Consider the following 140,452-nt stretch of genomic DNA (forward strand, 5'->3'; position numbering starts at 1 on the left):
ATAGATTCATGAAAAAGAATAGAGAACATTACTCATTGCTTAAATCTGCATAAATGCATTAGTGCTTTTTCTTTTCCCTACAGCCATGTTAAATGGCGGTGACACAGATGGGTCACTAAGTTTGATCTGTAGTCCCCTTACTTGGCTTTGAAGATGCAAAAGCTGTGGCGAATCCAATAGGTGCTCATCTTTTTTTTTTTTTTTTTTAATTTCTTTTTATCTAATCATTGGTTTTGTTATCTAGGCAGGTCCGGTCAGAAAACAAAGAAAAGAATGCAGTGATGTCTTTTACAGTTACAGACGAACCTGTCTATATTGATCTGACTTTGTCAGAAAATAAGGAAGAGGTAAATGACTTGATTTTTGAGAATTTGTTTTTTGGATTTCATAAATTGTATTATTATAAAATTAGTGTTTTGATGATTTAATGATTTGGGAAAGAAGGGGACGCGAGGGAGGGAGAAGAAAATAGAACAAAAATCTTAGACTGTCCAGAATGAGTGTTTAGACCCCTCGGAGGGGTCAGCGTGCAGAAGCATTTTCAGCAATCCTGACTGCTCTGCTGTGCAGGACCTGCCAGGTCCCTTTTGTCAGTCTCCGCACTTGGTAGAGTGACTTTGCTCCTCTGACTTGCAGGCTGTTCTCTTCTTTCCCTAAACTTTTATTTCTAAGCTTTACAATAACAACTCCAGTTGTCATTTTGATGACAGTATGATTTTTAAATGCAGGGGTTATGCAACCTTGGTGTTCTAACTTTCTCTTTGGTTATTTAAAGGAGGGGGGGAAGAATAGTTGAAGTTTGGTTAAGTTTCTAAAGCAGTTATCCATTAGAGTAGGTTGAAGTATATTAATCCATTAGAGTAATCAGTTAAATTTTTCTTTTAGCCTGTCAAGTTAGCTGTTGTTTGCAGAGATGGTCAAGTTCATCTTTTTGAACACATACTAAATGGGTAAGAAATTTCTCAAGTCAAGTTTATTTTCTTTTCCTAATTTGTTACTCCTTTTTATTCCCACCTCAATATTTTTTGCATTATATTCCTTTTCAGTTAGATTATTTTGAAAGCATTATTCTTTATTCGTATGAGTACATACATTCCCAGTAAGAGCTCGAGTTTTTGGAGTCATAGACCATTTCTTCATATTTGTGGTTAGTAAAGTAGTTTTACAATACATGCTTTCGTAAATGTTGGCCGTTCTAATAATACATTTTAAAAAGAAAGTGGTTCATTTGGAAAACTTAGCTTGTGATCTTGGTAAGACCTTAGTTTCTAACTTTGATAATACATATGTGGATCAGTGAAGCACGGTAATGCTAGTGTTTTGGTGAATAGAAGGGAATGTTGCGGTTGGGATGTGTCGTAGTCATAGACCAAGGCTCAGTAAATTTTGATCTGTGGGTGAAATCAGTCTGACCATATGTGGCCCTCCAAAATTAAAATATCTGCTCTCTATAGAAAGTTTTCCAATCTTTGCTATACTTTATAAACATGATCTAAGACTCAGTCATGTAAATTTTAAAATGGTTTCAACTTTTTGTGAAGTTGGTATCCTTCTTTTACAATCCTAGTGTAGCAATTTATTTAAATATAAAATAGTTACAAAAGCATAAAACATTATTTTAAAACATTTGGTTGTATAGGCAGTTGATTATAAAGCCTAATTCTCCCTCCATTGATTTCTGCTCTGTAGAGGTTACTGTGAACAGTTTGTGTGTAACACTTGAGGCCTTTAATTACATAGTTATGTGTATGTGGAATATATACTTGGGCCCAGAAGTAGTCTGCGGTGAGGACTTGGGCAATAGTAGTAAGCCGTTGCTTTTATGCAGAAGATTGAAGAGGTTTAACCTAAGTGTTAAGGCATTAAGGCTTAAGTCATTCTGTCTGATGTGTTGAGAATAGACAACAGAGGGATCAAAGGCCAAAACGGAGGCCAGAAGTCCTGGATAGAGATGATTGTGGAGTCCGGAAAACTAAGGGGAGTGAGTTGGAAAGATCGGGATAGTGCGGTGTACTTACTGGTGATAAGATGTGTATGGTGTGAGTGGCCATGGTTGTTGGAGGTGGGAAGGGTTCGGAACTGGGAGGATAGTATGTCAGAAAGATACTCAACCTGTGTGATGGATATGGAGACCACTTAAAATGTTGGACAGAATGACAGTGGAGCCACCAGAATCTCAGAAATAAGGTGGAGAGTAACCCAGAAATCACTGGATGACAGCAGGAGAGGGGGATAGCTGGTATCTGGTGACAACACTTTCCAAGGTTATAGAGGTGAAAGAGGGAGACTGCTTGTCTTAAAATATTCGTGAAGAACAAGGAACACACTTAAATCATGTCTAAGGTTTCTGACACAAAGAGTATGGAGGGAAAACAGCTGCAACTTGGGAGATCTGCCCTGATGAGATAGCGTAGAGTGAGAAGGTGAAGAAAACCCTTAGAGAAGAAATTGAGGATGAGATTCTGTTGATTATGCTTTGCTGATAATTTTGCTCCTCGAACTGTATTGCAGAGATCATAGTGAGGCTTTTGGGGGTTGGAAACAATTGGGGATGGGGCTGATTGGAACACGTGTAGAGAGTCATCTAGGGTTCAAGCTCAAGACAGCAAGAGAGCACTTGGAGCTTGGGCCTCTTTTGGGGCTTGACAGTGGGATAGAAGGGTACGTTGTCTCCAGGCGGATATTGATAGTGAGGTCTTGACAGCAACACTGCTGCTGTTGCGACCCTGGTCACGGTTATAGTGTGGAGGCCACAGGAAGGTTACATTTCCTGACTTGATGCCAACTTCAAAGCATTCTTGTGAGGTGTTACCTCAAATTTTCTAATTAATTTTTTTTCACTTGTAGATACTGCAAAAAGCCTTTGACATCAAACTGCACAATTCAGATAGCAACACCTGGGAAAGGCAAGAAATCAACACCAAAACCCATCCCTATTCTAGCAGCTGGTTTTTGCTCAGACAAAATGTCACTGTTGCTTGTATATGGCAATTGGTTTCAGCCCGTCATTGAGCGAGTGGTACGTAAATGCTACTCTGGCGTAGAGCAATGTAGCATCAGCAAGGCCATGGGAAAAAAATGATTTCAAAATGATTCATTGGTCTGCTTATTGGAATCCTTAAAAAGAAGTCATGTATTTTCCCATAACTGAAGGACCTTTCATTGAGTAGTTTATTTTAGTTTGTGAGAGCTATGTATTTAATTTTACTTAGCCCAGTGTATCCAAAATATTTTAATCCTGAGTCAGTATGAAAAATTATTTGAGATATTTTATTTCTCTCCTTTATTTGATATTATGTCTTTGATATTTGGTGTATATTTTCACTTACAAGCACATTTCAGTTTGGAATAGCCACATTTCAAGTGCTCAGTAGCTCCACATCCCTAGTGGCAAGTACTCTGATCAGCATAAGTATGAGTGGATTTTGCCCGGTTACCCAAAAGCTAAATCTTAATGAAAGAGCCCTTACTAACAGTACTCATTGAATTTTCTCTGTGGAAATATAATGGGTTATTTTAGTCACTTAACTTTTTGATTACAGAAATTTTCTTTGAAGACTTCCAGTGAGTTTGAGCATGTCCAATAAGTGATTTCTTCAGCTTGTGTTTGTACTGCTTTTACTCAGTAAGGTTCTCTGGGAGATGATGAGTGGAATAGTACATGCCCAGGCAAACCCCTGTTGAGTTTAATTTAAACTTGCATTTAAGTAAAACTGAAATTTAAGCTCTTGTTGAGTTAAACTATTTGTGTTTTGAAAATTTAACACATAGTTATGGTTTAATAGAAAAAGGAGACAGGCTTGTTAAGCTGTACACCCAAGTCCTCTTGTCTTATGTGGATTCCCTAAGCCTCCTCTGCCCATAAAGCCATTGTTTTCTGCTTGTTCTGTGTCCTTCCGGATATGGATTTGTTATATGGTTATAGAGAATTACGTATAACCTTAAAGCCTCAGGGGTATGGGTATCATGTACTTTGCTGTGTCTGATTGTCCCCCGTTTAGTACCACATCAGGATGTAGAGGTCCACCCTAGAGCATTTTGGCTCTTTAGCAGTGGTGTGTTTGACCTGCTTGTGAAAAATATAGCAGTAGGAAGTTTTAGGGTAGGGCCATTCTTTTTTAGCCTAGACTGCTTTTTTTTTTTTTTTTTTTTTTTAAGATTTTACTTATTTATTTGACAGAGATCAAAGGCAGGCAGAGAGGCAGGCAGAAAGCGAGGGGAAAGTAGGCTCCACACGGAGCAGAGAGGCCTATGCAGGGCTCGATCCTAGGACCCTGAGATCATGACCCGAGCTGAAGGCAGAGGCTTTAACCGCCTGAGCCACCCAGGCATCCTGTAGCCTAGATTGTTCTTTACAAGGGTGACAGATGGGAATGTTTTCTTTAAAATCTGTTACCTTTTTTTTTTTAAAGATTTTATTTTATTTATTTATTTATTTATTTATTTATTTGACAGAGTGAGAGAGAGCATAGGAGGCAGAGCAGCAGAGTGAGAGGGAGAAGCAGGCTCCCCACTGAGCAGGGAGCTCAGTACGGGGCTTGATCCCAGGACCCCAGGATCATGACTTGAGCCAAACTGAGCCACCAGGCACCCCTAAAATGTGCTACATTTTAAAAGCCTGTTGATCTTTTAAAGCTATACATGTGAAAAATTTGAGCAGCTCATAACTGAAGAAAGTATACATTATGCTTAATATCTTCAGAGTTTTTCCACTTTTCTCTGCTGCCATCATCAGTTTGAATGGTGATCAGTCTGAGTGGCTCAGTTTTGGGGAAAAAGCTTTGGGGAACCTTTCTGCACATTTTTGTATTTTTATAAAAATGGACGAGTAAGAATTTGCTTTTCATGTTATTTCCAGTTGCTTTGTTTGACATTCCTTTTTTTCTTCCTTGTCACCTCCCCCCTTTAAAATTATATTCCCAGGCTTTAAATTCCAAAGAATCTCATATGTGTTTAGTAAGAGATATTTCAAACTGCTGGGCCCCCAAAGTAGAAACAGCCGTAACAAAGGTGAGTGCATTTCATATTAGAAGTTGAGAAAAAAGAGATTTGGGTAAATTGAATTATAATATAACATTATGTTTAGACTCTTTAATATCCTCTTTATAATCTTGACAAATTGGTGGGAATCGTTTTTGGGTAATGAGATTATAAAATCACTTTGTTTCTGTGCTCTTGATACATTGAATACATACATGAATGAATAGACAACAAGTAGAAGTTTAAGGCCTTGGAGTTAGCCCCTCCCCCCATGTGTGATCATTAAATAAATATCACCTTTATCAATAAATTATTTTACTGATGTCACTATTTAAAGGAGCATAGTTTTGAGAGGAATCTTATATTTACGGGTGGAATAAAGCCTGGAATTAGGGATCTGGAATTGAACACTGTATAAGATGATTATCTTGATACTTTATTTTGAATATAACATGGTATCTACATGTAGATATCATATGTTCGGCAGTTTAATGAGAAAAGGAAAGCCAAGACATGCTATGATGACATCCATATATGGTTTCGCTTCTGGCTGAATTCCAGAGATGACACTTTTCTCTTGGCTGTCTGAGCATTTCTGGCCTAGCTGGATTCCTGGAGGGGGTCATAAAACGTACAACTTCACTCTAACATTTTTAAGTAATCTGTAATCTGTAAATGTTCCTGGTTTTTACTCTTACTTGGTATTGAAAACTTTAAAATTATGAACTTTCAGATTATAGTTTAAAAACTTACTTGCCAACATTCAGTTAAAATTTATCTTTAATTCATAACATACTGAGTTATATTAGATTTTTCCAGTAGAAAAACCTTTTAGATGCTGTTTTCTCATTGGGGCTCAATTTTGCCAGGACTAAGACATTTTGTTGGTCATACCCCCGCTGTTCGTGTTCAACAGGTGAGAACACCAGTGGTGAATTCTGAAGCAAAAGTTCTGGTGCCAGGGGTACCTGGTCATCATGCAGCTATCAAGCCTGCTCCTCCACAAATTGAGGAAGTAGAGAGCAAGAGGAAATTGGGGGAAAATGAGGTAATGCAATCACTTTTACAATTTTTGAGTTTGAAATTTAAGATAACTTGTGAGACTCTAGCAGATATATTGGATAGAGCCAGACTTGGAACTTCAGGAACTCACTGAGATTGCTGCTGTTACCCTCTTTCTCATCCCCAGCAGCATAGGTTCAGAAATTCCAGATTGTAGCCTCTGAGACGTTTACTTGGTCGCTTCTAAGGCTAAGGGAGAAGACAGACTTGCACTAACTACAGAGGGTGCTGTTTGGCCATTGTGAGTGGTCAGCTTGACCTCATAATTGAATACATGGAGCCAGGACTTGCTGTGATGATTTCCATTGGGTTTCGCATGTTGCTGACTATCAGTGATGCCTCTTCTCTTGGCTGTCTGAGCAATCCTGGCTAGTTTAGTGATAGTTGGTCTTTAGAAGTGGTCATTATAACCTCTTAAAGTGCATATAAATTTTATTTTTTCTCAACTCCCTAAACCTTCCTTCCTGTGGTTACTGTACTTGCTCTGCAGCCCTTCATGTGTGTCACCCTAGATGATCTAGAGCTTTAACTGTTCTATCTTTAGAGAAAGAGTGTTCTATTTCTTTATGCAGTTTTAAATGTCTTTATTGGCTGGGGCATTTGGGCTGAATAGCTATTCCTAAAAATTATTTCTAAATAGCATGATACCTGTATTTAAAAATAATGTGCCAACTTTTTTAGCTTGGCCTAGATCCAATTCTTTAATTTCCTCCTGCTTTTTTTTGATAAGATAACCCAAATAGGAACCTTTGCCAAAGCCTATCTGGTTTGGTAGTTGTAGAATATTTGTATTTTAATCTAAGAGGCTGGCAGAACATGGTTATTTTGTTTTAATAAGAGATCAGTTCTCTACAATTGAGGGTTTTTTTTTTTAAGATTTTAATTATTAAAGAGCCCACACATGCATGTGCGCATGGGGTGGCAGAGAAGGGGTAGAGGGAGAGGGAGAGAGAGTCTTAAGTGGCCTGCACTGAGTGCAGAGTCTGATGCTGGGCTCAGTCTCACGACCCTGAAATCAGCACCTGAGCTGAAACCAAATGTCAGATGCTTAACTGACTTCGCCACCCTCGCACCCCTACAATTGAGTTTTTGTGTAGCAAATTGAATCATGTTTACTTACACTTAAATTTTAGGTATTTATGAAGGAAACTTAGTTGTAGTAGAGCATCTTCTAGAAAATAAGTCACCATTTGGAACTGACTAATAAAACAACATAGTTGTCTTTATTTTTAATTTCCTTTTGATAATCCTTGTTTCCTTTTTGCAGATCTGAGGCTGATGACAAAGCTTTTTCCATAATAGGTCTTTTCTTGTGTTTTAGTAATAGATGCCAGGTGCTTGCCTTTTTTGAATCTTATATAGCTGTGTTTATGAATTACGTTTTTAAATCATGGTTTCTTTGGCAGTTGTTTTTCTCACTAGAATCTGGAAACTTGGATTGGGAATCACCGATATGGGAACTACCCAGTTACCCCTTGACTAAACAACTTTAGGCCTTGTCTGGTTTAACATTAATAGATCGTTTCTGTTCCGCAGATTAGCATTGAAGAGCGCTTGGGAGCACTGGATATAGATACAAAGAAAGAAAAGGATGACCTTCCACAGACAAATAGCTTTCCAGTTCTTCTCACACAGGGTTTAGAAAGTAATGATTTCGAAATGCTAAATGTAAGTATTCTGGCAGTTTTAAAAATGAATTAACACAGTTAATTTTTCTTAAAAAGTGATTGACATAGCATACTTAGAGTGATAGTCAAGTGATGTAGCTGTTTTGAATTTAATATTTTGTAAGTCTAGTCAAACATTTATCACTTGGTGGCACTATACAGACAGTCACCAACCTACAAAGGCATTGTATTAAATTATTTTGAACCTGGAATGCATTTTCTCATAGAAATACTGTTATGAATTGTTAATTAGGTTTTAGGCTTTAGTTGACAAAAGCCTTTATAAACATAGTGTAGCTGAACTATAATACTCAGCATTCTAGATCACAATTTATATTTTTTTCTGTAGGAAAATGCGTTCCTGAGTTTTTACTCTGGATTCCAGAAACTTATGTCCCCCTGGCCGTGAGAGGGGGCGGTGAGGTGGAACCTTGGCAATGGGTAGGAGGTTTGGGGGAAAAATTCAGGAGGGTTGGGGGCTATGTTGTGAAGTATTTAGAGGTTAAAAATACTAGAAATTTGTATAAAGGAGGCATTTATTATTTCTGTGTTTGTAAGTTGGTGACTGCTTGTATGAAGTTACTTAATTAGTCCTCTTAGACTCTAGAATTTAATAGTGGTCTGTAGGAAAAAAATAAGTGTAAAAATTGGATTTAAGCATTTCCTGATTAGATTAAAGCAGTTTACATTTTCTTAAGTGCATATTCTCAGTGATTCAGTGATATTATGGTGCCACTTAGTATTGATGTGACTTTATTCATACGTTACTTTACTCAGGTAACCTATGAATAGTGTCTTTCTGATTTATATTTTGATCTAAATGGGAATATCATTTGTGTCTAAGGAAGGTGATTTTTCAAAATGAGAAGGGAAATCAGCACATTCTAAAATTACTTTTAAAATTACTTATAAAGTAGTTTGTGAGTATATGTAATTTGGAAAGTGGTTTTTGGTTAACATGGCATAGAAACCTAGGTGAAAAATAAGCTATGGAAAACAATGGACATTGTTTTTAAAATGTAATGTGACTTATCTGCCGTTATCTCCTTAACTGTCCTTTCTCAGTAGTACAAAACCTTTCTCAGTAGTACAACTAAATTAGCTACCAATTTTTTTGTTTTAAAGAATCATTTCAAAAAATTTAAAAATTACTAGAGTGGACCCCCATGAACTCATCACTCCGTTTCAGAAATTATCAACACTAGCCTTATATTTCTGTCCTTGTGTCATCTGTCTGCCCACATGCCTCCTCAGGTTATAGTGAAGCATAGGGACATTGATTTTAACCATAAATACATCTCTGTTTAACTCTCACAATAACAACCCCTTCTGAAAACAACCGCAATCCATTATCACACCTACAAATAAACAGTAATTCTCAGAATCGTCAAATATCCAATTAGTGTGTTTACATTTCCCTGATTGTCTCATAAACTTAAGTTTTTATGTTTGCTTTCTTCAAAACATATCTCCGTGAAGTCCACACAGAATGGGGGAGAGAGGTCTCTTCTATCTTTCGTAGCTGATTTTTTGGAGAAGCTGTTATTTGCCCTATAGAGATTCTCACATTCTGGATTTTGCTTCCCACAAAACTCCATTTTGTTGGGTCATTTAATTTAATCTGATAAATGGTATCATTTAACATGTTCCTCTGACATATTTCTTATACACTGGTAGTTGGCTCAAAGGTGACCGTGTGTTATCAGGTGTCACAGAGTTGTTGGAAGAAAAATGAAATGATCTTTATGGAAGCACTTCTTAAATTGTAAAGTATTCTACACGTAAGACTTTTTCATTATTAAGGATCTTTAGGTGATATATTGTTTTATTTCAGTAGAAGTAATTGGAAACTAGAATCCTGGAAAAAACCTGTAAAAGTTATAGTTAAGAGTTTCAAATAATCCTATAAAAAATAAATATGGAGATTTTACCATAGTATTTTAGCCTAAGAGATGATGCACTCATATTCTGTACATCTCTCTTAAAGTGAGAGGGGGACAGGTTAAAAAATGCATATATTTTTTTCTCCTAAAAACAGTCTTCCCCATTCCCAAAAATTACTTTATGGGGATACATGAAATTTAGTAGGAGGACAACAAGAATGAAGGACGTGAGCAGTGGCAGAGATACACCATACTACTAGAAGTGAGGATAAGAATCCCTGCACGGAAACTTGACATTAAATTTGTGGCGTTAGGGGGCACCTGGGTGGCTCAGTGGGTTGGGCCTGTGCCTTCAGCTCAGGTCATGATCCTAGGGTCCTGGGATCAATCCCCGCATCGGGCTCTCTGCTCAGCAGGAAGCCTGCTTCCTCCTCTCTCTCTGCCTGCCTCTCTGCCTACTTGTGATCTCTGTCAAATAAATAAATAAAATCTGAAAAAAAAAAAAAGAAATTTTGTGGCATTAGGAAGGTGGAAATTTGACTCAAAGAAAATGTCTATAGCTTAGGAGAAGAAGAGAAGAGAGGCCTAGTCATTTATGTAATTTATGGCATCTACAGAAGATAGATATTAAGATTTTTAAAAATTTATTTAAATAATTTCTGTGCCATTTATAGTAGTACCAAAAAGTTAGAATAAATCTATAAAAGATGCCTCTCCCTCTACATTGATAATTACAAAAAATTATAAGAAATTAACAAAGATTGAGTATATAGTGATGTAAACCACCTTTATGTGTTGAAAGATTCAGTACTGTTAAAATGAGGGGAATTCTCCCCTTATTTATCTGTATATTCAGCACATTCCCAATTAAATTTCTGTAGCATCAGTAGTAGTAGAATTGGAGGGTTTAGCCTACTTGATTTCAAGGTAAAGTTTTAGTAATCAAAGTAGTTTGATATTAGTGAGAAAAAAAATACAGATTAAGGAACCAAAATTGGGAGTCCAGAAATAGACCACTCACTATTGGTTTTTAGTAAAGGTACTTAGTTGAGTTAATGGAGAAAGTAAAATCTTACCAACAATTAGTTGTGAACCAACCACATATCCATATGGAAGAAAAGGTATCTCAGCCCTTCACAAAAGTTGACTGAAAATAGATAAACGTAAAACCCAAACCTAAAAAAACTTCTAGAAGAAAACAGGATAAAATCTATGCAAACGTTAGCGGATGAAGTCTTCTTAGATGGCATCACAAAAAGTATTACACGCTTCAGGAAAAAAGTGGTCATTTGGACTTAAAGTTGAAATCTTTTGCTCTTGAAATGATAGTGTTTGTGATTTCTGAGTGATTTCCTGCAGTGTTGGTTCCTCCTTCCAGGTGGGGAGGTGAAAACCACCATCCCAGGAATTCTCAATAAATTTCTGTTACTTAAAAAAAAAAAGAAAAAGAAAAGAAACAACACTGTTGGGGCACCTGGGTGGCTCAGTGGGTTAAAGCCTCTGCCTTCAGCTCAGGTCATGATCCCAGGGACCTGGGATCGAGCCCCACATTAGGCTCTCTGCTCAGCAGGGATCCTGCTTCCCGTTCTCTCTCTGCCTGCCTCTCTATCTACTTCTGATCTTTCTCTCTGTCAAATAAATAAATAAAATCGTAAAAAAAAAAAAAAAAAAGAAACAACACTGTTAAGAGAGTGGAAAGGCAAGCTGCAGGCTGGGAGAATATTTTTAATTTCTACATCAGACAAAGGATTCATATCCAGAAGATACAAAAAACTTTTAAGAAGGAGACTCAAATAAAAAGCAGTTGGTAAAGGTGTGAACAGATACTTCATAAAAGAATTCAAATGGCCAATAAGTGCATGTAAAGTTATTATACATCACTGGTCATCACAAATGCAAATTAAAATGACAGTGAGCTAACACTGTATTCCCAGTATGGATTGATTAAAATTTAAAAGACTGTTCCATCTGTTGGTGAGAATGTGGTGCAACTGGAACTTCCTATCTTGTTGGTTGGGAAAATAAAATGGTACAGCTACTTTGGGAAACAATTTGGCAGTTTCTTTAAAGTTAAGGATTCCTCTGCTTTAAGACCCAGCCTTTTTCCTGCTACGTATTTACCTGGGAGAATCAGAAACATATTCATATAAAGCCTGGTACATGAATGTTTATAGCAACTTTATTTTTTTAATAGCCAGAACCTGGAGAGCACCCATGTGACCCTCCTCATATGAACAGATAAGCAAATTCTTTATCTGGCAGTGTAAGGAAGATATTATTGATACATCAACAACGTGGATGAATCTCACACTTAACGCTGTGAGAAAGAAGCCAGGCAAAGAGTGTGTGCCCTCTGTGATTCTACTTATGTACAGTGCTAGGAAATGCAGACCAATATGTAGTTCAGTGCTTGCCTGAGGGTGCGGGTGGAGGAATAGAACGTTAAGGGACCCAAGGAGATTTGAGGGTGATGGAATGTTTATCACAGTGTTAGTTTCATGGACAAATGTTTATGTCAGACTGATTAAATAGTGTACTTCAAGTGTGTACAGTTTATTATGCTTCATTTATAGTGTAGACTTGTAAAAAAAAAAAACCTTTAGTATCTTGCTAGTTACAACTGTGGTTTATAGAATTGTTTTTTAAATATATTTTCAACGGAAGTTAATGTTAACTTCTGTATCCATTAATACTTCACTTTGTTTTGGGATAACTTATTTTTACTTGTTTATTTTAAATTTGAAAATTATCATAGAGCCTGTTAGTTGGCATAAGAATTTCTTGAGAGGTTGTTAAAAACTTCTGCCCTTCAGTTTGATTTAACTTCTGAATAGCTAGGCCATAGGTTCTCTCTCTCTCTCTCTCTCTTTTTTTTTTTTTTTAAGAGAGAGGGAGGGAAGATGGAAGATGAGGATGGGCGGGAAAAGGAGAGAAAGAATCGTAAGCAGGCTTCCTGTCCAGTGTAGAGCCAATGCTGTCAGGGCTCCATCTCACAACCCGGTGAGACCATGACCTGACCTGAAATCAAGAGTTGGACTCTTAACCAGCTCTACCAAAGCGCCCTAGGCTATAAGTACTCTTATTTGCCTTTGATAGTTCTGGTTTATACCTTTTTTCTTGATACAGTAATTACTAGTGACTTCTTTTATTGTTACAGATATCCAGTTCAGACAACAGATTTTATGATCACTTTGCATTTAGGGTACTAGGAAATTTCATAAACTATGTATTTTTTAAACCCTCATTGCTACGTTGTTTTATAACTAAGCTTTGCAGAAATAATGCGCAGCAGCGGTTTAAGTTAGTATTCCTTGACCTGAAGGGCAGTTGCCCTACTTGACCAGTTAAGACAGTGAAACCTGATGGGTTGGTGGACATCCTGCGAAAATTCAGGATCGTAACAAGGGCATGTCTTACGTCAAACACTAATTTGTAGACTAATTCAGACACATTGTTCCCTATAACCTGTACATTGTTGGAACTTTGTGATAACTAATAGTTACAATAAATGAGGTGATTTGAGGAATGTTTAGTATCCTCACACACCTTCCAAATTGCTGTAGAAGTTCTGATCAACATATTTTGCTTTGAGTCCTGTATTCTGATTATTTGAAAATACAAATTTAGGTTAATTGGGACTGTTAAATAAGGACATTCCATCCCTCATTTCTTCAGTGATTATGTATAAAAATTTTTATTTCTTTTGCATGAGAAACTATGTAGTTATGCCAGTGGTAGTTTTTTATATAGTTCCTGATGGATTTATTAGAAGGGCTTTGTGTAAAGATATTTTTATAAGCAAATGAAATTCATAGGGAATTCTGAAAGGATACTGTTAAAATAGGCTGTAAAGCAGTTTCTATATTTTGTTTGTTCTTTGGTACTTCTACTCTTTGTATCTTAGGCATGACTTTCGTAGTACCAACCACCTCCAAAACCGTATGCACCCATCGTCAGGGAAGTTACTCTGGGAATTAACCCTTTGGAAAGAATAAATCTATAGAAGTATTCAAGAGGAATGGGTGATCAAGGTTTTGAGACCTGAAAAGCCTTGTATTTCCCATCCTTTCCTATAGATGAAGCATTTGGGGTTTGAGACATGGAAAGGCCTGCCAGGATTAGGACTCACCTCTCTTTTTCTGTCCTCTGCGGTGGAGACTGAGTTTCTCTAGTTGACGCACCCTCCCAGGATTTTGACTCAAGCACTCATTATATATGATCTTTTGATTGGCTTGAAGTTTTATCAAAAAGTTGTCAGTTTTGAAAGATTTGTTGCTAAGTGTGGTATTAGTGTGTTTTGCTCGTTCTCATATGGATATGTCTCTGATTTCATAAAATAACAGTTTGACAGCTTCTCTACAGTGGCATATACTGTATTTAAGTGTCTAGAGGTATTTTATATAAAAGTTTGTTCATAAAGATTAGAATCTGTAGGAAAGTAACCCATTTATCAAAGTAAATGTCCTGATTCCTGAAGATGATACTTTCCTGATAGTCAAAGACATTAACATAACATTGTCTAGTTAGTCCCTCCAACCTAAAATCCAGTTGGTAGTTTATTGTTTGGTTTTTTAAAACAGACATGTGAAAAAATGCTCAGCATCACTCAGCGTCAGGGAAGTACAAATCAAAACCACAATGAGATATCACCTCACACCTGTCAAAATGTCTAAAATTAAGTCAGAAAACAACAGATGTTGGCAGGGATGCGGAGAAAGGGGATCCCTCCTACACTGTTGTTGGGAATGCAAGCTGGTGCAGCCACTCTGGAAAACAGTACAGAGGTTCCTCAAAAGTTAAAAATAGAATTACCCTATGACCCAGCAATTACACTACTAAGTATTTATCCAGAGGATGCAAACATAGTGATTTGAAGGGGCACCCGAATGTTTTTTAGCAGTAATATCCACAATAGCCAAAATACAAAATTCTAAATGTCCATTGATAACATGAATGGATAAAGATGATGTGTGTATGTACACCCAAACACGCACACGGGAATATTACTCAGCTATCAAAAAGAATGAAATCTTGCCATTTTCAATGACGTGAAGGAAACTAGAGCTATTATGTTAAGCGAAATAAATCAGAGAAAGACAGATACCATGATTTCACTCCTGTGTGGAATTTAAGAAACAAAACAGATGAACATAGTGGGGAGGGAGGGATAAATAAATAAGACAAAAACAGGGAGACAAACCATAAGAGACTCCTAACTATGGGAAATAAATTGGGGTTTCTGGAGGGGAGGTGGGAAGAGGGATGAGGTAATCAGGTGATGGACATTAAGGAGGGTACTTGATGGAGTGAGCACTGGGTGTCTTAGGAAACTAATGAATTGTTGAATTCTTCCCCTGAAACTAGTAATACATCGTATGTTGACTAAATAGATTTTAAATTAATAAAAAATCATTTTTTACTGTTTTTCCTCTAGTATCTTTAGCTTCTGCATATGCTTATCTTCATGTTTCCTTTATTTTCTCACAGAAAGTACTTCAAACTAGGAATTTAAACCTAATTAAGAGGACTGTATTAAGGATGCCCCTGCATGCTGTTATTCCATTGTTGCAAGAGGTAACTGAATACTCTTTTCATTTTAAGGTCCTAACACTGTGAGTTAAAGAGAAAATCTCTTGTTTAGAGAAGCAGATTTGTAGTGTATAAGCAAGCAAGGTATTTACAGTAGATAATAGATCTACTAAAAATTTACCTAGTCCACATTTTTTAATGTATTTTTTATTGAGATAAAATTCACATAACATAAAATATACTCTGTTTAAATGTATATAATTCAGTATTTTTTCATATATTTACAGGTTGTGCTGTTGTCACACCAAAAAAAATCATGTACCAGTTAGCTTCTCCCCATTCTCCTTTACCCCTAGTTTCTGGCAACCAGAGATTACTTTCTGTCCCTGGATTTGCCTGTTCTAAATTTTCATTCATATAAATTATAACCTAGATTTTTATCAGGTAACTTTTCTTCATGTGGGAATGTGTACCTAGATTATGATACATTGGTTGAACATTGAGGAATTAGGAAATTTAGGAATCCTTTAGGAATAGTGATTTCCTAAGTCTTTTTTGGGGAGAGGGGCAGAGGGAGGAGGAGAGAGAATCTTAAGCAGGTTCCCCACCCAGCGCGGAGCCCCAGTTTGGGACTTGATTTGATGACCTTGAGGACTCTGCGCCGTTATGACTTGCACCGAAATCAAGAGTTGAGTGCTTAATCAACTGAGCCACCAGGCGCCCCTTTAAATATTTTTTCTGTATTTTCTTTGTTCTCCTGGATGTGTGTATGGTGGGAATTGGTGCATATGGGCTGCCTCTGAAGTGCGGTCGCTAATACAGTTTTTTCCTCCCTCAGCTTACGAAGAGATTGCAGGGACATCCTAATAGGTAAGATATTTAGGTGACTTAAATTGCTTTGATTTTATCAATATTTTAGAGGCGATTGTTTAAAAAAAAACAGTTTTTGGCTTGAAATTACATAGTGGGCAGCTCCACATTCTTAATTAAGAGTGTGTATCTGTAAGGTCAGATACTGCTCTTCCCTCTTCTGTAAGTTGAATGACTTTTATTCCTAAGATTTTAGTACAGTTTTTCCCTTTCTTTTAGGAAAATCCTGTGTAGTTTTTCTAACATCATTGTCAGGTCTTGTAATGAATTTAGTCTTATGTAATGATTTAGCCCTGATCAGATGTAAAATTGCCATTTGTCCAACTCCCCAAACCTCTGGTAGTTGGTGAGACACTGTAAGGAAATATTTTATAGGACTGAAGTTTTGTGAGTCTTTTTTGTTAATAATTTGATGATTAAGTATTTGAATAGGGAGTTGGTATCTCAGAGATCCTAAGCTGACAGTATAGTATTCTCAGTGCTACAGTATGTAGTTGGTTTTTGTTTTTGTTTTTTTTTTTAAGATGTTACCTATTTGAGAGAGAGAGTATGAGCGGGGTGGGGGGGTGTTGGAGTACAGAGGGAGAAGCAGACTCCCAGCTAAGCAGGGAGCCCAACTCAGGACTGGATCTCAGGATCTTGAGATCATGACCTGAGCTGCGAAGGCAGATGTTAACCGACTGAGCCACCCAGGTGTCCCCTTTTCCAAGTTTTTCCCCCGGATAGACTGCATTCCTGTTTGGAGCTCACAAAGAAAGGCCAACGAATTCCTTGATTAAGCCCAGCTTCCACATTCTTGGTCTATATTTGTCTTTGAATGTGGCATGGAAATCTTATGCTATGTGTGCTCTTTGTGCTCTGCTATTTATGCTATTATGCTATTGATAGCGAATAGATGATGGGTGTAAAAATGTAGTAAGTAAGTTGAGCCCAGTTTACTGCCTTGGTATCAGTTGGAGTAAAGCATGTGCTTTATTCTTGAATTATTTTAGAGGAAGAGTCTTGTCCGGTTCAGTTGATGTTACTCTCCCCTCCTCCCCAAGAGATGATTCTGTTTCATAGATCTCAGACTCCCGGTGGGACGAGAAGATCATCAAAGTCAGTGGTTATTTAAAATAGTAGGGTTGTTTTTTACAGGGCACAATTTACAGATCTTGGTCTGAGTTTATCTAATATTATCACTCCATTGTATTTAATTTTGAAATCATGAATATTCATTTACTTAGATTTTTCTTATTTTTTTCAGTGCTGTTTTAATGGTTCAGTGGCTAAAATGTGTGTTAACGGTCCATGCATCCTACTTATCCACAGTAAGTCTTCAACTGTAGTTGCTGAATAGTTTGGCTTTAATAAGGATTATGAACTGATGTGTTAATGAACCATTCTCCTTCCACCTGCCCTTCAACCTTCAACCATCAGTTGCTCGCTTTTAAAGACTTTATTTTACCCCAGGTGCAGTGTAATAATATCATCGTTGCCTATTGAAAACTGGCCCTTTTTTTGCCCTGGATTTTAAAAGTAATACACATTTTATAGAGAACTTTGAGAAATAAAGAAAGGAGAAAAGTAACATACCGTCATGTTAGCCTTTAGGTGTTTTTTTATGTGTATAACCTGTTTAGCAAAATTATTTTTACAATATATGTGCCTTTCCATTGTTCTGCCTTGTCCCAGGACAGTAGAAGATAGCTTGTGGTAAAAATGAAATTAAATATTAAATGGTTGTCATTTTATGGGGCTGCTGTCAGCTCTATTACAAATGGAAGAGAGGAAACATCAAATTTTAATCAATACCAGAAAACATAAATTTTATAATACACATATTTACATACATTTCATAATATGAATTGGGTTCTTTGCTCATTAAATCAGTTACATTTTAAGTTAGAAATAAAATTACACAGTTCCCTTTTTTCTTTTTCTTTAATTTTAATACCTAGCACCTTTTAATAGATTTTTTTAAAAGGTTATAATGGATAGTTGAAGAAAATTCATAATTGCTCTTCTTTCTTAACACATTTTCACCCAGCTCTGCCTGCTTGCTGTCCCTTGTTCTGTCTCAGGCTCATTTTGCCTTCAGTAGTTTGAAATAAGGGAAACAAGTGGATAACCTGTTTTGAGGCCAGCAGTTTGTTCTTTCTGTGTCTGGGGGAACTCTGCTAGGATGTTAGAATGAGAGGAGGTATAAGACACTAAGAGTGGCTGTGGGGTTTCCTAAGTTTGGAATCTTGGGATCAATTGAGGGCAGTGGTAAGTGGAATGGCTGAGTGGTGGGCGATGGGCACTAGAAGATTCCCACAAGCATCAGGACTTGGGGTGAACAGGATAGCACTTATTTTATAACCTCATTCATTTGCTTAGAAGTGAAAAGAGCCCTAGAAGGCCTTGTAGAGAAATCCCTTCTGGAGCCAAGGGTGAACTGCTGGGGTAGCAGTTGTGTAAAGTTCACAGTCATGGCACAGTAGACCAAAGAAGGATGGTGTGGAGAGGACTCCATGGCCTGTGGGAATTCTCTTCTCAGAGAGCAGTGCTTTTTCCTTCATCTTCTTTTGGTCATCTTCCTTTGGTTCCTCCTCCTTATCAGGTGTCCTTACCTTCTCCAAGCTGAGGGACTGCTAGGCACAGGGCTTAAGGAATGGACAAGATACTGTGGTCCCCCTGTTCCTGGAGCTTACTGTGTGAATATGGACAGATAAAAAATGAGATGATGGCAATTGATATGTGATCACCTTAAACTTTGTTTTATGCATTTTTGTGTGTTTGCTGTTTAAAGTTTAACATTTGAATGAAACTCTTATTTATGCTAAGTTGTCAGCAGTCAGAGGGCAAGTAAGGCTACTTAAAGGGCAAAGAGTGGGGTTCTTTTTTTGTCCCCCTGGAGGGACAGATTTCAGGCTTTACTTCCTTAAGTATTGTTCAGAGAGTTCTTTAACAGGATATATGTTTGAAATACTGTATGGTCAGCTTTGTACTCTGTCGCTCTGTTTTCTGGTCTCTGGAAGCTGTGCAAAGCTCTCTTTAGCTTGCTTATGGTAGAGGTAGATCATGTGATACTATCAAAGAGTAAGTTTCAGAAGAAACCCTCTTTAGCCCGGAGATAGGTGGTGATGGTATTTTTTATTTAGTGTTTCAATTTACATTGACCTCTCAATATTTAATTTAATTTTTTTTTTTATTATTTACTTTTTTAAGTAGGTTCAGGGCTTGAACTCTCTACCCTGAGATCAAGACCTGAGCTGAGATCAAGAGTCAGATGCTTAACTGACTGAGCCACCCAAGCCTCTTCCTCCTGCCTGTATCATTATTTTAAAAAGCACACAATTTTTTGCCATTAGGACATTAAAGGTCAGCTTGTGAAAGTTTTGAAGATGTTACTGGGGTGTGTCCCAAGCAGCCACTGCCACAGGAGGTGTAAGCAGATGTTTGTGGTGTGGTGGCTAGATACTTGGTTGTATCTGAGCATGATTTGTATGTCTGTTGTCTGTACTTTGTATATATGTCTGTTGTCTGTACTTTGTCATGATAGTGTGATAATCTTATTCCCCCCTAGTTGCCTGATCTGGTACCCCAGCTGGGAACACTGTATCAGTTAATGGAAAGCAGAGTAAAAACCTTTCAGAAACTCTCCCACCTTCATGGAAAGCTTATTCTTCTAATCACTCAAGTGAGTAAATCAAGATTGTTTTGTGCTAAGCTTTGGATGTGATAGGAATAGAGAGGAATAAGGATTGTTTACCTGAACAGCGAAAGCCCCATGTTTCAGCAAGAAATTGATAAATCAGGGTCCAGTCTTTAACTGGAAGTAAACTTCCTTGTGATTCAGCTTTTCCTCAAAGGTTCTCACTGTCCTGTTTCAGTTGTTATTACAGTTAGGATGGCTGTGCTACTATGAATAGCAAGTTACAGGATATTTATAACTTACATATATTAAAACATATATATATATAATAACTTATATATATTATAACTTAATATAGGCTATTGTTGCAGTTTTGGAAACAAGTTCTGATCACCTTAAAAGGTTTTCAGCTTTTACAGAGTAACTATATTCTTGCATTTGACAAGTTTGTTTTTTGCCCTGTATTTGATCTGTGTTGTATTGAGGTCATCCATCATACTGGTTGAGGACAAGTTTACTGTTGGGGAAGGTGTAGCGTAGCAGTGGCTACATACTTGAGATGACCTTGTACTCAGCTTCATGAAAATACTTGGTTATGTTTCAGGTTACAGCATCTGAAAAAACAAAGGGAATGACTTGTCCTGCACAAAAGGCAAAATTGGTGTACGAGGAAGGTAAGGCTTGAGGTTTCTGAAGATCTAGAATTGGAATATTCATTTTTTAACATTGAGTTCTGTTACCTTATTTTGTAGAACATGACTGAGGTCATACTATGGCACATCAGATTTTCTATTAAAGTGGACAAGCCTGTGGCAAAAATACGATCCAGTAAGAAAAGAGAAGGTGCAAATACCGTGCAGTTAAATGAGAAAGGGCACTAGGTATGGAAGAGATTTAAGTAGGAGAGCACTATGAACAAACTTTTTTAATTGCACAGTAAAACCCTAGATAATAAGAGATAATCTCTTAGGAAACATGATTGACCAAAAGACTTAGAGGGGCACCTGGGTGGCTCAGTTGGTTAAACGCATCTGCCTTTGGCTCAGGTCCTGATCCCAGGGGTCCTGGGACTGAGCCCTGGCATCAGTCTCTCTGCTCAGTGGGGAGCCTGGCTTCTCCCTCTCCCTCTGCCCTTCTCCCTGCTCATGCTTGCTCTCTGTCAAATAAATAAATAAAATCTTTAATTTAAAAAAAAAAAAACAGAAATACAAACTTTGAATAAGCCGGTGGCTTTGAATTGATTTAATCAAAACCTTTGCTCAGAGATACCAGGCAGAGAGTTTTTATAGGTGAATTACATCAGTCTTTCAAGGAACAAGTCAGTTTTGTCATATACAACAGTTCAGGCATTTTATGAGTCGAAACCAGATAAGGACAGTTAAGAATGTCATTTTAGAATGTCTTTAAATATCCTGAGTAGCAAGTTAATACTACAGAAGTACTTAAGTAGGATAAGTAGAATTTATTTAAAGTAGAATTTATTTAAAGATTGTAAGGTGATTTAGCATCAAGAAATCTGTTTAATTACCATAAACAGATTAACATAGAACAATATATATTAATAGATGCAGAAAAAGAATTCAGTAAAATTCAGTCTGTATCTCATTATTGATAATATGAGTAACCTACAAATTTTAAAGGAGTTTCCTTAATCTCATCAGACAAAAGTTGAGAAGCATTCCCATAAAGTCAGCAACTAGACAGTAATGTACCTTTTATTGCTTCTGGATAGCCTGCCTAGTATTATATGAAAGAAGTGAATTCTAGAACCTTGGCTGTGGCAGTTGTTATCCTTTTCAACTTAGAAAATGTAGGAGAATCTACAGTTAATGAGATAGGACGTAAGTAAGTTTACTGGACACCAAGATCAGCAGAAAGGAATCAATAGCATTATTGTCTCAGTAATGTATTGTGTGTCTATTGATGTGTGTCCTGGTCAGAAAATGTATTAGGAAAAAAAGATTTCATTCACACCAGCAGTCAAAGCTATGAAGTACCTAGATATATACCTAATATCTAAAAAATGAAATAAAACTTTTATTGAAGGACGTAAAAGCATGCCTAGGTTATTACTTAGACCTCTGTTTTCCAGTTTTACTGAGATATAATTTGGGTTATAATTACATACAACATTTTTTTAGGTGTACAACTTAACGATTTGATGATCTATATATATATATATTGTGAACTGATCACCAGTATATGTTTAATTAATGGCCATCACCACACAAAGTTGCTCAGAGAAATTCTTTTACTCTCTTAACAGCTTTCAGAGGATTCTTTTCTTTTTTTTTTTTAAGATTTTATTTATTTTTTTTGACAGAGATCACAAGTAGGCAGAGCAGCAGAGAGTGGGGGTGGGAAGCAGGCTCCCTGTTGAGCACAGAGCCCGATGTTGGGGCTCAATCCCAGGACCCTGAGACCATGACCTGAGCCAAAGGCAGAGGCTTAACCCACTGAGCCACCCACGCGCGCATCTCTTAACAGCTTTCAGATATATAGTATGATATTGTTAAGTACGTTAAATTCCCAAGACTGACTGCTCTTACAATTGGGAGTTTGTATCTTTTGATTTTTCATCATTTCCCCTACTCAGCACACCTCTTGCAACCTGTCTGTTGGTTTGTTGTTTTTAGGTTGCACATCTGCATACGATCATGCAGTACTTACTGTTCTCTGTCAGACTTACACACCTGCCCTCAAGGCCAGTCCGTGTTGTCACAGATGGGAGGATTTGCTTTTTTTAATAGCTGAATGGAATTTAATGGCTGAATGTAGTTATCCCATTTTCTTTAACCATCCGTCCAGTCTGTTGGTGGACTTTTAAGTTGTTCCCATGTCTTGGCTGTTGTAAGTGATACTGCAGTGGACATGGGGTGCGTGTATCCCTTTGAGATCCTGATTTTGTTTCCTTTGACATACACCCAGTAGTGGAATTGGTGGAACATCTGGTAGCTTTCTTTGTAATTTCTTGGGGAGCATTCGTACTGTTTGCAATAGTGATTGGCCAACTTATATTTCTACGAACATTACCACAAGGGTTCCCTTTTCTCCACATCGGCTTAGTTTTTTTAAGATGGATTTTGTTAGGTTTTTGGTACTTTGTCTTATCAGTGAGATCTTGATGGAAGAACATAATAAATGAACTTTTATGTGGATAAGAATATTAATGTTACTGCTTAGGTGGATGATAGCTGAATGCAGTATTTCTAAAAGTAAATTCAGGAATCTGTTTAGTTGTTAGAGCTCTGCCCTCTGCTTGTTGATTACAAACTTAAGGCTGGGATTTTCCCCTTGCAGAATCTTCTGAAGAGGAGTCAGATGATGAAATTGCAGAGAAGGACTCTGATGTGAGTACCTTGTTTCCTGGTGCATAAATCTGCCTTTATGCCCTTGCACTCTTACAAATGAGTCCTTAATGAGTGCTTTCCGTGCTTCCTCTGTTCGTACCAGGATAACTGGGATGAAGATGAGGAAGAGAAAGAAAGTGAAAAAGACGAGGATGTTGATGAAGAGAACGAAGAGGAAGAGGAAGATGCCGAAGAGAAAGATGAGGAGAACGGGGAGGAGGACAGGGATGTGGCCAGTGAGAAAGAATTAAATGGAGATTCTGACTTAGATCCTGAAAATGAAAGTGAAGAAGAATGAGGACGGAGAACAAGCTGATGGAGCTGTCACCTCTGGCGCACCTTCCCCAGTGCTGCCGAGTTCTCCTGGGAAGGGTTGTCTCGGGGACAGGCGCCAAGGACCGTTGCACATTTCCAGATTCCTCGTGGTGGTTCCCATGCCATCTCGCTGTCCTGAGCACCCCAGACTTCACTGTGTAAATAAGAGTGTTTCCTTCAAATGTTAATAAACTTTACACAGCAAATAGACACATTTTCTGCAATGTACTGACATAAGTGTCTGATATATGGTATATTTTTATAATATAATATCCCAGTATGGTTGGTTATAGCAAGAATTGATGTAAGTGAAGACACAGACATTTACCATGTAGGGTTTCAAGACCTGGACTTTGTGAAGGAGTCAGCTCTTATCTCAGGTTGGTATCTTTCATCAGATCCAGACACGAAGCGGCACTAGTAAAAACCGTTTTTAATTTGGTACATTTTCATAAGATATGAAGGGGTAACTAAAGATGGAGAGTAAAAACGGTTGGGATTTAAAAACTTAAATACCAGTATCCCTAGCTTGTCTGTTACTGGTGGTGATCTGATTTGAGTCAGGTTGACTATTTGGAGTGCTTCCCCCAAACAGCCACTTATTTTTTAAGCTGTCATGTGGAATATTTTTTTAAAACACACAAAAAATTATGGTAATTAAAAAACTAAAGAATTAGCCATATTAAGGATTTTTCTTGACTGCAAGTTGCCTGTAAAGAATCATCAGTGTATAGATTTAGAAGTACTCATTATCTGCAACTTTTTAAAAAATTCAGTTATAGCTGCTTTTGAAGAGGTTTTCATTTTTATTTAAATTACTAATGGATCAAAGAACAACTGTTTATTTTTTCTCTTTGGTTTTAGATATTAATGATAACCTTGTTGGAATTTTTTTCCAAAGAAAATATTTTTATAATTCAGTAATTTAATGTTTTCCTTCCTTTTCATTACCCACTCTTGGCAGTGTTAGGGTATCTGTTTACCTTTAAAATAATAAATCTGACTCGAGACTTTTTATGTATGTATAAATAAGTATTTTGGTGTGCTACAAAAGCCTTTTCAAATTATCAGTAATTTTTTTTTTTTTAAATTAAAAGAATGAGCCAGTATTGGTTTAGTGCTCTCTAGGGAACATGCAGATGGAAGCTCAACTCTAAGGGAGGGCTGGGGAGATGGGTTTATTTTTACCACCTGTGAATATGTAAAACACAAAACCATTATCTCTGAGGGACTTTTTAAGCTTAATGGCAGAACAGAGATCTGTGCTCAGCTCACAGAGCTGGAGCCACACAAGCATCTTGGGAAGACAAGTTTGAGCCGTTACTGGTGTAATGTACAGTTATATTTGTCTATAAATGGAACTGTTTATGGCAATTTAATACCATTCTCTTTGTAAAGTGAATAAATATTCATCTTTACCCAGTGCTCGTCTTGTGGTATATGTAGAGGAGCATAGCCATGTTTGGGCTCGTGTGCATGCGTCAAAGTGATCTTACTCCACTAGCATTAAAAGGTTAAAAATTGCTCTCAGGGTTTGTTGGAAAGCCTAGAATTTGCAAAGCAGTGAAAGAACCAGGAACTTTGAGTTTAGATGCAGCCCCGTGTGGCTGGATGGTGCTTCCGCTGGCCCAGGCTGCAGTGGTGTCACCGGGGCCAGGCCGAGAGCGCTCATCCCCTGGGTTCTGCCTCGCCTGCGTCTCACTTCCCGACTCTCATGAGGGAGCCACGGACTGCAGTGTGTAGTCATGGCTTACTCATTATTTTTTGGGTTAGACTAACCCAGGGCTTAATGGCTTGTTCCAAAGACATTCCTGGTTTCAGGGTATTTTTCACTATATTTCCCACTCCTAATCCAGGCAACATTCTTTGTGGGTGGGGTCATCTTTTCTGAGATTAATTTTTCTTTCCAACCTTTTGTTTTGAGAAGTTAACCTTCTATCAACATCAAGGGTTATATATTGTATTTGGTTGTGTTCTTGATCTGTTAATCCAGGATTCTCTTAAGTGTGTGTGTGTGTGTGTGTGTGTGATGATTTTGATGTTTAAATGATTCCATGTAAATTAAGCTGTGTTGGAGAATGTTTTACAGTCTGGATTTGTCTGTTATGATTAGATTTTGGCTTAAATTTTTTTTTTTTTTTTTTTTTTTTTAGCAAGAATACTAAATAGGTAATGGTATGGGTATAGGTGAATATATATGGAGTATAAATATGTTTTGACATAAGTAAATGTCAAGCTTTTAGGTTTGGGACTTCTGAAGTTTTAGTGCACAGGGGTGCTTGAGGGTCAGAAACAGGATCTTGGTAGTGAGTACACTGGGTAGGTATATTGATGCTATATAAGGCTGTTTCCTGCAGAAGTTAGCCATTTTACATTTCATTCATTTAACAAATATTGACTGATTGCCAACTCGACCAGGGATTTTGTAGTTGCTTGGTGTATATGTCACAATTTTGTCCCGAGGAGCTGACATTCTACCAGAGAGATATATGCAAAAACAATATCTAAAGAGTAAGTAGATTCTGTGTAGTATGTTAGAGGGTGGTAACTTGGGGTTGGGGAGTGGAGTACGGAAATGGGTAGTCTGTGTGGGGGGATGTAGGTTGCAGAATTAAGTACACGTCAGATTAGAGTTTATTGAGATGGTGAGATTTGATCATAGGGAGGGATGAGTGAATTAGCAAGTGCATATCTGGGGAAGAGTGTTCGGAGTGAGGAAAACAGCAAAGGCCCTGTGGCTAGCACATGCCAGTGATTGTGTTGTAGAGAGAGGTCAGTGAAACGAACAGAGGGAGAAAGAGTGCATCAAGAGGTTAGCAGAGATAATGAGCAATCAGGTTGCATAAGGCCTTTCAGGCCACTGTAGGGACTAGCCATGCTCTCATGCTCATGCTCTCGTGAAACACAGTTGTAGCGTTTGAGCAGAGGAGTGCTCTATGCTCTGGCTTCTTTGATCACCCTGGTGTTCTGTTGAGAAATCGAAGAACTGCATCCTAACAGGCAGGAGCCAGTAGGATGCTTTTGCCGTAATCCAAACGAGAGATGATGGTGACTTAGGTCAGGGTGATGGTCATGGAGTTCGGTTGGTTTCTGGGATTGTTTTAAAGTTAGAGCTAATGGGATTTCCTATGAGGTATGAGAGAGGCAGAGGATTCCCATTCCAATAAGACTATCAAACATCTCTATCAGATGTTTTTTGTTTTGTTTATAGAGCACCTGGATGATGCTGTGGGCGGAACAGATTTTAGAAAATTGAGGAATTGAGTTTCAGACATGCTGAATTATAGATACCAAGTTGGGAATGTGTATACATACCTGATTTGACTTGGGGAAAGGTTGAGAGGGAGGCAGATATTTAGTATTGACATGTATGTGACAGTAAAGCCACAAAACTGAGCTTCCCGTGGAGTGAAGGCACAGAGGCAGAGCACCCGGGCCTGGTGCCCCAGCACTGGAGAAGAGAAGCCGCGAGAGACACGTCCAAGAGAGCGTGTCCGTGAGGTAGGAAGGCTTGGCGTTCATTTACTCTTCATTCTCTTCAAATCTGAATTCATGACAACCCTCAGCCCTGATTTCTTTAAACTGTAAGTGATGTTCCTGGTCAGCCCTCCCGGGCTGCAGGGGATGTGATGTCCGCCCTTCATAAATGACCATTCGTTGATCCCTTCTTTGAAGGTAACTTGGGCATACGATCTGTTTCTTTAATCTGATGTTGTGGTCTTCACCTTTATGGCCCCTCAGCACCGTCCCTTGTGTCAACCCATTATGTGTCCAAATTGTATACTGCATCAGAGGATGCAGAACGAGAGGCCACAGCAGTGAGGCGTCATTCAGATCAGAACACAGTCTGGCAGAGCCCCAGGGCAGGGGGCGGTTCACTCTTCTGTACAGTGCTGGCTGCCTTGCTGTGAGAAAACCAGGTGGGCTGTACTTGGCAGTACTCTGATCAGATTGTCATAAATATGTGGATAATTTTTAGTAAGGTCATTCAGAGATGAACAGGGCGATTATAAATGCACTTATGGTGAGGAAGTTCAAATGAAAACCCAAAAGTTGAGTTGCCTGGCCGGCTCAGTCGGTTAATTGTCTTTGGCTCAGGTCATGATCCCAGGGTCCTGGGATCAAGTCCTGCATCGGGGTCCCTGTTGGGTGGGGAGTCTACTCTCTCTGTGTGCTCTCCTTTCTCTCTCTGACAAAAACAAAACAAAACAAAAAAACCTTAAACCTGGAAGTTGAAAATCACCACTTCAAAAATTGCCTGGCATATTGTTTGCAGGTAGTAAGAGGCTCAAACAGGGAGGAAATATTCTACCTGCTGAAGGTAAAGGATTTCCTGATGGGATAAGTAGGTGTGAAAGCATTCCGTTCTACTGTGGCCCCACCATGGGTGTTTCTTAGTTAGAAGGAAGGGAAGGGGCATGGTGGTGTGCCAGTGTGGTCCCTGAAGTCTGAAGCCACCTGGCTGCTGCCTTAGCTGGCCCGGTGTGGTCACGATGCTCTGAAACTGGGCCAAAGCTTCGCAGGTTCAGAATGTTTTATCTTTGTCCTTGGAGTCGATGCAGTTTCATAGAGTGAAATCATTAACCAGCCTTCTAAGAAAAATTGGTATCTGGTGTATTTACCATGAGAAGACAGCATCTCCAGCGGAGCGGAGTGTTCTTGCTGGGTGGTGACATGTCTTCTTCCTGCACAGGGAAGCCACAGCGCCGCAGAGGAAGCTGCCTTTATAACTGGAAGGCTGTCTTTGCACCAGAGGGTGGAATTGGAATAAGAGAAATGAATTGGATGGTCTTATCGATTGGTGTTATGGGCAGCGTTGAGATCTTGGCTTCCTTTTTTTTTCTTTTTTTAAATGATTTTATTTATTTATTTGACAGAGATCTCAAGTAGACAGGCAGGCAGAGAGAGGAAGGGAAGCAGGATCCCCGCTGAGCAGAGAGCCCAATGCCGGGGCTCCCAGGACACTGGGATCATGACCTGAGCCGAAGGCAGAGGCTTTAACCTACTGAGCCACCCAGGCGCCCCACTTGGCTTCCTTTTATGTCGCTCTGGGTCCTCTCGCTTAATATTAGTCCTTCTTTTAACAGACAGTCACTGTGGTTGCAGTACTGGTGTTTGGGGTCTCCTCAGACACCCACTTAGGGCAGCTGGTTAGGGTATTCTAATTATTTAGGGGACAGCTTTCTCCTGACCATGGGTACCATCACCACACGGTTACACCTAAGAAAGAAACTTGCCATTTGCAGCCCAACTTTGACCTTGTTCATTATATTTAAGCTAGCAAAAATGTGGCTCTCCCCCTTTTCTTTTATTGTGGTAAAATATAATAAAATGCAGCATTTTAACAGATTTGAAGTGTACGGTTCTGTGGCATTCGTTACATTTATATTGTTGTGCAACTGGCAAAGTCAGTTGGTGAAATTTGTCATAGGGTCAGGTCCAGGAAATGAAAGAGGGAAACAGTTGCTATGCTGGGGAGGGGCCCAATTTAGGGCCAGAAGCTTCAGTTCTGGGCCCCCACTGCAGGACGCAGTGATAAATCTACGTTATTATTATTATTATTATTTTTTTTGGTGTGTGGCAGAAGGGTAACAACCATGCTGTCTGTGACAAGAATGCCATGAGAAGCAAATGGAACAGTGTCTGGGCGACACTGAACACCAAACACCAAGGCACGGGACTTGGTGAGGGGCTAGTTTTCAGAACAATTGTCAGACATTTTTCTAACAGAGGGGAAGATGGGGTGCGAGTTCTAAGGCAACTTCCTTTTTGTGTCTGGCATTTTCAAGAAATTCACATAGCCTTATGGGTGAACACATCCCTCCCCACTTCCACAGGTGAAAAGTAAAATGAATCCTTTCTCCTTTCTTTCATATATACATATATATATATATATGTATATATGTATTTTAAAGATTATTTGTATTTAAAGATTATTTGACAGAGATCACAAGTACGCAGAGAGCTGAGCAGAGAGCCCAATGCTGGGGCTCGATCCCAGGACCCTGAGATCATGACCTGAGCCAAAGGCAGCGGCTTAACCCACTGAGCCACCCAGGCGCCCCTGTTTTAGTCCTTTTATATCTCCCCCACCGCCCTCACATTTACCTCTCTAGGCACTGGTTGTGATTTTTCATGCTTGTGGAAATAAAGTTGGTTGCAACTATCCCTTTTCAAAGTAGAAAAAATAATTACTATAAAATCTATCAATACATTGCATGTAGTTGAGAGTAATTGTTCAGGGGCATAGATATGTTAGGTTGCTATGTAAAATGTGTTTTTGCAGGTAATCCATTTGGAATTCTTTTCAGTGTATCTGTGAGATGAGGCTCTAATTTAGTTTTCCCCCTACACACATCAGTTTTCCCTACACTGTTGAATACTGTCTCCTACGGACTGAATTTTTGTCCTGAAATTCCTGTGTCGAAACCCTAATTCCTGATGTGATGGTATTTGGAGGTGGGGCCTTTGGGAGCTAATCAAGTCAGGAAAGTGAAGCCCTTGTGGTGGGATTAGTGCCTTTATAGAGAAGACCCGAGAGAGCTTGCTCCCTCTCTCTGCTTTCTCCATGTGAGGACACACGGAGGACGGCCACTCGCAGGCCGGGAAGCGGGTCCTCAGCACGCACCAGATCTGCCGGCACCTTCATCACGGACTTCCAGCCTTCAGAACCGTGAGTGTCATTTGTCATCTAAGCCCCCCCAGTCTGTGGTAGTTTGCTACAGCAGCCCGAACGCACTAACACTCTCTCCCGTAGACCCGTGCTCCAGCCGTCAGTCTGTCTCAGTGCCATCCGCTCAGTCCACTCCCCTCTCTTGGGTCGGGACTCAATAGTTTGAACTATTGTAGCTTTACAGTTAATTTTATTTTATTTTTGGTATTTTTATTCCTACATATTTCCTAAATCTTTGTTTACCTTTTCATTCTTCCATATTATTAAGGAAGGATTCTTTGGTTGTAAGAAACAAAAATTTAACCGGAGGCAGCTTAAGCGAAACAGGTGTATTAAAAGTCCAAGGCATCTCTGCACACAGGCCGAGCCAGCTGGACCTCGGGGAGGGACTGCAGGTGGCAGGGGCAAGAACCGCCAGCGTCTTCGTGAGGTCCCTTACGTGCCGCCCTCTGCTGCCTCAGAGTCTCTCCGTCGTTTGGCTGCCTGACAGGGCCCACGTTGTGATGTTACAATCCAGGCACTGATGACCCTCAGGAGAGCTGGATATTCTCTGCCTCCCCAGCTCCACTCTCCGGCTTTCTCCATCTGCTCTGTGCCCTGGGAGGCTGAGTTTTACACATCACATCAGCCTGGCTCCTGGGCGGGCAGCTGGTTGGCATCGGTGATGGGCGTCTGGGCCAGGAGGGCGATGTTGATTTGCCTGGGGCTGGCGAGCTCCTCACCTCGCTCTGGGGTAGCAAGGGCTTAGCTCTACCCAGAGGCCGGTGACAGTCACCTTTCTTTGCTCCTCTGCTGACTGCAGTTTAAAGTTCGATTTGCTTTCTTTGCCTTGTCTTAGAATGCCTCCCCCTCCCCGGCCAATTTCTCCTAACTCGGGCCACACCATTGTAAGCAGCCCCGTGATGAAACTCTTCAGATACTCTCGGAGTGTGCCCCTGTTTTCCGTAGGGAGCCTGAGCCGGTCAGGATTGCCGGGTCACATCCAACCACCCAGCGCCATATGGGTGCCTTCGAGGAGCCCACCTCAGTTAAGGCAGGTGCGGGGGGCAGTCTTCTGCCCAAAGCCAGGTTCATTGTGAGCTGAGCTGTTGTCTTGCTCATGAGAGTTTAAGCATTTAAAAAATATATTTAACAAGTTTTAAGTTGTGGTTGGATATACAGAGTATGAAATTTACCACTTGAACCATTTAAGTACACAGTACGGTGTCAGGAAGTATATTCACAACTGCGCGACGATCACCGTGGCCATCGGTCTCCAGAACCATTTCATCTTCTCAAATTGCCACTCTTCACGCATTCAACACGGACTCATCTCCCCTTCCCCGTAGCCTCTGGCAACCACTGTTCTCCCTCCAGCCTTTGAGTTTGATGACTCTAGGCACCTCATTAAAAAATAAATCTTAATTCGACAAGTAACACAAATACATTCTTATAAGAAAGGATGAAAACATTAGGTATAAGGCTAAACTAAACGGGCCCACCACCTTGGCTCCCTCTGTCACCACTTGCAATGGTTACGTGCAGAGGGGAGTGTGGTTATTTTAGGTTAAAAGAAGCTTGAGTTCCTCCAAGTTTTTTTTTTTAAACAATGTATTTATTTTAGAGTGAGAGAGAGCGTGAGCACGCACCAGTGGGCGAAGGGGCACACAAGCAGGGGGAGGGGCAGAGGAAGAGAATCTGGAGCAGGCTCCCCAGTGAGCGCAGAGTCCAGTCGGGCCTTGATCTCATGACCCTGAGATCATGACCTGAGCTGAAACCAAGAGTCAGTTGCTTACCTCAGTGGGTTACACTGAGCCACCTAGGGCACCCAAGTCTTTTCCTATGCTTTTGGGTACATTCAGGTGTGCTCTTAGGAAATAAATAGTTTCTTCTTTTCTCATGTAAATGGAATCATACTGTATTCTGCAACTTGAACTCACTCTTCCTAGCCAGCGTATCTTGGAGGACTTTCCAAGTTAGTAAGATAGAACTGCCTCATTCCTTCAAACTGCATCAGGACCAGCTGGTGGGGCTTGGAATAGACCAGTACATTAGGAGAACTGATTTCATTTTGAAAGATTCTAACATTAAAATTTATTTTTCCCATTTGATAGGAATATCACATGATGATTGTGAATTTTTAAAATTGGGAAATGGTGGTTCTTGCTTCTACCTCCTCAGGCTAGGGTCATTGCATTGGAAGAAATGACCTAATTGCTCCTTAAGGAGTGGGTGTGGCTGAACATCCCAGTTTGGGCAAAGTAAACAAGATTCTTGCACAAAATATTTGCTAGGCCATTCCTCAGGATTGTATGACTTTGTGTGTTTGTTTAGGACTCCAATAGGCTAGGGAGGGACTGGGCTTCTGCACAGGTGAGTGTCTTCAATGGGAAGGGTTTTTTTGTTTTTGTTTGGTTTTTTGGTCTCTCTTCTTCCCCAGATGGATGTTTAGTGGCGTTGAAGTTCCCTGGGATTGCTGCTTCCCGCACTTAAAATTTGGGGGCAGGGATGAGTAGGGAGAGACTATGGAAAAACTAACTAGAAAACAAGTAGAATAAAGTAAGAGTCATTTCCTTTCATAAGAGAGGTGCCGTGGAAGTCATGAAAAGGGGGCGACAAACTTTTCCCAATCAGGAATCAGAATCAGACTTTACTACACTGACCGTGGCCTGAGGGAAGGTCTTTTAGGAAGCAAGAACAACGAAAGCGAGCAGCAAATAGATGCTTATTAGGTGCGTTCTAGAAACTTCCAATGTGAACACCTTAGGCCTGAGATCCTTGATCAGTGAAGTGTGGGAGACTATCCACTTTTAAGAAACCAAAATGAGTTTTGATGACCAGAGAGCCTATGGCAAAATTTTCCCAACACATGGTGCACATGTGTGTTGCTTATTGCCCTGGCTTGACTCTGCTGAGCCCAGCGAGTGCATTTAGAACCAGAGCATTGCATTTTCTCCCATCCTCACCAGGCCTTGTCCGGTTGCCCTGGTACGTTCTCAGCTTAGAAGGACAACATCAGTATAAAAACAACCACTAGGTGCCATCCTTGCTTTGTGCAAATTGCCCAGCTCTCTTTTCTGGGGTCCAGGTCCAGAAACAGAGCCCGAGGGTCTCAAACCCAGCAACGTGCATTGCGAGAGGGACCCAGACGTGAACCCGAATTTAGAGGAGGTTGAGTCTCCAGCTGGTTGGCCCCTCCGGACAGTGGCCATGGAGTAGGCAGCTGGTCTGTCAACTAGCTTCTCAGACCTGCCTGCAGCATGCCACCCCACCCCACCCCTGCCAGGCCCCCCATGGGACCACAAGCGCCAGCCTGACAAAATGGCCAGCTGCCAGGAAAAGCAGCAGTCTGTGGGAGTCGCTCAGTTTAGGAAGTTTGAATGGATGCTTCCCTTTCTCCATTTCCTCACAAAGTAATAATGATAAAGCCACAATCAGAAAAATCACACAGACATACACCAACAGTATTCGTCTGCCCTACAGAACCTTGTCCATGGAAGCATGATTTTACACTATGGTAGTGATGGAAGGGGTGTAGAATTTTTTCCCACTTCTTTTCCCAACTTATAAAAATTTCAAATATACAGAAAAGCTGAAAGAATAGTATAATTATTTGTACGTACACCGGTTACATTAAACCATTGTTAATATTATATTTTGCATCCTCTATATTTGTGGGCATGTTTAGTTTTGCTCATCTTTCAGAAAGTAAACTGGAGATGTCACAACACTTCTAAATACTTCATTGTGAAGTTCCTAAAAATTGTGACGGCCAACATAATCACAATACCAATATTACACCCCCAAAAATCAAACAGTAATTCCCTAATGTTGTCTGATGTCTGGTTCATATTCAATTTTTTCCGACTGTTCCCTCAATGCCTTTTACTTATTTCCTTTTACTTTTTTTTTAATAGCTGTCTTTTTTTTCAAGCCAGGATCTAGTCAAGGTTAGCTCATTGGATCTGGTTAAGTCTTCTTTGGTTACTCTTGCTCTAGAACAGTCTCTTTCCCTTTCCCTCTTTAGTTTTTCTCTGATATCAACACATTGAAGCAACCAGGCCAGTTGTCTTGTAGACTGAGCCACACGCTGGATTTGATTGTTTCTCTGTTGTAGGTATAACTCATTCTTCTAAACTCTGTGTTTTCTATAATCTGGATGTTACATCTTGGTACCATCCAATAGAATTTTCAGTGATGATGGAAATGTTCTCTGCGATACCCAGTATGGTTGTCACTAGAGAGAATGGGGTCATCAAACAATTAAAATTTATTCAGCATGGCTGAATAATTGAATTTTAGATTTTATTTAATATTCATTCATTTATTTGAAATAACTACATGTGGCTAATGGCTATGGCATGGAACAGCACAGATCTTAAGACTTAGTCAGATTTGGGTTTCCTATATATATATATTTTTAAGATTTTTATTTATTTATTTGACAGAGATCACAAGTAGGCAGAGAAGCAGGCAGAGAGAGAGAGGGGGAAGTAGGCTCCCTGCCGAACAGACAGTCTGACGTGGGGCTCAATCCCAGGACCCTGGGATCATGACCTGAGCTGAAGGCAGAGGCTTTAATCCTGAGCCACCCAGGTGCCCCTGGGTTTCCTAGTTTTGATTAGACATCAAAGATGACACTGTATACTTCATACTGTAACACATCCGGAGGTGAGATAATGACACACGGTCTTACAAGTAGTGAGGCTAGCTAAAAAAAAAAAAAAAAAAAAAAAGGAAAACCAAACCTTTATTGAGGTATAATTTACAATCTATAAAAGCATACATTTTAAGCATATAGGTCAATGGGTTTCAACAGGTATTTACACCTGTATAACTGCGGCATGATCCAGATAGAGGAAATTTCCATCAACCCCAAAATTTCCCTGGTGCATCTTCTTAGTTAATCCCAAATGTCTCCCTCCCTGTAAGTCTGAGGCCACCAGTGATAGGCTCTCTGTCACTGTGGAATAGATACCTTTCCAAGAGCTTCATGTAAGTAAAATCATGTAAACGTTCTGTTTCAGTTCTGAGTCTCCAATGAAGGCTACTCAACACAATGTTTTTGAGATTCATTGATGTTGCACGAATCTATAGTTTGTTTTCTTTATTTCTGAGTGCTGTTCCATTGCATGGGTACATGACAATTTGTTTTTCTTTTCTGTTAATAGAGATTTGGGTTGTTTCTGGTTTAGCATTAAAAGCCAAACTTTCCCTTTACTGCAACCCACAAATTTTGGTAGGCTGTATTTTCATTTTTATTCAGTATAAAACATTCTCTAATTTTTCTTTTCTCTTGTGAGTTCTCCTTTGACTCATGGATAATTTAGATGTGTGATTTTTAATTTCCATATATTTGGGGCTTTCCTGGGGATTTTTTTTTTTAAAGATTTTATTTATTTATTTGACAGACAGAGAGCACAAGTTGACAGAGAGGCAGGCAGAGAGAGATGAGGAAGCAGGCTCCCTGCTGAGCAGAGAGCCTGACTCGGGGCTCGATCTTAGGACCCTGGGATCACGACCTGAGCCGAAGGCAGAGGCTTTAACCCACTGAGCCACCCAGGTGCCCCTCCTGAGGATCTTTCAACTATTGCTTTCTTTCTTTCTTTTTAAGATTTTATTTATTTGACAGAGATCACAAGTAGGCAGAGGGGCAGGCAGAGAGATGAAGGGAAGCAGGGCTCCCTGCTGAGCAGAGAGCCCGATGCAGGGCTTGATCCCAGGATCCTGGGATCATGACCTGAGCCAAAGGCAGTGGCTTTAATCCACTGAGCCATCCAGGCATGCCTCTACTATTACTTTCTAACTTAATTTTGTTGTGGTAAGAGAACACTTACTGAGGCTTATTTTATGGCCCAGTACAAAATTTATCTATCTCAGTGGAAGTTTCTTATGCATTTGAAAAGAATGGGTATTTGCTATTGTTGGGTAGAGTGTTCTGTAAATATCAGTTAGGCTGGGACACCTCAGTGGCACAGTCGGTTGGTTTAGTGCCAAACTCAGCTCAGGTCATGATCTCAAGTTCATGAAGTTAAAGTTGTGAGATTGAACCCTGCATCAGTCTCCCCATTCAGCATGGAGGCTGCTTGAGATTCTCCCTCTCCCTCTGCCCCTCCCACTGGTGCACACTCTCTTCCAAATAAATAAATAAATCTTTTAAAAATATATCAATTAGGTCAAGTTTTTTGATGGTATTTTTCAGGTTTTCTACTTTTTGCATCTACTTATTCTATCAATTATTGAAAGGAGTCTATTCAACTATACATGTGATTATGTTCTCCCAGTTTTTGCTTCATGTATTTTCAGCTTTGTTATTCACATTTAAGATTGCTATATCTTCTGGATGAATGGACTGTTTTGTCATTGTGAAATGTCTCTCCGTCTCTCACAGCTGGTGACATTTCTTGTCCTAATGTCTATTTTGTCTGATTTTAACATAGCCCCTTTAATTTCCTTATGCTTATTCTGTGCATGATAGAAATCTTTTCCCATCCTTTTACTTTTCACCTACCTATGTCTTGAAGTACTTTTCCTAAAAGATTTATTTATTTTAGACAGACAGAGCAAGCAGGGGGAGGGGCAAAGGGAGAGGGAGCGAAATACTCCCGAAGCAGACTCCCTGCAGGGTGCACAGCCCAACTTGGCTCTAACTCAGGACCCTGAGATCATGACCTGAGCTGAAACAAAGAGCCAGCCACTTAACCAACTGAGCCACCCTGGTGCCCCACAACTATCTGTGCTTTAAATTTGAAAATGTATGTCTTCGAGGCAGCGTGTAGTTGGGTCTTGTTTTTGCCCAGTCTCTCTCTTCCTTTTGATCTCAGTGTTTAGATGATGCCCATTTACCATGGTAATCTGTATGACCGGGGTTAAGTGTACCATTTTGCTAGTAGTTTTCTATTTATTTCCTTTGCTCTTTGTTCTCTCTTTCTCCCACTTTTGTGACTTTTGGTTGAATAGTTTTAAAAATAACACTCTTCCTACTCTACTTCTTTGTTTGTTTGTTTGTTTTACTGAGGGCTCTAGGTTTCCATATGCATCACAATATGCGTGACCTTTAGGAGTCCCAACTGAATGCTCCTGAGTTACCAACAAAGACTCTGCTTGTTGACGAGGTGGAACTTAAATGCTGTGTAAGTTCTGGGACCTGCTCTGCTCACTGTTTCTTGGTAGCTCTCCGTCTGACCTCCTGGGAGGTCTACACCTGAGCCTCTTGGTATTCAATAGACTCAAGGGCATGCCTGGGCAGAATTTGAAGCAGCTTTTCTACCTACATCTCTCTCCACCAGAACTGTCTTGCAACTTCTGGCTGCCTCAGCTTCTCTGAACCCCCATCTCCATAACCACAACACGGCCAGATTGGGGTTCCCTTTCCCCACTCTGTGGTCTCAAGGTGCCTCCAAGCAGAAAGCTAGGATTCCTTCAGGCCGTCCTACTTCCGTTTCCTTTCCCAGAGGATTCACAGTGCTGCCTGTTGTCCAGTGTCGGAAAATAATTGTTTCATATATTTCGTCTGTTTTTCTAATTGTTTACTGTGGGAGGATAAATCTGGTCTATGTTAGTCCATCATGTTAGAAGGAGAAGTCTCATTTAACCTTTGATTATTGATCTTTTTTATGTGGCTACATAGTCTTTATTATAGTAATTTAAAAATGCATATAAATAATCTATGTTCATTTGTAGAAAACCTTGAAATACCAATTGAAGTAAAAATCATCCATAATCCCTCCATCATGGAGGAAGCAGAGGTATTGTTTTAGCATATATCCTTCCAGACTTTTCTATGTGCATATGTATCTATAAATATAAAAATAAGACCATACTATCCCCACCACAGCGATGGTTTATAACAGCTGGCTACTCCCCAAGAGCGCCAGAGAAATGGTGTCTGCGTTATGACAGCTCATGAGTTTCACAGGAGAGCCCTACTGCATCTCAGAGGCATTTGCAAGACTCTGGACTTGAGAAATTTCACGTGTAGAAGAAAACCATCTTTATTTTTAAAGTCTGCAAATTTGCAAATGTAAAATTTCACAAGAGGAAGACTAATTTAATGGAGCTGGGGGAGAGAAGTCATAGGTTTGACGTTGCACTGTTGGGCCCCCACGGGGCTTGTCCTCAAATGTATGGTTTGAGTGGGCAAAGACAGAGAACTTTTTTTAGGGATTGTCAGATTTCAAGAAATTTGTCCAAGTCTGGACTGTTTATCAATCTGGATTATTTATTTATTGATTTATTTTTAGAGTACGTCATTATTTTGTGATGTAGTGTTCAACGATTCATTAGTTGTGTACGACACCCAGTGCTCATCACCACACACGTCCTCCTTAGTACCCATGACTCAGTTTCCCCATCCCCTCAAACCCTCCCTTCTGTAACCCTCAGTTTGTTTCCCGGAGTCCAGAGTCTCTCTTGGTTTTTCTCCCTCCCTGATTTCTTCCCCTACAGTTTTCCCTCCCTTTCCCTGTGGTGCTCCACACTTTTCCTTATGGTCCACAAGTAAGTGAAACCATATGATAATTGACTTTCTCTGTTTGACATACTTCACTCAGCATCATCTCCTCCAGTCCCCTCCCTGTTGATGCAAATGGTGGGTGTTCTTCCTTTCTGATGGCTGCATAATATTCTATTGTATTTATGGACCGCATCTTCTTTATCCATTGGTCTAGTGAAGGGCATCTCCACTTCTTCCTCAATGTGGATCTTTTAGAGTTAGAAATAAAACAGGTCCTGCTGCTTAAGAACTATATGCATAAAATCTCTGTGACCTACGCGGGCCCTCCTCAAGGCAGCCATTGCCTGGCCCAGCGTTCCTTTTCCTCTAGAGAAATCGAGTCCTGCAAAAGCTCTGGAGTAGTGCGGGGGACCCAGGCCCCTGGCAAGCCCTTACCTTCCCTGAGTATCGTGCCCTCATCCACAAAGGGAAGGTGAATGCAGCTCTGAAGGCAGCAGAGAAGATGCAGTTAAATAAAGTTGCTAGTGTGTCCTGTGGCCCGGTGTTCAGTAAACCCTCAGAGAGGTTATAAAACTCTTCAGACCACAGAGCAGCAGGGCGTCAAGTACCATATCACTTCTGACCTGGAGTACATTTGTTCCCCCATCTTCATCTGTGGTCCAATTAGAGACTCTCTTTTCAAAGAGTTGAATAGTTATTTTTGCCCATAACACTGCAAATGCCCTATGTGGTCACTTGGCGTCCATTCTCTGAGACGCACTGGGCTGTCATAGATGTTCTCTTTCTGGTTCTCTCCATCACTTTGCTGACTCTGTCTTCCCCCATAGCCCGCTCCCCCCCGCCCCCCGAGTCTCCCTTTTTCTCAGTGGGTCTATCTGGTGGAGATGAGGCCATCTTTGTCCTTTTTACCTTTGCCCTCCTCCTCTAAGTGGTACACGTCCCAAGGAAAGTGTGTCCACTGGATGTGTTTCCTAGGAGCCTCCCCACCCCCCTGCCTCCCCCACCCCCCAGTGACCCGCAGAGTCCTTGGAGAGTTATTGCTTCAGCAGTGGTCCTGGGCAGCGTTTCAGAGGGTGCCCCCAACAGGCTCACCCTGCCTTTGGGGTGGATGAGGCCAACTTCCAGTGGTTGGGGAAGCTCCAACAAGACCAGCACACAGGCTATTTGCTCTTTGATCTCAGCAAAAGAATGTGCCATTCCTGTATGCAGCAAGAATGACAAGTGTCTACCTGGGTTTCAGGAAGCATCGGGATACTCTGTGCACAGAGAGGACTCAGAAGAGTCTAACTGGGCTTGAGGAGTTTTGTAAGGTTTGCAATGCACGGAACTCTACGTTCAGGCCTTAAGATTTGCCAGGCACCCTCCAGTTCTGGTTTTAGCCCCTTGAAAGCTGAATAGGTTGGGTCTGATTGCCTGACCGGATATGGGATAGAGCAGGGGGTGCTACGGAGGACTCAGAGGCGGGAGATCTTGGGCTAGGGTGGGCACCTGTCCCAACTGCAGAAGTTGGAAGCTGCAGCCTTTCTGTGGCTGGCAAGGCAGGACATGGGGCAGATGAGGATTCTAGAAGAGTAGAGTCCCAAGGAGACTTGGATTATTAATGTTAATGGGTTCTTCTTCTTCTTCTTCTTTTTTTTTTTTTTTAAAGATTTTGTTTATTTATTTGACAGAGACACAGTGAGAGGGAACACAAGCAGGAGGAGTGAGAGAGGAAGAAGGAGACTCTCTGCTGAGCAGGGAGCCCGATGTGGGGCTCGATCCCAGGACCCCGGGATCATGACCTGAGCTGAAGGCAGACGCTTAACGACTGAGCCACCCACGTGCCCCTAATTGGTTCTTGTACCCATAACATTTTGGTAAATAAAACCAAATGAGCAGAAAACATAAAAACCGGAAGTTTTGAAACCAGGTAGACCTCTTTTGAATCCAGACTCTTGTGGCTCTGAGATCTTTGACAAGTGACTTTCTGCTTAGGTTCCTTATCTTTCTTGCAGAATTAGAAGCCATTATGTGAGAACCAGTGTGACTGCTTTGACACAAAGTAGGTGATTAGTGGATGCTAATTTCCTTTCTTTTTCTCTTCCCTAAATTTGGATTAGCTTTGACTTAAGCAGGGAAAATATCTTTATTCCCATGTTAGAGATGAGAAAATGGGGAACAGAGACATGCACTGATCTGCACGAGGCCACAGGGCAAGCTGGGTCTGGGTCCCCGAAGTCCTGGACAGTACAAGAGACCTGTGAGGAAACTGGAAAAGCTGTTTGTTTGTTTGTTTGTTTTTTAAAAGATTTTATTTATTTGACAGACAGAGATCACAAGCAGGCAGAGAGAGGGGGGGAAGCAGCCTCCCTGCTGAGCAGAGAGCCAGATGTGGGGCTCGATCCCAGGACCCTGGGATCATGACCCAAGCCGAAAGCAGAGGCTTTAACCCACTGAGCCACCCAGGCACCCTCAAAAAGCTGTTTTTGATCCTGGCCCTTCTGCTGCTTGCTGGTGATGCCTCTGGGCCTTAGTTTCCTTGTCTGTAAAGTGGAGGTGCCTAGAGTACTTACCCCCAAGGACTGTTGTGGGGATAAAGGAGCTAGAGTCTATAAAGCCCTTGCGCTGGTGACAGAGGGCTGGCTGTGGTTTTTAAATGCACCATTACAGGGCCTACTCCCAGGGGCTTGGTTTCGGGTATTTTCTTTGGGCATTCTGGGAGGGTGTCCTTTACAATTCTGGGTGTCCTGCCTTTTAAGGAGGGGTAAAAGGAATTAGTCAGTACCCATGCAAGTCACAGTGCTTCTCCACGAGGGCCCGGGTGCACGGATGGGCACCGTGTCGGGTCCTGGGCTGCGCTCCCCGAGCAGCCACCCGCGGGCGCCCCCTCCATCCGTGGACCTGAGCTCGCGTCACGCTGTCCGGCGGATGTGTCCCTGCATGACTATGGTTCAGGGTGAATTCGTTCTTTAGAGTCAACGGGCAACTGACAGGCGCCCCCAAATTAATTCATATCCATGGTAACCGTCACCCAGGGGAACAGTGAGAAACAAGAGGCTTTTCTTTCCATCCTCATCAGACGGAGCCGGTGCCCAGAGACCAGCAGGCCTGGTTCTCCCTCCAGCCGGCGCTGGCGCCACTCTTGGAAGAGGATGTGGGTGTCTCCTCCTCCTCTCTCCCTCCCAGGGCGCCCTAGCTGACTGCTCGAGGCTGCTGGGGATCAGGCCTGGACACTGCAGGACGGGGCCTGGGACTTCCTGCCTTTGAAAACACCCCTGAAGGCTGGCACTCCAGGTAATGGGTGGGAGGCTTGGGGAAGTGTTTGTCAGTCGTGGTCTGCGGCGGGCCGAGATTACCCAAACAAAGCTTGCATTTGTGGTACTTTAGAGTCTTTAGAGAGGAGGTTGGTGGTGATTGTGGGGGAGATTCTTGATCGACTTTATGATGGTAGGAAGGCACATCCTAGCTCTTTCATATCTGCTCTGAGGTATCTTTTTCTCTGAAGGTTTTTCCTCCTCTTCGGCTTCTGGTGACTTTTCTGGAGGGGAGTATTAGTGTTCTGGTACCAGCTGGCAAGGGAGATACATGCCTTGACTGATCTGAACAACTTTCTGCAGCTCTGATGTGTCTCGATGGTCCCGAGGGGTAAAATATGATTCGTATTGAATTACAAATTTGTTATTCCGCTGGGCTCAAGTTCTGGGCTAGTTGCCCTGGAAACTTTGAGAGAGATTAGAACCTTGTTTGTAACATGTGTTCTTCAAAACACTGGTCCTAAGAAATATTTAATAAGTAAATAGATATAAGTTCACATAGATCTAGAAATTGCTTCATACAAGTCTATGGTCATATGTATTTAAAAATTACCTCATACTCTACCTCTTATTGGAACATTACAATACATAGAGCACGTGACAAGTCCTGAGACATAGTCTAGTTAAGAAGCGAGTTTGGCATTATTTGAATTCATGTTTCCCAAACTTCCTTTACTGGGATTTACATTTTTTTTTTTTTTTTGTATTCACATTTGTTCCACAAAATACAACTGAGGGATGGTTGGGCTGGAACTCCTTATACATTTCAGGCTCATTCTATATTCCAGAATGTAGCTAGAATGAAACACAGAATTCACCGGAAATGCAGGGGGGCTGTGTCTCCCATTTTCCCCACATTCCAGAGTGATGGAACTGTAAGTGTTCTTAGTGGGTTTGGGGTATGGGAGGCCAGGTCGTGGGGAGGCTAGATCCCTACTGAGCATCCTGAAAGGATGAGGGCTGACTTCTCCTCACACATCTCTAAGGATAGAGAGTTCACTGCTTCCTGGGAAGCCATTTGGTAGAGGGTCCAGTAAGTAGCATCCTGGTCTCTGGGACTATGCAGCCAAGCCCAGTTTACTATGACCTGTTATCACTTCAGTGGCTCAACGGAGCCCTCATATTCCCTCGAGTACATTTTTCCTATGTCTTCACAGTTCCTTATATGATGTCATAGCTTCACTGTTATGTTCATGTTCACTCACATATCATGTGGATGGAGTGTGGTTTGCTGATATCCTTCCCATAGTGTGTAAGGAGAAGCAGATTTGAATGCAGACTGAACAATTCCCTTCAGAGTCTGGAGCTGCGCTTGCCCCTAGTCTCTGGTCTGGAAGAGGTCAAGTTCTCATCTGCTTGCCTTTCTCCTAGGGCAGCAACTTTTTGGTGTCGGATCTTTGATTAGACTGTCCATGCCACACGGTCTACACCACAGATGAGATATATGGTCCTATGGGTTAAATTAGGTGTCACCCTGGTGAGGAGGACTTATCAAGACTGTCCATTTTAGTCATTATGTTCTTAGCAACAAGAGTTTTTGGATAGAAAGTCTCAGCAAGCAAGTGGCCTTGTCATTTAGGAAACTGTCAGCTTCAAGTAAGAGAAAACCCTCCTCAAAATGTCTTAACAAAAGAACTTCACACACATACTAGTTGGCATTTGGTAGGAAGGCTTGTGGCTGCTTGACCCAGTAGCTTAAAGTGCCTCAAACATACCCTTTCACTTCGTCCCTTAATGGTGTCCAATTGTGTGAGCATGTGTGAGGATTTTCAAGGCTTTGGGACACTCTGTTGCACCCCATGTATTTGCCCTGCCCCAGGGAGAATAAGCATTTACCCATATTTTCCTTCTTCTTTCCTTATTCCTAATGTCTCCAGTTTCCTTCTTCTGCCATTTCCATTCTTTTTGAAGAACTTCCCTTAGCCATTCTTTTAGGGTAGGCTTGATGGTGACAAATTCTCTTAGTTTCTTTTGTCTGAGGATATCTTGATTTCAGTTTCATTCCTGAAGGATATTTTTGCTGGGTATAGAATTCTGGGCTCAAAGCTTTTTTTCTTTCAAGATTTTTTTTTTTCTTTGCCTTTAGTGTTTTGAGCTTTGCTTGTGATATGTCCTGGAGTGGATTTCTTCAGGTTTATTGCATTTGGAATTTGCTCAGTTCCTGAATCTGTAGATTAAAGTCTTTCACTATATTTGGAAAGCTTTCAGGCATTATTTCTTTGAATACGTTTCTAGCCCCACCCTCTTTCTCCTCTCCACTCCAATAGTACAAGTGTTAGAGCTCTGGTTATAGGGCCGCACATCTCCAAGCTTCTGTTCCTTTCTTTTCAGTCTGTTTTCTCTCTGTCATATGCATTGGGTAGTTTCTATTGTTCTCTCTTCAAGTTTACTGATTCTGCCCTCCGTCATAGTCATATTCACACTGAGTGATTTCAGTTGAATTTTTTAGTTCTAAAATTTCCAGTTGGTTCTTCTTTATATCATCTATTCTGTTGCTGAGACTTTCTACTTTTTTATGTGTTTCAAGCATGTTCATCAAAGCATTTTATGATGGTTGCTCTCAAATCCTTATTAGATAATTCTAACATCTGTATCATTTTGGTGTTGCATCCCTGATTGTCTTCTCTCCTTTAAGTTGATATTTTCCTTGTTCTTGGTATGATCAGTAATCTTCAGTTGTATCTTAGACATTTGGGTGTTAGAGGTGAGACTCTAGATCCTACCTAGTCTCCTTTTTTTCAGGCCATCATGCTGTCTAGGTGTAGCCCACAGATCTAGGTGGGAATGGATTTTTCCCACTGAACCCCACTGGCACCATCCAAGCAAAAATAGGGCCCTGCCCCACACTGCCATGCCTTGCCTCATTGTCCTGGAAGTTCCATTCCCCACTGGACCCTGCTGGGTAGAGCCTTAAAAAACCAAACAAACATATAGAAATGTACACATATCATGTGAAGAGTTTACAAACTGGAAACATGGGGGAATTTTAAGAATTTTCTGATTTCTAAAAATGTATCAAATCATTTTTCTCTATTAGCTCCCAGTAAAGGAAGTTTGGGAAACATGAATTCAAATAATTCCCAGAATTATTCATTCACTTACTGATTCCTTCTATCCCTTATCTCTTTTTCTTACATTCCTTCTTTCATTTCATTTATTTATTAATGTATTCACATATTGGTTTTCTTCCCTCCCTTCCCTCCTCCTTCCTATCCATCCACCCAACCATTATTGAGGGAACAGCTTTCCTCCCTCATGTGCTTTTTCTGTGGCTGTGAGGCAGTGAGCTCTTCTTCTCTAACAGTCTTCTGTGGGGTTAAGGAAGGAGGCGTACATCTCATGTGGGGTAAGGGGCTGGCTTTTCTTGGGAGAAGTCCCTGAGGAGCAGCTGGGCCAGAAGCAGCATAATTAGAAAGCTTCGGTCTTGCCTTGTCACTACCACTGATTTCCTTTGAGAACCTCTGGGCCTCAGTTTCCCTCATCTGTAACATGAAGGGCTTGGCTTGGTCCTCTCTTGGACCCTGTGACTCAGGTCACCTATATGATGCTGGAGTTTCCCAGGGGATGAGCCAGCCCAAGGAGGATATGGATTGAGGGGGGCCCATTCTGAGCCCTTGGTAGTATCTGAGCAGCTGCGCCCAGCCTGCACTGCTGTCAGTACCTCCCAGGTGCTCAGGGGCTGGGCTCTGAGGGGCGGACTGGGGTAAGAAGGAACAGGACTGATATTTTGGGAGGATGAGTCAGCCCAAGTGTCAGTCTAGAGACAGCACCAGTTTGCCTCCATTGTTCTACTTCCTTGTGTGGGTGTGTGTGTCGTGTGCAAGGCAGGGACTTCCAGTTCTTCTCCTCAGCCTGGGGAAGGACCCAAGATACACAAAAAAATCTTAGTGTGAAGGGACCTGAAGGGACTTGGAAGCCCCAGAAGGATGGGGACTCACCAGAAGCCACATAGTAAAGTTGATGACAGGGTCAGCACTGGGACCAACCCACCTGTTTCCTTGTTGGTTGAACCCTTGGTCTGGTCATATGCTAATCATCAGTAGCCTGGACTTGCTTTATCCTGAGAGGTGGGAATCCAAGGCCCAGCCTGGACATTCGCCTCCCTGGCATTTCCATCAGAAGGGCCTTGCCCCACGTGCTGCATGTAAGCTAACTTCTCTTTGTGGCTAAGACAGTGCTGGTTTCCAATGGGGCAATGCTGGTCAAGAGGTCACCCCGGAACCCCCTTCCCATCTTCCATACAATGTGTGGTGCTCAGACTCTGGTCTGTGGCCTGGAGATACTATTTCCAATGTCCCCCCCCGGGAAAAGCAGTGAATGTTGCAGGGAAAGGGAGCTCTTTACCACTAATGGTCCCCTGTCCTCATGTCATCAGGGCTCGTGGTACTCCCACCACACGGACTGTCTACTGTGCACTCTGGTCCTAGGATCTCGGGAGCTCACGGCCTAGTGTGTGTGTGCGACTGGCTGGGCCAGGGGGTGGGCCGGGGCAATATGTACGTACAGGGGGAGGAAGAGATTTGAGAAAGGCTTTTTTTCTCAGTTATGTACTTAGATGTTTATTTGCATATTTTAATCAGACATCTGGATATTTTGCAATGAGAAGTGTGTTCAGGATACCCAGTCCTTTACATTACTAGAAATAGAGCAGTTTGGTTCATTTTACAGGTCACTAAGGGCCAGGAAGACCCTCGGGGATATTTCCATTGAAAGAATAGGGTCGAAATGTAATCATTGTCCATTTACTGAATCACGTATTGCAAGTTTCCGGATAACAGTTTTTGAGATCTTGAGCTGCTTGCTGGGTGGACAAGGGCTGTCGTCCGTGGATGTGATGAGGACTACTTCCCTGGTGCGCACAAGAGCTCTTCTCCCGGCCTGTGATTCTGCACGGTCAGTCTGCTGACGTCATTGTTTCAAGTATTTACTCTGGGGCGTGCTGAGCCTTGGGCCGTGTTGGTTGTATAGAAATCCTCACTGGTGGTCCTTGTGCTCAGGGGGACACAGACATGGAGTCATCAAGCTTGCCTGAAAATAGTGAGACAGGGAGCTTAGGGACTGGCAGAAAGAGCCTTATACTCAAATTGGGTGATTGGAGGCAAGTTTTGTGGGAGGGGTTTATACAGATTATGGGCAGGATGTGGACAAATCACCTCCTGAGGCCGGCTGGTCATGCTGGGCACCCTCACCCTCTTTAGGCTGTCAGGAGCCCTGACCTTTGTGTGAAGAGCCGTGACCTTCAGGTGAGGGGCACAGCCAGCCCAGCAGGACGGCACGGGGGAAGCTGGGGGAGTGGAACCCTGGCCTCTCTCCTCTGTCTTCCACTTGCCAAGCCCAAGGGAGCCAGAAGGCAGAGGGCCTGAAATGTGGGCACAGAGCAGAGTGAAGGGGAAGGAGAGAGGACCGGTTGTGGAGGGAGTGGGAGAGAGCCCGCACTCAGACTCTTTCTGGAAGGAGCAGGGAGCTTCTCCAGGAGAGGATGCTTGAGCTCTGTACCAGTTTCCTGGGCCCGCTGTAAAACCTACCACACACTGGGTGGGTTAGCATGGCAGAAATGTGTGGGCTTATAGTGCTGAAGCCCACAAGGCCAAAGTCAGCCCTGCAGGCCGGGCCGTGCTCCCTCTGAAGGTGCCAGGGAAGGATGCTCCCGGCCTCGCTCCCAGCCTCTGGTAGTTGCTTGTCTGTGGCAGCGTAACTCCAGTCTTCCCGCAGCATTCTCCGTGTGTGTGTGCACATGCATGTTCAGATTTCTCCTTTTTAGATGAAACCAGAGAGAGAGAGAGACAAACCATAGGAGACTCTCAATCATAGGAAACACACTGAGGGTTGCTGGAGGGGAGGGAGGTGGACGGATGGGGTAGCTGGGTGACGGGCATTGAGGAAGGCATGTGGTATAATGAGCGCTGGGTGTTACACAAGACTGACGCATCACTGACCTCTACCTCTGAAACTAATATACTTTATGTTAATTAATTGAATTTAAATTTAAAAAAATTTCCGCTTTTGGTAAAGGCCCCAGGCATGTTGTTTAGGGTCCCCCCGACTCCAGTAGGACCTCCTCTTGACGGAGCCAGCTACAGCTGCAAGACCTTATTTCCAAACAAGGTCCCGTTCTGGGTTCTGGGCGCCTGAAACTTCAGCGTATGAATTTTTAGGAAACGCAGTTGAACCCATAACGGAATTGTGTCTTGAATGATGTGTAGGGATTTACCAGGCACACAAGCATGGGTGTGTGTTTGTGGGTTTGCATGTGTGTATATGCATGTGCGCATGCGTGTATATGCATCTGCGCATGCGTGTACATGTATGGCTGTGGTCGCACACGTGTAGAGCATGTGTGTGAGTGTATGTGTGCATGTACATGTGTATGCGTGTGTGGGCTCATACATGTATACACGCACACATGTGTGAATGCGTGTGTGTGCAGGTGTGGGCATGTGGGTGCACGCTTGTGTGTGGTGCTCTGCAGGGAGAGCTATTAGGCAGATACGGGGGGGGGGGGGGGCTGAGAGTCCTGTGTTTGGGGTCTTCCCGGTGGCTTTGATGACCTTGAGACCAGGTCTCTCCTCCTTCGCCTGTGCCCCACAGGGTCCCATCCCCTGGAGTTCCTCTGCCTGTGCCCTGGGCACCCTTCCCTCAGGGCTTGATTCTGAAGCTTAAACAATGTGGGGGCTTCTCTAAGAAAGAAGACAAAATGTGATCTGGAGGTATTTAGGATGACAACAGAAATCACAGAGAATTGGTGAGGCAGGAGATTCAGGTCCCTCCCTCCTGGGATCTCTTCAGGTGAGGGACCAGAAAGCTTCCGGACGGCAGCCTGCCCCTTCAGGCCCCCCACTCTCCCATACAGGAAACTCCCCAGCTCCCGGGGCCCTGGGCTGGGGCTCAGCAGTTCCAGCTTCGGAGGCCTCCACCCCTGCCTGCACCTGGCCGGCTCCTTAGCTTTCAGGCTTCGGGCTCACGCCACACCTCCTGGCCCCAGGCTCCCTCTGGTCACGTGGTCCCCGACCTGGGGAGCAGGTGACTCACTGAGTCCGCACCTGCCTGGCAGAGTGCCTTCTGAGGGTCACACACCCGGGGGTGGGGTGGGGTGGGGAGGGCTGCATGTTGTTCCCTGCTTGGCACGCGGGGGAACCGGGGCTCCAACAGCTTGTGTCTTGCCGGAGGTCAGGCTGTGGCTGGGATCAGATCCTGTCTGCCCCTGAGCCGTGCTTCTCCGGGGTTGTGAGAAGGGTCCCTGCCTTATTGTAGGTAACACAGTAATGCACAGGGAGTTTGTGGGGGGTCTCTCTCCATTACTCAGCTCCTAAGGGCAAACCGCCACCTTTCCAAGTTTCCAGCATCTGGCAGAGAATGTGACGCACGAAGTCCCCTGGAGAGCAGGCCAGCAGGGTCAGGCAGAGAGCAGGAGGCACAGGGAGAGACGGGGCTGAAGGAGGACTTGTCAGATGTGGTGTCAAGTGTAGCCTTTACCCAAGGACACTGGGAGCCATCTGGGGTGTCCGACTGGGGAGTGATCATTGGATCTGTATTTTCGAAGCTCTGACTCGGGCTGTGATGTAAGGATGGGGTTGGGGGGCGGTGCACACGTGTCCCCTCTTAGCAGAGCTCAGGGACATGAAGGCTGGCCTCATCTTGTCCCCGCGCTGTCTGTCATTGCCTCTGATCCTTCTCACTGATAAGCTATGAAACTTGGGCAGGGGCTCGCCTTGCTGGGCCTCCATTATCCCGTCTGTAACCTCAGGTTTCCTCGTGTCCACCTCGAGGCGGGCAGTCCAGCGCAAGACACATGGAAGCTTCTTCCTGCTCTTAGCTGGTCCTGGTTTGGAGGAAATGCCTCCTTCCTGGGGCCTCTGCTAAAGGGAGTGCAGGAGCTCAGCTCACCTTGCCATCTTGCCCACTGAGGAGCGATGGAGGGCAGCAGCCTCCCTGTGGGCCCAGCAGGCCTGTGGCATTCTGGCCCTGGGGCCAGTGCCTGCCTTGTGGGATCTTGTCAGTGCTAATGGGCTAACCCTCCTGGCCCCCTCATGGAGCGTGGTTGCTGTTCCTTCCACGGCCTCTGGGGAGGCTCCACAGGCCTGCTCTTAGTGTCTCAGAGAAGAGGCGAGAACCCAGGAACTTGCTGGCAGGGCCAGGAGAAGGTTCAGTCAGTAAGCCCTGGGCACGTATGATTCAGTTGGCCAGGCCTCCTGGATGTGCGACCAGCCTCCTGCTGGCTTTCCCCACCCTGTGTTATGTCTGTCTGCCTGTTCCCTTGTAACCAGCTTGGGGATCTGCCTAGAAAACTTCATAGCGTCTTTGGGCGAGCAGTTCTTTGCAAGGCTGCGTAAAATCAGCGAGGCCCCTGGCTCCCATTGCCCTCACCTTGTGGCCCTTGGATAGTGAGAGTTAGAACGGTTTGGTGTGAGGGAGCAGTTGTCACAATGTCAGCCTGGTGCTTCTGCCAGGGGCTCGGGCTCCGTGAGGAAGCACATATGGGCTATTAGTATTCACATTTTCTAAAAGCTGGGATAGTGAAATCTGGCTGAGAAGGAGGCCACAGGCTTCTTGCTATGCCTGTGTTTCTGCTGGAGACAGCGCTAACAGAGATGCGCGGCCTGATGACAGGCTGGACATAATCACAAGCCTATTACGTGCCCTATTTAATCCCTAGAGCTACCCTCTCAAGTCGGTATTGTTATCCCCATTTTATAGATGAGGAAACAGAAGTTGAGAAAGGTTAAGGACCGGCCAGAGGTCACAGCTGGAAGAAACTGGGTCAGGATTCAAAGTCAGTTCTGCCTGTTGCCAAGGCCCGGATGCTCACCCTCCCTGCCCCATCTGCATCTAGAAACAGCTTGGGAGCTGAACCAGAATTGGGCCCACAGTCTCCTGCCGCAAAACCAGGGGTTTACTGCCAACGACATCCCTGCCCTGAGCCTGCCATGCACTCCCTTGCTCTGTGGTCATTGCGCAGCGCAGCCCAGCTGTCTCTCACCAGCAGCCCCACAGGACAGGTTGGCCACTTGGGAGCGCCCCATGCCCGGCAGGGCCCCAAAGGAAACAAGGCCAAGGGGAAATGTCTCCTGGCTCCCTCTCTCCCTCATGCAGGAGCTACGGGCTCCTTTGGAGCAGCGGTTGCTATGCAGCCTTGTTTATTCAGAGAGAGCCTGGCAGAGGCCAGTAGCACACTCAAAGCTGGGCCCGGGGCCTGTTCAGCAGCCTGGGGCCGGCCAGGCCTGGGGCCACCTCGTCCTTGCCCCTCCGGGCCCGTGGGCTGCATTCTCTGCAGAGAGACACCAGCGCCTGGCTTCCTCCAGTGACAGGGTTGGCCTCTAGACGGAGAGGTAAGATGGATGTGCAGTGGGGGAGGGAGCGGGAGGAGGGTCAGGCTGCCTGGAGCCCTTGGAGGGGTGTGGAAGAGCTGATCTGGAGCAAGGACACAGGGCTCCGCGGGGGGGAGGCCGTGGGACCGTGGAGCTGTCCCTTCCTCTCTCCGCAGCCTGTTGCTCTCTGAGCCTATGAGTTATGGAAGGGAGCTTCCCTCTCCTCCTGGCCACGGCCTCCCTGTTTGGGGGTCAGCTCCACTCCCTGGGGTGCTGAGGGTGATGGTGCCAGAGGGATAAGGAAGGCTCCGTGTTAGGGGCACTGGGGCACAGGCCTTGGACAGGCTGGAAGAAGCAGGATTCAAAGCCAGCTCTGCCTGCTGCAAGGCCTAGCTGCTCCCACTACTGGCTCTCCTGGGTCTCTGGGTTTGAATTCAGACTCCACTTCTCCCTGGGTGTGCGGACTTAGGCCCTTTTCATTCTGAGCCTCAGTTTCCTTGTCTGTAAAGCGGGGGTTAAGTGACATTTCCCTTGGGGCTGCTCGTGAAAGGTGGAGATGGTAAGGAGAGAGAGGAGTGTGTTGGGCCCTGTGCTCAACGGAAGTTACTTTTCGTGGTGCCATTATTATTACAGCAGAGATGATCGTGTTCCTTTCCAGAGCAGATCTGGGGCTCCCAAAACAAGGGGTTTGGTGAACCACTTCTCCAGGACAAGGGCTTACATTGGCTAGGGGCCTTGAAGGGCTGGTGTTCCTTCCAGAGCCCTCGAAGGGACTGTAGGGCCTGTGCTGGGGGTGGGGGGTGGGGGTTTGTCCATGGCTGCAGAGGGTCATGGAGCACAGTGGTGCCCAGCCCCACCGAGGCGGGCCATGCAGGGGTATAAGCGGACAGGTCCTTTCCAAACCCAGGGGGGCCAGTTCAGCCCCTGAAGCCTTGGCCTGGCCGATAAGAAGGAGGGGGAAGGTCATGGGAGCAACTGACGGGGAGGTATCAGGCTGAGCTCAGGAGCGTCAAGGTCACCCAAGGTCACCTGTTGCCCCAATGCCACCTCACAGGCACCTGACTCTGCTCACGGGCATGATGAGAAGTTTATCGCTAGTTTTATATTCAACCTCTCGCCGACAAAAAAATGTACAAGACTCACCAACAGTTTAAAGTAGAATTAATGTGTAGCCACCACTGTCCAGGGCAGGAAAGAGATGCTCTCTAGGGCAGCCCCCAATGCCTCCCCCGCAGGCCCCTTCCTATCACAGCCGCCTCCTTGCCCCCCAGGGTTGACCACATTCCTCATTTCCCCTGGCTTTTCCATAAAGTCGTACCATCTTTGTGTGTTTGTCTAAGCTGTTGAATTTCATGTTTGAAATGCACACAAATAGAATGGCAGCCTCTGGGCCCTTCCGTGCCTAGTGTCTGTCAGTAAACATTGTGCATGGTGCTGAGCAGAGTGCTGTTGAGTAGCTTTGCTCATTTTCATTGCCATGGAATATTCTGTGACACGAATACCGTAACTTTTTCTCCAGTTTCCTGTTGGGTGTTCGGGTTATTTCCAGATTTGGGCCATTGCCAACAGGGCTGCTATGAACGTTCTCTGCTATGAACTTCTGTCTTGGTTCACAACATGCAAAGTTTTCTTGAAGGAAGACCCCTAGAGGTGGTCTTGCTGGGCATAGGGGGCTTGCATATCTTTAACTTTAGTAGATGAGCCAGACCACTCTCCCCTGTGGCTGTGCCCACGTTCACCTCGCCAGCCCTGCGTCGCATCTCTCTGGCACTTAGTATTGTCCAGAGTCTTCATTTTTGGCAATCTTTGCAGGCTGGTGACAGTGGTCTGATTTGCATTTCCCTGATCAGCAGGGGGTCAGGGCCTGCGTTGCCTTTCTTCCTTCTGGCTTTCTTCCTCCTTGGGGAGGCCCCTTTCCCCTGGTCTCCTGGCTCAGCTCCCTCCTCATGCTGTTTCCCAACCACCATGTTCCTCTCTGCCCTCCAGGCTCCTCTGTCCCTAGGCCCCATTCTCTTTCTTAGGGGACAGTCACTCATCCACGTGATTCCTCTGTCATCAATCTTGGAGTAGCAGTCTTGGGCTCCAGAGCAGCTCTCCGGAGGTCTGAGCTTTCCACTGTGTCTATGCGTCCCAAACCTCTGGATTTGGGCTCTCCTTGCATCCCCTCCTGGGTCTTGGCTTTCCCTTCAATAAAATAAGGACAGAAGAAATGACCCTCCACAGAAGCCCTTTCCATTTTCCAAGCAAAACCTGGCATATTTCCTGGAGAGGCCCATGGAAGGTTCTAGCTTTTGGTCAAGCAGAGTCAGTTTTCTCTTGGGGCCATTGGAAAAGGACAGAGCTAGTGGTCTGAAGTCGGCTGAGCTTCTTACAGGGAGACCTTTGTCAAGAGCCATTTCCTGGAACGGGACAGGCATTTAGATGCCAGAGACGGCCACCACAAGTTTCCTGAGATGTTGATTGGAAGGGCTGTTTCTTTCTTCTCAGCCCCTCTCATCTTGTCGCACCTGTAAATTGCTTCCAGAGTGCAGTTTGATGACCGGAGCTCCAGCTCCTTGGGTGGGGGTCCCCGAGTGGGAAAACCATGCAGAAAGCCTTCGTGGGGCAGTGGACCAGGTCTCTCTGTATCAGACTCCGGGACTAGGCTCAAGGTCTTAGACAAGTCAGCCCTTGATGGTGAAAATGTCAGGGGGGATGGGCAGAAGGCTTCCAAGTGCCAGCCAGTGCTGTGTGATTTCAGGCAGGATTGACAGAATGGTGCCCAACCCCACCAGGAAATGACATCCTCAGAAACGCATTGTCATGGCTCTGCCCAGGCCTGGCAGTCTGAGTCACTGCCCCACCCAGTGCTGAGGTGACCATTTGGGGGAGACCTTGATGGAAGGGGGGAGGAGGGAGCTGAGGACCTTGTCCGTATAGTACTTTTTGGCTCTTGAAGGCCCTGGGTATGTATGTCCTGTAGCCTCTCCAGGCCCCACATTAACCCCTCAGTTACTAGCCAGGAGGTCAGCTGATCTTCGGGATCTCTTACAGCTGAAAATTCAGTGACAGAGGGAGAGATGAAGATGTCTCTTGTCCCCACCATGTGAAACTTTGTTGAATTACTAGTGCATGTTCTGACTTCTAATTTATATTTGCACCAAGATGATACACAAAAGTAGGGCAGGCTCAGAAGATTTTGAATTTTGGAAATTTATGGATATGTCACATACCCTTTTCACTAGGGCCACCACTGCTCATCCAGTACCTCTGTGTGAGTTAGAAAAAGACACCTCTTTATTAAGGCACTTTACTTCTGTTTATCATAGAAGGGCAATGAAAGTGCAAATCTGTAGTGTCTGCAGTGTGAATGATGTCTCCTTAATTACGATGCCTTGTGCAGTGTCCAACCTGAGCAATCACACAGGGCGGCTGTGCTGGTCACTTACGGTCATTATTTTCCAAACAGAGCTTAAATAAGACTTTTTTTCTCAACCATAGGCCTTCCCATGTCTTATATCAGAATTCCTGGGAGGTAGGGGGGCTGTTTTGAATGTCAGCCCTAGACATATAGGCAGCTCTCTCCTTCCTCTCTCTATACCTGCTCCACTCAACCAACACCCACACTGAACTATTGCAAAAAGGAAACCTTTCTCAGTTGCATTGGAAATGAAAAGGGTTGAGAGGTTCTGCTTTGGCTCTTGACCATGAGATCCACCCTGTCCCAGAAAGTCATTAAGATGCAGGCAGTAACTGCCTTCTTAACATACTCTGCCAGTTCTGGTAAGAAGGGATCACTTGGAGCATTTCCCAGCAAGGTGATACTTGAGCTGCTCTTCTAAGGGTCCTGCCCCAGCCTGTCTGCTGCCTCCTGCTCACCCCAGAAACTTCCGCATTGAAGGTCATCGGCCAGGGGCCACCTCCTTTTGCCACCCAGCCTTGGTCAGGCCTCTAGAGCTTCTTGCCCCAAAAGCTTTCAAAAAGGACACTTTCCTTCTTCTTGCCCATCTTAACACACACACTAAGATCATTATTAAAGAATAATGTTAATAGCTCCCGTTTGTTGAATCCTTCCTTAGGGGCCAGACGATTTGAGACGCTTTTCATATTTTATTGAATATGCTCAGTAACCTTGTGAGAAAGACATTCTTCTTTCCCTTTTGCAGTTAAACGGAAGCTCAGAGAGGTTTAGTACCGCACCGCGTCCGAAGTCTCCCAGCTGGTAGGCAATGGACTTGAACACGGGGCTGTTGCTGGCTATGTAGTACCGCATTCTTCTGCTTCCAGCAGCAGCAGGGAACGCTAGACCGGAAGCCTCCGCTGGCCTGCTCTGTGGCCTCCGTCCAGGTACCTAGCCTCTCTGAGCCTCAGTCTTCTTAGGCACAACATGAGGACAATAACATGTGCCTTGTTGCTCTATTTCAAAAGCTAAATGGCATGAAACTAAGAAATGTTAGTCTCATTGCCTTGTTTCTTCTCAACAAGGCTGTAAGATGGGCTACAATTTTGTTTTTTACATTCATGCACGCTGCTGTGGGGCTCCTACTAGGTGCTGGGCCCCATGTTTGGTACTGTGGGTTTCTTTACAGTTCCAGGGGCCTGCCAGCAGGTGCACGTCCTGCTGTCTGGAGCCCAGACGGTTCCAGGGACATTGACCCCACCTGATCCCATTATGGCAGGGAGGTGGCTTGTGCAGCAGTGGGTGTGGCTCCAGAGGGGGTAAAGGCCCCGCCCCCCAAAGGGGCACTTATGGTGGGCGGGGCAAGTCTTCCTCTAGCAGTCGTCAGGCCAACGGGCCGGCGTGTCAGTCAGTCACCTACGCAGCCAGGAGCCTGAGTGGGGGGCCTTGGGGGCCTCTTCTGGGGGCATCTGGTGGGTGTGGGGCTCAGTCTCCTGGTTTGGGTAGAGACAACTCCTAGGGCTACCAGCTCCAGGGGTCAGATAATGTTATTTCTTTCCCCCAAAAGTCTTTAGAGTTCCCTTCCCTCCCCACATGGGTTCTCCGCAGTCTCAGCCTCGGCTAGACCCCAACCTCACAGCCTGTTTGTTCCTCCGCGTCTCTACGCACAGTTTCCTCAGCCTGCGAGGCCCTTCTTGTTTCCTTCCCCGTCTAGACCCCGCTTCCTCCGGGCCCAGCGAGGATGCCGCTCTCCTGCGGAGCGTCTCCAGGCGCCTAGTCAGACAGCATTGCGGGTCCCGCGTGTGTCCACCTCCGCCCCGGGGCCCTCTGCGCTCAGCCTGGTGTTCGCGTCACAGCACAGCATCCCAGGTGAGAACTGCAGGAGGGCCCGCCGCGCCCGTTTGGGCCTCTCATTCTGCAGACACATCTGTCTCTCCCACGTGAGGGGCACCCGTGTCACCTGGGTCTGTCTCCTAGGGACAGATGGGGGGGGGGGCCTCTGGCCCATCCGACCTTTAAAGATGGCGCTTGGGTGGGGACAGGGAGAGGAAGAGTTCTTACCTGATTTATTGACTGTCTACCGCCAAAGGTGCTGAAATTTTTGCACATGACTTCACTTCATCTTGACCAAACCCTTTGGTAGGACTTTTTTTTTTTTTTTTTTTTTTTTTTAATTTTAAATTTCAGATGAAGAAACCAAAGCTCAGAGGAATTAAAGTTAATATGAGAGGGGCAAGTGGGAGTGGTGCCTATCTGAAACCTCTCTTCAGAGAATGTTTCAGTCGGGGACATTTTGGGGTTCAAAACCTAGGTTTCTCCACTCTACCATCTTTGCCCTAGTCCCCTTCTCTACCCACCTTGACATCGCATCGCACCTCTGTCCCCACTCAGCAGGTCTGAGGAGGCGCGAACTCTGATTTCTTGGAACCCATGTCCTCAGAGGCCTCTAAAAGGAGGAATGGGTAGTGTCACGGTCACACGAGGGGAGATGCATGTGTGGCAGCCCCCTGGGAGGGGGCAGGTGAGACTGCATCTTGGGTCCCCTCCAAGGCCTCTCTTCAGGCACAGGGTGACTGGGATCTTGTCCCTGGGGCTGACGTCCTTTATGGGGCCAGATCTAGCTTTGTGTCCTTTCCACTTGAAACCTGAGTCCCTTCCGTCACCTTTCCCATTCCTGTGGTGCCGGTCACCATGGAGCCTCAGTAGCCATAGCTTTAGTGAAAGGGGTGGGTGGACAGCGGTCAGTTAGCTTGGGCCACTCCACTCCCAAAGCTGGAATACCAAGGCCAAGGGTGGGGGAGCCAGCTACCTTGGGCAGTGCCTCAGGGAAAGAGGACACAATCCTGGTCCCCAGAACCTACTAGATATTAGCTCTTTCGGTCAGGGGTGGGCTGTTCCAATAGGGGACAGTCACACCTCCATGCCCAGAACAGAACAGGGCCAGGTGCAAATGGGGGCTCATTGGATTGTGTCTTAGACGTCGGGTGCTAAGTCTGATTGATGCTAAACCTCAAAGTTCTATCTGCATTGGGGCTGGAATTTCTGATCTTGATTTTTAGAGTTTGTACATAGATTTTTAAAGTTCCTACTAGGTCATGGGCCCCCGTGATCTCCCTGGGGAAGTGCTGCCCATGGTTCTCACATACAATACAAGACGTGGTTGTTGGTCCGTATGCAGCTGTGGCTGCCTCCCCTGGGGCAGGTGCCCAGGAACTCCTGCACGAAGACCCTGAGGGCCTAAGGGGTCAGCAGTGTTGACACAGTCAGGAGCAGGCCCAAGAGGGGGTCTGCCTGCTGGGTTGCCCTGGCAAGCTGTGACATGGATGAGGGTCTCTCTTCTGTACAGTGGGTGTCCCCAGGGCGTGGAGTCACATTGGCTGTCTTGACCAGTGGCCATTCTGCAATCTGACCTGCTGAAGCGCTTGTGGCAAATGGGGAGGGGGCTGTCTTATTCAGAAGGCCCTTTCCAGTAGAGCTGGCCACTGAGACTTATGTCATCTGTACTCTCAGGCAGCTCCAAATCTTCTCTTTAGCCTCCTAAAGAGCAGGCACTTTGGGGAAACTGAGGCAGCAATAACTACTTTGACAGTGAAAGGTGAGAAGCAAGGCTGAGATCTCATTAGAAAGTGAACCTGAACTGTAACCCATTGGTTCTCAGTCCTTTTTGAACACTGAAGTCACACAGGAGTTAAGAAAAAGAAACCAAAAAGATCCCCATGGCCTGCTTCCTAGAAGACTCTAATTCAGTAGGGGCCGGAGGTGGGGCCTTGCATTCTGTCATTTTTATCAGTTCCCTGGTGGTTCTGATCCGCAGCCACAATCGAGAACGATTCTCAAAAAGGGTTCTCAAGAAGGGCTGTGGCTAACCATCCCTTCTCTGCCTATAATTCGCATAGAAAATCAATGCTCTGGTTAGCTGTGGTAGCAGGAGTCACGGAGCCTACAGCTCTCACTGTCTACAAAGCCTGGACTCCAGTTTGTTTGCCTTAATTCAGCTGTGGGTGGCCTGTCCCCACCTGGAACATTCATGCTGGGCTTTGCTGGAAGCAGCAGCCTTGCCAATCTCTTGAGTCTCTTTGCCGGCTCACTGGGACTCGGGATGGGGTGTTAAGACCTGTGGAGTCATCTTCTGCCACCTTGCTCAGGAGAAGCGCTGTGTCTCACTGACATTCCCCTGTGGCCAAATACTTATCCTAGTAGTCAGCACACAGGGAGTTGTGAGGAGAATTCTCTTTGGATAGAGAACCCGAGTGCTTGAGGATGTAAGCAGAGAGACCAGGTGGAGGCTGGGCGGGAACCTCTGTTGGGGCCAGGATTGTTGCTAGGAGCCGCTCTGCCTTCTGGGGCCAGGGTGGGGACGGTGGCAGGCTGCCTTCCAGACAGGAGGCAGGTTTTCTCAGTTTCTGAGTTGGGATTTGGTGCTCAGCACAAGGAAGTTGGCACTTTGTCTTGCCCTGTCCCCAGGTGATATCTTGAGGGAGCTATGCCAGAGTAGAGGTTGGGAGATGTGGCCTTTATCCCTGATTTTGTCACCGACGGGCTCTGGCCATCCATTTCACTGTCAGGGTGAAAATGGGTCACCTTTGTCCTGGCAAAGACTCTAAAACTCTGTGAGGTCGCAGAGTCTGGGTGAGACCCTTGTCACATGGAAAGAGAAGTTAGGTCCTGAGCAAGGGCTGATGACAGCCTAGAGGTTTAAGGGAGACCAGGAGGAGGCCTGACGTCCTGCAGGTCGCCACAGGACAATGAAATGACTCTCTGACGGGGGGACTGCAGGCCAAGCACCGTGTGTGGATAGAGCCTGGCACATCCTGAGAGGAAACTGGAGAGCTGGTTTCTGCGGAGACCCTGCCACCTACCCGAGTGAGAAGCGGAGTCACAAAGCTTGACATTCTTCAAGAGCTTCTGGGCCAGTGGGCAGAGAAAATGGGGTTTTGAAGAAAATAGAAACTCATGGGGAAAGAAGGTGTCAGACCCCGCCTTGATAAATTCCACCTTCCCCAGAGACACTAAGGTGTCCTTGTCAAAGCCACAAGTGAAGCCAGCTTCGTGGGTTCGGTGACGGTCTTCACAAACTGCTCTGCCGCAGTTTGACACCTGGCTTGGCACCTGGAAGGCTTCAAGCATCTCAGAGAGGCAGAATGTCAGAAAAGAGATGTTCTTTGGTCCAGCAGCAGATTTCCTCACTCCAAGAATACCTGGGCTCCTGATGGGCTTCCTGCAAAGTCATTTACTTGTACTGACATCCCTCTGCCGCTCCCCACCGTAGGACCGCGGATGATACGGGCTGCCGCCTTCTGGATCCCCAAGGACTGTGCTTACCGCCCAGGAAGTAGCTGCTGCCTCTGGACAACCTCTCAGGCTCCTTCCCCACCCAGGGCATGAGCACCCGTGATGCTGTCCCCCCAGGTAAGGGGCTGCCCTCATCCTGGGAGATGGAGCCAGGCAGGTGACAAGGCCTTTCTGCCCTGACCCAGATCTCTGCTGGCTGACGCTGGCGCTCTATGCTCAGCTTCTTGTCTGGGGGCTCCCGGGCCCAGGGAAAGGCTCAGAGTGTTCTAGAAACTCGGTGGAGGATTGCCTCCACTCTCTGTGCTGGTGGGCCGGCTGAGGAGCTGGCCTGTTTTGTAGTCAGAGGACATAGGGCTGGGCCCTCAGGGACAGCTGGGTGTCTCCGTCTCCTCAGCGGATCGGGCAGGAGAAAGGGAACAGTGTGGCTAGCTCAAGGTTAGGAGATGGAGTTCCAGGCCTGATGCTCTGCTCTGGGACCAACTGTGTGAACCTCAATTTCCTCTGGCAAGTGAGGGGATCCACAGGCCCCGCCACAGATGGAGGGGGTGCTGGTGAGGTGGAGAGCTGCTTTTCCCTGGCGGGGCTGGAGCCGGGGCCCTGGGACCAGAGTAGATCCAGACACAGGTCATCACCTAGGGACAGAGCACCTGGGGCTTTGCCATATTAATGTGAGGACAGTTGCGTAATTTAATGCCACATCAGGTTCCTGCCGGGCATTAGATTCTTACAGGGAAGTGGGAAGTACTGAAAGCTTAAGAAAAACCTAAAAGTCTAGAAATAGGATGCAGGTATGACCGTATGGACCCCTAATCCTGTCCAACTCCTTTGTTTTACTGACCTGGGAACCGAGACTCAGAGAGGCTAACTTATTTCCTCAGGGTCACATGGCTGACACAAGCAGGAAGGGAACAGACTCCTGTTTGCCTCCTGTCTGGGGACCTTCTACCCTGGGAGTGGGCATGCTGGGTCGCACCTTGGCGGAGGCTTCTCCAGGTGGTGGGTCGGGGCCCTGTGCATAGTCCTGAGCTGTGCTTTGGATGGGGTAATACTAATACTAAAGTGCCCCCTGAGTGCAGGTCCTGCAAAGATGGATGGCATGAGGTCCCTGTGCCAGGATGGTTCAGGGCAAGGGGGAAGAGGCCAGGAGAGGGGAAGGTAAGATGGGGTATGCTTGGGCTGCTGTGGGGGCACCGAGGAGAGGCAAGGCTTCTCAAAGCAGCAGATGCTTTGCTGAGGCTCCCCCTCCCACTTCCCCCGGCTCAGGGCCCCTCCCCCTGAGCCACCTTCCTCCTGAGCTCCCCACAATGTCACTGCTTGTTATTCATTGTCTCCCGCACTAACCTTCGGGTCTCATCAGGGGCTGGGAGGCCGAGTCCCTGACGGGCAGCCTTTGGTAAATATCTAAGGTAGGGATCAATCAAATTGATGTGCTGAGCCAGGGAGGTTTAGGACAAGGTGAAGGTTCAGTGTGGGACACGCTGATGAGGGGCTGGAGGACTCCCAGGAGAGGGTTTTGGGCCAGTAATTGGATGTTCTGCTCTGCGTCCGCGGGGTGAGGTCAGGGCCAAAGCCACAGGTCAGGGGGTTACAGCATGAGGGTGACAATGAAAGGCATGGCAGTGAGAAGCGGCCCGTGAGATGAGCAGAGGACAGAGGCAGGGTGGGGGGTGTGTGGAGGAGGGGAGCCCATGAAGGAGGCTAAGAAGAGGTGGCCGAGTGGGGGTGGGGGTGCCTGGAGAAAAGGCGGATGGAGAAGGCAGGTGAGTGTGGGAAGTGGGGAGCCAGGCCAAGAGGGCTGAGAAGAGTGGGGTGGTGGGCCTTGGTGGGGATCGTGGTGCCCTGGCTGACTGGGCGATGGGGTGGTGGGCCCCCCATCCATAAGCCAGGCTCTGGTTTGGGGGTGGGCTACAGAGACCCCAAGGGGAAGAGTGCTGGGGCAGCCTCTTCCCCAGTCCTGGTCTCAGTGGGCTTCCGGTGCTTCTGTCCCCAGCCAAGGTTCTGGCCCCAGTGGCTGTGTACTGTGGGAGTGTCCCTCGGACCAGTACGGGGCCCCGCGCAGTCCCAGGAGGAAGAAGTGACTCCAGGCTGCAGACTTATGGAGAAGGTAAGGTGGGTGGGACTTGGCCTGCTGACTTGGTCACACCAAATGGCCTTCCAGTGCCCTCGGTGGCCTCCCTGGGGACTGGGGGCAGAGAATTGGGGTTCTGCTGGCAGCTGTCCAATCAGGGCCCGGGACCAGAGAGCAAAGCTGGGGCTCCCTCCTGGAGAGAGAATGTGAGTTGTTCTAGAAGCCTGGCTGTGTGGTCCCGCTAGGGCACACGCTATTTTTACTGCAGTCTGCTGCTGAAATCCCTTTTGGTTTTAGGTGGTTCCTTTCAGTTCTGTGCCTCAGGGGATGGAGGTGCACAGAGGGAGAGCCCCAGGAACAAGGAATTGGGGATCCCAGCACACCCCTTGCTCTCATCAGATCCCAGGGAAAGCCCACATGAAGATGCAGTCTGTTGTCCCTTGCTTGGGGTCTGGGCGGGCCTTCAGCAGCCAGGGCGGTGGTGGGGACAGGGACACCTGTAGTGGGACAGCTGCTGGCGTGGTGAATATTGCAGGCCAGCCATTCAACTTCTACTTTCTGCTCTGACTTCCAGCTACAGACCCTCTTCTCTGCAGAACCCCTGTTCCCGTGTTCGCGAGGGAGAACATGATTGCTCTAGCTCCTTGCCCTCTTCTAGCTACTTCCCTTACAGGCCTGTGGCCAGCACCCAGGTCAGCTTTTGCCAGGCGTGGTGCCACCCAGGATCTGTGGCCTCCTTTGCGGGTCTCATGGCTTAGGTCAAGGCCCTCCAAAAATGCTGTGTGTGTGGCAGAGATTCTAAAAGCTGGTCTCTGTATTTGTTTTCCCTGGCCCTCCCACAGTCTAGGCTCCTTCAAGGACCAGTTCAAACACCACCACTTCATGAAGGCCTTCCAGATCCTTCTCTTCCTCCTCTCTGTGCACAAAACATTTTGTTGGCATCTCTCTCAGGGCATATCTCCCAGTTGACCTTGTAATGAATCCATTGAAAGATGAATCTTTTCCTGTAGTAGACTGAAAGTCCTTTCTCGGTAAATATTGTGTCTCACCCATCTCTGGGTCTCCACTGCCTGGACAGTGCTGGGCACAGAGGGGACACTCTGAATGTTTATTGAATGGGCGATTGGATAAGCTGGTGTCTGCATGGAAGCATGATTGAGTCACCTCAACTTCTCTTTACAATCTGCATTTGGTCTTGTCAGGTATATTGAATGGGTTGGTTGGGACCCTGGAGGTGGCTGGATGGTGGTCCCTGGGCGGAAGACCTTCCCCGAGGATTTACGGCTCATGTCTGTGCTGTCATAGGGCTGCATATCAACTCCCATTTTCTTCCCTTGAGTAGCTCAGGACACACCTTGTTAAGGTCAGGCTTCCCAGAGACTGTTGAATGAATGGATTGACCCAAGATCGATGGTAACATTAAATGATCGGGATTCGTGGGGCAAGGCCTGACTGTTCTAAGGAAGCAGCACTGGAGAGTTCGCTGGGGCCTGGTGCCACCGAGGGTGCTGGGTGCCTAGCCACTCTTACCTCTGTCTCCCTCAGCCTCCCTCCGGCCAACTCCAAGTGTCCTGCTGGAGAAGCCATTGCAGCTGTTGCCTGGACAAGGGGACCCCTACAGCCCCAAGCTGGATGCCCCCCTGAAGGGCTGGCAGGCCAGGAATGGCCACCCCCGGGGCCTTGCGGCCCTGTCTCTGGGGTCCAACCCCCTGGCGCCCTTCTCCTCTCTGGAGTCTGAGGCCAACAGTGTGGCTCGGGACACCACCCAGATCAAGGACAAGCTCAAGAAAAGAAGGCTCTCGGAGGGCTTGGCAGCATCCTCCCGAGGTGAGCCCTGGGCCCTGCCCACCCACCTCCCACACACCCTGAGGCCAGGGACCCCCATTACCCGGCTCTGAGGGTCAGGGGCTGCTCAGGATGCCCCCACCCAGGGCGCTGTCAGCCGCCCTCCTGGGAATGCCCCTCCAAGCTGGGCTCTGCAGTGGCCTTCCAGCTCACCCCCCCATTCCCACCCTGGCCTCCTTCTCCTCCTTCTAGTCTTCTCTCCAGGGGGATCCTTCTAAATTGCCAGTCGGATCATAGCCTCCTTCCTGCTCCCACTCACAATGCTTAGAACCACCCCGAGGTTTTGGGATGTGCTTGGAGTAAGCGCCTGAACAGAGTCCCCAGTGTGTGAGGCCGGCTGCCTTCACCATGTGCCTGAGCCACACCCTCTCCCCTGCTTTCTGCTCCTCTCCCTCCAGCTCTGCTCACTCTCTCCCCTGCACTCTGCTCACTCTCTCCCCTGCTCTCTGTGGTCAGACACACTGACCCTCTAGTCCTGGAGCAGGTGGGCTCTGTCTGGCCTCAGGCTCTGACAGGCTGTTCCCCCCACCCCCCTCCTTTCCTCACGGGGCTACCACTCATCCTTCCTGCTTGGCTAAGGAGCCCTCCTCAGAGAGGCCTCTTGACTCCCCAGTCGGCATCCACCCCAGTGACACTCTCTAATGGAACCCTCTAGTTTTCTCTCTTAGCTCTTCTCACGGTTTGCCTTTGTGTGTTTGCTTGTGTGATTATTTGTCTTTCATGGGGATTTTGCACTTGGTGGAACCTCCATGAGGGCGGCTGCGGAGGCTTCAGTGTGAGGCAGAGTTGCCCGGCAAAGGAGATTCTCCAGAAATCCTTGTTAAACAGATGAGCCAAGAATTGAACAGTGGGCATTTTTAAAAAAAGAGTTTATTTATTTATTTGACAGAGAGAGACAGCAAGAGAGGGAACACAAGCAAGCAGGGGGAGTAGGAGAGGGAGAAACAGGCTTCCTGCTAAGCAGAGAGCCAGAGGCGGGGCTTGATCCCAGGACAGAGCCGAAGGCAGATGCTTGAGGACTGAGCCACCCAGGCGCCCCTAACAGCGGGCACTTTATATTTCTTTCTCATCTGAGTAGTGGATAAACCAGGAAAACAGGCCATGATCCAATCTTAGCTCTGATACTGGCCAGCTCTGGGACTTTGGGCAAGTCAGTTACCCCCTCAACCTCAGTTTCCCCTTAGTGTAATGGGGATACTTATATTTCTGTGTACCTGAGTGTGATGAAAATATTGTGCACAGAATTCTCAGCACCTGGCATTGTGGGTAGAACTTAATAAATTTTCATTTCCTTTTCTCTCTCCTCTTCTCCTGGAACAATCATGTAACTGGGTCCTTTCTGTAGCTCAGTGAATGTTTGAGTAACACGAGGAATAAGAAGGCTCTAGGTCTTTGGAAGGGGGGGGACACTGGGGACATGCTCTCCATTGAGTAAGATACTCCCCCTGCTAACGTCTCCCTGGGGCTGTGACCATGCCCAGGATGACACGGGGAGCCCCTGGAAGGAGTCCCCTGTGGCTGGACAGTATGGAGGCAGCAGGTAGGGTATCAGAGTGCTGGAGAAGCTTGCTTAGAATTTCTAAGTGGTACAACTTCTGGAGTTGCTAGACCAAAGGGAGTTCACAGACTCCCTCCCTGAGAGGTCCGAAGTCTTTCTCTAGACACGTCATCTCTTTGTACAAAGTTCTAGAGCAGGAGAAAAAGAATAGGAGTTGTTCTATGCAAGGTGCGGATGGAAGTCCCTCAGCAAGTGTGGCAAGACGGGGATCTCTGGTCCCCAGGGCAGGGCTGTGGCTGCCCTTTGCACCCTGAATGGAGGCTGTGTTGGCTTCTTGGTGCCACTACCCAGATGGGGCCCCAGGTGGGTACTGTCTCCACCTGGCTTGTGACCCCTCCTTGCCTCCCTCCCCTCAACATCCCGGCAGGACTGACCAGAGGGCAAAGGGGAGCCAGGCTCGCCAGGGGAGCAGAGAAGCTATTTGGGACTTGGTGGTTTTGATGCGACCACTTAGGTGTAGCTGGAACAGAAAGGCCTTCGAGAATTAAAGTCTAAGTTTTTTTCACTGCCACCAATCATTGCAAAGATAATCCTGAGCTCGTTACTGTGGGGATGGCAGGGTGCATGGTGCTATTCCAGAGGGCGTGGGCAGGGGGCACCGAATGCTTGTTGGGCACAGACGTTACTTATAAAAGAGCTCAAAGTGTTGTGGTCTGCTTTTAGACTAGGTCAGGATGTCCCCTGTGCCGAAAGAGCAGTACCCCCGTATCATTAGCTGGAAAGGAAGGGGGAACAGAAATAATTTATGGGCACCTGCCATGTGCCCAGTACTTTCTTGGCATTTTATGTAAGTCACTAATCTTTGGAAAACCCCATGACATAAATACATTCATTTTACAGAAGAGCAAGTGGGGATTCAAAGACTTGCTCAAGGTCCCACAGCTTGTAGCCAGGACCCACGGTCCTGACTCCTACTCCAGGACTGGTGTCCTTCCTGCCCATCCTGCCTCTGACTTTTAAATAGATGACTTTGATTGGCCCTTTTTGCTAAATTTTATAGGAATGGGAACGGGTCCTTGGTTCTGTCTGCTGCTGAGCCTAGTGGTGGGGTTGGGGCCGGTGGGGGGCTGGTGGTGGATCTCTTTCTGCTCTCACAGTCCCGGCCTCCCCTGGAACCCGTGGCCCTATTGCCAGTGTCGAATTGCCCCCCTCCCCGTGCTCCTGGGACTAACTTATTCCTCACCTCACCCCCCTGCACAGCCTCCCTGGATCCTCTGGGAGGCCCCAGAGGGGTTCCTCTGAGGAGCACCATCCCCCGGGCCACCTCTCAGAGGCTGCTGAGGGCGCCCAGGCCGATGCCTCCCATCCAGAGCATCCCCACCACCCCTGAGGCTGGCGGAGCCAAGGAAAAGGGCCTGGACCCACCTGGAAGCAGTCGGGGTCCCCAGGAGCTGAGACCTGGTGCCCAGGAGGTAAGGTGGTTTGTTCTGCGTTGTGCCTCTCTGTCCTGTCTTTGTTTCTACTCTTTTTTTTGGGGGGGGGTGTAAAGATTTTATTTATTTATTAGAGAGAGAGAGAGCACAAGTGAGTGCATGAGCTGGGGGAGGGGCAGAGAGAGAGGGAGAAGCAGACTCCCTGCTGAGCAGGGAACCCTACCCAGGGCTCAAACCCAGGACCCGGGGAGCATGACCTGAGCTGAAGGTGGGTGCTTAACCAATGGAGCCACCCAGGGGTCCCTCTTTGTTTCCATTCCTTCCTACCCTGGTTCCTGAGCCTGGAGCTTCTCCCAAGGTTTGTGAGTGGCCGCCCTCAGGGATAAGGGGGCCACGGGGGCGGGGAGCATCTTTCCCACAGCACCCAAAACCTTGGCAGATGGCCTGGGAGCTCCGGCAGGTTGCCCCAGCGGGGCTGAGCACAGTTGTGTGACCACCAGTCCCACACTTGGGGGTTCTCTAGGCCTTCTCTGGTTTAAATGTTCCGGAACTCCTCATTTGTTTCTGACCCTCGCCGTTATAGGCAAGGGAGAGTGACAGAGGGGAAAGCTGGCTGGGCTAAAACTCAGGAGGTCTGAGTTTGCACTCTGCTCCTCACTGGTGTGTGACCTTGGGCCAGTCCCCCTCCTCTCCGGGCCTAGTTTGCACATCTATAAAAAGAAGGTATTAGACCAGATGTTTTTGAAGATCTGTTTCAGCTCTGATTTGTAGAAGTTTCTGAAATGAGAAGAACAGAAAAACAAATAATAATAACAAAAATGAATAGGGATGAACCTCCCCCCTCCCCTGCCCCGCCCACCTCAGGTCTTCCTCTTGGAGTGGGCAGGGGGTGGGGGTGGGGTGGGGGTGGGGTCCCAGAGTGGTATGGCTGAGAAGAAAAACCAGAAGACACTTCCCAGCACTGCCTGCCACCCCAGTGGCTCCTGGTAAAAGGGACCACCCTATGTAAGGAGCCAGGGACGTGAGCTTCCAGAACTTTCCCCCCAACCTCTGCTCCCAGGTGCAGATCTCCAGACAATACCTGCATTGCAATGATGAGAAGATGCACAAGTCTCTGGGGGGCGTTGTGATCCCGCCCATCCCGAAGGCCGCGGTGTCCGCTGGGGCCTCCTCCTGTACTCCTGGTTCCCTGCCCAGCCGCTTGCCTCCAGGCCAGGGTCTCCTCACGGGTCTGAGGGCCCCCCGCGCACGGTAAGCAGCCCCCTCTCCGTCTAGCCCTCTGGGATCCACTGAGCCTCTGCGCCAGGGCGGAGCTCTGGGGGGCCGGGCACACGAAGAGCCTGGCTCACCCATGGGCCACAGGCCTGGGGACCACACGGGGCTGATCCTTGAGCCCAGTGGGCTGGGTGTCTGGGCTCAGAAGACAGTGTCTCGGCCTCCGGAGTCCACCAGTTTGCGGATGTCTGTGGTTGTCGCAGTGGTGAATAAAATAGGAGCTCTGTTGAGGCTAGCTCTTTGTTATTAAGTATTTTCTTAATTAATAGATACTAAAAGTACGAGCATTACCAGGTACAGGTATGGAAGTGGGAGGGAGTGGTCCACAGAAGGTCTGGGCATAATAAAGGGTCTTCATACTCAAAGATGTTTGGGACTGGGGTGGGTAGAGGGTTGCTGTGCTGTAATGAATCTTGATTTATGGCATATAAGGAGGACAGGTCTCTTCAGATGGCCCAGAACACCCCCACGGTCAGTCCAAACTGATGCTGGAGTAATTGTGTGTGTGTGTGTGTAAGAGAGAGAGACAGACAGAGACAGAGACAGACAGACAGAGGGAGGATGAGAGAAGCCTCCCTTCTCCAATCCCTTGGGGGCCTGCTGGACCGAGTGCTCCCTTCTCTCTCATGCTTCCTCACCTCTCCATCTCCCATGCTGCCTTCCCTCCTATGCATACACACGTCTACCTCCTTCCCGCCCTGCAGGGTGTGGGCCTGGGCCTGGATCTGAGCGGCCGCTCCACTGACCTCTGCTTCCTCACGTTGGGCCCTTCCTCCCCTCAGAGGTGGTCCTGGTGGCTGGGGGGATCCTCCGGCCCCAGACCAGCAACCTTCACTCCACCCTCGTTGCTCCTGACTTAACATCCTGTGAGGTGTTGACCTCCTTGTCACCTCCTCCTTCCTTCCCTCCTGACTTGAAGCCTGCTACTTGACCTTCGGTGGCAGAACCTTCTAGACAGTGCCCCCTGCACCCTCCTTCGTCCATGTCTTAGATGTGGCCATTCCTGTGGCTCGGTCCTAGCCTTTTGTGCCCGCTCTGTGTTCTCCCCGGGGGAGTCCTGTCTGTGCGGGCAGCTTATGACGATGGGTATCTTCCTCATGCCCTCATCCCCTGCTCTGGCCGGAGGTCTCCCTAGGGTCAGGCTCCATGTCCATCCCACTGGTGGACCTCTTCAGTGTCCTCATGGCCAACACGGATCCGGGGGTCAGAAGGAGGCAGCGACTCTGTGCCACCATCACGGCCACACCTGTGGGCCACTGCACGTTTCCCCAAACCGCCTCCCTCCCACAGTCTCCCGACGTCCCCCAGGGTGTGGGCATTCTCTTCCATCTTCCAGTCTCAGCATCATCTTCGACTCTTGCTCCCGTGGCCCCATGGCCCAGCAGACTGCCACACCCCGTCAGGTTTTCTGTAAGCAAGAGAAAATACGAGGGCTGCCACCCCTCTCTTGCCCCTACCTTCTCCATTTCCACTCACGGGCTCCTCTTGAGCACCCCGACAGCTCCTAGCCCGGCACCTTGTCGTGTGGGCTCTGCGTTCTCATTTTCCCTTCTCCTGCACCGCCCTGGGTACCTTTCCTCCACGTGATCCACATTTTCTGACACCCTGTGCCAGCAGCTTAAAGACGAGTCTCGCTGGTCTGACATTCAGGGCCCATCCCTGGCCCGCCACCCCACACACCTCCTGTGCTGCCCTGGGGATCCGTCCCACCTCCAGAACCTCCCTGCCCCATCTGCGCAGCTCCAACACCAGCCTTCACCCGGGGCCCCCCATTCGGCTCCTACTGTTTCTCAAGCCCCAGTTGTACACCAGTCCCTGCCGTCAGGTCTTCCCTGCCCTCCCTGGGGAGGCGATTCCGGAAGAGCCTCCTTTGCACTGTCTACACAGCATGTAGCCCACGGACCATCTGACCACACTTTTATTTAAAGCCCCATCTGTTCTTCGACTGGGAGCCCTGTGGGGCAGAGCCCATGCCTCGAAATCTCTGCGGCTCCCACCGTGCCAAGCTTGTACCTGGTGTGGTTTAGTCACACAATAAATACCTCCCCGTTTGTTGCCTTGTTGTGACATGATTCCTCTCCATTAACTTGGGGAGGCTAGCACAGAGGTGGGGAGGAGCCTCCGTCAGCATTTCTTTCGTCCCTTCACTATTCACCCGTCCGTCCACGCGTCCATTTACTTACTTAAGAGCTCTCAAGCACCTGCTACGTGCCAGTTTCCTTAGAAACAAAGCCAAACAAGACAGTCTCTGTGTCCTAGGAGCTCATGAGAGAGATTTATTAGTAAACCATTGGACTGAAGTCCAGTGAGGTAAGCGCTAAGATAGGAGGCTGCCAATCATTCTGGGGAGCCTGCTGGGAAATGATCTCAATCAGGCTGGGAAGCCTTCGTGGAGGAGGTGAGACCGGAACCAAGTTTTGAAGGCTGAGGGAGAGTCTGGGAAATGAGGAGGGAGAGATAGGAGGCATTCCTGGAGCTATAAGGGGTGTGCACTGGTGTTGGTGCGAGACAGGTGGGCGAGGTTAGTAGGACTGCATGGCCCCGTGGGCCAAACCGAGAACCGTGAGCTTTATCCTGGAGTAGCCAGGTGCCACTGAAGGCCTTTGGCGTGGAAGTGCCATCAGATCTGCATTAGAAAGGCCACTTCGGTGGCCAGAGAGGGCTGTGCACGCCAGGGCAGAGACTCCTGCAGGAATGGTGGGGAGAAGCCATGGACCCCTGAAGGTGGCAGAGACAGTGATGTGCGGCGTGTGTCTGGACTCAGACTGGTCTGGTCTGGTCTCCTGTCAGCCTGCCCTTGACTTTGCGGATGGAGCTGCATCTCCTGCAGCTTTGAGCTCCAAGCTCCAAGCCGAGAGCCTCCTTACAGAGCTGCCCACAACCCCTCTCCGATTCCCCCCATCTTGCCTGTTGTCCCATCCAGGAACCCCCCTGCTCCTCACTGAGGTGGCTTCTACTTGCCATCTCTCATGGTTCTTTTCTCTCCTCCATTCTTTTAAGATTGGCTCGGGAGAGTGGGCCTCGGGAGAAGACCCCTGAATCTCTGGGTACGTACTCCCCAAAAGCACCCCCACTTGCTTTCTCCAACTCCCTGCTTCCTGGACTGGGTAGGGGATCAGAACTAGGGTTGGAGTAGGCGTGAGCACCCTCGGACCTGAGCTCCTCATTTCACGGATGGGGAAGCTGAGGCCATGGGCCCTGCCATCTCAGAGAGCTGCTGGGCCAGGTGTGCTCTGGGCCAGGTGTGTGGAGGTGTCCTGGGCCAGGTGTGCGGAGGTGTCCCGGCACACAGAGCCTCCCGGTAACCCAGCTGCGAGAGGGGCCTGTGTGACCTGTGAACGGCTGCATGGGGACAGCAGGCTGGGTCTTGTCCCTGGTTCTGGAGTACGGAGGGCAGCCCATCATATGCGCACGTGGGTCCACATGGCCACGGAGACCATGCTTCTGTCACTTTGTGCAGCTGCCCTGTGCTGTTTTAAGCAGGTAGAGGAGAATGTTCCTCACTAGGCCGAGTGTGACATTGAACCACATCCCACGAACCCCTTAGGCAGCGGGTGCTGGAAGGCTTCTGTGTCATGAGAACGGGGCCAACTGGGATATTAGGGAGGCGAGAGGGCATTGGAGGCCGAGGCACAGAGAAGCTTCAGAACAGGAGGCAGGAGGCTCTCTAGCCTGATGACCTAACTGCGGGGAGGAGGGAAGCTGAGCCCTGGGTCAGGTGAGGGGATCTGGATGGAGCACCCCGAGGCTGGGGAGGAGGATACCTCAGTGGCCGGGCAGACCGGCAGGAGGGGGCCCACGCCCAGTCCAGCTTTCCAGCAGGTCCCTCTGGCTTAGCAAGTGCGCCAGTTGGCGAGGGGTAGGCGGTGGCCCAGGAAGCCCCAGGCTCAGCACTTGAGCTGAGCTTGAGAGTCAGGCCTGGCATAGAAACCTCGGGGGCGGCCGCTTCCCTGCTGCTGTCTGGCTGGGCTGCAGTGGGGTGACCTCGGGCCGTCTGGTGTGACCCATGCTGACAACCACAGTGTCCCTAACGGCTACCCCTGAGTGTGCCAGGAGACCCCAGTTTGTAACTGTCCCCTGGTTTGCATCACCTTGTTTGCATCTCATCATGCTGCTCGAGAACCGGGTCCCTGGGGGCTAGGGGCAGGGGTCAGGCTGCTCAGACAAGGCTTTCCAGGCTGTCTCATGGAGTTGGGGGTGAGGAGAGGGGATGCACAATAGTGAAGTCCTTAAAGGGCTCTCTGATCTTCCAGCCATTAGCTGGGGATAGCATGGCCCCGTACGTGTAACACGCCTACCACACAGAAGGAGCTCACGTGGCATTGTCTGAAGCAGGGGGCTTCCTCAGTCTCGTGGCATTCCTGCAGTCTTTGTCCTCATTAGCTGGCACCTGAGCACCTGTGTCCTCTGCCCTGCCCCTTTAGTTTTGAGCAAACGAAGCCTTTACCCCTCCTCTATCTTGGCCCTCCATCCTTCTCCAGCGATCGAAGCAGAGGGATCCTTGGCAGAGGGCAGGGGCTGGGCAGAGGTCAGGGTAACCTGGGAGCCCTCCTGGAGGTCCCAGATTCAAGGTGTCCCTTCCAACCTCAGGCAGCCCCAGAGGGTGACCCCCATTCCAGCAGACCCCTTATTTGCAGGTTCACCCAAGAGCAGTGTACTCCAAACACTATGAACAGGAGAACCCAGATAACGTTTTTTTCATTGAAAGAAAGCTGATCTACCCCTTTCCTGCCTCCATAATAAGACAAGTTGCTTTTGAAGTCTATTGATTAGGAAAATCTAGAGTGACTAAGAGACACTATTGATTTGATGTCACTTGGACATGAATACTGTACAGTCACAAGAGCGTGTGAATGTTGCTGAGTCTTCTCTATCCGTAAAACGAGGGGATGCGACCGACATTGATTAGTTCTCTGGTCCTTCCACACTGTGTGATGATGGGGCTTGGTTTATTTTCTCTCTTCCTGAGGTGCACGCCTCTCAGGTAAGACAGACTGGCATCCTCAGGAGCTATCTTAAACTTCTAGGTAACAGACCACCTCCTGTTTCTTGCCCAGGCTCTTCCCTTCCCGATCTTACACTAAGGTGTGCAGTAATCATTGAATGAGTGGGTATCTGGGTATCTGGGTGGATGGGTGGGTGGACGGACGCACGCATGAGAGGAGAATGCTGGTCCTTGGGCAGCCCGCTCTGTGTGCACCAGCGCTGCTCTGTAGACTTCTGCCACCAAGCAAGCACTGGGCAGAACAGCAGAGGGTGGCAGGCTTAGTAGTAAAATGTTTCACCAGCCGCAGGGTCACAGAGCCCCAGGGGCAGCCCGGAAGGGTGAGGCGGCTTCAGAGTGCTGGGTGTCCTCAGCTCCATTCTTGTTCTTGACTCCTCAGAGCCAAGACCTTCAGCCCTGCCTGTCAGAGACAGGTCTGCTGCCCCCGTGAAGCATCCCCTGCCTTCATCTCAGTCCGCTCCTACACTGACAGCCTTCTCCTTCGGCCAGGCCAAAGAAACCCGCCCCTCGCTCCAAGACGAGGACCAGAAGGAGAACAGTACCAAGGTACCTGGAAAGTGAGGGGAGGAGAAAGTGGGGGTCAGAGTGGACCACTGGCTGAGCACAAGCCTGTTTGAGGAAATTTATAAATGTGGGGCCAGTTTGAGGAAGGCAAGAAAGAGCCCTGAGTCAGCTCCCTGGGCGCTTAAGACTGGAACCTGAAGATGGTTTGGGGGTGAGGAGCGAGGAAAGGAAGAGAAACAAGAGAGAGGAAAAGAAGGATGGGGTGGGGGCGAGGGGAAGGGGAGTATAGCGGGGGGCTGAGGGAGGAAGGGAGGGCACAAGGTCACCTGAGGTTCGGAAGGAAGCAGGATGTAGAGAGTGGAGAGGAGCTTAGGGGAACCAAGCCCAGTAATTTGAACCAGCACCCAAGATAGAAACGGAGAGGCAGCTGACTCGGGCAGATCAGCCAAAGGCTCTGCTTGACAGGCTGGCAGACACCTTGCGCTTCTAAGGTGACCTTGATCCAGATGATTCTCTTCCCTGGTCTGGATGTGTTTACTAACACTTGAAGAGTCACTGCCGTGGGAGCTCCGGGCTCAGTCTCTGAAGCGGAGATGGAAGCGTACAGGAAACATGCCTGGAAGGGCCGCTGGGCACCTGCGCTGTGTTAGGGTCCAGGGACGGTGACGATGAGGTCCGGGCATGGCAGCCCTCCCTCTCCAGCCAGGGCGTCAGAGCCTGGCATGAAGGAAGAACAGTTCAGGGCTGGGAGACGACCCCACTTCCCAGCCCCCCTTGGCCGCTCACCCCATGGCCAGACCGAGGACCTTGTGACAACTTCTCCCCAACTGGCATCTCGCTTTGAAGCACCCCCTTCGCTCGCCACCCATGTCCTGTTCGCCTAGTTTCGTCCAGCCACACCCCGGCCCCAGCATTTCTAACTGTTCTTGCATCAACAATATCCTCCCCGGAATCAGACCATTCCCATCAGCGACTTAGCTCTCTGTGAGTTCTTTTGTCTAAAAAAATAAAACGACTGCTTTGTCTCCACACATTCTGTCCGGAGTCCACTGCAGTCGGGTTTGGGTCCCACTGCCCTCGTGGAAACTGCCCATGTCAAGGCCACCGATGACCTCCAGCTTCCCACGAGCAGCACAGCTCAGTCCTCTTCTAATCGCCACCCCTGTCAGCAGCTTTGCTGTTTCGTTCTTCTTGAAGTCCCCCCTTTGGGAGGGAGGCGAGGGGATGGCTTCCTTCCTAGTTTTTCACCCCATCGGATTTCGTTCCTTCCCAGTCCTCTTAGCTGACTCCTCATCTTCTTCCCCTCTACATGCTAGAGGCCCCAGAGCTTGGATCTCTGGTCTCTGACCTATTTATCTGACCCCCTCTGACCTGTTCTGGTCCATGGCATTGAGTACCATCTGTATTCTGAGGACTCCCAAATGTCCCTCTCTGGCCCTGACCCTCCCCTGACCTCTGGGAGCAGTCAAATTTTGTAAATAAGTAGGTATTAACTGATACTCTGCATTTCCATTTAGGTATCTAATTATATTTCCAACTTAGCTCATCTAAAACTCAGCTGTTGAAACTTTACCCCCCAAAGCTCTTTCCCCAGTAAATAGCAAGAAAAGGCCACTCCAGCCTTCCAGCTACTCTGGCCAAAAATCTTGGGCCCGCCCCTGCCTCCTCTTCCTCATATATGAGCAGAAGCGGTGGGCTCTGCTTCTGGGACCTGTCCACAGCCAGGCCTTTCTGTCATCCTCATTCTCGCGATGCTAGTGCAAGCCCCACCACATGGAGACTCTTGGCTCTGTTCTGCAACTTTTTGTGAGTCTTAAATTATTCCCAAATATAAAGTTATTAAACAACAACACTTGGAGGGACCCTTGTCTCCCAGTGAAGTCCAATCAGGTCACTCCTGTGTTCAGAACCTCAGTGGTTTTCTGTGTCCTTTAGAGGACATGTCTGACCCCTCCCCATGGGCCGCGGGGCCCCGTGCACTATGGCTCTGCCCACCCCTGCCACCTCTGACCCCGTGTCCTCTCATCCTCTGACTTGGGGTGCTCCAGCCAGTGTCCTCACCGCCCCCAACCGTGCCCAGCACCCTCCAGCCTCAGGACCTTTGCATTCTCTTTCCTCTGCTCAGCACCCATCTCCCCTAGAAATCTGCATGGCTTCTGCTCCCTTATTCCATCCATGTCTCTGCTTCAATTCCCCCACTCTGGGAGTCCCTCTGGGCCTTCCTACCTAAAATGGAAGCCCTGGCCACCCTCTTTCCCTCCTTCTGGTACATATGGCCTGACATTAGAAATTGCTCTGTTTGCTGTCTCCCTGCTCCGTGGCGGCCTTCCGGGAGCAAGTTCTTGGTCGTTTTGTTCCCTCCCAGAAGAGCGATGGCACGTAGGAGCCACTCACACTCCTGACAGAATAAATGCAGGTACAGAAGACACTGGTGGGTCCTCAAGGTAACAGAGTTTGCCTTGACCTTCTGCCAGATCCAGGTGACCATCTCCAAGTCTGCCCAGGAGAAGATGCGGCTGAGGCAGATGAAGGAGATGGAGGTGCTCCAGAGGACAAAGGAGCTGGAGAGGGAGAGGGAGCTTGCTTCCCAGAGCCTGGCCTCCCGCAGAGTCCTGATGAAGGAAGGTACCTGGGCGCCTGGGGGCAGGATCCCCTCAGGCTGGGGAGATGTCTTGGCCAACCCCTAGATGAGAGAGGGTTTAGCCACAGCTCCTGATGCTCCCCATCTGGACACTGGACTGGGAGCCACTAATGGGCCCACATCCAGAGGAGGACTGGGGCCAAGGACAGGCAGGACCAGCGCCATTCTAGGACTTCCTCTGTCTCCACAGGCCTCCTTCCCCTCCGGGGCAGTGGGACCATGTCTGTGCCCACAGGACTGAGCAGCCCCCGCAGAAACATCGGTGGTATCCTGAGGAAGCGGGCCAACCGGGCCTCGCTGCCCAGCATCCCTGTCAGCAAGCGGGAGCCCAGCTTTGCCCGCCATGCTTCAGGTAGGGCCCGGCCAAGTGGCTGGGGGACATGTGTCCGTCTCGCTGTGCAGCCTTGGGATGCTTTGGGGTATGGAAAGGTGACCTGGGCCACTCTACTTTTTCCCATTACCTGTGTTAGAGTAGAGGGCGGCCTGAGGTGTGATCACCCTGCCAGAGAACGAGGGATAGTGTGGGAGTCAAAAGTATCAATGGGCCAGACTAGGGGTCTGGGGAATTGCAAATGGAGTTACTGGTAGAAGGGCAGGTGTGCCCAGCCCAGGACATGTCCTAGAGGCCTCACCAGTGCACCAGGACCAGAGATGATGGGGAGAAGCATTCCCGAAAGTGGCTGGAAACATCGGGAAGAGGAAGAGAGGGGTCTGGGAAGACCTTGAATTCCTGTAGCTTGCCTCGTGAAATGCCAGGGTTGGATAGGGCTGATTCCCGCCGGGGATCCCAGGATCCAAAAGTTCTGTGGGATGGTGCCAAGGCACACAGAGGCTCTGACCCCATTCTACCAGAGAAGCTTTGATTTTGCCTCATTTTTTAATATATTGGGCACCCACCTGACCTTTCAGTTGTCAAAGATTTTGCTACTAAAGAACATTTGAAAACAACCAGTCTGGCTCTTGAGTTTCTTTAAGCGTGGGCTGTGGTGGGACTATAGTGAGAGAACAGAACATCATTTTAGTGCCAGAAATAATACTGACTCATCCTTCTTTTCCGTTCTCTTTCTGTCCCTTTGATTCTGTCAAGTAGAAAGTCTGAATTCAGTGTCAGTCGTGAGCAGCCCTTTCAGGCTTGGAAATCTGCTTTTTAAACAAAGAGATCTTCCTTCCAGCTTGAGTCATCTGAAGCTGGTTACAATTTGATCACTGGAGTTTATAATGTCCTTTTATTTTTATTGCAAATATCCTGTCCTGTGACAAATAATATTTGTTTGCCAATCATGGTAGTGACATAGATATCCCTTTACGATAAACTTATTTAAGACTTTGAAAAGTGGATTGGCTTGACGAAAAATGCCATTAAATAAAATTACAGGTAATTAAGAGACATGGCAAGAGGTCATGAAAGTGGTGATTGAATGGTGGGTACTCAAGAGATAATGGTCTGTATAATCTACCCCACTCATTTTAGAGTCAACAGAACTGAGACCCAGAGACCCAAAGTCACCTGAATTTACTTAAGGTGATGTTTGCCCACGGGGGCTAAGATTTTGGCTAATGGCTCTTGTCCAATGGCAAAGCTGAAAAGAAAATCCGGGAATGAGGTCTTTTGGTCTTGGCTTTAAGTAAAGAATTGCCCTGCCTAGGACCTGCTGTGTGGGCTGCCTGGACCTTCATGCTGGTGGAGAAGAGAAGTAGCCAGGAAGCGAGGTGTGGCAGTGATAGCTCTGGGTTCAGAGGAGACCCCTTTGTCATGGCTCTGGTGATGGAGATGCTGAGGGGCTGTGGGTGGGGACCCCCGCCCCGCTGTGCCTCTGAAGCCTCGATGATGTGTTTTGGGCACTGGAGCAGATAGATGGCTAAACTCCCTTCCTGTTCCACTAGGATTTTATGATTCTAGCACCTGTCCCCATAGAAGGGGAGCCTAGAAAGCATGACCTGAGTTTTAAACAGCATCCCTGCTTGTTGGCAGTCCCTGCCACATCTCGACCACACTGCACCCCCCTTAGCTGCATTGTCTCTTTCGAGCTTTCACTGTCCCCTCTTCTTCCTTTGGGCCACGTCCCTGCCTTGACCGTGGGTGACTTCACAAAGGATAGAGAGTGGGGAGGGAGGAGAAGCCGGTAACACAGGCTCCTGGGTGGGGATGAGGTTAGGACACCACCCATGTGAAGAGGGGTTCCCTCCTTGCAGACTGACAAGCATCACCCAACCACAGATAGGGCACGGTGGGCTTTGTCATGCGGCATCAAGCAGCGTATCACAGGCGGGCTTGTTTAGAACCATCAAGATGGCAGGGCTGGGGTGGAAAAGGCCAAAAAGAGCTAGAACTTTCGGAGGTGTCTGCATCTCCGCAGCAGGGGATGCACAGCCCTGCCCTCTCAGCCCTGGCCAGTCCCTTCGCTGAGCTCACCTCGTGTCAGGCCAGGCCTGAGTCTTCCTGTTGAAACATGCTGTGTTCCTTTTCTTTTCTGCGAGGGCAGCCAACTCATTACCTGCGGTGCTTACCTTGGGGTCTCCCGAGTGGGAAGAAGAGGAGGAAGAGTTGGATCCCAGAACCTTTAAGGAGTTGAGGCCTTTCTCGAACCCTGAGCTGGGGCTGATGGATGCTCTCCAGTGCTTGGAGAGCAGCGACTGGTGAGGGGACCCCTTCTCCTGACCCCAGCTGCCTGCCTCCCCTGTGGCAGGGGAGGGGTGGCAGGGGCACCCCTGGTCTGCACAGGGAGCGGGGCTCCTCCCTCCGCAGCTGCCACTGACGGGCCTGGAACTCGCTTCTCAGGCAGACGAAGGAGAAGGGCCTGCTAAGTGTCCAGCGCCTGGCTGTCTGTCATTCAGATGTCCTTGCTGGGAGGCTACACGACGTGTCCTTGGCTGTGACTGGAGAGGTGAGGCCACCTAGACAGCCTGTGTCTGTGTGCTGTCCCCACCTTGCAGGGCAGGCAGTCCCCCCTTCCCAGGTGCCACAGCTCAGTGTGGTTCACAAGGCAGTCACGGAGGGGCCATGGCTTCCTGGAACGTGGTATCCCCTGCTTATATCTTAGCCCTTAGCCACAGACGTGGGAGGTAGCCGCCCATGTCTCAGACTGGAAAACTGGGGCTTGGGGTTTCCTTGTTTCTAATCTCTGGGCATTGAAACAGGCAGAGTCCTGTAAGCCTGTTTGTCCCAGCCCTGTGCTGTCCTCTGCACTCAGATGCCTGACGAGAGGGGCTGGAATGTTTGGGGCTAGATCTCTAGCTTCAAGGAAGTTGTAACATTTCCCAAGGACTTTCTCCCCTGGGGCTGAGACGGGGGACACAGACCAGCCAGAGAGGCATTGAGATGCATTTTGCCACGCGTGGAGGCCAAGCCTCTTCTTGGGAATAGACTGTTCCAGGGGTGGGGATGAGGTTGAGTGGGGGACGGCTTGTGAAGACTAAATCCAACATTATTTGTAAAAATACTTTGAAGACAAAATGTTGCACAGATTTCAGATGTTCAAATTTTAAATTTCAGGTAGAATAAAAAACTGTGATGATAACAATAGCATTTTTAAAAAATCGGGACTGTTTTGTCCAGAGCTACTGCATGACTTTCGTTTCCAGCCTGGCGAGGCCTTGGCCTGCAGGGAGGTGGCGGTGGCAGGAGACCTTGGGGATGTGGTCCTTTCTTGGATGTTCTGGAGCCCTTGGCAAGGTCCGGCAGTCCTGGATGCTCCCTGTCCCATCTCTTTCCTAGGTCACCAACCTCCGCTCCAAAGTGTCCCGCCTGGCCATCAGCACCCTGGGGGCCCTCTTCCGGGCCTTGAAGAAGAACATGGACCAGGAGGCTGAGGAGATCGCTCGCTGCCTGCTTCAGAAGATGGGGAACACCAGCGAGTTCATTCAGAGAGCTGCCAACCGCTCCCTGGGGGCCATGGTGGAGAACGTGACCCCCGCCCGCTCCCTGGTGGCCCTTACCTCTGCAGGCATCTAGTATGTGGTGGCTTGTTGTCAGAGCGGTGGGTTGGGAAGGTAAAACATGAGGAAAGATCTGGGGCTGGGCGAGGAACAGGCAATTGGGGCGGGTCCTCACACATGTGGCTGGCGGGGAGGAAAACCCCTGCTTCCTGGTGCGCTTCTCTCCTACCTTTCTTGAGCCGGGCTGGGGATAAGGAGGTGAGCTCGGGGCACCTAAGCCTCAGCCGCAAGGGGAGAGCTGCTGTGTTCTGTTCAAGGCTGGGGAGTTCAGAGCGTCCGTGGTGACATCCCTCGAGACGGGACTGAGAGCCCGCCTGCGGCCTTCGTGCCTCTCCCAGGCGACGGGCGTTCTTTCTGATGAAATCAAGGTTGTGAGCAGAGCAAGGCCCACAGTCTCGTTCTAGCTCACACCTCTTTTTCTGGGAAGGAGGAAGGTGCTGGCCTACTGAGGGAACCTTTCTGCAGCCAGGTTTGCTTTTACCTTATTGAAAAACCCAAACTAAAGGAAAACCAAAACCATTTCCCAAAGCCTTTATCCCATGGGGCCACACCACCACACCCCAGAGGCAGTCGTGATACAGATGCAGGAGGCTTCTGGGAAAGACCCGAGGGCATGTGGCAGCAGCTGGCCAGCCTTCGCTAGCTGCCCTGCAGCCCGGTGGGAAGTGGGAGGGGCTCTGGAGTCATGTGGCCTGGGTTCACATCCTGGATTGTTACTGAACTCTGGACTCAGTTTCATCATCTGTAAAATGGGAATGATAAGGGTGCATACCTCCTCCAAGTGTGAGGGGTAAATGAATTGCTTCATGAAAGGGCACTCAGAGCTGTGCCTGCCTTTACTGTAACATTTATGGACCGTGCACTGTGGCTGCCACTAACTGGGGAGAAATTAACTATACTTTTTTTCTGGATTCCTCCCTTTACTCAGCTTCCTCACCTGCAAAAATGACACTAACAGTGGCATGTGGGGTCGAACAGCTGGCAGATGGGGGTGTTTGGCCGGGCGCCTGGCTCCAGGCTAAGCTCATTACAAGCTGAGGCAACTGATCATTGTTGCAAGAAGCAGGGTCAGGTGTCTAATGAACTGTGGCCACACAGGCCATTTGAAAAGGGTGACAAAGAAACAAGTGACATTCTGATGGGTTTCTCTTGTAAGATTTCAGGTTCTTCCTGTTAGGGTTACCAGATCACCCATGGATCCCTGTCTCTTTCCTGTCTCAGTTTACTTCAACAAACGCACAGTTAGCTCTCACTAAGTGTGGGCTTGTGCCTGGCACCCGCGGGGCACAGGATTCCACGGGGTAGGGAAGGAAGCTTGGTGCCAGCTTCCCAGGAGCTCCTTGCCTGCCGGGGAGCCCCAAGGGTGCACCTGTACTTCTCAGGGGACCAGGACAGCGCTAGCCCCAGGTAACATTCTGCCGAGGAGGCTGGGGAGGGCAGAGAAGGAGATGGGGGTTGTGTAGGATCTTTCTGGGTGGAGAAAAGTTGGGGAAGGCAAACACGGGCTCAGGAGACCCAGAGGTGGTGAGCACCTGTGTGTGTGCCGAGCACCACGAGGCTGTAGGCGCTCCTTCTTCCTTCTCGCATCCTTACATTGTCATCCTGGGTTCTGTGATCAGGACATGACTGCTCTTTCTTAGAAGATCCCCTGTGGCCCCATGAGAGATTTTGGAGCCCATCATGGCGTGGAGCATGGAGGCACAACTGTAGGTCCACGATTCCTGCTCTGAGCCAGTCCTTTGACTGGGATTGTATTTTTTTTTTTTTTTTCAGCCACCGAAACCCCTTAGTCCGGAAATGCACTGCCGAACACCTCTCAACCGTCCTGGAGCAGATAGGCGCCGAGAAGCTTCTCTCCGGCACCAGGGACAGCACTGAGATGCTGGTGCACAACCTGGTGAGGCTGGCCCAGGACTCCAACCAGGACACCAGGTGATGCGGGCTCAGGGGTCCGGGGGCTCCTACCTGCCAGCCCAGGTCATGTAAGGCAACCAGCCAGCCCCAAGGGCCCTGGCCTGCCCAGCTTGGTGTGGCCATGGGAGGGACAATCAGACAGACCGCAGCTGGGTCCTTCCCTTATGGCCGCCATCCATCTCCCTCTGCCGGCATAGAGGAATGGCCAACACTGCCCGCCTCTGGTTCTCCCTCTGTCGCCGCTGCTCTCACTCGGTTCCTGACCCGCCTCAGCTCCATCCTCTGAAAGGCCATTCATTCTTCTCAAGGGTAGTGAGCTCATCACGCTTCCTTGTTACGGACAGCGCAGGGAATAAGAAGGATTAGGCCTCTGCTACCCTAGGTGGGGTGGACAGATAATAAACAAATAAATTATTAGGATCATTTCAGAGACAGATAAGGGGTCTCTTAGAGAGAAAAGCACCACAGTGGAGAAGGGGTGACAGCGACTGTGATTGAGAGTCGGGGGAGACCCTCCGGAAGAATGACACTGGAGTTGAGAACAGATGGGCGAGCAGGAGCCAACTCACTGGGGGTCTGGGGTGCGAGGGTCCCAGCAAAGGAGATGTACAAAGGCCCCCCTGGATGGGAGTATGCTCGGGGCTCTGGGAGGAGGAAGGTGGGGCTGCATGGTGCCTGGTGAGTGCGGCAGAGCAGATAGGCTACGAGTGGGACAGGGCAGGACTCAGCCGGGCAGGGCCCCTTAGGCTGCAGTCAGGAGGGAGGATTTGGCTGGGGTGTGACCAGAAGCCACCAGAGGATCTTCATTCAATAGGAGTGCGAGGAAACATTCAACAGCGTGAAGCAGGAGAGCGCTGGAACCTGGTCAACAGTCTTGGAAAGCTAGGGTTAAGGTCCAGTCAATTACACCCATCAGTTCCTGGGACACTCTGGCCACACGGCATCTGGTAATGTGCCTCAGGGGCATGTCCCCCCTGCCTGCCGGGCTTCCACACTGGCCGAGGGGCGCTCTCCCCACAGCAGCTGTGCTCACATATGTGCTCCCTGGCGGAGCCCAGGAAGAATGTCTGGGTGTATTCCTTGGGGCAGGACTAAGGTCAGGGGCCTGTGTCCTACTAAGTGGCCTGAGCATCATGGGGAGCTCTTGAGCTCACCGCACCCCTCCTGCCAGGCCAGGGCCCGAACCCAAGCGAACTTACAGTGTCGGGAGTTCTGATTTTTATTGATCCAATGGGTAAAAGTACCAGCTCATTATGATTTCTGAGTGTTTCTTCCCCCTGGTTACTAGAGTTTATGTGTCTTTTTTTTTCTTTTCTTTTCTTTTTAAAAGATTTTTATTTATTTATTTATTTGGCAGAGAGAGAGAGAGACAGCTAGGGAGGAAATCCAAGCAGCAGGAGTGGGAGTGGGAGAGGGAGCAGTGGTTTCCTGCAGAGCAGGGAGCCCAGTGTGGGGCTCGATCCCAGGACCCCAGGATCATGACCTGAGCTGAAGGCAGACGTTTAATGGCTGAGCCACCCAGGTGCCCCTAGAGTTTATGTGTCTTTGAATGTTTGCTGCCTTCTTGATTTAAAAAAAAAAAAAAAAAAAAATCTTTCTGGTGGTTCATTAGAGGATTGATCGTTGGGGAGGGGACCAGGAGGGAGGAGGGACACCAGACAGATGGTGACTCCCCCGTCCCTGCCAGGGGTGCTGGAGGCTAGCAGAAGGGAAGGGAGAGCTGGACTGGGGTGTCTTCTGAAGGCAGAGCCAACAGGATGTGCGTGGGGAGGCTTTCAAAGAGAAATCAAAGATGATGCTTGGGCTTTTAAACTGAACAATTGGGTAAATGACAGTGTCATTTACTGAAATGAGGAACATTGGTGGGGAACGAGAAGGTCCTGCTTGATTCCTTTGTAGTTGTTGGGAGGGGGATGGACATCGAGACCTACTGTCTCTCCAGCTGGAGTGTCCCCCTCCAGTCTGACCTGTCACGTTGCTGGCGTTGACGACATTCTACTTTCCTTCTTGGCACCTGTGCTCCCAGTATCTGTGGCCCTACAGTCCCTAGTTCCTCTCTTTCTCTGTGGCCGCCTCTCTGCCTGCTTGCCCTCCGGATGTAGATGGCCACAGGACTGTCTTCATTCTTGTCCTCCTCTTACAACTTTCCCTGAGTACTGTTACCACTTCCCTGTCCCGGCCACGGCAACTCTGATGCTTCCGTAGGGTCTCCCTCCAGCCTACCCCTTCTCTGAGCATCAGTGCTTCTCCTCTAAGGCCTCTGGAGGACCCGTTCCTGCTGTCAGATGTCCCGCTGTCATCTTCGGTACAGAGTTGCCCTAAATGAACCCACTGCCTTCTCCCCAAGCCTGTTTCTCTGGCTGTGTTCCTTCCACTGTTAAAAGTCGCTGTTATTTACTGAGTCATCTAAGATGCAGAGCAGGGACCTTCATACTGCATTGATTCTAAGACACACAATTCTCCCCACGTTTTAATATCTTACAATCAGAGGCGTCTCACAGTGGCTGCTGGCCATGCAGCAATTTTGATTTGGGTTTTACTCTCTGCACATTCTCAAACTCAGTCATTATTGCTCATAGCGTAAACCTTCAAATTGCAGTTTGCATCGTAGAAACTAAACTAGGAGCCTTTCTTTGCTCGTTAGCCTTTTATATTTATTTTAAGAAGTCACCATGGATGCTCTGTGGGGACTTGCTGAGTTTAATTGCTCCCTAAAATGCCTCAGAAATATTATGCTATTCCTCAGCATTGAAATGAAAAGCTATAGTATATGAGAAAAGGCACAGAACTAGAGTGATGGGATGTAAATTAGATATTAATGCAAACAGTCACAGAAGGAACAACCAAAACTCCACACTTCCTTACCGGGCAACCACCAAGTAGTTTAGCCAGCCTAAGGAAGGAGGGGCACTGCCCATGAGTAACATTATCTCTGTTTCTGAGATGATACACGAAAGTGTTGCTTTCCCAATGGGGCAGTGTCGTTGAATGCAATGGAAATTGCCAGTGCTTTCTATTTTTGTTTTTCCTCAGGGGAAAATAAATCAATGGTGCATTTTATAATCAATGGAGTCTTGGGTTGAGGGAAATATGACATAGATAGATGCTTCCTGCTTCACTCCAGTCAGCTACCAAGCCCTGCAGTTTCCACTTTCTTAGTAGGTCCTGAGTCTGACCTCCCGTTCTTCCTCCCACTCTATAGTCTGATTTCAGGACTTTATCGTCTCTTGCCTGGACTATCCTGGTGGCCTCTTAGCAGGTCTCCTGGCCCCCCACCTGCTGTCAGAGACATTTTCCATTAAGTGTGAGTCTGGTCATTCCGCAGCTTCCTACTATCTGCACGTTAAAGCCCAGCTCCTTCACATTTCCAGAAGCTGGGTCATACCTTCTCCCTTTCCTCTGTCGTATCCAGGCCCTGCCTGCTGTTTTCCAACTACACACCTGCCAACGTGACGGATTGTCTTGCCGACTCTGGAATGACCCCCCACCTCCACCCCCTTACTCCCTGATTCCATCCCACTTGGGAACTAATGTCAGGGTCACCTCTTCTATGAAGCCCTCTTTGATTTCCTCCCCCAACCACTGCTGTTTGCTATGTGGAGCTGACCACTCTCTCCCATACTGCCCCCTTGCCCCTTTCCTCAGACTTCTAGATGCCCCATACTAGAAGAAGTTAAGTACATCTTGGTATAGTCATCCAATGGAATAAATCCACTAAAAAGGATGACACGGGAAGATGATGAATGATGAAGTGAAAAAAAGCCAGAGGCAAGTTATATGTATATCTGGTATCAACAAAAATATTTATGCATCAAAAAGGCTACAAGAAAATGTGTAAAAATTAATAGTGGTTTTCTCTTGGTAATGGGGTTATGGATGATGTTTATTCCTTTATGAATCTAGTTTTTAACTGTCTTAATTAGCAATTATTGTCTTAATTAGAAAAAGTATTGAAAAACTCTTTTACTACAATTACAAAACCTCTGTAAATCTGGAAAGCGGATTTATGATGCATTTCTATGGCTGTTTCTTCATCCCTCTCTTTCTTCTGTGGCAGGTTTTATGGCCGCAAGATGGTGAATATCTTGATGTCAAATACCAAGTTTGATGCCTTTCTGAAGCAGAGCCTCCCGTCTCACGACCTACGGAAGGTCATGGCGGCTATTAAGCAGCGGGTGAGTTGGTGGCTTAAGCAGGTGGGGGTGGGGGTGGAGGGTGCCGGGGAGGTCAGAGCTGAGCCGGTCAGGGGAGTGGGTTGTGCATTTCAGAGATTTCATTTCACCCTCGACCCCTGCCTGGTGGGATAAGGGTGATTTCCTTCCCCTGTGCTTGGACCTGGCTCTGCCCCTCTCTGCCATTGTGCCTTGAGCCATCCTGGGTATCCACACTGTCTCCCATTGAATGGGGATCTTGACCCCTGCCATGACTACCAGTGGTCTGGAATGTTCAGTTGTGCCCTCAGAAGCTCTTGCTGTGGTCTAGCCCGGGGTGGCCTGCAGTTCCCTAGAGGGCCACCCCTGTGGCTCATGTTCCGTGTGCCTTTCTCCAGGGACTGGAAGATAGTGACGGGCTTCCATCTGCCAAGGGCCGCAAGGTATCGAGGAGTCTGGTGCTGAGTGAGAACGGGCTGCCCGGCGAGGACGGGTATGGCTGCTCTCGTCTCTCTGGGGCTCCACATCCAAGGCTGCTGACAGAGATGGCCCGCTGGCCCTAGGCCAGGGGTGGCTCTGGGAGTCTCTGTGGATCTGGGCTATGGCGGAGATCTAGTTGGGTCTGCAGCACTCATCAGTGAATTTGGTCTCAGGGAGACCAAATCCTGGATTGGGAAGCACTTGCCAGCAGAGGCTGGTTTCTGCAGTCCCGCAGAGTGGGAGCCATGCCATTAGTCGGTGTGGGCGCGCTGCTGGCCAGACTCTCTACTTGAGCTCAGCGCTTCTCCGCCCACTTGGAGCTGCACACACATCCTGTGGCCATCAGTGTGGCCTGGTGTGAATTTAGAGGCAGAGTTGGGACAAGGCGGATGCAGGGAACGGGCAGAGAGGCTGGAGGGTGGGTGCTGGGAGGAGCAGAAACCAAGCAGAACCTCCCTGGTCACTGATGTGCCTGAAACTCAAAATTCTTCTCTGGTGCTTGGGGAGGACCCCTCTGAACACCTTAGCAGGCGCCCAGGGAAGCCCCCACCACCTGCTTGAGGTTAGCTTCCTGCTCTCACCCCCACACACGGTCTCCCTTTGCTTATGCTACACTGCCTGCACCCAGAACATGCCTATTTATTCTACAGGATTCCCCAAGACTCACATCACTGTCACCTTCCCCCAGAGGCCATCTCTGACACTCTGTGCTCTGTTCTCCAGTCCTCCATCAGCCCCCTGGGCTTACCTGCCTCTGTTGGTCTGAGAGCACCTTAAGGCAAAGAACATGTCTCTCATCTCACTGTCCTCAGTGCCCACCACAGCCCTTGGCACTCAGTGGGCACACCGCGTGGACTGGAGGCATGCATGACAGCATGGTTGATGCTGGGCTCTGTCAGAGGGGACTTGCCATGTAGGCCACGTGCTCGAAGAACCAGGTTCTGAGCTGGGTGTGGGGGGTAGGCGTCCTTTATGGAACTGCTCTCTTGCTGGCTGGACTGGGCCAGAGGCTGCGGTAGACGTGTGCTCTCAGCGGGAGAGAACAGGGCGTAACCTTTCCCTGGTCCCTGGAGAAGTATGAACAGGCTGAGGTAACTGGGGATCAGGATAAAGGCATGTGGTGAGATCCTCCCTCACTCTTAGCTTGAATGTTTGGTCACCCTTGGGTGGACTCCCACCTCTCCCACACCAGCCGCCCCCCCCCCTTATGTGTTTCCTGAAAAGAGTAAAAAGGCAAGAAGAGAGAACCCTGTCCCCTGGCAAAAGGACAGGGCTCGGGACAACCTTGTTGTTGTCCCCGGAGGAAAGGGGATATCCAGAGTTCCAGGGCTGGAGTCCTCAAGCGGCAGGTGGAGAAGCTGGGGGTGGGCCAAGCTGCAGGTGACACTCTCGTCTCGGTCTCACCTGTCTGTGGGAGGAGCATGGGACAAGAGGCACAGACAGACATCCTCTGGGTCTGCCTGGGTCAGAAGTCTCTTCCCCACAGGCTCAGCTCCAACGGCCCGCGGCTGGCGGGGCTACGCTCCTCCGTGCGTGGTGGCCTCCAGGTGGCGGAGAAGCTTCGGGAGCTGACGCGGCTGCTGGAGGCCAAAGAGTACCAGTCTCGGATGGAAGGCGTGGGACGGCTTCTTGAGATCTGCAAGGCCACGCCGGAGCTCATCACCGCCAACCTGGTCCAGGTGAGCGCTGGCCCGTCTCTCTCCTGGGGGTGCAGCTTCAATATGGAATACTCAGGACACAGCAGGACATGGTGGCAGATGCCTCCAGGTGCACCTGCTATCCAGTCGCCTTGGTAACCCTTTGAGATTGTCTGGAAGCAGCCGAGGGGGCAAAGGCCCTGACTCCTGCCAGGCACCTGGGATCACCCAGAGATGTCTTGGGCCTTTCTCATCCCTTCAGCACAGCTGTGGCAAGGAGGGTAGAGGTAGAGGATGCCACGGCTGACGGCTGCTCCTGATCCAGCCAGGCGCATGACGTGCTGGGTGGTGGAGTATGTGGTTGCCAGGCGATGGGGCCAGCATGGTTGGGCAGGTGGGCTGGGAGCCTGGCCAGATGCTTGCTTCCTCTAGGATCTAGGCTGCAGATTGTTAAGCCAACACGGGCCTGAAGTCAGCAGACCAGGGCGTCCTTCCGCGTTCCCTACTAAGCTCTGTAATGCGGAGCAAATCACTTTCCCTCTTTCTGCCTCAGCTTTTGCTTTGTTTTAAGTGGTAAACTGGGGATGGGAACACCTGCCTCACCGGTTAAGATCATTCCACGAGAGTGCAGGGAACCCCTAACGAGATGTTCTAGAGGCTTCGACGCAATGAGTGCTCAGTACGTGGTGGCTCTTCCCCTCTTGCCTTCCTCCCCTTTTGAGGAGGTGAGCTCCTCATCGCTGAGAATATTCTGGCACAGGCTGGATGACCCTGTCGGGGAGGCAGGAGGAATCCCTGCTGAGGGTGGCTGGTGGGGTCGTGGGCTTTCTGCCCAGTCTGGGTTCCCACGGGCTCTTGGTTTCTGTTCCCTCAATAGGTCTTTGATGCTTTCACCCCAAGGCTTCAGGATTCCAACAAGAAAGTGAACCAGTGGGCCTTGGAGTCCCTTGCCAAGATGATCCCCCTCCTCAAAGAAAGCTTACACCCCATGCTGCTCTCCATCATTGTTGCTGTTGCAGACAACCTCAACTCCAAGAACTCGGGGATTTATTCCGCCGCGGTGACCGCGTTGGACGCCATGATTGAGAATCTGGGTGAGCCTCCCGCCTCAGCCCCACTGGGAATCAGCAGAGTGCAGATGGGCACTCGGGGGCTCTCAGGCCAAATGTTTCCCTGAAGTCTTCGTAGGACAGGGGTGGGCAGCCCAGGACCTGGCTGGCAGGCTTTCCCATGTCACATCCACCCAAGTGTCCTAGATGGCAGTGTAGAGGAGACGCGTAGATGATCTCGTCTTTCCTCCTCATGGTATATGTGACAGAAATGACTTCCCCAGGGTCACCCAGTCTCGCAGTGATGGAGCCAACCGAACACTGAAGGAAAAATAAGTGCAGATTGTGGGGAAAAAGCTGGAGGTGTCGCCAGCGGTGTTTTTAGACGTAGGGATGATAGCCGTGGGGGCAGCTTCTGTGAGGACGAGGCAGGATGGCGGTGAGACAGCAGAGCAAGCCTGCTGGAGAGGACAGAGTGGACGGGCGGGTGGGCCACCTTGAATGTCTGGTGTAGGGATCGGGCTGGGATCCCATTGGCTTTTGAGCGTGGAACAGATGAGAGTTGTCTTTGAGGAAGACTGTTTGGGGCCAGGGCTGAGGGTGGGAGGAATCTGGGTGAGGAATAGGGGGTGAGGGTTGGGGGTGGAATGAAAGGGAAAAAGGAGTGAGCTGGGGGAGGGGGCACGTGAGGAACGGCGAGAGCTTCTCAGATCCTGTGTGCTTCACACTAACACATCTTGGTTCTCTGACCTTATTAGGTGGGATTTGGGAGCATCTACTTTTGCTCTTCATTTCTTTCTTAGCTGCTCAGAAGGTGGTACTTGGTATGTCTAGGACACAGGCCGAAGTGCAGGTGTGTGTGGGACATTGCACACGAGCAGTCGTGTCCAGACCAGAGTGACCCTGAGTCTTCACAAACTCCCCTTGCCATGATGTAATGTTCTCGCGATCTGAGGACCGCCCATGTTGGCCTTGTTGCCGTATGTCCCGAGGAGCACAGAGCCACGTCCTGCCTGTAGGATCCACAGAACATCCCCGTGGTGGGGGTGTGAACCTTGCCAGGCACCCCTCCCCTCCCAGCGCCCACGCCCTGCGGGAACCCAGCTCCCGGAGGCTGGATGGCAGCTGTGTCCTTGGCTGAAGCTTCCAGAAGCAGTTTCAGTTACAAATCAAAGGCCTGGTCAGGCCCTTCTCTGCCTTTCGAGTTCATAAATACTGTCAATTTCCTCTCTTCATCTCAAAGGGAATTTATGATTTGCTGAGTTTGTTGCTGTAGAACAAACAATATAAATCCAGCTTTAAATTACGGCTTGTTCTCAGTGCTGCTCTGGGTAAGTGAGATTGCTGTTGCCAATAACCAAGGCTCTTGGTAAATCATTGCAGGCCCTGGATTTATTGGGAAAACCTGCACCAAGCAAAACAGGCTTTAGCTGTTTGAAGAGGCTAAGCACCCTTGTTGGGGCGAGGCACTTTTAACCCTTCCTTCTCCGGTGTGAGGGTTCCCACTTTCTGCCACTGGGCCACCCTCCTAGAGCACGCTGAAGCTCTGGGGCTTTGGGCTGCAGAATCTGGTGTCTCACATTGGCACAGGACTTGGGCCTTCCCTACCTGGGCCCTGCTGTACCCACCTGGGCTGGTCGCCCTGGAAAGGGGGTCTGGGGCTAGTCTGCTTTTGGGATCTGTCCACACCTTGAGTTAGGCTGTGGCTTCCAGGAAGATGCCTTGATTTGTCCTTTCCTCCTGGGACAGGATCTCCTTGGAAATGGCTGACGATGCCCCCTCTGGCCCCTCAGCCAGAGGATCTGATGTGGGGAGAATGGAGGCAGGCTTGAGGGGCACTGTTTTCCTCTCTACTCCTTAGGCTGCAGTGGAATGTTGTTGGCCTCAAAGAGTTGGAGGGAGCCCAGTAAACCCCTGGCAAAAAGCGCCTGTGGGGCCCGGAGGGTAAAGCACAGGGTCTTGGCTCTTGGTCATTTGGAGCAGGTGTAGCAGTGGGCTCTTGGGGCTCCATGTGGCTGTGCTCTGAGCCATACCCACTCTGCCCAATGAGCCACCTGGGTTTTGGAAGTTTTTTTTTTTTTTTTTTTTTTTTCTTAAGATCTTATTTATTTATTTGCAAGTGAGAGCATCATTGTATCACAGGGGATGGCAGAGGGAGAGGAAGAAGCAGACTCCCCACTGAGCAGGAGCCCCAGGGACCAGGGAGCTCCTAGGACCCTGGGATCATGACCCCAGCCAAAGGCAGATGCTTAGCTGACTGAGCCACCTGGGTGCCCCTGGAAGTGTTTTTAACTATGAAGTGACTTGCTGGTTTATGTATCCATGAAGAACAGAAGTGGAGGGGTTTAGATTGCCAGGAAATACCGTCACTGCCAGGGACTACCTAGGGTAGAATCAAGGTCTCTCTGGGAATGGTTCCCATCTGCCTGGAATGGTCTGAGTCTGACCTGCAGAAGGAGAAATGGATTAAGTCACTAAACTTCCCACTGTCCCAGGGGATCGGGTGGTAGAAGCAGAGACTGGGGCAGCAGTGGCAGAAGAGAAGGGGTGTAAATCTTTCTTCCCATTTCACCCAAAAGAAGCCTAGTGGCTCCAGTCTACCCTCAGCCTCCTGAGGCCCCTCCTGGAAGTGGCTTGGAGCCCTTTGAGCAGAGGGAGTTTCTCTCAAGCCTAGTGTCATCCACCTCAAGGGATTCCAGCTCCAGACTGGAGAGGAACCATGGAAAGCTGTGAAATCTTCAATGTGGAGAGTCACAAAGGAATGGCTCAGCACGCTATGGTTTGTTCCCCACTCAACGCGGGCCATGGGGATCACGAGCACAGCCAGGGTAGTCCAACTTCTGGCACAAAGTCCAGATGGCACAGCCAAATCATGAATTTGGCTTTCTAGGCAACCTCTTATGGTCCCTCTTGATTCTGGATAAGATGACTAATCAGCCACCCCATCTCTTCCAGTTCCTTGGTCTTCCCGAGGTTTATGGAGCAGGTGGTGTCGTGGTCCACAGAGCAGGTGGGAATTTCTGCCCACGTCCCATTTTTGGGACAAAGTAAGGAAGGAGATATGTGGATACCTTGCTCCCTGACCTCTGCCTTTCATTACTGCCTGCCTGGGACCCTCTCCAGAAAGGGACCGGGAGGGGTATCCTTTCTACTCAGCACCAAGATCTTCTGATTTCAGGGGAGTTATTCTGGGGATCAAGGTATTTCCTGAGCAGACTGGCTGGTTCTGTCTTTGGGCCCTGTTACCAGGTTAGCTACAGAAGAAACGTCACTAATTAAAACATCAGGCTGCTGACAGCCCACACCCTCCTGGTCAGACTGAGCATCAAAAGGAGTTCTCTTAATTTAGTGCAGCCCCGTACCAGTGCTGGAGAGAGCAGATAGGCTTGGAAATGAGCAGCTTCAGATCAGCTTTTGCTAATTTGCTCTGCTGTCTCTGAATTCATTATCTTATACAAATCTTATGACCAGCATGGTATTGTTTGGGGAATTTCAACATTCATCCATGATGCCCCTCTAGTGTACCAGCTGCTTAAAAATCTCTCTTTTCTTTCTTGTCTACATGTGTACACATTTCCCTGGTTAAAGATTGGAATGTAAATACAATTTAGACGTTGCTTCTTTCATTTAACTAACCAGTTTTTCATGCTACCATGCAGACTTCCTACTTAGCTTAAAAATATAAAGTTTGCTTTCCACCACGTAAAAGTCATACTTGTTCATTATTGAGAAAATGGAACATACAAAGCACTGGGAAGGAAAAATTTGAAAGGCCCTCATTTTCAGTCTCAACTTCTGGAAGAGACCATTATTAACGTTTGGCACTTTTCATTTCGGATATTTTTTTCTGTGCCTATTTGTGTCAAGTTGTGATGATATCACACGTTTAAATTTGCATCCTGCTTAAAAAAAAAGCAGAGCGCAAGTATTTACATATGATTACACACTTGAGTCACTTTGAACAGCTCTGGCCCATGCCTAGGCCTTAGTTTGCATTTTTCTGTTTAAATAGATCGTTTCCACTTCTCCTTCAGTGAGTGGACCTACTTTTGGAGGCTGTGTGACAGATTCAGAGTCCTGTGCTTATTACCAGGGGTCCACTTGGACCCCAGTTTCTTTGCTGTCACTATCCACGCTATCATAAGTTTTATACTTTTAAAAAGTTCTTCTCTGGCTTCCCACAAGCCTGAGAATGATGTGGCCTGGTGGCTGTAGGGCTTGGCTGCATGGGGCAGGTGGGAGGCCCTGTAGACTGCTCCACCCTTGCAGAGAGGGAAGGCAAGACTCAGGGAAGACAGGTTGTGTGGCCTGCCAGCCATGGCTGTTTTCCCTAAGTCTCATGGCTTTGCTTGCCCTTGTGTGTGGGCAGCACCAAGGCCAGCTCTGGTTTCCTTGGGGCAAAGAAGAGGAGCCCATGAAAAAGCTGGGCTAACATAGCATGGATTTTTAAGGTTTCTGAAGTTAGATTCCAGCCCCCTTTTAAAAAAAATTTTATTTTATGTTTTTGGTGTTCCAAGATTCATTGTTTATGTGCCACTTCCAGTGCTCCATGCAGTATGTGCCTCTTAATGGTCTTTCCACCATTCAGGTTGCTGGGCCTTTGGAGAATTTGGGGGAAATAATAGTAAACAGCGGCAACAGTAACTGATACTTACATAGTAATTATACTCAGGGCACTATCCTAAGCATCATAACATGAGAACAGCTCTATGAGGAAGATACGAGTATTAGCATCTTTTTTAGATGGGTAAACGGAGGTAGAGGTTTTGTCCAATGTCAGCACAGAGAAATATGGAAGAGCCAAGGATTCAGTCCAGGTGACCTGGACCCAGAGCCCACACCCCTCACTGTATGCTTTCCCGCAGCCCATTAAACCTGGGTGTGACCTGGAAGCAAGCCATCACTGCAGAAGCAGGCAGAGGGAGAGAGGCCAGTAACTTGGGGCGTGGAGCTCTGGGGTTTATAAACCAGCTTGGGCACGCTTAATGTCTCTGCTTTAACACTCCCTATAGTCCTGAAGCATTTATTGAGCACTTGTTGTGTGCCAGGCACATGGGAGCACGGTCTGACACAGATGTCTGCTGGATGTGCATTTTCAAGTAGTCCCCAGGTTGTCCACTTCTCTCTGGCTCTGCGAGGCTACATCAGCTACCAGGAGGCGGGAGATCCAGCTGTGTCCAGAAAATGTCCTGGACTGAGTGTTGTTGGGGAAAGCAAGGAGGCAGAAGTCCTTGTCCTTAGGGGTGAGCTTGTGGCTAATGATGGGCGTGGGACAAATAGAAGCACCTAGAAAAAATAATGCAGGTGATGTTGATGTAAAAACCTATTCTTACATATTTACAGATTTTCCAAGACACCCTGAGACTGCTTCCTGCTGACTGCAATATTCTAGAGTCTGGCCTCCCTTTTCTTTCCCAGAACAAATTATTTTAAAGTCTGCTGCCTAACTTATGGATGATGCTTTTTTTTTTCTTTTCTTTTTTCTTTCTTTTTTTTTTTTTTTTTTTTTTTTTTTTTTTTTTTTTTTTTTGTTTTTTGAGAGAGAGAGAGAGTAAGCAGGCAGAGGGGCAGAGGGAGAGGAAGAAACAGACTCATTGGTGAGCAGAAAGCCCAATGCAGGGCTCAATCCCAGGACCTTGAGATCATGACCTGAGCTGAAGGCAGACACTTAACTGACTGAGCCACCCCGTGGCTCCCTGTGGATGGCCCTTTTGCAAGCAGCAGGGATGTATCTGGTGCCCACGGGGACATTTTTCTCCTCTGTGCCCCTTACAGCTCTCAGGAGGAGAACACGGGAAGCAGGGATGAGCTCTTAGCTAGAATTGTTGCCTGGCAGGAAAAGGGAAGCTTAATTGCATATCCAGGGGGGTGCTGAGATATTCGAGGAATCTGGAGAAGGGGGAATTTGCCTGGAAAGGCTTCCTCAGGTGGGTCTCTAATCTCTGTATCCTGCTGAGAGACACCTGGCCTTGAGTGGGTCAGCCCCTGGGGCCCTAGGACACACTTTCCGGGGGGGCACCTGTGGTAACGCCCCCACAGACCTCCATGACAGGTGTGGGCAGGCCCCACGGCCACATCCCTGAAAAGTGGTTTTATTACTTGAACTCGCTCCCACGGAGTTGTGCGGGGACGGCTGTGGCAGCGTCAGGAGCTGGGTGTGTATCCTCTAGGTGATCCTGCCTTCGCCGGGTAGAGGGCTGCTTTCCTCACCTTGTATGTCTCTGTGAGGAACGTGGGATTTCAAGTACAATCGTTTGAGAAACCAGGAGACGTCAGCCAGAACGGGGAAGAAGGGGTCGTTCCTAAGTTCAGCACCTGTGGGATCCTGCTGGGGTTGGCTTTAGAAATACAATCCAAGAATGTCAGGGGCTTCATCATCCCCCAAACTTTCCCCACCCTAGTTGCCTGTGGTTTCACCATTGGTGGTTCATTCTAGTAAGCACTTCTTCAACATCCGAATGGGGACCTCCCCAGGCCTTAGGCTGGGCAGCTGGCTCCTGGGACTGGGTGTGTCTGAGTGCCTGCTGGGGGTCGGGGTGTGGTGACAATAAAAAAAAGGGGGGGGGGGTAAAAATTCATCTTTCCCCCAACCCTCCTGAAGCGTGAGGTTGAGGCATGTGGAGGGTAAACTTTCCTGTCCTACAAGGATGCGGTCTGGACCCAAGTCTCACGCAGGGAGGTTACGTATAAGCTGTTGAGAGCTAACACGTGCCCAATGCGAACGTCCTCCTCCCACCCAAACGGAGCCTGCCAGAAGCTTCTGCTGCTGGAAGGGTGACCAGCCATCCTGGTTTGCCCAAGACTGTGGGCAAGCCCTGTTTTGCCCCCAAACTCAGCAATTTTGAGGAAGGACAGAAAGCAGGAACCAGACCTGTGGGAGTAAGTGAAACCTGTTTGGGAGCCAGTGCAACTGTCCCGGGCCACTCACGGGTCCCCAGACGCCCCACTGTGACCCAGAGGATTTAACGCAGCTCCATGACGGGCCTCCTTCCCTGTGTGGGTAGGGACCGTCGCTCGGGCCACAGCCTCATGGCCGCTGACACCCTCCTTCTCTTCCAGACAACCTCTGCCTCCTACAAACGTTTGCTGGGCGGGTGCGCTTCCTGAGTGGCCGCGCGGTTCTTGATGTCACAGAGCGTCTGTCCGGTGAGTGTCCCCAAAGCCCCTTGCCCCAGCCTTCTAGTCAGCCTCCTGGCACGGAGCTGAACCACCCAGTCTCTTAGATGCTCCAAATAATCCAATAATCCTCACAGGCCTTTTAAAAATTTTCTCTGAGCTGCTTTTTAAAAAATAATTCCCACATTACCAGAAGATAATCTTTGGTTTGGACCAAAATGGGGCCGGTTAGTACATATACAAAACAGTTTTTAAGAAACAAGGATGCACTTCTTTGCAAACAGGACTTCGGCTAGCCCATAGAGTACCTTTGTGTGAATCAGAAAAAACCTCAGCTCCTCTGGGTGGACCGTGGCTTACTGGTGCGGGGCTTGGTCAGCGGCAGCCCCACGGTGAGCACGAGCGCTGCCCTTTCTTGGGCGTGCACAGCCCGCAAAGCAGGGCACAGCCTGGACGCCAGCCCTACCCGGCCCTTCGCCAGGTGCCCGGAACCGTGCGGTGCAGGGCTGGGGCTCTGGTGCAGGGCTGGGGCTCTGGCCCGAGTCTTCTCTGCTTTGTTCAGGCTTTGGCTGAGGAAAGCTTGAGCTGATGTCTGCTCTGAGTTTGCAGTCTGGAGTGATTTCATGCCAGGCCTGAAACCTCCTGTGGCCCTTGAGGGAGTGGGATGCGATGGACACAGGCTTTGCGGCGGACAGACCCATTTGCCGCCCATGAACTCTGGTCTTGGGCAGGTTACTTAACCCGGCTTTCTCGTCTTTCCTGCCTCCCATGCTTAGGAAGGTCCCATCCAGGAAGGAGGCAGAAGGACTCTGTTCTCTAGACTTCTGAGTGCCCCTCCCCCAACAGGCAGACAGGTGGTGTCACCCCCACACATAAATCCTTGCATGCGTCATCTTCAGGCTCGTGTCCAGGCTCCTTGGAGTGGCCCATGAGGCCTGTGGCTGCCTGGCTTTCCAGGCTCTGCCCCTTTACCCCCTGCCTCAATTGTAGGCACTGGGTCATTTCATCCTCACAACAACATCATAAGGAGGGTGTGGGTTCTCTGATTATCCCCTTAAAAAAAGATTTTATTTATTGAGAGAGAGAGAAAGAGCGAGAAGAGCATGAGCAGCGGGGAGGGGCAGAGGCCGCGTAACTGAGACCCCGGGGCACCAGACAAGGAACCCTTTACTGTTGCTCAAAATCCGCATTCTCTGGGTGAAACCTTTACCTGCCCTTGTACAGGTTGTGTGTGGGCCTCAAAGGTGGATGGGTACCTCACTTTAGATTATCCATGTAAATGTAAGAATTTTCCACCTGTTTCCAAGAGACCTCAAAAGCCAGAGTTTCTCTGTAGCACTCCCAGTGAGTCGGTGTCAGCCAGGAGTTGAGAAGAGCCTTTCCATTGACACAAGGTGTGCACTAATAATAGCGCAGCTTAACGGGAGTAAATCTTTTGCTAATTACCTCAGCTGCCTTGTAAGCGCCAATTTAATGGGGTTTTCCTCCTCATGAGGACTCCCAGAAGGGCCATCATCTGCCTCTGCTAATTTGAGAAGCCCACCGCTGTCAGCCAGGTGACCTCGGCTGCTGGACCCGGGGAACCTCAGGCCTTACTGCGTGCGGTCGCCTGGCTGGGGGAGGGGGGCGTTCAGGTGGGAGGGCAGCATGCCGGGCACGGGGCGGTGAGGTGGGGCGGGTTGGGGCAGGTGAACCCCTCACCCTTTGGTGGGCACAGGGGAGCCCCGCCTGGGCCTGGTTCTAGGGATAGTTCTCCCCTTGGTTCGCAGCTGAGATCCCATGGAGGTTTAGGAAGGCTTTGAGGGATAGCTGTTCACTGAGGGCGGCTTATCAGGATTGCTGGCTTTCTTTTGTTCCCTCTGGCCGGCACCGCCTCCCCCCGCCCCCCACATCCCTGGCTCCTCCTCACCTCCTACCCCAGCCCTTGGGGCGTCCTGCTGGCTTTCCCGCTACCTAGCCCTCCTCCAGCTTCCCCTTTCCCGTTTCCCGCAGCTCCCAGCTCTGCCCTGCGCTATGAAGCGGCTCAGCAGCCATCATGGCTGGGCTGACTCCCGGGTGCCAACCTGTCTTCCGCGGGATCAAGGGCCACCTTTACTTCTGAAGGATTGGTGACATGGGGGAGCCCCCGAGAGGCCCCACGGTGTGGGGTGCAGGAACCCTGAGGGTGTGGCTTGAAAGCCAGTGTGCGCGCTCGGTGGGCAAGGACACTGCTCCAGTGCAGGCTTCGCTGAAGGCTGCGGATCTTCTCCGGCCCCCTGTGGTCCCAGCCTGGGCCGGGAGTTCGAGGGGCCCTGGGGAAGCATCCTGGGGGTGTTGGAGGATGTTATGCTGGTGAAGGAAGGACACATTGGAGGTATTGCTAAAAGTAAAACTCCACACCACCGTCTGACACGTGGAACCCCTGGGGGCAGCAAGGGGGCCAGAGCGTGAGCCTTCGAATCGAGGCAGGCTTAGCCTCAGCCCTCGTTAGCTGTGTTGTATGGGGCAAGCTCCTTGACTCCTGAGCACTGGCTGCCCCTCTGCAAGATGGACTGGTATCCTGCCTGTCGAGGCGCTGTGAGGACAGTGGAGTCACGCTGCAAAGCTCTGAGCCCCAGCCTTGGGACTCTGGCAGTGTTAGCTTCCTGGGTATGTCTCTCAGCCCAGGGAACCTTCCAGTCTCTTTACCTCATCAACAAGTAAAGGTCGTTTGCTCTCACCAGCACTTCTTTGGCAGGAGGATAGGCAGATGGCACTCAGCGTCCAGAGCGAGCATTGTTGGCATGGCTGAAGGCTGGAGTGGCCCTGGGAAATGACTTGGGGTCATTCTTTGACTTTGACCCCGGCATTTACTCTGCAATGGAAGGCTTGCTTGCTGGGGTAGGCTGCGTGTGGGTTTTCTGGGGGTTAAAGAAGGTAGAGGGCCTGGGAGAACCGGAGGTGGGGGGTTCATCACTGAATCGAGGGTCTGTGCAGAGCTTGGTAGTTGACGAAGCACACTCATGCTTCCCGCATTGCTGCTGGTCTCCTTGTGGGGCTTGGCATCCAGACCCTGGGGAGGCCACACTGCTCTTGTCTCCTGCTGGCTGCTTTATTTTTCAGAATGCTTCGTATGAGAGAATGTTGACTTTTCTCCCTGGTTCGGGTTTTCTCTGTTCGTATGAACTCATGTAGGTGGGAACGTGGGTTAAGGGAATGCTAGATTGCAGTCCAGTCCAAGTGTGTCCGCCTCTGTCCTCTCCCTTGGGCTGCAGGGACCAATGACGGCTGTCATGGGCCCTGAGCACTTTGGCCTTTGCATACTTGTTCCTCTGTTAAAAAACAAAAACAAGTTAAAAATTGTATTTTATAACTGGTTGGTATAAACATGAATATCAACAAGGTTGGATATCTTCCTAATTTTTTCTTTTGATTTTAAAAGAAATACAACCATTTTCATGGGCCCCAAAATGTGTCCCGAGCCCTTGCTGGTGTGTCTAATGGACCAGTTGGCTCTTCGGGGCTGCCTGACCTTTTTGGGGATAGAGTTGTTGTCCCAAGAGAGGGCAGCAGGAGAGGGAGAGAGTGCCTGCCTCAAATAAGTCTACCCGTTTTCTGTCCAACAGTGCTAGTGGCCTCCGTGTACCCCCTGAAGCCCCAGGCTGTGGAGCGCCATGTCCTTCCAGTCCTCTGGTGTTTCCTGAGCAACATGACCAGGAACAGTGTCCTCCCCGGGCACGGTGGGAACGTCCGCACGGTAGCGCACCGGCTGTCCCGGAGCCTCCAGGAGCAGATGGGCTCCCGGCTGCAGGACCTGGCCGCTGGCCAGCCACAGCCGGTCCTCGAAACGCTCCAGGGACTCTTAGACACAGCATCCCTGTGAGGCAGCCCCAACCAACGTCACCGACAGAGGGATGGCATCAGAGAGCACGACAACGGGCAGCTCACGCCCCTTTCAGCTGGGTTAAAGACAGATCTGAAAGGGGGCAGTTGTTATTTTTTTTTACCTTATTTTATTTTTATGATAGTATCATCTCCCGGTCTACTTTCTCTTAGAGTTCCAGATGTACATAGTATATTTTGAAGTAGAAATAAAGAAAGTACTTATTTTTCTAAGGTTTTATTATCTTGCACTTTTTTAACCTCAGAGAATATTTTAGTAACTAGGTTTGTCACAAAGGAAAGGAGACAACAGCAGAACCAGTGGTGGGTGGCATGGGAAGGTGAGTTAGGGATGAAGAGTGTAGCACTGACCTGAGGTTGCAGACCGTGTGTGGGGACGGCCCCCATCCAAAGAGGCTGGGCCAGCCCCCTACCACCCGGAGACCGTAAATTGGCCGTTCAAATCCAGTCTAGTTGTTAATGAGGCTGATTCAAGGTGAGCAGAACAACCCTCTCCAGGGTCATCCTTCTTCTGCCTTAACAAAACCTTCCCAGGGAGAGTTTGACAATTGCATTACTGAAAGCCTTCTCTGGAAGCCAGCATTCTGGTCATTTCCGCAGAGGACTAGATGAAGCTTTACTCTTGAAATCCCAGATGTGAAAGCACTTGCTGGAACGGGAAGCTACAGGACCTGCAGAGGTCACATGGGAGCTCTGGGATTGCACAGGGGCCCCCTCCCCTTGGGCTGGATCACAAAGCTGGAGGTGTGTGCTGGACTCAGGATGTGCCAGAACACGAGCAAACCGAGGGAAGGTGTTGTGCATGGATGCGGCAGCCAGAGAAATGGAGTCCTACAGGGAGACAGGGATGGCTTGGACTGTCGCTCTAGACACAGTAGGGTTGGCTTTGCCTTGCCTGGGGCCAGTGGTTGGTTAACCATGGTGTGACCAGGCAGAATTAGAGCTCCACTGATGACTTCAAACACAAGGGTAAGGTAAAGGTCAAAGGGGCCGAGGCCAGGTGCTAGCCAAGGAACACAGCCAGATCCGTAACAACACTCTGGGGCAGATCCACATAGCTGAGGCCATGAGACCCCAGCTCCCTGCCAGCAAGTTCTCTGGCAGACGCCACCAGTGGACCCCCTCCACTGTCCCCCCGCAGTATATCACTTCCACAGCACTGGTGTGACCCTCTCCCGAGGAGGATGACCCAGAGACGCCGAGGAGCTCCAAATCAACTCCCATATTTCCAAGTTCATGGGTACCCCTGGTTGAGAAAGCCACTTTTTCTTTCTTCCTTTCTTTCTTTTTCTTTTTTTGGTAAGATTTTATTTATTTATTTGACAGAGAGAGAGATCACAAGTAGGCAGAGAGAGAGGGGGAAGCAGACTCCCCGCTGAGCAGAGCGCCTGATGTGGGGCTCGATCCCAGGACCCTGAGATCATGAGCAGAAGGCAGACCCTGAGCCGAAGGCAGAGGCTTAACCCACTGAGCCATCCAGGGGCCCCGAGAAAGCCACTTTTTCATTTTGCCTGTGTTGCCAGGTGCAGCCAGGCCGGGCCCCCCATCCTCCCAATGCCCTGGGGTGAGCTGGGGTATAGCACCATCATCCTGGGAGTTGTGCTTTTAATATGTGGCTGAAGTGTGACTTTGAGTAATTCTAGCCGCAGCAGGAGCCACTTCTCTCTAATTGTGACCCCAGCAGGGGCTTCCCAGCTGATTCTGACTGAACCAGGTTAAAGACCTGCTAGACAGGGGATCATCAACGATGCCCAAGAGGCTGATTTTTAAACGTTTATAAAGTTTTACACAATTTAATTAATTGTGTTTGCTTGGAGTCTGGGCAGACTTTTTGGGTTGGGTGGGGAGACGGACATTTTCTGCTTGTCAAGATCCTAGAACCTGTAGGAACCCAAGGGCACAGAGTCTGGCAGGGTTGTTTTTTTTTGTTTTGTTTTGTTTTGTTTTTTAAGATTTTATTTATTTATTTGACAGACAGAGATCACAAGTAGGCAGAGAAGCAGGCAGAGAGAGAGAGAGAGGAGGAAGCAGGCTCCCCGCTGAGCAGAGAGCCCGATGCGGGGCTCGTTCCCAGGACCCTGGGACCATGACCTGAGCCAAAGGCAGAGGCTTTAACCCACTGAGCCACCCAGGTGCCCCCAGGCAGGGGTTTTGAAGGCAGAGACAAAGCTCAAAGTCATCGTCCTGTCTTCCAAGTGCACCTTCAAAATGGAAGCTTCCCACCCCCAGCTCCAGACCCACCCTCCTGGGTGGAGGTGTTTAATACAGCTAAAACAGCTGAAAAGCAAATAACTCTGCAAGGTTCTGTTTTCCTTCACTGTTTTAAGTTTAAATCTAGTCTCTGGGCAGCTGGGCTCTGCGGGCAACGCCTCTGGCCCAACCCCACTGGGGAGGGGCTGGGTGGTTCTTGTTCTGGGGCGGGGGTGTGGGGAACCTCAGGAAATTTCAGTCTCAAAAGGTTTCTCACATCATTACTTTAATTTTTTTTTTTTTTAAGATTTATTTATTTGAGAGAGAGAGAGAGAATCTCAAGCAGACTCCTGCTGAGCTTGGGGCACGACAGGGGGCTCGATCTTATGCCCCTGGGATTGTGACCTGAAGTGAAATCAAGAGTTGGACAGCTTACTGATTGAGCCACCCAGGCGCCCCCCACATATCACTTCTAAAGCAAAGGGAAAACAACATATTAGCCTGGGCCCGTGAGAAGGAGGCCTCACGGATGGCCAGTGGTGACCAGTGAAGATGGAGCGTGGGGGATGGGGAGTAGGTCTGAGCCAAGCGCCCGTCCTTTGCTCGGCTGTGTGCGCAGGCGGGAGCTCTGCCTCCGGAAGATGCTGTCGGGGCTGGGCATACAGCTTCTAGCTATGGAAGGGCTCCCTTCTCCCTCCAGTGGAAGGATGAAGGACTCAATTTGTCTGAGAATACTTAAGTGCTTCAGTTTCTGGGCCTTGAGGAGAAGCTGCCCCCAGGTCAAGCTTCCCGTCTTGTTTTCTCTTCCCTCCTTCATGTTTCTCCACTCACTCTGCCTCAGCATCTTCTGGGGAGATGGAAATAAATCCTGATATCAGGGGCTTACCCCCAGGGATTTTGATTCCATTGGTATAGGGCAGGGCCCAGGGCGCTGTCTTTTCTTTCTATTCTCCTGCGTCAGCTTTATTGCCACATAACTGACATAGAACCTCGTGTGAGTTGAAGATGTACAATGTGTTGATTTGATCCATGTCTGTCTTGCAAAGCAATCACCCGCATAGCATTAGCGAACTCCCCCGTCCCATCACATAACTAGCGCTTCTTTTTGTGTTGCGTTTTATTCTCATAGCAACATTCGAGTAGATAATATAAATTTATTAGCTGTAATTGCGAGGCCATACATTAGGTCCCCAGAATTTGTGGATCTTCTCATTGGAAGCTGGTACACTTTGATTATGTCCCCGTTTCCCCCTACTGGGCAGCTGGCTTGGGGAAGCAGTGCCCTAACCCCGTGCTCCCAGCTGGGCTCCTGCAGTCCCGTGGGGTTGCTTACCAGGTGGGCGTTTCTGCGGCTGGGTCCAGGAGGGATTCCAGTTTGGTCCTTATCCTTCCAGGGGCTTCTGTGGAGGGGGGCGGTGTTCTGTCTTCTCCGTATCCCGTCACCTGGTGTCTCTGTGAAGAAGGCTATAACATTTGAAGGTTTTGTTTCGTTTTAATCACGGCTTTATAATTACCTCTCTGTGGGTTGACAGCTGCTATCAGCGTCACCTTGGGTTCTCCTTGAGAATCTTTACATGGAGAAAGAGACCCAGCACCTCTGCGGCTGGTGTCAGCAGTCATTAACTAAACAATAGCTTTAAAAAGTCATCAGGTTTTATAAACACAGCCGATCCTGTCCCCTTCCAAAGGAGAGGGGGAGAAAAAAAAGCTAGATAAATAATTTTCACGAAGGCAATTTGTTTCCCAGGGTCTATATTTCCCTTCTGTCTCATCTGATGTTTTTTAGTACTTTGGGGCACTGGCCATAAATTGGGAGAGAGCGGTCTGCTCAGGTGCCATCTCTTCCAGCCCCGGGGCGGGGGGATGGGGGTTCCCTTGAAAGCCCTCTTTGGGGGTTCACAGCAACAAGGAACAAAGACTTTTGGGGGAGGGGGAAGTCTTATCATTTTTCTTCCTTCCTGCCAGGGGCAGTTTTATATGTGTGTGCAGGGGACGGACGGGGAGTGGTTGAGGTGCGTAAAGGTGATTATAGTAAATAATTCTCTTGGAAATATTGTTCTGAATTTCCATGAAAACTAGTTTCAGAGGAATGGCTAAACTTACAGCTGGCCTTTGGCTGGATCTGAAAAACAATTTCCTATTTGTAAATGTTGGAGAAAACTGAGCGTTTCTTCCATGGAAGTTTGTGGTATCTTTTGGAGTAACCTCACTCCTGCTGGCAGTTGGTGTTAGAACCAAGGCTGGGCAGGAGCTGGGGAGCCCCACTAGCCAGCCAAATGTCTTTGACATCCCTCAGCCTTCTTTTTTTCATTTGTCAAAGGTGTTGAAAAAAAAAAAAAAAGACTTGCTTTTCATCTCATGGGATTTAAAAAAAAATCTAATATAGATAGTATAGATAAATGCATTTTGAAAATGTAGAGTGTTACACACAAAGAAAAGGCATAATTATTATTAACTCTAGCCTCAGCCCAGTAAGACTTTCTGTTCAGACGGCAGTGAAGTCAATCCCGGCATCTGACTGACAGATCACCCACGACTCAGCATGCAAATAAGTGGGAAATTCTGAAGCTTAATTTTTCCCCCTCCATTTGGAATATTTGACATTTGTAGTCGTGATGGCAAGCAAGATGTTTTAAAGTCTTTTCACTTCGAAAGACATGGAATCCTGCAGAGAAGGAAGTCAATTCTAGCTGAGTTTGACAGCTGTTTTTAACTTTCTCCAAGAATCAAAGCCCAGATTTGGAATGAGGGGGAAACCGCACTTTCTCTTCTTGCTCAGAATCTCGACATGCAGAGATGGTGGAGATGAACTTTACAAACAGAGGTAGTGAGGGCTCGTCAGCTCAGTTCTTCCAGGGGGCTCAAAAAAGATGGTTTGGTAGAAGTGAGTCTGCCTGTGTCTTGGAGATGGTAGGGTATGGAGGCTGGCGTGCCCATCACAGCTTTCTGGATCAAAGAATGGGTCCCCAGGAGCTGGATTGCAGGGCTATGGAATGGGGCTGTGGGGCATCAGGCTTCTGGCTCCCAGTTCCAACCATTAGGAGCGGGAGAGACTCTGGCTCCCTAGGGTGACCGACACACGCACCGCGCCCTCCTCCTGTCTCCTCCTTCTCCCTTCATCTTCTTCCTCCAATGCAGGCCCACCCGGCTTGTCCTGTCCAGGCACTGCCTGTCTCCTGCTGGGGCTGCCATTCCAGCCAAAACAGGTTGTTGACTTGTGTGTGGGACTTCGGGGCTGTCTGGAATGACGGCATTCAGGATCCAAGCTGCTACCCGGGTGGAACTCTGTAGTCACAGGGCCCATAGGCTATCGGTCAAGTTACTTTCTGAAGTCCATGAGGCTTCAGTAATCAAGCCAGCAGTGTCCAAGGTCCTCCATAAAATTGAATTAGAGTGCAGAGTGAATGAACCGTTTGCTCCTCTGCATGTGCAACGAATCTTTAATTACATTTCATAAAAATGTCGGGATGGATTGATGGAAGTTTATTGAAACTTCAGGTAGGCCCAGGGAGTGAACCACGGCGCAGCATAACGTGTTCTGTTAATGGAGGCCCAGAACATATTTACCTTATGGTGGTTGAACAGCTTATCTGATGTGTGGCTACTTAAAAATATATTACCTTTGCAAGGCTTTCCTTGGGAAGATGCGGTGGGTGTGGGCAGCCTGTAAGCCATCAACCGAATGAATGATCGATAGACAAACAGGTTGACACTTCGAATTCACTGCACCAGCTCCCCTGATATGTGCAAAACACTGGTTTATTTCAGAAAAAAGAATATTTCTCAAACCCCTTTCATTCATGTTGTGGGGTGGACGAGACAAGTCTTGTCAAACGTAAGCTTTGCACAGCGCTGGAAAAGTCTCTTTGGTCATCTGCCCTGACTTATCTACTGACATGGATTATTTCAGGTTCTGAACTGGGTATACGATGTAAGGAAAGAAGTAGGTGCTGCTTAGGGTGAACCGCCACACAGACCCAGGCTGTGGACAGAAGCTGTACGTCATCTTGAAGATTGTATTTATACTTGCAAAAAGCTAACACTGTTCCACCAGAATATTATATCTGCTTTTTTCCCCCATGAGTCCTTTTGATGGAACTGGAAAATTATGTTTTTCCCTTGGGGCAGAGCTGTATGCTGCGTTCCTAATGGGTTAGCAGAAGAGGGGAAGCACTTCCCTCTCCTCGGCTCTGGGGGTCTCCATGGGTGTTGACGGTGGCCGGGCACCCCTGGAAGAGAGTTGGCCCAAACAGGAATATGGGTATAATATGCACGTCTTAAACTGATCTTTTCTGTGGTGGGCTCTCTTGGGCCTTTATACCCAACATTCCTTCTTGGTTTCCAGCTTTGGGAAGGAAATGTGCAGACTCATGAGTCTTTAATGGGTTGGGTCCGTTGGTGACGTTATTTGAAAAAGACAAGACGAAAGGGAAACCCTGCTCTTCCTACTCCTTCAAGCATAGGAAGTGGGTTGGGCTGAGCAAGGACAAGGTTCTTGGGTGGAGGGAAGGTGGGTTGGGTGAGAGTGACCCATCTGAGAAGTTGTGGGATTGGGCTTGTCCCTCGTGAACACCAGCAGTGTGCTTTCCAAGGCAGAGACACGGGTTTGAGTAAAGGCCTGGTCTTAAGGAGGGGGAAACTGAGTCAAAGCCACACAAGTTGCCTGCTGTGGTACATTTAATTTCTTTTGCACAGTGTGTAATTCACCTGTAGTTTGACCTAAGTCTGGTGGTTGGGATGGTAGCCAGAAGGCATCTGTGACCCATCTGGTCTGATGCTAGCTGGGCCCTGCTTCACCTTTGACCTTTAGTGCCTCCCAGCACCTTGGCCTTGGAGACCCCTCTGCTTTACCCCAGGGGAAGCTGACTTGAGGTTCTTAAAGCAGCTGAGTCCGTGGCCAACATGATAGTCTCTATCAGTTCATTGTCCTTGATGCTCGGGCCTGGAGCACTCTCACTGCATCATGTATAGGGATATACAGCAGGAGCCCAGCACTGCCCTGGTCTTAGTAGGTGCTCAGTAAATGTGGAGAGGTGAGGAGGAGTCCTGACCCGTTCCAGGACTGACGCAGGGACCCTGGAAACCCTGTGTTCCTCTGCCATGGGGAGAACGGTGGGTGTCAGCCACTGTCAGCAGCCTAGCTCGGGGGAGAGGGCGACCTCTGCTCTCAGAGAGCCTCCTGCCAGGCGCCCTCAGGGAAGCTCATTCCAAACTCTTCCAGGGCATTCTCTCTGATGCTGACTCCTTCCGGGAGGGAATAGGCTGCCTGGCGCCCAGCCACTCACACCTACTTTTGTGGCTGCCGCTGGGTGCACTCGGCCCCCACCTACAGACTCAAACCAGCCCCAGCCCTCTAAGAGGGGGCGCTTTTACAGGGAGCTCGGCCTTGCTTCCGCCTCCTACGGATCTGGCTCCCACTTCCTATTCTGGTTCCCAGAACTCAACTTTTTATTGCTCCTGTGGTTACACCCCCACGCTGTCTCACCATTTCATGAATGGTGCCCCCGGCCAGCCCCCGCTTCGTTTCTCTGTTTCTGCTGTGTTTCTTCAGACCTCGGGAAGTCTGCCCCTAAGCCCTAGCCCGACAGGGTCTGCTTCTCCCTGAAGCCGATTATCTGTGAGCTGCCTCCCTCTCTGCTTGCTGGCTTCTCCTCTGCTCGGCTCAGTGCCCAGCCCACCCGGGGCCCACCGCAGCTGGCCTGCCCAGGTGGGCAGACTGTGTCCTAAACCTGGCTGTTCTCACACACTTACCTCAGCCATGCCCTGCCTGCCCCGGGAGCTGGACTTCCTCCCATTTCCTGTGGCCACCCACTCACCCCTGCGTGTGGCTCGGCCCGGGAACCCACCCTGCTGCCGCGGAACTCCGCTGGGACACTAGGCAGCCGTGTGGGTGGGGACAGACACCTCCCAACAGAGTGGGGGCGGTGCGGCGCCTCCGGCAGTTTAATCATCTGTTCCTTGGGTGCCTTGGAAGAGATCATCCTTGTCACCCCTACTTTAATAACTGGAAAAGTCACAGTGAATCCATTTACAGATGGTATCTTCCCCAGGACCCAGAGGACATCTTCTTGAGCCAGGATCTATTTCAACAAGAAAGGATTTGAAGTCTATAATTTTCCCAAACTTAAAAAAAAAAAAAAATCAGCTTTGCTGCAGATCTGGGGGTTGGTCCCTTAGCTATACCCGTGGCTGAGAATTCTTGAGCCGGTATTGAATCACCCAATTACTGCAAATTCGTTTCTAAAAAGAAAGCCCTCCACAGCCGCCCATGGAAACATTCCAAGATCTGCAGCCAATATCTAGAGCATTGGCAGAAGCGGGGTTTGGGCAGGAGCAGGAGTTCTTCACCTCCCTTTCAACCTCGGCAGAAGTTGTGCGGATGACTGGGCAATGAAGCTAGCGGAGAAGCCGCCTGGGGAGACCGGCGTGCGCACGAGGGTTTGTATGCGTGCACGTGTGCATGTCCGCGAGCTCCAGCCCCCGTGGGACGTGCAGGGCAGGCTGTGTATTTGCAAGGCTGGGTCGTACCCAGCCCATCGGAGAGGCGTGGGGATGTGTGGGGCAGAGCACCCAAGACACGCCCCTGAGACACGATCCTGATCCCAGGCTGCTCAGCCGTGGGAGTGGGCTGGAAGCTATGGGTGGAGGGTTTTGGTCTGTGCTGGGGAAGGAGGAGAAGGAGGAGGGTGTGTGTCTCCATTCCTCCTCAGTCTTCCTATCTCTGGAGCGATCGGCTCCTAAACAAAGCTCTCATCAGTGGCGTGGCCGCAACCCTGGGCCACTACTTAATCTTAAAACAAAAAACCAAAAAACAAACCGCCACGCTTTCCAACCATTTGTACAACTATGTTTGCTTTAGGCAGATGGTGTGAGGGAATAGTCATAGGCAACGAAATGGAACAAAAAACCAAGGGATTCTGGTGCCAGGCACACCTGTTGGAATTTTTGCTCTGTTCTCTTCCTGGCTGTGTGACGTCAGGCACAGGCACGACACTTTCAGGCTCGGGGGTGGGGAGAGGGGCGCTATCTGCTTCATTCTTTATTGTGGGGGTTAAATAAGTCCATGAAACTCACCCCAGCAACCCCCCCTCCCCCAGCCCACCAAGCAGCCTGCAACAAATGCATTTTTCCCCTAAATTAAGGCCAGTACTTGAAGGATTAAAGAGCGCCAGGGTCCAAGGTTGTAGTTAACCTTTGTACCCCAATGCAAACCAGAATCTGGGACCGAAAATGGCAAAGGTTTAGAACTCAGCAGACTCTCTGGGCAGTGCACCTTCCAGATCTTTCTAGGACGCTTCAGTAGGAGTTTGGTTGGCCACCCTCCCTGGGACAGTCTGATGCTTGGCTGTCACCCATCGCCTTGTGGGGTGGCTGGCATCCGTGTGACCCTGCTGGTTAGCCGGTCAGGCTACTTCCCTCTGTTGAGGCTTGTCCTGGGTGTGGCTGGCTCGGGCTTCCCGTTGCAGCCCTTGGCCCAACACGAAGAGCTCTGGGGGAGACGCGCCCCTGCCACCACCCCTCAGTTCTGGGGCACAGGGGCTGTTCCATGGCTCTGTGTCCTTCTTGGGGCTCTCCTCACTGCTGCTGCAGAGAGAAAGGACAGCTGCTGATCAGACGCTCCTCAGTTGTTCCTTCTGGCTCCCCCTCCCGCCCCCTCCACCTCCACCCTGCCTCTCTCAGTCCCTCAGTCCCTCGCTATCTGTCTCAGCCACAGGCCCATGGACTCCCAGTGCCCCGCCTCCGCCCTCCCTCACCAGGTCTGCCTGGCTGGTGCCGTCCTGGTGTGTGCCCGCGTGCCGTGGTTGGCACCGTGGGAACCGAGCCCAGGGGTCTGTGCGGACAGCAGGAGTCCTGTTCTTCCCCTCACGCCCAGGATCCCGCTGCTCTGAACAAAGCAGCTCCCTCAGGAACTCTGGGAGCTGGGCCTTTATTTTATTTTTGTTTTTTTAAAGCACTTCTTATTTAATAAAGGGCAAGGCTTAGCTAGTCGAATTAAAAATAACACCAACAATAACAGCAAAAAAAAAAAAAAACCCAAACAAAACAAAACCCCACCGCACCCTGCTTTGCTCAGCTGCCTCCCTTTTCCTGAACGGAGTTAAAGGGAAAGTGCCTGGCCCAAGCCTGGCATCTGGCTAGGACAGAGCCTCCCAGCTGCTGAGTGACACCGCGAGAGGAGGGGCTTTGAGGGGAGAGGGACCCCGAGTGTGCACTGTGGGTGCAGCATGGAGAAGGACCACAAGTGCGGAGCCAGCTGAGGCCAGAAGGGGGACCAGCTCCGAGGGCCACAGGGGCCCTGTGCTGGCTGGCTGGCCTCACTGCTCCTGCCTGGAAGTGGGAGTCCGGCTGTCCGGGTTCAAGTTCTGCACTTACTAGCTGCGTATCCTGGAGCAAGTTCATTGCTCTCTTTGTAGAACAGAGATGATAAAAGTGCGCATCTCACAGGTCGCTTGGAATGAGCACATGGTAAGTGCTCAGTAAACAGCCTGCAGTCACTCTGCTTGCTAGCATGAACAGGAAGTCAGCCCTGGACAGGAAATGAGGGACCACCCTGTCACATAACGGGTAGGCACCTGAGGGTCAGAGCCTCGCTGTCAGTCATCTCAGGTCCAGGATTGGACCCGGCTCCCCACGTGCGGAGACCAGAAGGTCCTTCTCTCCGATAGTGACAGTGGTTTCTCCGCCATCCCCGGAGTTTTATCACGCAGTGCGCCTGGTTCTGTGGTTAGGCTTCCCCGAGCTGTCCAACCAGCGGAGGGCAAGTCTGAGTTGGGATCCCACTAGGATGGGGGTGGCCGGAATGTGGGGTGAGGTGGGGTGGGAACTGAAATGGGCATACCCGGGATTTTTCCGCCCTGAGCGTCTCCCTGTGTTCCTCAGAGCCAGCCTCAGCCGCGCCGGGCTCGGGCCCCATTTCTGGTCCCTGCCTGATTCTGAGGGTGATTCTGCGCTCAGGACCAGCCTGATGCACCTCATGGAGGACCCTTTGCCGCTCCACGACTGGAGGTGCTGGCAGGAGAACGGGACGGGCAGGGCCAGTGTCTTCGGTCAGTGGAGGTGACAAAGGATTTTGTCCTAGAACTGTGTCTTCTCCCACCCCAGCCAGGTTGAGGCTCAGGCTTGGAGGTAGATTTTCCTGCTTGCCACGCGGCGACTGGGATCCGCCTGATCCCAGAAAGGCTGGGGAGGCAGGATGTGTAGCCACTGCCCGGCTGGTGGGTTGGGAGCCTGATCCAAGAAACAGGGTTGGGGGATTGCGCTGCTAAGAGCCTCTGCCTGGGTGGTCCAGTCCAAGCAAAGGCTAAAAGCACTGTATTGAGGGGAGAAAGTCTGGACCCTTCTTGAATGCTCACAGTGCCCCAGTGTGCTAAGACCCAGAGATGGCACCTCCGTCAGGGGATTCAAAGCATAAGTAACAGCTACAGCTTAGTGACTGAGCTTCCTCGGTGAGACTCCAAGGACCGTTGCCAATCCCCTGGACCCCAAGATCGGGAGGATATAAACATCATCATTTTTTCTATAAAAGGGCTTTGTGCCTGGCACGGGATGACGAGAAGTAGTTCAATGCCAGGGGTAGGCCAGGTCATCCCGCCTCTGATGCAAGATACCATGGGGCGGTTGCATTCCTACAAGTCCCTGCTTGGGGAAACAGCCTGTTCTGAGTCTTTCTGGCTCTCTCCCACTGGCCTGTTGGCTAGTTACACGATCTCAGGCAAATCATGCCTACCTCCTCGGTCTGGTTTCTGATATGCAGGAGGGCAGGTTAAAAAAAAAAAAAATGCATCTATAGAGTGAGAAACACTCCCTGCTGGCATGCTTCTGCTCGCAGATGTCCACTGTACAGGGGCAGAGGGGTCGAGGGATGGGGGGTGGTGAGCATTTTCCCTTCACATTCAACAGGTTCAGCTCCGAGTGGCTTGGAGGTGGGGTCTTACCAGGAGGCAGGGGAAGGAGTATGAGCCATTATTGTGACCTTTCAGGCAACCTTGGGAAGTCTCCTGTTTACGAATCCTTTCTTTCAAGCTATAAGCACTTCTCGCTGCCCCCGCCCCCATCCCATCTACCCCATCTCCCTAAGTATTGAGATTCAGGACATAAAACAACCTTTTAGGCTGCCCTGTTCTGTGGAGATGCCTGAGAGAAGGGCATTATTTTCTTCTTGAACAATTTTATGTTACTTTATTATTGCTACTGCTGTTTTAAAATGTTAGTGTTTTTAATTAATGCCATTTTATTGTCCCTGTTCTCCCGAGCTCTTCTCCTGAAGGGCGCAGTTTTAGAAATGTAATAAGAGAGTAAGTGGCCAGTGCGAGGAGTAATGCATTAACATTTATAGAGGTTCTTAGATGAAAAGCACTGTGCTGTAGGAAGTTCATTTTAGATTTAAGAAAAGAGCAGCAGCATTACATTAAGATTCTTGCAAAAAATAATCAATATTTCATTTCTTTCAAGTGGCTGGGGAAGTTTATATAACTATAATAATGCACAACTTTCCCTAGATAATAACTTTATTCAAAATTGGCTGCAGAGCACTTTGTAAAAAATTACCATGTATGCCTCAACGGACTGTGGAGTCCCGTAACCCGTGTCACTCTGGCCGAGATAAACTGCAGATTGTCGCAGCAGGGGGCCTTTCAAAGATAGCAAGGACCAGGACGGTTGAACTTTGTCCAATCTGATATCGAGACACATTGATAAGAGATTTCTCCAACAGGTCTCAGAGTTTTCTCCCTAGGCTGCATTCTGGAAGAGATGCCATTTCCCCATGTGTTCTACCCACTTGGGCACATGTATCTTTCTTTCCATGTTCAGGCACTGGCTCTACCATGATTCATGATCGGCTACTATCCCATGCCCAGGCCTGCCTGCATGGCTGGGCCAATGACATGCAAGTCAGCTGCCCTCCCAAGCGACACACACTGGGAACTCAGTCTGCCAAGGGTAGGGATGGCCATCCTTCCGCCGATTCTGGTACTCAATGCCCATGAAAGGGTCTTTTTCTTGCCCTCCACACCTCCACACGGGGAGATGGAGGTGAGGCTAGAGTGGAAGGAAAGTAGAGGCAAGTCTTTGGGGTTGTGGGAAAGCTAAACCTTTATATTCCATACCTCTAGGACATCTCAAGGCATGTCCCCTGGGTGTCCCCGAGACACTTTGGAGGGGCATCTATGAAGTCAAAACTATTTTCAAAATACTACCAAGATATCATTTGCCTTTTCCACTCATTCTTTCATAAATGCAGGACTTTTCCTGTCTACGTCCTGTGTGATATCACTCCAGATGGACTGCAGAAGCGGTTCTGAGGTTCTGAGCAGGCCGCCCTCTTTCCTGGAAGCCAGACATGAAAGGGATTTGCAAAAATATAAGACAAGGACCCTCTTTTCACTAAATGTATTGGTCGTGGAAAATATACCTACTTTTTAATGGTGAAGGATAGTGGGGGTCATTGAGAAAATGAATTCGTAGATATTTTAGGTAATTTATAATACAGTAAAAAGGGAGAGATACAACCCACCTACTCAAAGGTTCTTTTGGGTTCTCTGTAATTCTTAAGAGTTTTAAAGGGGTTGTGGGGACTGCAAGGCTGAGAACCTCAGTAAACCAGAGACAACAGAAATCTGGTCGCTGGTTCCAGACGGCTTGACTGTGGCTCAGTGCGGGGGGGGGGGGGACCTCACTTCGCCTTCTACCGCAAATGTAAAATAAAGGGGAGGGTATGCTTGGATTAAGGTGATTGTTTTAAACTCTATTTTTAACACAGCAGAGCTTCTCTCAGTTAAGATCTTTCTTGGGAGGGGGCGCCTGGGTGGCTCAGTGAGTTAAAGCTTCATCCTTTGGCTCGGGTCATGATCCCAGGGTCCTGGGATCGAGCCCCACATCGGGTTTTCTGCTCAGCAGGGAGCCTGCTTCCCTTCCTCTCTCTCTGTTAAAGCCTGCCTCTCTGCCTATTTGTGATTTCTGTCAAATAAATAAAAATAAAATAAAAAAAATCTTTCCTGGGAGCCTGAAATGAGTGACAGATGAAAGTGCGGCTGCTCAAGGATGGGTCCGATGGCGGGAGGCAGGTCATATCGCAGTTCCCTGTCCTCGGCCTCTCCCCTTGGAGCACAGTCTGGAAACTACTGACCCAGATGACCCCAAGGGGCTCTCGGCTCTGGCCCGAGGACCCTCCTTACCTGCTCCTGCAGAGCGCTGGTTGACAAGCGTCGCTGGGGGCGCCGGAGACAGGCAGCCGAAGGCGGACACTTGGCCGGCGGTCAGAAGCTGTCCTTCTGATGAAAGGCTGAGGGTTGAGGGCACACAGAGCCATGCCCCGCTGTGAGCCTGCCCTCTGCCGTGGCCCTGAGCTCTTCCAGCCCCCTGCGGGGGTCCCGCGAGGGCCGCCAGCTTCAGGGGGCAGCGATGCTGTGGCAAGTGGGCGGGCTGTCGAAGGTGGCAGGGCCGCCTCAAACAGAGAGGAGGTGGCTGGACAGAATATGGAACGTGTGTTCCCAGACGCTTTGGCCGTGGCTGCCTGACTGTCCTCGGAGTCTCTTGTTTGCTTGTGCCCCAGAGCTGGGGATACTGGTGGTGGGGAGGGGGAGGTGGCAGAGGAAGAGGAGCTCGCTTCTGTGTGCTGGGTAGCGGGGCTGGAGGTGTGCTGTGCGGGTGGGCTCACCGGGGGAGTGTTGGGGGGCCGGGGCGGGGGGGGGGGGGATGCTCCTTCCTTCATCGTTGCGGGGCTGAGCACCGTGGGGCTTATCGGAGGGCTGACCGGTGGGCTGGGGGAGCCATGCACGGGGGGAGCACTTGGCTGGGCAGGTCTGTGAGAGGAGGGATGCCTCCTGTCCGCTCGGGGTGTCCAGTATCCCCTCGTGGAAGAGGCCTTCCTGACCAGCAGGGGGCTTCTCTCCTGACTCTGCCTGGGGGCTTCAGGAGAATGCGACCCTCGTGTTGGCCTGGCCAGGCTGGGTTCCAAGGTCCTGTTCTGCCCAGATGTGTGGCTGGAGTGGTGCCAGGGGATGGCCTTCTGGGGATGCTTGGACAGGCTGGTGACCCTGTCTGTGGGAGCCTGACTTGGAGCCCCTCTGCCCTCCACCTCTTGGTATCTGCTGGTTACTGACGGGCGGCTCAGGTCCATGGTGAGTTTTCTGGTACCGCAGCCGCTCTTGCTGCCCCCTAGTCCTGTGCTGTGGGGCCTGGTGGGGGCAGTCGCGCTCTTGCTGGGTAGTAGGTCAGTGGGGCTCATGGAGGCTCTTAGCTTCGGGGAAGCCCACGTTCTCCGGGCAGGGTCGGCCCCTCCCAGCCCTGGCACATGGGTCCCCTTGGGAGAGCTCTCTGCTGGCGTGCTGCTCTCCGGGGGCTCCAGAGAGGTGAACGACTTGTCCATCAGGATTTCCGGAGGCGGTGGAGGGAGATGCTCTGGGTCATCTTCTGGTTCACTGTTGACACTGAGGTCCTCCTTCTTGGGCGCTCCTGATGTCAGCAGACGGGGGAAGATAGGCGATAAAGGCCTCCAGCCTGGGCCCTCCTGGAGAGATTCTCTACTTGCTGCTGGAGAAATTCGGGGCTTGGGATACAAAGGGGCAAGCCCCCTGTAAATGGGAAATCTGGGAGGCATGATGGGGATCCCCCACTTCCTGAGGCAGGGGCTTGGCCCAGCGTCCTTAGAGTCCTCTAGGGTCCTCAGACTCTTGGTGGGACTGAAGGTTTCAATGAGTTTCTTGACGGATGTTCTGCTGGGACGGCCCCTGACATTCCAGTCCTCGGCCCCTGGAGCCTCACTGGTCTTCTCACCCGACGGGATGGTGATTGGCAGCCCCTCCCCCTCCCCTGGCCGGGGCTCTTCACCCTCGGGACGGGGACCACATTTCTGCAAGATGCTCTTGTCCTGACTTGGCAAAATGACGAAGTTCTTGGTGAGGGAGGCCTTCAGCTTGCTGATGGTGTTGTTCTGGGAGCCCCTGCAGGTGTCAGGCCTCAGAGCCGCAGCTTGGGGCTGCCGCACCCGCTCCGGGCTCCGTCCCTGCTGCCGTGCACGCAGGGCGTAAAATGCCTCCAGCCTCCGGCTCAGGTCTCTCTGGACCCTCCGCAGCTCCTGGAAGGTGGGGTCCTCCATGTGGCTCTGCAGACACCCCTCTGACTGGGACCTCCTCTGCCTCACAGCGGCCCTGCTGCTGCCGCTGGCTGTGTTGGGTCTTGGGGAGACCGCTGTCCTCCGCTCCTCCTCATCGGCCCAGTCCTGGGTCCCAGAAGGCACAGGGACAAACTTGATCCTTTCACTGATTGCCTCCTTCATCTTCAGAATCATTTCTTGAGCTTCGGGGCTATCGAGCCTCCTGGGGTGTGGCTGAAATGGGCTCTCTGGGCCACCAGGTGAAGAGCGTGGCCTTGGAGGGGAAGACTTTTCCTGCCATGGACAGGGACTCATACCGCTCACCTGGTCTTCCTCCCCCTCTGGGCTACTGTCCTCCCCTTCACTGAAGGAAGGAGTGTCCATTAACCTGGAACTTTTAGAAAGATCTGCTTCCATGGAGACCCCGATCCCAGGGGACTCACACAGGGTACTTTCGCCCATCCCCAGAGGCCTGGCGGTCATCGTTTTTGGGCCTGGGCTTGAGGGGCGTGGGCTACCTGCTCCCCACTGTGCCGCGGGCTGCACCTTTGCAGTTGGAGGCCTGGAGAGGGGGCAGTCCTGGGGTCTGTCTGCACCCATCCGGGAAGGACTTTGCTGCCAGGTCTTTCCCGACAGCCTGGCTTCCCCCGTGGCTGAATGCACTGGCTTGCATTCTGCGGGCTCTGACCCCGAGTCCCAGCTGGCTTGCTTGCCCAGCCTGTCCCCCAGCTGCACAGACTCATTGTCCCCACCGATGCCGCTGTCCTCAGAGCACAAGGGTCCACCTTGCATCCCAGGGTCCCCGTGGCCACTTGCCAAGCTCTCCAGCTGCCCCAGAGCCCTTAGGAGGCATTCATCTGCAGCCCTCTTTGTGCTCAGCTTCTTTCCCAAGAGGCTCGCAGTGGCATGGTGGTAACTGCTGGAGCCCTCCAGGTAGCTGCTGGTGATGGAGGCCACCGTGCCACTGAGCCCCAGCAGCTTGCTGACTGTGTACTGCAGAAGCTGCTGCAGGAGGTCTGGCCGCTCCTGGGACTCTCCTTTTCTCAACGGCCAAGCCAGATCCTCCCGGACTTCCTGGAGGAGCATTTCTCCATCCTTGGAGATCTCGCCCAAGAGCTGGTTGACCTCATCAAAGCACAGCAGCAGGAAGGTGACCATAGGCTGCAACAGCTCTTGGGTCTGGGTGGCCTGATGGATGAGGCACAGGATTGCTTCGTACTTGGAGAGGCAGGAGTGGAGGTAGGTGTAGGCGTGCTGGTGGGCCTTCACCAGGGGCTCAGGGAAATCCACCTTGCTTTCAGGCTCATGAGCAGGAAGGATGGTTTGGCAGCAATGGTCCTGTTGGTCACATGTGTGGCATCTCAGCTTCCTTTGCTGGGTGTTCCTTTCTTCACTCTCTTCCCTGGAAAAGCCTGCCCCTTGTGACCTGTGGGAGCTCTGCGTCTTGGATGGAAGGTCCTTAGCCCTGTGGCTTTGTGACTTGTCCAGCTGGGGCGGCGAGGTTTCACTTTCTAGGGGCATTCCCTCCATAGCTTTCCCTTGGCCTGCAGTGAGATCTCTTGTGCGCCGATAGAGACCTTCCGCTGGGCTTTGGGTCCACCCGACCCTTGGCTGTTCCTCTGCCAGCCTCTGTCCCTGGGATGGGTCTCCCCCAGAATCATAGCAGGTGCAGCTTGGAACCAGCAAAGGGATAGAGCATCTTTCACTGCCCCTCTGACATCCTGGAAGAATTGCTTTGGGCTTTTTAAAAAACTGGATGCCACTCTTAGCAACGCTATTAACAATGTCACTGTGAGAAGGTGTGCACCCCATGATTTCAGCCTGTAAGACCTCTCCTACCCACAGTCTTCACAGTTTTCAGAGAACTGTCCTTGAAATACGAGTGAAAGGCAGCCTTACGAGTCGGTCCAGGCAATTTCCAGGCCAGAATGCTCTGAGGTCCATGGCACCGGGTCCTTGGAGCCCCCTTTCCTTCCTTCCTTGGCCCCACTGCGAAGAGGCCGCGGTGCCTGTGGTCTTGTTGCTCTGTGTCTTGAACCCTCCGCAGTGAGTAAGCAGCGGGGCAGTTCTCCAGGACCTCAGTCTTGTGGATTATGCGCCTGCGTTCTGCTCCGGTCCCGACAGATGTGGATGGCAAGTGGAACTTTAAGCCTATTAGGTTAATCATGGCCTAGCCAGTCAGCACTCGCAGTGTGTTCCAATATAGAACTTCTCAGCATTTACTATCTTGGGAAGCGGATTATTTTTGCACGTGCTTATGCTTTTAATTCTGTTCAGACGCCTGCCATATGAAACCTAGAGAAATGAGCCCTAATTGCAGAAAGCTCTGGAAGAGACGTTATTTGTGGAAGAGAAGGGAGGGCTCACCGGCTACAGATCCAGGCGGAGAAGTGACCTTCACAGTTTAATAAGGGCAACCCAGCCAAGTGTGCTCCAACCTGCTATTATCAAGGAGACCCCAAAACACAATCGACAGTAATTGGAGCAATACATTGTTGTTTGTGTGGCTTATACAAACACAACGGCTCTAGCGTTAGAGAACTTCTCTAAATAAGACAGGGAATAGAGAAGGCAATGTGGCTTCTCTTTACACTAGAAAGTGAGTTTAATAGCCGCGGAGCCGTCTTCCCTGGTTTGGAGGGGAAAGCAGAGAAAACTCACTATCATGTAAAGTTCAAGGCTGGTCCCTATGGAGCAGAGGGGCTCAGGGAGGCAATGCTCTCAAAGAAAGAGGCTTTTAGGGGTGCCTGGATGGCTCAGTGGGTTAAAGCCTCTGCCTTCAGCTCAGGTCATGATCCTGGGGACCTGGGATCAAGCCCTCATAGGGCTCTCTGCTCAGCAGGGAGCCTGCTCCCCCCCCCCACCCTCTGCCTGCCTCTCTGCCTATTTGTGATCTCTATCAAATAAATAAATAAAATCTTAAAAAAAAACCAAAAACACAAGCAAAACGAACAAAAATCAACAACAACAAAAAAAGAAAGAGGATTTTAATTAAATCTTTCTCATAGGAGAATAAGCCAACCCTAGACAGCAGGGAGCCATTGGTCATTAGGAGTAGAACATTAAGGAAAAATGTATTTTCCTTTTTGACCACAGCTTTTACACAATCTGAGCGTGGAGTCCTTGTCCATAGTGAAGGGTAGAGTCTGCTCATTTTAATATTTCTTTTAATTTTGTAAAAACTGTCAGAAGTCTAGAGCGAGGAGTAGAGAGACTTGGGTTCAAATCCTGCTCCTTCTCTTTTGAGTTGGGAGAAGAAAGTCATTTAAACTCCCTGAGGTCAAGACCATCTTTGGAATGGGTATAATGGTACGTACTTTATGGAGCTGTTGTAGGAATTAAGTTAACTCATGCTTGGTGAGTGCCTGGCCAGTGGTAAATTAAAAAAGAAAGAGGAACGAAAGAAGGGAGGGAGAGAGGGAGAGAGAGAAAAGGAAGAAAATAAATTCTTTATTCCTTTCCTCCTGGCATCTAAGCCACTTATAATAATAAAAGTCATGAGAAAATTCATGAATTAGTCCAGGACCAAGCCCCAATCCTTTCCTGAATTACCTGGAAATAATGCAGCTCTGGATCTGGGTTTTGGCCCTTCCGTGGGTGTAGAATGGCTCGTTGCTCAGCACACTGTGGCCTCAGTATTTCCTCCTCATGTCATTCCTCTGCCCTTAAATACACAATTCCCATCATCTGCATACTAAGGGTTTTTTTTTTTTTTTTTAACTGAACCATTTCTCATTTTTGTTGGTTGCCAATTTCTAATTTTCCTAATAGGAAAAAAAAAAAAAAAGATCGCATTGAGTATCTTCTGAAGTTACTTGAGATTGGACTTGATATTCTGGCTGTTTTCATTCTCTCTTACAGAACCCTATACAAATGATGAAAATAATCCCGTGAGCGTCAGGCTGGTTTCAGAACCAGAAAGGACATAGAGACACCTCCTATGCCGGGAGCAAGCTGGGGACAGGCTGCTGGGGCTGTGTGCGGAGCCTGAGCCTATCACAGCCCTATGCCCCAGAGTGCATAATTATGAAAGTTATCCAATCTGTTTGTTTGAGGCTGAACTCATGGGAAACACGCAGCTTACTCAGTGCCTGGGGGCTGTGTTAGGCATCAAGAAGTTGTTTCATTTGTCATGGAGCTAGGCAGGCTCAGTAAACAAGCATGCCATGTGGGAAAATTCTTCCATTTAGCCGAATGGGAAAGCTCATCTGAAGGGTTCTTTATGTAAATTCTTCTCTCGGGATTTAGGGCCCTGGTCAAATCATCTTTATGAAAACCTTTGGTCTAAGTGGCTAAAATGATGTCCAAACCAACGATCAAAATAAAAATATTTGCCCAGAGGGTCAGCTGTCAGAAGCTCTGTGCCTTGGGGAATGGTTTTCTTGACTACTCCAAATAATTTAAGAAGCTCTTTATTCATTGCCACTCACTTTTCATCAAGACTAACTTTTGTTTTTCTTTCTTTTCAAACTGAGTTTGCCTCAAATGGAAAAAAAAAAATTTCTTTGAGTGGAAATGTAAGATGATCCAACTACTCTAGAAGCTTGTTTGATAGTTAAGTGTACACCCACCCTATGACCCATCAGTTCCACTCCTAAGATTTAAGCCAAGAGTATTGAATTCCTAGGTCCTCAAAAGAACAAGGATATTGACAGCATTGAATGACTAGGTCTTCAAAGGGACAAGAATATTCCTACTAGCTTTATTCATAATGCCCTCAAATTGGAGATAAGCCAAATGTCTGTCAGTAGGGAAATAAATAAATTTGGCATAATTGTACAATGGAATACTTCCCAGGAATAAGACTAGCAACCTACTGAAATATGTAACAATATAAAATTAAAAACTATTATGCTGAGTGAAAGAAGCTGGGCATGCAGGAGTACATACGGAATAATTCCATTTGTATAAAGTTCAACAACATGCAAAACAATCTAGTTATAGAACTCAGAAACGTGGCTATGGGGGGAAGAGTTATTAACTAGATATGGGCATGGGGAATTTCTTAGAGTAGTGGAAATGTTCTCTATCTTGACCTGGGTAGTGTTTACATATATGTACAAATTCCTTGAGTTGTACACTTAAGTTGTGTACTTTATGTATGTTAACATATATACACAACTAAAATGCAACTGTATGCTTTAATTTGTGCCTAGAAGAGTCCCAGTATAATGCTCTTGGTTTGTGGAAAAGGGCCCCTATATTAGTTGCCTATTGTTGCATAACAAATTACCTCAAAATTTAGCAGCTTAAAACAGCAAACATTGTTTCATTATGAAACAGGTTTCTGTGGGTTGGGAATTCAGGAGCAACTCACAGGGTGGTTCTGGCTAAGGGTCTTTCATGAGGTTGCAGTCAAGACATTAACCAGGGTTGCAGTCATCTGAGGACTTGACTGTGGCTGGTTGACTCGCTGCCAAGGTAGTAGATCATTCACATGACTGTTGACAGAAAGTCTCAATTCTTTGCTTGATGTCTACAGGAATCATCAGTCCCTCATCAGGTGGACCTCTCCACAGGCCTGCTTAAATGTTCTTACAACATGGCAGCTGATTTTCCCTAGAGTGAGCTGTCCGAGAGAGCAAGAAGGAGGCCACTCTATCCTCATCTCAGAAAGCATACACCTTCACTTTCTCCACATTTTAATTTTTGGAAGATAGTCTCTAAGACAGTTCAAACTCAAGGAGACAAAAATTAGTCCCCACATTCCAAAGAAAAGTCACCAGAAATTTAAAAATCTGGACATAGCATTCATAGGTCAAACTGTGACATTGACAAGATAACTATGTAAGGTAAACATTAACTTACTAAGGGTTATCCTTGCCCTTCAGCATGTTAAATAAATTCTACCCCATTTTTGAAATCATGTGCCTTTCAAACAATTGATCAGTATAAGAGGGTTCTATTCTGGCATCAATTTTGAGCCAAACTGTAGTTCATTTAAGCAATCCGATAAGATGTCTTATTTCTCAAGTTCTGTCAGCGTCACAAGTGAGCATTCCTGAACCTTAAAAGCTAAGAAACATTTCCTATTATCCAAGGCCTTGGGTGTATCTGGTCCTTCAGATCTGAAGAGATGATCTCTGCACACAATTCCCTGGTCTAGATGTCGGATAAATAGGCAATACACAACTGTTGTGGTGAGCTGACAGGAAAAAGGAGCTAATGTTTGTGTTCCAGGTGTGGTGTTGGGAACTTTACATGTATCATTTCACTGGCTCACCTCTCCTGCTTTGCTGAGGAGAATCACTACCCGTATTTAAAAAATTAATCTGGTTATTGTTATATATGTTGGTGTAATCCATCCAGAGTTGCTCATGTGATAAGCAATTTTTTAAAAGGGAGAGAGAGACCAACATGGGCCTTAATCTCATGACCGTGAGATCACAACCTGAGCCAGAAACAAGAGTCAGATGTTTAATGGACTGTGCCACCCAGGTGCCCCCATGTGATAAGCAATTCTATCAGAAATCACAATGTGACCTTCAAGTGTCTGCCGTAAGTGGCTTCTCTTTTGGTGATCACGTTAGAAACCCTATTTTTACCCCACCTTCATATGTGTGGCTTATGGTCTTAATCAGACACACAGTCATTTTATGGTATCTCTGGAGGGGGATTACTTAACTCTGAGATGTCTCTGAGGATCCACCAAAATAAATTTCATCTATACTCTGTAGACTAAATTTGGAATCGAAGTATCCTAAATGTACCCTCCATTTATATGTTTAATGGACATGGACAGAGAGAGAGAGAGCGTGCATGCACAAGCAAGGGGGAGGGGCAGAGGGAGAGGAAGAAGCAGACTCCCTGCTGGGCAGGGACCAATCCCCCACCCTCGCCACAACAGGGATCATGACCTGAGCAGAAGGCAGATGCTTAACGATTGAGCCACCCAGGTGCCCCATGTCAACAGTTTCAATCATGACCTCCAAGGCAGAAGGGGGAGAGTGTGGGGAAGGCATACCAGATACTCACCCGTCCTTGCTCAGAGTTGATACCCATCATTGTTGCTCACATTTTAATGCCTAGGTCTTGTTCCATGTCCTCATTTAGATGCAGAGGGGCTGGGAAATGTCATCAGTCCCTGGCAGGACAACCACTTTTCAGCAACATCTCTATACCATGGAAGGGGAGCCCCAAGTTTTGGTGGCCAAGTAGTGTCCTTTGCCACACCCATGTTTCCAGATGAGGACACAGAATCTGAAAAGGGTCAGATAATTTGCTCAGGTCCTATAACTAACATATAGCTGATGTGGGATTTGGATCCAGGTCTCTCTGATTTCAATGCTGGTGTTATTCCTATGGCATTTTTTTTTGGATAAATATCTGTGTTTCAAGCTTCACTTAGGATTGATGATTCATCTCCTGTTGGACTTTTCAGTCACACCCTCAGATTCTGGCCCCACCAGGAGGAGGCTTGCAGGAGTCTATGAGAAGTAACTTCAGATTTGCTCTGCAGGTTGCCCTTCTAAACTTTTTCTGTCTCTAATCCCTTTGGATTGATGACTTGGCTGGAAGACCATTGATTTTGATTTTGTCCCCGAATGGGGACTTTCAGATAGCCCCTAGCTCTAAATTCTAGATCCCACAGGAAATCCCATGCTCTGCCATCTCTGACCTCAGCCCAGATTCCAGGTCTCTGGCCCTCAGCTGGCTCACCTCCTGGGATGCTGGCTATCCAGAGTGGTGGTTGGGGCCAAGGAATGAAAGATGTAAAATAGCTTCATATTAACTACTGAATAGAGTGGCTAGCAGAGGAAAACGAAGCTTGGACTTCTATTCCCAGGGATATTTTAAAGTAAAAGATGTTGATTTCAGCAAAAATGTTTGCATTTCATAAACATGCTTGCATTTCAAAAACATTGTAATTTTATTTTTGCTTATTACCTTCCGCTCTCTTCTTCCACTTATATATACATCTTCTGCAAATCTGTTAATCACATTGTACACACCATTATATTATCCTTGTTCACTAAAAACACATTATAAATATTTTCCATGATACACTGCTTCAAAATAATTAAGGGAAAAATCCTGTTGTATATAATCAACAATCTCTTACTTTAATGAAAAGACAAATAGCAGAGTCTGTATGTATATATCAAAGTACAAATTATGAATTTGTTAACTTTTCTTGTCCCATGCAAATGTTTCCTAGAGCGAAGTCTTCGCAGAAATGCATATAGACGTAACCACACATTTCTCCTCTGTGGCATAGCTAGATTGGAGACAAGAGACGGTGGCCAGATGTACAGGATACATCTGAAAAGCCCATGCCCAGCAAAGATGAACATCTTGAAAGTGGTGAGATGGGGACTTGAGCCTCAGGTCTGGCTGACTCTCAGGCTCCTGTCTTTCCCACATTTAGGTCATCTCTATTTTAAATAATACTGAAATATCTTTGTGGGGAAATCTTTGACCACATTTGTGATTATTTCCTAAGGATGGTTCCTGGATGTGGAATTGCTTAGCCAAAGAATATAAACATTATAATAATTTAATTGACTTACTTTTTCTAGAGTAGTTTTAAGTTTACAGAAAAATTGAGCAGAGAGTTCCCATATAATCCCCCTCAACACAGTTTTCCTTATAATAACAACTTACATTAGTGTGGTATATTTATTATCATTATTAAACAAATCTTATTAGCTGAAGCCCACACTTTATTCAGAATTCCTTAAGTGTTTTTTTGTTTTTGTTTTTGTTTTTTTTAAAGATTTTATTTATTTATTTGACAGAGAGAGGGGAGAAAGCACAGCATGGGGAACAGCAGGCAGAGGGAGCAGAAGAGGCAGGCTTGCCAAGCAGGGAGCCTGATGTGGGGCTTAATCTTAGGAGCCTGGAATCGTGACCTGAGCTGAAGGCAGATACTTAAAGACTGAGCCACCCAGGCACCCCCAGAATTCCTTCGTTTTTACCTAATGTCATTTTTTCTTTTTCAGAATCCCATCTGGAAAACTACATTACATTTAGTCCTTATGACTTCTTAGACTCCTCTTGACTAGGACAGTCTCAAACTTCTCTTGTTTTTGATAACCTTGACAGTTTTGAGAAGTACGGGTCAAATTGTTGGCTGTCCCTCAGTGCGGATTGTCTGATGTTTTCTCATGATTAGATTGGAGTTATGGGTTTTTGAGAGGAGGATCGTAGAGGTAATGTGCCATTTTTATTATATCATATCAAGAGTACACACTATCAACATGATTTACAATGGCTGATGTTGACCTTGATCTCCAGGCTGATGTGGTATGTGTGAGACTGCTCAGCCATGAAGTTATTTCCCCATCCTCTTTCTCTACTGTACTCTTTGGAAGTGGGAGGGGAAGCCACACTTAGGGAGTGGAGAGTCATGTTCCCCCTGAATATAAATATTTTTAAGGCTTTTGGTACAAATTATGGAAGTACTCTCCAGGAAGAAAGATTATAACAGTCTACATTCCCAGCCAACGATGTGCATATGTATCTGCTTTATTACAAACCTGCCAGCATTGGATACTGTCCTTTAAAAAATCGTTGATTTTAAAGAGGAAAAATGACATCTCGTTTCTATTTGCATTCATGAGTTTATTGAAGAGCTTGTGTATTTTAAATACTATATGCTCTGTTGGCCACTAGCATATGTTCTTTCAGGGATTACTCGTATATCCTTTGCTCATTTTTAGATATTGGGGTATTTAGCCTTGCTTTGTTAATCTCCAGTATATTGGTATTTCATTTGGTCATATACGTTGCTATGTTGCCAGTATGGTTTTTTTTTTAATTTTCCTTTTTCTTTTTAATTTTATTTATGATATTTTTTGGAGTATGGAAGTTTTCATTTCACATGATCACCTCTTCGGTCTTTTCCTTTATAATTTTTAATTTCGTTGTCATGTTTAGAAAGGTTAGATTTATACCTTGTAAAATCCCTGAACAAATTTAAGTTTGGGAAGTTATTAGTATCATTATTTTAGGAAGTTATTATTTTTTAAATATTAGATTCCCATGAAATGAGGGTTATGACTTAATAGATTGAGTTTTGTCTCTGGAACAGTTAGCATATTTCAAGGACACATTTGAAATGGACATATTTGAGGAAGGATAACTGTCAATCATGGCCTCTTGAGAATTTCTGGGACTGGTTTTAGTGTATTAAAGAATTCTTAAAATGGTAGTGAACTGGCTGACATGATATTAAGTTCTTTGGGGCCACAAAATGGCAAACTAATGGGGTGACTTGAAAATGTGTAAGGTGAATTTGGTTAAGGTTAAGAGGCAAATTTGATCACCATCATGCTTCAGTAGTTTGCATATCCAAATGAGTAGTCAGAAATGGAGAGATGGGGCCTCGGGATTGGTGGGGTGGCAGGCATGTGCAGAAACATGTATTTCCACAAGTAGCTATTTCCCAAGTCCCCAAGTTTTTAGAATCATCTCTTTTAGAATTTTCTTCTGAGCCAACATCAGTCATGAAGTAAAATTAGTCTAATTATGGTTAGTTGTGCCTCACAAGGTAAAATAGCACATAGAAATAAAGCAGACCATGTGGTGGTAGACTGAGATGTGGAATGTTAATTGATGTGACTTTGTCTCTTCTTAATACTCCTCAGATCTTTTCAGGGTATCTCAGGCCCCTTTCCTAATGCCCATGGTGGGGGAGCCTCTCAGTGAAGCTCTGACTGGACGTTCAAAGGCTCCACTCAAGGATAGGACAGAAAAGATCTCCAAAGGGATTGGAGGAGACAGACAACGCCCCCTCCCTCCACCTCTTCCAATAGTTAGAGAATACCTCCTGAGCTAGGAATGGGAAAGATGTTGGGAGAGAAGCCACAGGGTTATGTGTGAGTGTGGGACTTCTGATCGTAAGGCCTCATCTGGAGGGGCCTGAGAGAAGAGGTTCTCGTGCCTCCTTCCTGGGCCGTAGCCTGACACCAGGAGATAGCAAGTCAGCAAGCCTTAGGGAGAAGTGCCTCATGTCACCTTGAAGTGACAGAGTAGGAAGGCTGGTGTGGCATGTCTATGTACAAAAAGATGGGAGACTTGCCCACCCCATCTCCCACAGGTCATACTGGTGTAAGAGGAAACCTACAATGTCCTGAAGTCTTCCATGTAGAGCAAATCTACTAGAAAAAGAGAGAAAGCCAGGGGGTCAGCCAGACCAGGATGAGGCTGAAAACTGGGTGAGGATGGAGGTGTCCTCTCAACAGAGACAACTAATGGGAACCCCCTTATGTCCCACAGACCACCCAGGTCACCTCTCAAGGGTGCGGGACAGGACGGATTAAGACCAAGATGTGGGGTTCCTCGGATAAGCCCTTGAGAGCTGAGATCAGTTCCAGAGAAGAGAAGCAGAGGGAGAAAGAGAGAGAGAGAGTTTTAAACCTAATTGTGGCTGAATTATAAACTTGAATTGGCTAAGAAATGACTGAATTTGAATGAGTTTATTTGAGAGTGACTAGATTAAATTTTCTCTGCTTTGAGGCGGAATGGAGGCTCAAGGCAGAAATTACACTCAATTATAGAAGAATAGAGAAAATTACATTTTTGCACACTCGAGTCAGTGACTGGCTCCGATAATTACAGGCAGCCAGGTGTCAGCAAAATCTCCAGAACAGACCATGGAATCCGTAGGCTGCTTTTCCAAGCGATTATTTTATCTGTTGGCTGCAGCTCAAAAGGTAACACGATGTCTTCTCATCAGAAATCATGACAAAAATCCATTCAAATTTCTCTTCAAAATGTTCTCTTGATAGCAGAGAGCAGAGCTAACCAGCACGTGTTGATGGAGAAAAAGAACAGTTTCTGGAGTTCTAAGGATGCCCAGCCTGGGTTGTCAACTTCTGACGCAGGCGGCGCTGGTATCTGGTTTGCCCCCTCCAGATCTACTCTCCACAGTCCTTTGCCTTTGTGGGGTGGGGGGCGTTGTGAGGCGGTTCCCTGGCCCGGGACATGGGGGAGGGGCAAGCAAGTGTGGTTATTGATTCCCCAGTCTCCCATTGGGAGAGTCTCCTCAGCGTCCAGACCTCTTCCTGGCCGTGAAGTGAAGGGCCAGACCGTGTTAGCCATTCTTCTTCTGCCGCCATTGCTGCCCGCAGCCTCAGAGGTAGGTTCAAGGTCATAACTCCGGTCTCTGGCCCTTTAAATCTGGTATCCATAGCACCGCAGGCAATGTCATTATTATGTATTCGCTACCAGTAGAAAAGCCTGGCTGGGGTGCTCTCTGAGGAGGCCTCCACCACCGGGAATCAAGTCAAAGCCAGCCTCCACCACGCTGGCTTTCTGTAATTGGGAACTGCGTATGGGCCCGAGGGGGCCCATTATGAAAACACCTATTTTCACAGACTCCCATCCACTCCAAACAACTGGTGCTCTGGCTGAGGAAGACCCATGAGAAATTGACATTTTTTCCCCCTGGGTGACATTGAGAAGACAGTATCATGACTGGGTAAGTTTCATTATAAAATGAGTCTCAGGCCCACCCAGGCCTCTGATGACCCTGCGTCCGTGCTCAGGCACACTTGAGCGTCCGGAACGAAGCACACTGTTATTTCGGACGCGTTAACATGGGTTGCAGTAGCTGGACATAGGCTGTGAGTCGGTTTAGACACATTTCACAGGACTGTATCCTTTGCTACGTAATAACCCCAACGACCCCAAAAGGTCAGGCATTTCAGTGCTGAAAACGGAATGAAGTATTAAAAATGCTTCACAATTCACTCTTTTTAAAAAAAATTTTTAACAATTGATGAGCCAATATTGATACATTACTATTAACTGAGGTTCTTAATTTCCATGACAGTTCACTCTTTGTGGTATATATATATATATTTTTAAGATTTTATTTATCTGACAGAGAGAGAGATCACAAGAAGGTAGAGAGGCAGGCAGGGAGAGAGGGGGAAGCAGGCACCCCACTGAGCAGACAGCCTGATGAGGGGCTTGATGCGGGGCTCGATCCTAGGACCCTGAGACTGTGACCCGAGCTGAAGGTAGAGGCTTAACCCACTGAGCCCCCCAGGCGGCCCTGGGGTGTATATTCTTTCGCTATCGACAAATGCATAATATCATGTACCCATCTTTACTGCGTCTTCCAGAATGGTTTCACTGCCCTTAAAAATCCCTGGTGCTCTGTTCATCCTTCTCTTCCTCCCTCCCCAGCCCCTAGCAAATACTGATTTTCTTACTGTCTCTCTTCTTTCACCTTTTCCAGTATGTCATACAGTTGGAATCATATAGTATGTATAGTATGTAGCCCTTTCAAACTGCCTTCTTTCATTTAACAATCTATATTTAGGGGTCCTCCATATATTTTTTATGGGTTGATAACTCATTTCTTATTATCAGTTTCAATACTGCATTGTATAGATGTACCACAATTTGTTTATTTATTCCCTAACTGAGGGACATGTTGGTTATCTGCAGTTTTTGGTAATTATGAAGAACTCTGGTAAAAACATTCATGTGCAGGTTTTTGGAGACAAATTTTCAAATCACCTGGGTAAAAACCTAGGAGTGATCCCGCTACATCGCAAGGTAAGACTATATAGTACGTAGCTTTGTAAGGCACTGCCAAACTGTCTTTCAAATTAGCTGAACCATTTTTCATTCCCACCAGCAATGAATAAGAGCTCCTTTTTCTCCACATTCTTGCCCAAATTTGGTGGTGTCACTGTTTGGGATTTTAGCCATTCTAATAGATGTGTAGTAGGATCTCATTGTTGTTTTAATTTGCAGTTCCCCGATAGCATATGATTTTGAGAATCTCTTCACATCGTTTACCTGCCATCTTCTTCGCTGAAGTCTGTTCAGATCATTTTCCTAAGTTGAGTTGTTTTCTTACTGCTGAGTTTTAGGAGTTCTTTGTATATTTTGGGTACAAGTCCTTCATTAGATATGTGTTTTGCAAAGATTTTCCCCCCAGTCTATGGTTGCTTTTCATTCTTTTAACAGGGTCTCTGCAGAGCAGAAAATTTAAGTTCCAATGAAGTTCAGCTTGTTTTTGGTATTGTATTTGACAGTGTATCTTGTATTTGGTGTTGTATCTAAAGAGTCATTACCAAATGCAAGGTCATTAGTTTGTCTTTTATGTTATTTTCAAGAAGTTTTGTAACTTTGCATTTTACATATATACCCACAATCCATTTTGAGTTAGTTTTTGGGAGAAATGTAAGGTCTGCGTCTAGACTCATTTTTCTGTATGTGAATGTGCAGAGGGAGAGGGAGAAGCAGGCTCCCTGCCGAGCAAGGAGCCTGATGTGGGACTCGATCTCAGGATGCTGGGATCATGACCTGAGCCGAAGGCGGCTGCTTAACCAACTGAGCCACCCAGGCGTCTCTGGAACATTTTCTTATGCTCTAATTCTTCTTGGTTCCAGCATCATTTATGGAAGCATTTCTCTTTTTCCATTGAATTCTCTTTGCTCCTTTGTGAAAGAGAGGTTGACTGTATTTGTGTAGGTATATTCTTGTGTGGGTATATTTTGCTCTGTATTCTATTCCACTGATCTTTTTGTCTTTTCTTTTGCCAATACTATGCTCCCTTGAATACTGTAGCTTTATTACGTGTTTAAGTCTCATCTGTCCTTTGACTTTGCTCTTCTTCAACACTGTGCTGGTCATTCTGGGCCTTTTGCCTTTCCATACAAGCTTTACTTATTATTATTACTTTTTAAGATTTTATTTATTTATTTGACAGAGAGAGATCACAAGTTGGTGGGGGATGGGGGAAGGGGAGCAGGCACCCTGCTGAGCAGAGAGCCCAATGTGGGGCTGGATCCCAGAACTCTGAGACCATGACCTGAGCTGAAGGCAGAGCCTTAACCCTCTGAACCACCCAGGTGCCCCAAAACTTTACTTACGATTATTTTTAAAAGATTTTATTTATTTATTTGAGAGTAGTTTTAGGCTTATAGAAAACTACATATAGTATAGGGCGTTCCTCTAAGCTCCTTCTGCCCCTTGGCAGTTTCCCCTCTTATTAACATTTTCACATTAGTGTGGTACATTTGTTACAACTTCCAATTTTAAATTTAATACAGCAAGTAGGTATGGAGTGCTTTTAGGCATACAAAAGAAATGTTCCCTGCCCTCCCAGAGTTTGCAGCCTCACTGGAAAAGCAGGGGAAAATGCTTCCATATGAGTGACTAGTGGACAGAATAGCATATAATTGGGTTTTGAAATGTGTCCTTCTTTAGTGAAATGGGAGAAATTAGAGAGTTAGCTCTCCATAGATGAGGTGTAAGAAGGTTCTGGAAAGGTAGTAGGATTTGGATAGGTGGAGGTAGACTGCAGGCAAAGTGTAAGCGGAAAGAATGGCCCATACAAGGATGTAGAAGTGGGAATGGTTTATCACATTGGGCAGAGTTGGGATATGACCTTGAAGAATGTCAGTGTGAGTCATCAGAACTTGATAATGTGCTTCAAGGTGAGTTTCTAAGCAGATCCTTTGGGTCTGGTTCTTTTAGGACCATTGGTTTTTGGTTTCACATATACCTCAAGGCAGATATTCTGAAACACTTGTTTCTTTGAATCAGAATTACAGGTTCACTCCAGGAAGTATTTCTAAAGAGAAGTACTGCCCTTCTGGGGAAAAACTACCAAATGGGGCTGTGGGTTTTTCATTTGCCCCAAGACTAGAATTTCGCATATGCACCTCAGGAAAAAAATGCAACCTACTGGGGAGTTCAAAAACAGTGATGCAGGTGCCAGGGAAGTTCCGGAGTTCCCCAGGCCCCTCACTGGCTGGCTGCATTGAACTCACTCTCTTTGAAGAACTCAGTCATTACTGGGGGCGGGGGATGGGAGTGTGGGGGGGGCGGGTAGAGAACCGTGTGGGGTCTTTCAGGATAGAGGAAAGCCTATGAAGGAATTGTATGAATTCCAAAGCTTTAATCTCTTCTTACAACTAAGGGAAGAGCAAGGAGGGCATTAAATGCCCTAATATATATATTTTTTATAAACTTCTTTTTCTTGGTCTCAGTTAACTTACCTCATGAGGCCTCTCTAGAGTTACATGTAATTGCTTATTCAGTTCATCAGTAATAACACTGCAGGGATTCAAAGAAGTGTTCACAGGGAGAGGACACATTCATATCCAGAATTCCAGTCATGCCTTCTCCACAGACCTTACCTGCCTTCACCTCATCATCCGACTCTTTCTCCACGCCCTCCCCACCCCAACCCTGAGTTCAGGCTAGGCACCTGACTGTGAGGACAGCCACATACCAGATCTCCTTGACGATAGAGTCCCTGTCATCGTGCCTTGGGGTCAAAACCACAGATCCATTCTTTCCCGTCACAAAGGCTCTTTTGTCCTTTATCTGAAGACTCCCTTCCTTTTGATCCCTACCTCATCCCAGGACCCGGCACCTTCCCTCCAACTCTCCCAGGTATTCTGCCTCAAATCTAGCTCTTTGGCCTGGATCTGAAGGTGTTCCCTCTAAAAACGCACAAGACTATCTCATGCATTGCTCTCGTGTTGGGTCCACTGCCACTCATGTTCATCCTTCTGCCTGGCATTTTTCTCTTCTTGCTTACCATTTTAAGCAAATAAGATATCCAGATATGTCCAGCCAAGTTTGAATTTCAGATAGATAATAATTTAAAAAAATAATTTGCTACCTACTTATACTAAAAAAGTACTTGTTCTCTGAAATTAAAATTTAATCAGGCAGTCTGTATTTTATGTTTCAACCCTACCACTATGGAACATTTTCTTTTTCTTTTTTTTCTTTTTTTTTTAAGATTTTATTTATTTGTCAGAGAGAAGGAGAGAGAGCAAGCACAGGCAGACAGAATGGCAGGCAGAGGCAGAGGGAGAAGCAGGCTCCCTGCCGAGCAAGGAGCCTGATGTGGGACTCGATCTCAGGATGCTGGGATCATGACCTGAGCCGAAGGCGGCTGCTTAACCAACTGAGCCACCCAGGCGTCTCTGGAACATTTTCTTATGCTCTAATTCTTCTTTATATGATTTTTCTTTTTAGTTGCTAAAATACCTAATTGAGCCTCTCATTACATGCTATCTTATAATTATTGATTACATATACAGTATTCACACTTCTGGAGAAACTATTCAGCATCAGACCTTGTGTTTAGTTTTTTTTTTGTTTTTTTTTTTTAATACAATAGCTTATTGAGTTCTTAGAAGAACTATGTGATAAAGTAGGTCCTATTATTGCTGTAGAAAAGACATTGGGATTCGAAGCTGACATTCAAGAAGGAATTCTTGAGACATCTTTGGTGCAAGAAGGTGGTTTTATTGAAGCATGGGGACAGGGCTGGTGGGTAGCTAGAGCTGCACCAGGGTCATGAGGAGTGGCCCATTATAGACTTTCAAGTTGGGAGGGGAGTAAAGATAGCACAAGTCTCTAAGGAATTTGGAAGCAAGGTTTCCAGAACCTTGAGGGGGCTTGCTATTGGGAAAATATCATTTATTACCATCTTTTAAAACCCTAGTCATGAAAAAAACCTTCAGATATATATCAGTGGGCCAAATGCTTGGGACATGATTACCAACACGTTTCTTGGGGGGTTTAAAGATAAAGGTAATTTCCAAAGAATTTTTTATATGTTAAAGTAGGTTTACAGGGTCCTGGGGTGGAGGTAGGTGCAGATCTGGCTAGGATTGCCTTTTGCCCTTAGCAAAGTGTCAACATCCTGGCAGTTGAGTCCCTAGAGGAATGTCACTCTGCCTGTTTCAAGGACTCCTCCATAGACTGTAGGCAGTAAGGAAATTTAGTAATTTTTTCTTCTGCCTTTGTTTCTCACATCACTATGATACCAATTCTATAAATGAGGAAGCTGAGTCTTTTTTTTTTTTTTTAAGATTTTATTTATTTATTTGACAGACAGAGATTACAAGTAGGCAGATAAACAGGCAGAATGAGAGAGGGGGAAGCAAGCTCCCTGCTGAGCAGAGTGCTCAATGCAGGGCTGGATCCCAGGACCCTGGGATCATGATCTGAGCTGAAGGCAGAGGCTTTAACCCACTGAGCCACTCAGGCACCCCAGAGGAAGCTGAGTCTTGAGAGGTTATTTTATTTGTTCAAGATCACACAGCTCATTAAATTTGAACTTTGATCTGTCTGTAGGGTGATCAGCTTGTTCTGGTATCTTTGGCAGTGTCCTGGCTTTTAAAATTGAAAGTGCCACTTCTGAGAAACCCTTTCAGTTTCAGGCAAACCCTGTATGTCTGACTTCAAAGTCTGGGAGTCTATCCTGTTCCCCAGTTTTTTGAATTTTAATTTCTTTCTCTCAGGTTAGAAAGTCCCCAAAGACAAAGTGATATCTAATGGTATTTACTGATACCAAGAGTTATTATTTTTTTTTTTTTAAAGATTATTTATTTATTTATTTGACAGAGAGAGAGAGATCACAAGTAGGCAGAGAGGCAGGCAGAGAGAGAGAGAGGAGGAAGCAGGCTCCCTGCTGAGCAGAGAGCCCGATGCGGGACTCGATCCCAGGACCCTGAGATCATGACCTGAGCCGAAGGCAGCGGCTTAACCACTGAGCCACCCAGGCGCCCCCAAGAGTTATTTAGTAAATGCTTGACAAATGAAGGCCAGAAGCTCCCCTCAGAGGCCACACCTCTTTTCTTGAGCCTTTTCAGACTGCAGGAGCTGAGGGAATGTGTGGACTGTGCCTGAGGCTGGCTAATCTTACATGCAACTGAGACCTGAGCATGGCCAGTGGCCTTTGCAATAGAGGCACAAAAATGACTATGATGTCACTGGCCTTGGCTTACAAAGGGGCTAGGCTATTGTTCCTAGCAACAATGCCCCTAAATTAGTGAAAATATAGCTCCTTGGTAGGTGGGTGGTGCCTTCCTTGACAAGCTGAACCTTGAGAGACTCCCTGTTCTGAAGTGTGAGGTAGTGTTTGGGTGAGGCTGGAGAAACAGAAATCATGGTGCCAAGAAGTGGGAAAGCAATAGGGTGGGAAGCAAGTCCGTCAGCACCTTGTGGTTGGACAGCACCCAAGGAAGCAAAGTGGCTGGAGTTTCCCCCCAGGACTGTGCTTCTGTGCAATGCACACGTATCCAAAAGATCATTATGTTATTACATTATTATATAATAACCAAGTGGTAACCAAGTGGTGATATGTAGGTGTTATTGTTATGCTGCAAAGTGGTTAATGGGGTGCTATGGGAAAGGCAGAAACAATAAAGAAAAAAAGATTTCCATTCCCCAATGACATCTGTATAACTTGTCTCAGCTTCATTTCGAATGCAGGTCATTACTGTGCATATGTTACCCTAAGTTAAATTAAGCTGTCTGTGGAGAAATCATTTGTGAAAATAACTTGCTATTTAAAAGAACTAGTTAAATTGAATTGATAAAGGCAAACACTCTTAAGGCAACTTTATTCTTAGTTGTTAAATTTCACTTCAAAATGCTTGAATTTTTAAGTGTGCTTTTGTTTCAGGCTTTTTATTAAGAGAGTGTAACAGATATGGGGCATAAAGTTTAGGTAAGAGTTTCTGTTTTGAACATTGTTGATAGATTCTACGGTGGTTTTTCTTCAATCCCACAACAGTCTCTTAGCCTCCTTTTGTGACATTCAAGGCCATCCTTGGTCGAGTCTCGAACTCCCTTTCCAGCTCATCCCCTACCAGTCTATACCACAGGCTCTGTGACTTTCCATCCTTCAAACATATGGTTAGCTTTTCTGCTTCCCATCCTTTCTTTTGCAAAGCATCATGGTTAAGTGTTTAATCTCTTGAACTAGACTGCCTGGGTGCAAATCCTGATCCTGCTATTTACTGTGTGACTTTTTTTTTTTTTTTTTTAGATTTATTTATTGCCGGGGGTGGGGAGGGACAGAGGGAGAGGAGAGAGAAACTTAAGCAGACTCCATGCTCAGTGCAGAGCCCCATGTGGGACTCGATCTCACAACCCTGAGTGTAAACCAAGAGTCAGACGCTTAACCCACTGTAATAAACCACCATAATAAACCACTGGGTTTATTATGGAAACCCAGTTGCCCCTGCTGTGTGATCTTGAGCAAGCTCCTAACTACTCTATGCCTTTATTTCTCCAACTGGAAGGTGAAACTAAAATGATATTTCTCCTTCGGGAATAAAATAATTCATGAAAGTGCTTAGAACAATGCATAGCACTTACTAAACTCTCAGTAAATGCTGGTTCCTCATTTCTGTAATGGGAGCTCATCATCCTCCCCCACTAAACTCAAGAAAGGCTTAACTTGAAGCCTTCCCCCTGATCACCTCCTCCTGCAAAGTGTTCTCCCTCTTGGGAAATCCCTAGGACTAACACCGTTTCTTTGACAGGTTGTTGGTATTCTTTTCTCCTGCTCATGGTTCATGACCACACGCTATAGTTTTCATCCAGGTAGTTACTGAGCACCCACTTGGAGTCAGGCCTTGAATGCATGACACTTGGAGGCAGGTATTTTTTTTTTAAGATTTTATTTATTTATTTTAGAGAGAGCGTGTATGCGCAAGAGAGCTTGTGAGTGGGGGGAGGGGCAACGAGAGAGGGAGGGGGGAGCATCTCAAGCAGATGACCCGGAGATCACGACCTGAGCTGAAATCAGGAGTGGGATGCTTGACCCACTGAGCCACCAGGTGCCCCAGAATTAAGTGTTCATGATCTCATTTTACAACAGGACAAAGGCTCAGTGAAGTTAAGTGGTCTGCTAGGTTTACAGAGCCTGGGAGAGATGGTTCTGGGGTACCAACTCAGGTCGTTGTGTAATTGCAGCCCCAACACTCTTCCTCTTCTCCTAAAACACACAGGGCGAATCTTACACTGCGGTAGAGTCCATACTTCCTTCTGCTGGGAGGCATTCAGTTTATTTCTGGTGATTTGATGGACCAGTATGGCAATTTGGTTGCCTTTCTAAGTGTCATTCAGTGCTTATGGTTCTGATTGTTTTGATGATGATAAAGACACTGCACAGGATTTTTTGATGGACCTTAAAAAGATAAACTGTAACTTATTATTCTTGGGTTGAACCTCCTGTGAATCTAAAAACGCAATTCACATTTATTTTTGCCCTAACTATTCCTTGCAGTTGCAAGTACGGTTAGATGAGGAATGTCAGAATCCATCTCATTATCGATGCAGGTTTTAGTCACCACGGAGACTTTCTCATGACTCAGTACCAGCTAATTGGTCTGTCAATGGCTTTCTTTGTTAGGTGAGTCATTTGATACATTGTTGACAAGATGCAAACTGCTCTCTACCCACGCAGGGAGCTCCAGCGGTCTGACATTCTCTTACCCCCTAATCAAGATGCTATTAAGCAGCTGATGGCTTACAGTGAATGGGGATGAATCTGTATTGGTTTTGTAAGCAGTTGCTGGAAAGACAACTTGATAGAGCTTTAGAGAGGTATGAAAACTTCCCATTTTAGAGTGTGTTCATGCCTGTGATACACAGGCAACTTCTGTGATTTCTAAACTCCTTAGACATAATAGTTATACATAGTTATATAATATATAACTTACATAGTTATATTGAGACTGAGATCTTAAAGAATTGGGCCCTTCTATCAACAATTACTTATTGAATTCTTATTATGTGCCAAGTACTGTTCTAGGTAATGAGGATACAGCACTGATAGGAATAGACTAAAGTCGCTGCCCTCTGGAGCTTTCTCTTTTGAAGCTTTTTATTATGGAAAAAATTTCAAATTTATGCAAAAGAAGAAAGAATAATATGCCTATCATTCAGCTTTAATAATGATCAACATTTTGCCATTCTTGCTTCATCTATTCCTCCCATCATGCACACATTTTTTAATTGAAACCAACATTTTGTTGGTTTAAGGTGTTGTTGGTTTAACATGTTATTTTGATACATTTATATATTGTAGTATGATTGCCAGTTTAGTGACATTTATCACATTACATAATTACAGTACATTATTGTCTAGATTCATTGTATCTGTAAGAGTTATTTATTATTCATTGTAAATTTGTGTCTTTAAACACCATCACTCTTATCCACCCACCCCCCCAACTCCATCCCCTGGTAATCTCTAATTTTTACAGTTTTAACTTTTTTAGGTTCTACATAAAAGTGATATCATATAGTATTTATCTTTCTTTGTTTGACTTCGTGTAATTGCTCAAAGTCCATCCATGTTGTTGCAAATGGGAGGCTATCCTTGCTCATGACTGTATAATATTCCATTGTGCATATGTATCCCATGTTTTTTAATCCATTCATCCCTTGATGGGCATTTAGGTTGTCTCCATATGATGGCTATTGTGAGTAATGTCATAAACATGGGAGTGCAGATATCTCACCGAACTCCTTCTTTCATTTCCTTTGGTATAAACCCAGAAGTGGAATTGCTGGGCTGTACAGTAAACTTTAAATTTTTTGAGGAACCTCTATATTGTTTTCCATAGTGGTTGGACTAATGTGCATTCCCAATCACACAGTTATTTTTGATGGGACACTATAAAGCAAATCCTGGACATTAAATGTTTTATCATAAATACTTTATCATGAATCTCTAACAGATAAGGACTTTTTGATAAAAACATAATTGCAATGTTATTCTCATACTTAAAGAAATTAACAAAAATTTCTTGATATAATTTAATGTTCAATTCTGGTTAAATTTCCCCCAACTCTCTCTCTCTCTCGATATATATGTATTAAAGATTTTATTTATTTATTTGACAGAGATCACAAGTAGGCAGAGAGGCAGGCAGAGAGAGAGAGAGGAAGAGAAGCAAGCCCCCTGCTGAGCAGAGAGCCAGATGTGGGGCTCAATCCCAGGACCCTGGGATGGTGACCTGAGCCGAAAGCAGAGGCTTTAACCCACTGAGCCACCCAGGCGCGCCCCCTCTCCGCTTTTTTTTTTTTTTTTAACATCTCTCTGCACCCAGATTCAAATGCTCTGCACATTGTAGGTTGTGGATAGAGCTCTTATGTCTCTTTTGATCTATACCAATTTCCCTTAGTTCCTTTTTGACTATGTGACTTAGGTTATCTGCCCTGTAGAAGTTCCCACATTTTGGATTTGGCTCTATTGCATCCTTATGGTGGGGTTTACGATATTCCTTTACATTTCACATTTTCTATAAGTGATATATCTAGAGGCTTGGTTAATGAACATCCTGGGGAAACTGTCTTGATGCCATTACTGTGTGCCAGAGATGTTTCTAGAAGTGTCTTGGCGTCCAAAGCTTTGAGCAGTCAGTTTGAAAAATTTAGTTCTTGGACTGGCAGTTTTAATCCTGAAACCATGAAACATTCCCTTTGTTCCTCCTTCCTTTATGTAGGCCCATAAAGACGACTTTTAAAAGTGGTTGTGTCACACAGCATTTGGGAGTGGCACCAACAGGAGGGCCTGGGAAGTAGTTTCCTACACAGGAACTGGTTGGCTTTGAAAACATCATTTGTTAGTGTCTTTTTGGGAGTCAGACTAACAAAAAAGATGATAAACCTTTAGAAAAGCGTGACTCTTAAATCAGGCCAGTTGAGTTAGAATATTTGAGGGAGTCTCTAGGGTTTATTTTGTGATATCTAGGGATTCCAACAGGCAACCAGGAATAAGACCCATGGATTCAGATAATGAGGCTTGTGGGGTCTTCCGTTTGTGGGTCCTCTTCAGCAGGCAGGTCCCTACCTGAAGCTTTGAGAAAGAAAAGGAGATGGGTCAGAGGATAGTAACACCGGCTGACAGTAGGAAGAAGTTCCTGGGCCTCTGGTGACTATTGATTTGTCAAGACTTTAGTGGTATTGATAAATTTCTTCAACAATAAATGATGTCATGGGTAGGGGCATCTGGGTGGCTCAGTCGGTTAAGTGTCCGCCTTCGGCTCAGACCATGATCTCAGGGTCCTGAGATCAAGCCCCACATCAGGCTCTCTGCCCAGTGGGGAGCCTGCTTCTCCCCCTTCCTCTCCCTCTGCAGCTTCCCATGCTGTGCTCTCTCAAATAAATAATAATCAAATACTATGAGCTTTTTTAAAAAAAATGGAACTTTGGTTTGGGAAACCAGAACTATGAAGGAAAGGAAGGATGACTCCAGGGAGCAAACAAAAGACTGCAGCTGTCATTTACTGACAAGGGAAGTTCATGGGGAAGGGTTCTATTCTGAACACGCTATATTTGAGATGCTTACAATACACTACAGATTAGA

General features: G+C 47.8%; 3 protein-coding genes, 1 long non-coding RNA gene and 2 other non-coding genes across 11 annotated transcripts in view; 4 read left to right on the top strand and 2 right to left on the bottom strand.

Moving 5' to 3' along the window:
• The window catches only part of WDR43 (WD repeat domain 43), a 47,719-nt gene extending 23,026 nt beyond the window's left edge, over positions 1 to 24,693 (top strand). The window contains exons 6-18 of the mRNA XM_059405369.1: positions 245 to 347; positions 886 to 950; positions 2,848 to 3,019; positions 4,924 to 5,010; positions 5,897 to 6,028; positions 7,579 to 7,710; positions 15,080 to 15,166; positions 15,960 to 15,991; positions 17,238 to 17,301; positions 19,542 to 19,655; positions 20,215 to 20,284; positions 22,911 to 22,960; positions 23,064 to 24,693. Of these exons, the coding sequence (XP_059261352.1) occupies positions 245 to 347; positions 886 to 950; positions 2,848 to 3,019; positions 4,924 to 5,010; positions 5,897 to 6,028; positions 7,579 to 7,710; positions 15,080 to 15,166; positions 15,960 to 15,991; positions 17,238 to 17,301; positions 19,542 to 19,655; positions 20,215 to 20,284; positions 22,911 to 22,960; positions 23,064 to 23,258 (1,303 nt within the window). The 3' untranslated portion in view covers positions 23,259 to 24,693. The remainder of the gene's footprint in view (positions 1 to 244; positions 348 to 885; positions 951 to 2,847; positions 3,020 to 4,923; positions 5,011 to 5,896; positions 6,029 to 7,578; positions 7,711 to 15,079; positions 15,167 to 15,959; positions 15,992 to 17,237; positions 17,302 to 19,541; positions 19,656 to 20,214; positions 20,285 to 22,910; positions 22,961 to 23,063) is intronic.
• LOC132022925 (small nucleolar RNA SNORD53/SNORD92) lies at positions 5,494 to 5,573 on the top strand. The gene has a single exon (XR_009405808.1). It is a non-coding gene; the product is annotated as a small nucleolar RNA SNORD53/SNORD92 (small nucleolar RNA).
• LOC132022926 (small nucleolar RNA SNORD53/SNORD92) lies at positions 6,330 to 6,405 on the top strand. Its single transcript, XR_009405809.1, has one exon. It is a non-coding gene; the product is annotated as a small nucleolar RNA SNORD53/SNORD92 (small nucleolar RNA).
• A 16,760-nt stretch (positions 24,694 to 41,453) lies between the features above and the next one.
• TOGARAM2 (TOG array regulator of axonemal microtubules 2) lies at positions 41,454 to 100,272 on the top strand. 4 transcript variants are annotated; one of them, XM_059407584.1, is made up of 22 exons: positions 41,455 to 41,655; positions 55,126 to 55,306; positions 56,074 to 56,228; positions 59,629 to 59,768; positions 61,642 to 61,755; positions 63,265 to 63,546; positions 66,323 to 66,534; positions 67,556 to 67,746; positions 70,771 to 70,817; positions 73,155 to 73,321; positions 75,754 to 75,904; positions 76,111 to 76,272; positions 78,404 to 78,557; positions 78,700 to 78,805; positions 79,636 to 79,871; positions 81,630 to 81,788; positions 85,828 to 85,945; positions 86,320 to 86,414; positions 87,888 to 88,080; positions 88,916 to 89,132; positions 96,147 to 96,233; positions 99,788 to 100,272. In XM_059407584.1, exons 4-22 carry the CDS (start codon positions 59,741 to 59,743, stop codon positions 100,042 to 100,044), a joined length of 2,976 nt encoding a protein of 991 aa, XP_059263567.1. In that variant the 5' UTR covers positions 41,455 to 41,655; positions 55,126 to 55,306; positions 56,074 to 56,228; positions 59,629 to 59,740; the 3' UTR covers positions 100,045 to 100,272. The 4 variants fall into 4 exon arrangements, with proteins under 4 accessions (XP_059263570.1, XP_059263567.1, XP_059263569.1 ...); XM_059407585.1 differs by lacking the exon at positions 41,455 to 41,655 and adding an exon at positions 50,884 to 51,001; XM_059407587.1 differs by lacking the exon at positions 99,788 to 100,272 and having other exon boundaries at positions 41,454 to 41,655; positions 88,939 to 89,132.
• An 8,726-nt stretch (positions 100,273 to 108,998) lies between these two features.
• Positions 108,999 to 118,161, bottom strand: PCARE (photoreceptor cilium actin regulator). Of its 3 annotated transcripts, none has more exons than XM_059407588.1 (2): positions 114,431 to 118,161; positions 108,999 to 109,838 (listed from the first exon to the last, which is right to left on the bottom strand). In XM_059407588.1, the coding sequence occupies exons 1-2, from the start codon at positions 118,159 to 118,161 to the stop codon at positions 109,658 to 109,660; spliced, it is 3,912 nt and encodes a 1,303-aa protein (XP_059263571.1). In that variant the 3' UTR covers positions 108,999 to 109,657. The 3 variants fall into 3 exon arrangements, 1 of the variants encoding a protein (XP_059263571.1); XR_009405563.1 differs by lacking the exon at positions 114,431 to 118,161 and adding an exon at positions 110,009 to 110,145 and having other exon boundaries at positions 109,746 to 109,835; XR_009405562.1 differs by lacking the exon at positions 114,431 to 118,161 and adding an exon at positions 110,009 to 110,145 and having other exon boundaries at positions 109,752 to 109,838.
• A 21,707-nt stretch (positions 118,162 to 139,868) lies between these two features.
• Positions 139,869 to 140,452, bottom strand: part of LOC132022265 (uncharacterized) — a 6,591-nt gene continuing 6,007 nt past the window's right edge. Inside the window, exon 3 of the long non-coding RNA XR_009405564.1 lies at positions 139,869 to 139,942. This is a non-coding gene — a long non-coding RNA (uncharacterized LOC132022265). The remainder of the gene's footprint in view (positions 139,943 to 140,452) is intronic.

This window comes from Mustela nigripes, chromosome 7, assembly GCF_022355385.1.
Source record: "Mustela nigripes isolate SB6536 chromosome 7, MUSNIG.SB6536, whole genome shotgun sequence".
NCBI classification, from domain to species: Eukaryota; Metazoa; Chordata; class Mammalia; order Carnivora; family Mustelidae; genus Mustela; species Mustela nigripes.

Bases quoted from the DNA above. Each gene is read 5' to 3' on its own strand.
- TOGARAM2 (XM_059407584.1), top strand. From the start codon at position 59,741: ATGAGCACCCGTGATGCTGTCCCCCCAG. The intron at 73,322-75,753 runs GTACCTGGAAAG...ACCTTCTGCCAG, and splicing joins AGAAGGAGAACAGTACCAAG to ATCCAGGTGACCATCTCCAA. The intron at 78,806-79,635 runs GTGAGGCCACCT...TCTCTTTCCTAG, and splicing joins CCTTGGCTGTGACTGGAGAG to GTCACCAACCTCCGCTCCAA.
- PCARE (XM_059407588.1), bottom strand. From the start codon at position 118,161: ATGGGGTGCACACCTTCTCACAGTGACATTGTTAATAGCGTTGCTAAG. The intron at 109,839-114,430 runs GTAAGGAGGGTC...TTCTCTCTGCAG, and splicing joins CCAGCGCTCTGCAGGAGCAG to CAGCAGTGAGGAGAGCCCCA.